We start from the raw sequence: 121896 nt of genomic DNA, 5'->3' as shown, positions 1-121896 counted from the left end.
AATCTCTTTATATATTCATTCATTCAATGAATATTTGCTGATAAACTATTATGTATTTGTACTATGATCTCTGCTGGGGATGCAACATTGAGCCAAACAGGTCAGGCATCCTTGCTTCCACAGAGCTACATTCCAGCCAAAGAGGCAGACAAAACTTAAGCCAACAGACATAAAATGATTATGTCCTGTAATAAGTGCTGCAAAGGAAAACAGTGAAGATAGTAAATAACAGGGGGAAGGACCCACTTTAAAGAGGGAAGTCAGGGGAACCCACATGTGAACTAGAAAAGCTAGGAGAATATGATATTGAATACTGAGTGTCAACTTGATTGGATTGAGGGCTACAAAGTATTAATCCTGGGTGTGTCTGTGTGGGTGTTGCCAAAAGAGATTAACATTTGAGTCAGTGGGCTGGGGAAGGCAGATCCACCCGTAATCCATTGGTCACAATTTAATCAGCTGCCAGCGAATATAAAGCAGGCGAATATAAAGCAGGCAGAAAAATGTGAGAGGGAGAGATGGGCTTAGCCTCTCAGCCTACATCTTTCTCCCATGCTGGATGCTCCCTGCCCTCGAACATCAGATTCCAAGTTCTCCAGATTTGGGACTTGGACTGGCTCTCCTTTCTCCTCAGCTTGCAGATAGCCTATTGTGGGACCCTGTGATCATGTAAGTTAATACTTAATGAATATATATATATATATATATATATAATGAGCTTTTATATCATTATATACATATAAAATGAGTTTATATATCATTATATATTATGTATATATAAAGTGATCTATTCTACACATGACTGGCAGATTAATCATCTTAAAGCACAAGACCGGTATTATTATCCTCTTACATATATATATATGTTCTGTCCCTCTAAGAGAACTGTGACTAATACAGAGAGGGAATGAGGAAGCTAGGGAGGGAGAGCATTCCAGGCATAGAAAGCAGCATGTGCAAAGGCCCTGAGGCAAGAAAGAACTAGCAGAGTATAGGAGCGGATGAAAACTGGAGCAGAGTTCAAGAAGTTGGAGGAGTGGGCATGGGCCAAGTCAAGCTGGGTCTTAAAGACCAAGGTAAAGAGTTTGGATGTTATTAAAAGTGAAATGGGAAGACAGTAAAGGGTAGTAACCAGGAAAGTGATGAAATTTGGAAAAACGTGAGGCAATGTGTGGACAGTGGTGGAAAGGAGCAGTAGTGATGATGGAGAGGCTGGTTTGGGGACTGCTGCAGTGGCCCTACTCAAGCAGGATTTGTGTGAATCTGCAGCCCAAGGTCAGGGTTAGAGAAATACATTTTGAATTTGTTTGCATAAAAATGGTTTTCCTATCATAAGGATGGATAAAATAAACTATGGAGTGGCTGCTAACACATTACCACAAACTTGTTGGCACACATTTCTTCTCTTACAGTTCTGGACCTCTGAAGTCCAAAATCAGTTTCAAGATATCTGCAAGGCCAACCTCCCTCTGGAGGCTCTAGAGGAAAATCCTTTCCCTTACCTTTCCCAGCTTCTGGAGATGCATTCCTTGCATTCCCTGGCCCATGGCCCTTTCCTCCATCTCCAAAGCCAGCAGCATGGCATCTTGTCTCGGTTGTCATATTGCCTTCTTCTGTAGCCAAATCTCCCACTGCCTCTCTTTCATAAGGACACTCGTGATTACATATAGGGCCATTATGGATAATCCAGTATAAATTTCCTATCTTCAAGATCCTTAAAGTAATCATACCTGCAAAGTCCCTTTTGCCACATAGGGTGACATTCACAGGTTCAGGGATTAGGACATGACATCTTTGGGGCAATATTCAGCCTACCACAGAGGGTAAAAAGAGAAAAAGGACCCAGTGTCAAGTTATGAGGCATGCTAACATTTAGGTCAGACAGAAGAGAAAGAAGGAACTAGAAAAAGAGATTGAGAAGGAATAGTCATTGAGGAAGAAGGAAGGCTGGCAGAGTCATATTGCAGAGCCAAGGGACTAGAGACTCCGAGTGTTCAGAAGGAAGGAGCTGTTACTTGTTGCTGAGAGGTTGAGTAAGATAAAGATGGAGAAGAAGCCACTGGAAATGGCATCATGATTGGTGATCTCTACCACAGCAGATTGGGGTGTGGGGGCCGGGCACGCTGGATTGAATGAAAGCCATCAGAATGGGCTGAGGAATGTATGGGGTGAGGTGGTACAGGCACCAAGTGTGAATACCTCTATGTTCTGCTATCAAAGGAAGAGAGAAACTGGGTCGGAGGGGGTTATAGAATTAAATAAGACAGCACATTGCTTTCTGTTTTTAATGGCGGACATTGCTGATGGTTTCATAGAAAGATGCAGGAGGAAAAATGGATACCCAAGGGAATGAAGTCTTGAGAAAGCAAGAAGCAATGAGGCCCAAAGTCAAATGAAGAGACTGTCCTGCTAGGAACAGGGACACTTGTATTGTAATAGGAAGAAATATGTGTGTAAGTGAAGGCAGAGTTGATTTTCTCAAGAGTGAGGCTGAGAACAAGGAGTGTAGTTATGTTTGAGGAAACAAAGTTTGAGAAGTCATATTACTTGTGGAGATACACTATTTTGTTTCATTTCCTCTAACAAGTATCATTGGCATAGTCATAGCCCCTAAATATCTAAAAATTAATTCCCCTTTAACCACCTCCCCTAGTTCAGTGGTAGATAATTTTAAGTGAAAATAACCATGCAAATAGCCACCTTATGTGACACTTTATTAAAATGATAAATGATGCAATCAAACTACTTTGTGGTTTTGTTTTCATTAAAAAAAACTGAAAAGAAAAAAACAACTGAACAACTTGTCTTACTAAGGTGGGTAATAAATAAGGCATTTACCATAATTATTATGAAATTATGCAGCCTACATATGTATGAAAACTGTAGAACATGTACTATGAAATCACATTGTCAATGGTTAACATTCAAAAGATTGACATTCAAAATCTTTTGTGTATGCTGTTTGATATGACATTCAAGCAAACTATGAACAGAACTATTAGCATTTGCATCCCCTTTTATGTTAAGACTATAGCTTCTATCCAATTACCCATTTCCCCTCATCAAGATGAAGATGAAACAGTGTGAAAGGTCCCTCCACCAGAATATTTCTTAGGTCCTTGTCATTCACTTTGACATTCAAATGACCCACTGCTAAGGCAGGCGTACCAGTATCACTCATCTAGCATTGGCATTGGAATCTCAGGGCATCTCGCCCAGAGCTAAAAGCAATTTCTCAGTCTTGTAATAAACAATGTTACTTTTATCAGTCTTACACCTACTGTCTAAGCATAGGTATGGACAGTATAGATTGCCTCATAATGGGTTGAGTTTAGTTGTTCAATAATTTTTTTGCATTTGAACCTTGGAAATTATTTATTAATTTTCAAAGCTGGTTTAATGGTTTAAGAGAATCTGCCACCAAGATTATCTTTTTCTCACCTTTCCTTTTCCTTTTTTCTCCTTCCATAAAGAGGTATGTCTTTAAAAGCCATAGAATCTAGGATATTTAGAGGTCCCTTCTCCTATCTAGTCACCTACATTGATAAATTCCTCCTGGTGTTTCTCATACAATGAGAATGTTATAATTTCATAGAAGATGAGGACTTGTAAAGATTCCCTCTAACTGAATGAAAAATCAGACTTCAAATTCAAGCCCAGACTTGCCTCCTTTAAAGCTTCCCTCCCTGATAGAAAGCTTGCTTTAAACTCTCAGGGAGTCCCTGATTCATAAAGGGAGAGCCTAACATGTTCTTTTACAGATTTCAGCCCTCCCACAGTCTGAAGTAGAGATACAATTTCTCTACTTGATTTTTGAAAGTACAAACATTGCCACAGAAACATATTGTAAAAACATGTAACATGAAGTGAGTTGTAAACATTCAAGTAATTTCTACAGGTTTGAATAAAAACAGCAGAAATTTTTTTAAAAACTTATAACTTTGCTTTTTAAAACAAGCAGTGCACAGGCTATTTATATCAAAGAGGAAAAGGCCAGGAGAGCTGGTTAAAGCCTCCAAAAAATTTATTTGGTCTAATTCTATCAGCAGACACTGACTTAGACATTTCCAAGAACTCCTAAGAAAGATATTTTCCACAGAACAACCAAGGGACGCATGTTATGCAACAATGTTGAAAAAGTAGTACCCTTCCAGTTAAATGTCTGAGGCACTCTAACTTTTTCTAGAAGCTGTTCACCTAGAAACTTTGGTGGTTAGCTAAGAAAGCACTGTTCAAGAATTATAAAAGATGGAATATAAAGATATCTTTCAGAGGGTCTCCCATTCAGTGAATCCAACCAAAGAATAGACTAAGAGTTGACATTCTCAGCCATGCCCATTCTCCTTTTTCTGTGTTTTATACCTGAGGATTATTCACAGCCCATTTAAAAATAAATAAATAAAAGCAAATTGCTTTGGATGATGTTTGAGAGGATCAGAAGGCTGATCCAGGATACAGTGTCAGCCTTCCTTGGTGAGTGATGCCTTGGTCCAGTTTCCCTGTTGGCTGCCATCTGGCCAGCTGTGGGACATCACCCTTTCCTGTTGAGGGAGACCAGATGGTTCACAGAGCATCCGTGGGGAGAGCACAGGACTGGACTTGCTGGTAATCTGTCTGCTTCATTGCAGAGCAGAGTCTGAGGGAGAGAATCACCGTGGTGATTAGAAGGAGGAGTCCAGTGATGAAAAGGATGACCAAGGCTGCCTTGGCTCCTGTTGGACCCAGATTCTTGCCAAAGAAATAGAGCTGCTCTTTGCCAGGTCGTTCTGTGAAAAAGATAAACTTGTCAGGCCCCTAACATTTTTGAGGGGTGAAATGTTGACTCATTTGCATGGGGAGAGGGTATCATTACCGTTAGATGGCACTGTGGCTGGGTGAGATGCCACTCCAGGAGATGTGGTGGAGTAAGGAATCCTGTTGTCTGCACAAAGAAAACAAGTTCATTGTTTTATTAACAACAGAAGGGGATTCTTTTCATGACACTAGTCATTTCATTTCACCAGCGAGGACTTATCCCATCAGTATCTGCCAATCATTTCTGGATTCTTACTGTGCTACTTCATTCCCATGTACATGCTTTCCTGCCCCAGCTGTCTTTCCCACTTCTTCTCACCCACTGAGTCTATCTGGAGCATCATGGCCTCTGTGAAACTTTGGCTCATATCCTCCAACTGTTACCCATTCCCTCCTACTGCTGCTAGTAAGCCCTGTACTCTGCATTCTGCTACAGCACATAGCATACTTGATTATAGTTACATATTTACATATATGTCTCTCTTACTTGACTCTGAGCTTGTTGAGGGCCATATCTGGGTTTTTGTCATGCCTCCTGTTTTCGGGGTCTACAGGAAGCTTGGTGCCATCATCTGGCATCACTGACAGACAACCGTACCTATGTTACGAAGGACCGTGTAGGTTGTCTCCATGCCAGCATGGATGTGGTCAGACACATGACAGTGTAGCAGCCATGTCCCTGGGTGATCTGCAAACAGTTCAATGGTTTGGAATGTCCCAGGAAAGAGATCATACACATCTTCTCGGTAAGATTTATCTATCTGCAAAAACGTTTTAAAAAACAACAGCTAGTAGCCTTCTTTGCTCAGAACAGCAAGAACAGAAAGAAGAGCAAAAACAAATAAAACCCACAGTAAGCAAAAGGAAGGACATAAGAAAGAGCAGGAATCAAGAATAGAAGTACAATAAAGTCAAAGAAATCTAAAACTGATTCTTTGAACAGATCAATAAAATCAATAAATTCTGTAGTAGCCAGCTTCCATGATGGCCCGCAATGATCCCCACCTCCTGGTATTCATAACCTTTGTGGTTCCTACCTACATTGTATAAGGGTTGGTATGCGAAATCAATAGCAGGTGGAAGAAGTGCTGGCATTCCAATTCCAAGATTAGGTTATCATTACTTCTGTGTTAGATACTCTGTCACCCTCTTCTCTTGGATTACTCACTGGAGGAAGCCAGTTTTCATGTCTTATCCACATGATCAGGAGCTGAAGCCTCTAGTTAACAACCATATCAGTAAGTTTGGAAGTGGATCCTCCAGCTCCAGTCAAACCTTTGAAAACTGCAGCTCCAGTCGACATCTTGATTGCCTCCTCATGAAAGATTCTGAATCAACCAACTAGTTAAACTAATCCCAGATTCCTGATCCAAGAATTACTCTAAGTTTAGAGTAATTTGTTATGCAGCAATAGATAACTAATACAAATCTCTGGACAGACTAACCAAGGGAAAATGGAAAAGGACACATTAGAAATACTGAGAATGAAAGTGAGGACATCACTAAAATCTTACAAATATTAAAAAGGAAATACTGGACAAACACCTCTTATCCATAAATTGTATAACTTAGATGGTATGAACAAATCCCTTAAAAGACACAAACTCCTGAAGATTACTCAAGAATAAATTGATAACCTGGATAGCACTATATCTATTAAAGAAACTGTAATTGCTTCAAGATATTCCAACAAATTAAACTCCAGATGGCTTTATTGGCAAATTCTACCAAACATTTAATGGAGAAATAATACCAATTGTAAACAAACTGTTCTGGAAAATAGAAGAGGAAAGAACAGTTCCAACTCATTTTATGAGGCCAGCATTACTGTGATACCAAAACTAAACAAATGCTTTGTGAGGAAAAAAAGCTACAATCAATACTCCTCATGAACATAGATACCATCATCCATAACAAAATACTAGCAAATCAATTCCACAAAAAGGAGTAATACATCATGACCAAGTAAGGTTTATCCTGGGAATGAAAAAGTGTTTAAAAACTCCAAAATCAATAAATGTAATTCAGCAATGGATTAAAGAAGAAAAAGCATCTGATCATCTCAATAGATGCAGAAAAACCATTTGATAGAATTTAAGATTTGTTGATGATCAAAACTCTGAGCAAATTTAGAAGGAAACTTCCTCAACCTCATAATGGGATCCACAAAAAAGCTGCAGCTAACTTTATATTCAAAGGTGAATGACTAAATGCTCCCCTTGTAAGATTAAGAACAAAGTGAGGATGTCCACTTTCACCACTCATATTCAAAATTGCACTACAGGTCCTAGCCATTGCAGTAAGACAAAAGAAATAAAAGACATACAGATTGAAAATAAATGAAGCCATGTCTATTCACAGACAACATGATTGTCTGCATAGAAAATCCCCCTAAAATCTACAGGAAAACTATTGGAACTAAAGTGAGTTTAGCAAAGATGCAGGATGCAAGGTCAACATGCAAATATCAATTATATTTCTAAATATTGGCAGTAAACAACTATAAATTGAAATAAAAACACTATCATTTACACTATTACCAAAGCCTCTTATATACTTAGTTATAAATAAATAAAAGAAAGTATATGCAAGATCTCTATATTAAAAACTACAAAATGCTGATGAAAGAAATCAAAGAAGAGCTAAATGATAGATATACCATGTTCATGGATTGGAAGCCTCAATATTGTTATGTCAGTTCTGTCCAACCCACTGTATAGATTCAGTGCAATACCAATCAAAATCCCAACAGGATTTTAAAAATCAAAATCAACAAATTATTTCTAAAATTTATCTGGGAAGGCAAACATCTAGAATAGCTAAAACAATCACCATCTGATTTTGAGACTTACTATAATACTAAAGTAATCAAAACATTGTGGCATTCAAGAAAGGGCAGAGTATAAACCAGTGTAACAGAAGAGACAGCCCAGACATAGACCCACATATATGTGGTCAATATGATTTTCACAAAAGTGAAGACTCAATTCTGTGGGAAAAAAAGATGATCTTTTCAATGAGTGGTGATGGAACATTTGGACATATACATGAAAAAAAGAACCTTATTTCATATCTTGAACCACATATGAAAATTAAAATGTATCAGAGCCCTAAATCTAAAACTACCACTTCTAAAAGAAAACAAAGACCTTTTTTGGGACCTTCAGCAAGGCCAAAATTTTTTATACATGACACCAAAAGTATGATCTATAAAAGAGAAAAAAAGAAAAATTGTACTTCATTTTACTTCATCAAAAATTAAGAACTTCTATTTGAAAGCTGTTAAGAGAATGAAAAGATAAGCCACAAACTGGAAGCAAATATTTGTGAGTCACATCACTGAAAAAGGATTTGTATCCAGAATATATAAAGCCCTCAAACTCTACAATAAGGAAACAAGTAACCCAATTTTTTTTAATGGGCTTACAATTTGGACACTTCACCAAAGATTTACAGATGACAGATGGTAAACAAACACATGAAAAGATGCTCAATATCATTAGCCACTGGGAAAATGTAAATGAAAAACAATGAGATACCACTATATCCCCTCCCCAAGGAGGGAATGCCTAAGGGAAAAAAATGAAATAAAAACTAAAAATACCAACTGCATATGTGGATGTGCAACATATGGAGTTAGTTCTCATATATTTCTTTGGAAATGCAAAATGATACTGCCTTTTTGGAAAACAGTTTGGTGGTTTCTTATGAAATCAAACATACACTTATCACATGGCTTAGCAATCCTACTTCTAGGTATTTTCTCAAGGAAAATGAAAACATATGTTCACACAAAAACATGTGCACAAATGTTTGTAATGACTTGATTTGTAATAAACAAACTTGAAAATAACTCAAATGTTCCTCAACAGGAGAATAGATAAACAAACTGCATTATATCCTTACAATGGAATACTACTCAACAGTCACAAGAAACAAACCACTGATACACATAACAAGATGGATGCAATTTGAATGCCTATGTTAAATCAAACAAGCCAGATTCAAGATGCTACAAACTATGATTTCCACATAACCTTTCAAAAAAGGCAAAACTATAGAGACAGTGGTTGACAAGTGTTAAGTATGGGGAAGTAGTTGACACTAGAGGGTGCAATGGGAAAATTTGTGGGGGAAATAAAAGTATTCTATATTTTGATTGTTGTTCGTTACACTACTGTATGTGCTTATCAAAAGAGAACTGTACACTAAATATGGTGAATTGTATTCAATGTAAATTATATCTTATTTTTAAAGTGTATATGTAAATTTTTATAATATTGTTTATTAAATTTTATAAATTTTTAATATAATTTTTAAAATGTGAGTTTAAAAAAGCCAAATTCTGAAAAGCAGCATAGCCATTTAATATGTGAAACTCTAATCATAGCAGGCTAATACTTGGTGTCGTAAACAACGTTGAAATATACAGAGGAGAAAGGATATTAAATGTTTTATTAAAGTTACCGTTTATTCCTGTCTAACTAGAAAAGATCAATTCCAGTTTTCTCCACACATTGGATGTGATTGTTCTTTTCTATTCCACTTCCTTGTAGAAAGCACTGAGAACTTTGGATGACATACTATTTGGACCTTATCCATGGAGATTCTGATTCAGCAGGTCTGGGTCGGGGCCTGGCAGTTGGGTTTTTACATAGTTCCCCAGATGGCTCTGCTGTACAGTGAGCACCACCCATATGGTACAGCTTGATGCTAGAGGGTAGAAAGTCACACATGGTCCAGCCCAGCTCACTAGGGCAAAAGTCAAGATAAAGTTTCAGGGCTTAGGCCAGAGCTCAAAATAGCTCCTTTACTGGATTCTGGATAGAATACTGGATACTGGATAGAATACTGGATAGAATACTGGATACTGGATAGAATAGCTCCTATTCTGTTAGCTAATCACACAGAAAAAGAAAAGGGTGGGGAGAAGGAAAGGGAAAGAAAAAAGGAAGGGTGAGGAAAAGGGACGAATGCTGTCAGTGTCCATAGTTTCATATACAATATTAACAGCATATTCCAGGGTGGTCAGAGTTATCCCCAGATCACTAATGAGAAAACTCTCACCTGAGGCTTGGAGAGATTTTTATAAGCACAATAATATACATATACATATTAAGAAATATCCAGGCCTGGCGTGGTGGCTCACGCCTGTAATCTCAGCACTGTGGGAGGCCGAGGCGGGCAGATCACGAGGTCAGGAGATTGAGACCATCCTGGCTAACATGGTGAAACCCCGTCTCTACTAAAAAATACAAAAAAAATTAGCCAGGCGTGGTGGGACACACCTGTAGTCCCAGCTACTGAGGAGGCTGAGGCAGGAGAATGACATGATCCCGGGAGGTGGAGCTTGCAGTGAGCTGAGATTGTGCCACTACACTCCGCCCTGGGCAACAGAGCAAGACTCTGTCTCAAAAAAAAAAAAAAAAAGAAATATCCACCAGGGAAACGGTACAATCACATTATTCTCTTCCATTCTCACCTATCCTCACAAGCATTATTGCCAAGTAACTCTTACTTTCCACTGGAAATACATTGAATTTGTTAGTTCAAAAACATCTTTCCCAAAGCACTTTCCTTATACTTACTTTGAAAAGAAAGCTCTCAGCATGATAATGGATGGTATGTATGTCCACTTCACTTCCTATCCCTAACAAATACCAGTTTGTCATTGTATCTTCGTTCATTATGAGGCCATGGAGATTCCCAAAAATCTTTCCATTAATGGCTTTAAAAGGTGATAAGAAAATAACCTTTGGTTAGTTAAAAGATAAGCTGATTTTTTTAATGTTTCCAGAAGATCTTTAGGTCACTGATATTTTCATCTGTCTAGTAAACATGTAACAATCTCACTCACCCCTAGCAGTGTCCTACCATTCTAGACCCAAAATTCAGATAACTGAGAAATCCTTCTACAAAGAGAGCGAGAACAGAGAAATAGCAGTTTTAAAGCCGTATCTTGGTGGCAGTGTTTTGTTTGTTTATTCAGCATAATCTCTTTATGAAGGGAAATACAGGCTCATTGGAGAGGTAGCCAGATTTATACCACTCTACAGAGAACAAACCAAGGCATAAACAAGTTTATGTAAATAAAAATTGAGTGACTTAGAAGCTATTTTCTTAATATTTCACTTGTTGAGAATAGTTTAAGCCTGGCTGAATCTCCAAAAATAAAAGAGAGCTTCACACGGGCTGAGCTCATGACCTAACAATGACCAAAGCAAACTGAGTTTACATGATGGTGACTCCCACTCCTCCACTGTCTACTGACTTTTGATTCTGTGCATTGTGGTGCAACCAAATGACCTGCATTCATTAAAAATGGAGAGCATACTAAGAAATCTTTAGGAGAAGAAAGCAAAACTGGTAGGGGAAAGAGTAGCTGAATGGGGAATCAGGCTACTATATTCTAATCTATATTAACAAGTAGCTTTGTGACCTTGGGCAAGTCCTTTTTGTGCACTTTTGGTCAAAAATAGCTGTTGGTGAGAAACTGTGGATGTGTCAATGTGAACACATTACTCTCACCAACAAACTACCTTAAATTATGTAGAAGTAACACAGATACATTAAAACAGAAATTTGATGGTAGTGTTTCATATCCCAGAGACAATTAAACCTGGCCCTTAAATTTAAACAGATAGAAGTTATGGCATATTCTTATAAAAATATGACAATAAACGATGATTTGTTTTTAAAGAATTACTTCACAGTCTTAGAGCTTAGAGATCCCAGCATTCAGAAATACATGTCCCTACAAGTTAGTACAAAGCCTCAATGACTTTGTTGCCAGCCAATCAGTGGCTAGGCTGGTTCAGTCTGAAGGAAAGCATTAGAGGACTTTCTTCAGTCCAGGTGCCCCTGGGAAGGAGGAAAGGCTCAGAGAAGGATGCTGGGAGCCTCCTACATTTACAGGAATTCCTATGAGCTTATCTCAACATAGGCTTCTTTTTAAACTTTGGATATACCATGCATTCTGTTGCTTTCCTCAAAATCATCAGTGCGCTTAAAATCTCGTGGATCTTTGTTGAGATACTTCTTAATATTGTCATCCAGATACCAGGATTCATTCTCATTAAATACCAAAAACAAGAGAGCAAATTCATAATCAACGTCACTTCTTCTTCCCTTTTCATTCAAGACTCCTTTTCGGCATGTAATCAGAGGACCCATCAAACCACTATACGTATCCTGGAAGAAAAAATAAACCGAGTTAAAAGAGCCATTAAGTAATTTAATAATATTTCATTCCACCTGCCACCATTCTAGTGTAGGGTCATAATACCTCACCCTGGACTAGAAATTGATTCTTCTCTCAGCTCTGATTCACCCCACCTCCAGCCCATCCTGTTGACCACCATCACAGTAATCTTTATACTCCCCTATCTAGAAGTCTTCAGTGATTTTCCATGGCCTGCAGAATTAAATACAAACCCTTGCAGGTCTGTGAGCCCTCCATGTGCTCCCCTAATGAAATTTTCTGACTTAGGCTACCCCTTGATTTACTACTGGACCCCATATGATAGCCAAATGGGACTCTCAACATGTCCCAAACACTCCCTCTACTTCCCTATTTTCAGCTGTGCTCATAATGCTCTTTCTTCCTAGACTCTCCCTCCAAAACCTTCTATAGTACTTTAGTTAGCCTGCCACTCCTATAGAATTCACCAGATTCAGAGCTCTATTACAGTTACAAGTGTGGACATATTATTTTCCCACAAAGTTATAAGTTTCTTTAAGACAAGAGTATCTGCATCTCTCATAGTATTTGGTGGGGTCATTTGCACATCACAAGTGCTCAATAAATATTTGTTGTGATGCATAAATAAATTTGGATTTTCCCATAATTCTCATATGTAAGTTTATTTATTCAAGTGCCTTGTATTTCTATCTCCTGAACTCTAGAACTGTCCAGTATAACTCAAGGACATTAATACAAGCCATCTAATACCTAAGAGGAAGGTTAAGATAATCCCTCCCTTTTTTTCTTTAATAGGCAATGCTTACATTTTACATCAAATAACGACTTTAGATTGGACTTTGGTTTATGGCATGTAATTAAAGACTGTGGTTGTTTTACATACACATACCTGGCTCAAATTCAATGTTGAATCTTTGCCTTTTATTTCAAAGTTAGATCATTAATCATTCAAACAATTTTGTAGTTTCAGTTACTATGTTTAGAGTGAACTTTCTTCTCCTGAGCCCTAGTAGCCCTGATAATAATGCATTTAAAATAAACAGATTTCACACATCCAAAACCATACATAAATTGTACTCTAAGTTATATTTATTTTATTGTTGTATATTTACATATCCTCTTTTGCTTCAAACCTTTTATCTTTTTAAGTTCTAAATTTGGTAATTGAAACATTGGGATTTTGTTTTTATTCCCCATACTTTAAGTCAAGGGTCACCAAACTTTTTTTTTTTTTGGAAAAAAAAATCACCAGATAGTAAATATTTTTGACTTTGTGGGCCATATAGTCTCTGTTGCAGCTACTCAAGTCAACCATTGACAATGTAAACGTCCAGCATGTCTAGATTTCGTAAATGGGCCATAGTATGAGACCCTTGCTCTAAATCATTATACACTTCCACATATACCAACCCAAATTGTGATGACCCAAGTAGTCAACTTTCATCCAGATTATTTTAAGCCTTTTGGTTGCTTTCTCCACCTTACCTTCACAAAGTTTACTGTTGAATAGTAAACCCATGGAATACAATTGGGATCAGAAGGCCCTGGACCGGATCTTTTAGGGATATTCCATCTATAAGTTTTTACTTCTCCTGTAATAAATGAAATGGAAAAAATTTATTAGAATTATCTGTGTTTCAGATGATTTATCTGAAGAAATATAAGCAGGTCTTTATATATTTTCATTAATGTTTATTGCTGGAGAGAATTACTCATTCATTACAAATGTTCTTATTAAACTCCCATCTTAATTTCTACTATTTCAAAATGAAATGGCAGATTTGTCTTTTCAGGCTCCAGCCTTCCCTCTAGTTTGCATTTTTCTATTGTCAACTGGTGTGTATTCAGGAAATAAAAACATTTTATACCTCACTGTTTTTCCTCCTTAAATGTTTTATCTCCTTCCCAAGAGCTGTCCTTGAGAACATCTTTGTCATCAAGGACCTCTGCCTTGGCCTCTTATGGGAGTCACCAGGGAGCTTTGTAAGCCCTTGCTGCTCAGGCCTCACCCCAGACAGTGAAATCAGAGAGTCTAGGGTCTAGGACTCTGGTGCCAGTGTTTTTTAAAAGCTTCTCAAGTGGGCAGGTGAGATCTGGTGAGAACCAGAATCAGAGAGACCTAGTTCCAAATCTCAACCCTATGACTTCCTATTTATCCCACATTTGACAAGCTATCTAATGTCACTAACCTTTAGTATCCTTATCTGTAAAGTGGGTTTGTCATCATAGTTTTCTAATTGTTGTGAGGATTAAATGAAATAATGTAATTAAATACACAGGATAATGCTTCATTTTGAAGGCAGTTAATGTGTTAATTTTTATGTTTACTACAGTAGTCCCCCTTTGTCCAGGAGAGATACATTCCAAGACCCCCAGGGGATGCTTGAAACCACAGACAGTGCCATACCTATATATACTATGTGTTTTCCTATACAGATACCTATAATTAATTTATAAATTAGGCACAGTAAGAGATTGACAATAATTACTAATAATAAAATATGACAATTATAACAGTACACTATAATAAAAGCTATGTGAATGTAGACTCTCTCTCACTCTCAAAATATCTTTTTATTGTCTCTAATTGAAGTTATCTCAAAATTTCTTAATATTTTCAGACCAAGATTGATTCAGGTAACTAAAACTAAGGAAAGCAAAACCGTGATAAGGGGGAGCTACTGTAAGAACAGCTATGGAGACAGTAAAAAGATCAGTGGTTGCCAGAGGTTAAGGAAGAGGAAAAAATAAACACCAGAGCATGGAGAATTTTTAGGGCAGTGAAACTATTCTTTATAGGACTAAAATGGTGGATACATGTTGTTGTGCTTTTGTTAAAACCCTTAGAGTATACACACCAATACTGAACCCTAATGTAAATTATGGGCTTTAGGGGATAATGATGTATCAATGTAGGTTCATCAGTTACAACAAATGTACTACTCTGGTGGGGGATGTTGACAATGGGGTCCCTAATGGAGGTTTCTAATGGAACCCTAGAAATTCCTAAACATTTGGTCATTGGATGAATGATGATCTCATACCAGAGTGACTAGATGATGGCTGAAACACATTGACATTAAGACGAGCTCTTTAAGACACCTCTGAGACCAGAAAAGAGTTGACGCCAATGTTCTTCTTCAAGATGGAGCAGACCTCTGACACAACTTACCTGGTTTTGTCATGGGCACCTGGAATTGCTTTCCACTATCCATCTCCTCCACACCCTGGGCTGAGATGGAGTAGGGCCTACTGGCTTTGTTCTTAAATATGATCAGGACGGTGTTGCCCACCTCAGCATGAATCATTGGGCCTAAAGGCAAAACACAGGCCTGTGTGCATTATTATTGCTCTTTCAACATTAGTGTAATTTAAATATAGGCAGTAGTTAGTCAAATAAAATAGTTTGGCTTTAGTTGTTTTTCCGAGAAAGGCATATATAACTCTACTTCACTTTAAAGAGCAACATTGTGTAGTATTAAATATCATGTAGTCTTTAGCAATGGGTTTAAATTCTGCCTCCTTCATTTATTAGAGGGGCCTTGGGTAAGTGATGTAATCTGTCTGAGTTTCAGTTTCCTCATCTGTAACATCAGTTTAGTAATAACTTTCATGTGGGATTATAGTAAGGGTTGAATAAGATAATGTATCTAAAAGTGTTTACTTCAGTGCACTGATACACCATAAGTACTTGGTAAATGCTTTTTTACTACTGAGAAATCATCTCCAGGAAAAGCCATATCCACATGATATGGTGACTTTCAGTTGTAATCCCCCTGTGTATAACCTTTGATAAGTCTGAAATTATTCATTATCTGGTAAATGGATGACAATAATAATGAAGATCCAATGAAATAATGTGTGTAAAAGGAATCTGAAAGAGTAGAGGGAAATAAAATCATTTATGTATTAACTTATGATTAATATAGTGACTTCACAAATGCACATCTAACTCTGTTTCTCAATATTTGTTTACCCAAGGAGACAAGCACTCTTCAGCCCCTCTGCTGTGTGCATTTCTGTTGGAAGCAACCAGGCTGGGTGCCAATGGAGATGAGCCCACACCTGGCTGAAAGGGCCTGTGGCAGCATGACTTGTGCACTGCTTCATGGTCAGTAGACTCCCATTTCAGAAGTGCCTGATCCCTATGGCTCTCTTTTGGGTATCTGGTGCATTCTACATTCACAGGGAGATACACTGACAGTTGGTGGTCTGGCCACACATATCAATTCCTTGCTGATTCAAGCCATGGTTTTAATTGTTTTTCTGAGAAAGGTATATATAAATCTAAAATTTGTTGGATGGTTATTATTTTCAATTTTCTCTCAATTTCTTAAAATATTCTTAGGGGGTAGTTCCAAGATGGATGAATAGGAACAGCTCCAGTCTACAGCTCCCAGTGTGAGCGACACAGAAGACAGGTGATTTCTGCATTTCCAACTGAGGTACCGGGTTCATCTCACTGCGGCTTGTCAGACAGTGGGGGCAGGACAGTGGGTGCAGCCCACCGAGCATGAGCCGAAGCAGGGAGAGGCATCGCCTTACCTGGGAAGCACAAGGGGTCAGGGAATTCCCTTTCCTACCAAGGGAAGCTGTGACAGCTGGCACCTGGAAAATTGGGTCACTCCTACCCTAATACTGCGCTTTTCCAATGGTCTTAGCAAACGGCACACCAGGAGATTATAGCCGGTGCCTGGCTCAGATGGTCCCACGCCCAAGGAGACTCACTCATTGCTAGCACAGCAGTCTGAGATCAAACTGCAAGGTGGCAGTGAGGCTGGGGGAGGGGCGCCCACCATTGCTGAGGCTTGAGTAGGTAAACAAAGCGGCTGGGAAGCTCGAACTGGGTGGAGCCCACCGCAGCTCGAGGAGGCCTGCCTGCCTCTGTAGACTCCACCCCTGGGGGCAGGGCATAGCCGAACAAAAGGCAGTAGAAACCTCTGCAGACGTAAATGTCCCTGTCTGACAGCTTTGAAGAGAGTAGTGGTTCTCCCAGCACAGAGTTTGAGATCTGAGAACGGTCAGACTGCCTCCTCAAGTGGGTCCCTGACACCCAAGTAGCCTAACTGGGATTCACCCTCCAGTAGGGGCAGACTGACACCTCACACGGCCAGGAACCCCTCTGAGATGAAGCTTCCAGAAGAACGATCAGGCAGCAACATTTGCTGTTCAGAAATATTCGCTGTTCTGCAGCCTCCACTGCTGATACCCAGGCAAACAGGGTCCAGAGTGGACCTCCAGCAAACTCCAACAGACCTGCAGCTGAGGGCCCTGACTGTTAGAAGGAAAACTAACAAACAGAAAGGACATCCACACCAAAACCCCATCTGTACATCACCATCATCAAAGACCAAAGGTAGATAAAACCACAAGGATGGGGAAAAAACAGAGCAGAAAAGCTGAAAATTCTAAAAATCAGAGCGCCTCTCCCCCACCAAAGGAACGCAGCTCCTAGCCAGCAACAGAACAAAGCTGGATGGACAATGACTTTGACGAGTTGAGAGAAGAAGGCTTCAGACGATCAGACTTCTCCAAGCTAAAGGAGGATGTTCGAACCCATCGCAAAGAAGCTAAAAACCTTGAAAAAAGATTAGATGAATGAATAACTAGAATAACCAGTGTAGAGAAGTCCTTAAATGACCTGATAGAGCTGAAAACCATGGCACGAGAACTACATAATGAATGCACAAGCTTCAGTAGCCGATTCGATCAACTGGAAGAAAGGGTATCAGTGATTGAAGATCAAATGAATGAAATGAAGTGAGAAGAGAAGTTTAGAGAAAAAAGAGTAAAAAGAAACGAACAAAGCCTCCAAGAAATATGGGACTATGTGAAAAGACCAAATCTGCGTCTGACTGGTGTACCTGAAAGTGACGAGGAGAATGGAATCAAGTTGGAAAACACTCTGCAGGATATTATCCAGGAGAACTTCCCCAACCTAGCAAGGCAGGCCAACATTCAGATTCAGGAAATACAGAGAATGCCACAAAGATACTCCTTGAGAAGAGCAACTCCAAGACACATCATTGTCAGATTCACCAAAGGTGAAATGAAGGAAAAAATGTTATGGGCAGCCAGAGAGAAAGGTCGGGTTACCCACAAAGGGAAGCCCATCAGACTAACAGCGGATCTCTCAGCAGAAACTCTACAAGTCAGAAGAGAGTGGGGGCCAATATTCAACATACTTAAAGAAAAGAATTTTCAACTCAGAATTTCATATCCAGCCAAACTAAGCTTCATAAGTGGACAAATAAAATCCTTTACAGACAAGCAAATGCTGAGAGATTTTGTCACCACCAGGCCTGCCTTACAAGAGCTCCTGAAGGAAGCACTAAACATGGAAAGGAACAATCAGTACCAGCCACTGCAAAAACATGCCAAATTGTAAAGATCATCGATGCTAGGAAGAAACTGCATCAACTAATGAGCGAAATAACCAGCTAACATCATAATGACAGGTTCAAATTCACACATAACAATATTAACCTTAAATGTAAATGGGTGAAATGCTCCAATTAAAAGACAAAGACTGGCAAATTGGATAAAGAGTCAAGACCCATCAGTGTACTGTATTCAGGAGGCCCATCTCATGTGCAGAGACACACACAGGCTCAGAATAAAGGGATGAAGGAAAATCTACTAAGCAAATGGAAAACAAAAAAGGCAGGGGTTGCAATCCTAGTCTCTGATAAAACAGACTTTAAACCAACAAAGATCAGAAGAGACAAAGAAGGCCATTACATACTGGTAAAGGGATCAATTCAACAAGAAGAGCTAACTAACCTAAATATATATACACCCAATACAGGAGCACCCAGATTCATAAAGCAAGTCCTTAGAGACCTACAAAGAGATTTAGACTCCCACACAATAATAATGGGAGACTTTAACACCCCACTGTCAACATTAGACAGATCAATGAGACAGAAAGTTAACAAGGATATCCAGGAATTGAACTCAGCTCTGCACCAAGCAGACCTGATAGACACCTACAGAACTCTCTACCCCAAATCAGCAGAATAAACATTCTTCTCAGCACCACATCGCACTTATTCCAAAACTGACCACATAGTTGGAAGTAAAGCACTACTGAGCAAATGTAAAAGAACAGAAATTATAACAAACTGTCTCTCAGACCACAGTGCAATCAAACTAGAACTCAGGATTAAGAAACTCACTAAAAATCACTCAACTACATGGAAACTGAACAACCTGCTCCTGAATGACTACTGGGTACATAACGAAATGAAGGCAGAAATCGATGTTCTTTGAAACCAATGAGAACAAAGACACAACATACCAGAATCTCTGGGACACATTTAAAGCAGTGTGTAGAGGGAAATTTATAGCACTAAATGCCCACAAGAGAAAGCAGGAAAGATCTAAAATTGACACGCTAACATCACAATTAAAATAACTACAGAAGCAAGAGCAAACACATTCAAAAGCTAGCAGAAGGCAAGAAATAACTAAGATCAGAGCAGAACTGAAGGAGAGAGAGACACAAAAAACCCTTCAAAAAATCAATGAATCCAGGAGCTGGTTTTTTGAAAAGATCAACAAAATTGACAGACTGCTAGCAAGACTAACAAAGAAGAAAAGAGAGAAGAATCAAATAGGCGCAATAAAAAATGATAAAGGGGATATCACCACTGATCCCACAGAAATACAAACTACCATCAGAGAATACTATAAACACCTCTATGCAAATAAACTAGAAAATCTAGGAGAAATGGATAAATTCCTCGACACATACACCCTCCCAAGACTAAACCAGGAAGAAGTTGAATTACTGAATAGACCAATAACATGTTCTGAAATTGAGGCAATAATTAATAGCCTACCAAACAAAAAAAGTCCAGGACCAGACATATTTACAGCCGAATTCTACCAGAGGTACAAGGAGGAGCTGGTACCATTCCTTCTGAAACTATTCCAATCAATAGAAAAAGAGGGAATCCTCCCTAACTCATTTTATGAGGCCAGCATCATCCTGATACCAAAGCCTGGCAGACACAACAAAAAAAGAGACTTTTAGACCAATATCCCTAATGAACATTGATGCAAAAATCCTCAATAAAATACTGGCAAACTGAATCCAGCAGCACATCAAAAAGTTTATCCACCATGATCAAGTGGGCTTCATCCCTGGGATGCAAGACTGGTTCAACATAACGCAAATCAATAAACGTAATCCATCACATAAACAGAACCAAAGACAAAAACCACGTGATTATCTCAATAGCTGCAGAACAGACCTTAGAAAAAATTCAACAGCCCTTCATGCTAAAAACTCTCAATAAATTAGGTATTCATGGGATGTATCACAAAATAATAAGAGCTATCTATGACACACCCACAGCCAATATCATACTGAATGGGCAAAAACTGGAAGCATTCCCTTTGAAAACTGGCACAAGACAGGGATGCCCTCTCTCATCACTTCTGTTCAACATAGTGTTGGAAGTTCTGGCCTGGGCAATTAGGCAGGAGAAAGAAATAAAGGGTATTCAATTAGGAATAGAGGAAGTCAAATTGTCCCTGTTTGCAGATGACATGGTTGTATATTTAGAAAACCCCATTGTCTCAGCCCAAAATCTCCTTAAGCTGATAAGCAACTTCAGCAGTCTCAGGATACAAAATCAATGTGCAAAAATCACAAGCATTCTTATACACCAGTAACAGACAAACAGAGAGCTAAATCATGAACTCCCATTCACAATTGCTTCAAAGACAATAAAATACCTAGGAATCCAACTTACAAGGGATGTGAAGGACCTCTTCAAGGAGAACTACAAACCACTGCTCAACAAAATAAAAGAGGACACAAACAAACAGAAGAATATTTCATGCTCATGGATAGGAAGAATCAATATCATGAAAATGGCCATACTGCCGTTTCCCAATGGCCATACTGCCATTGCCCAAGGTAATTTATAGATTCAATGCCATCCCCATCAAGCTACCAATGACTTTCTTCACAGAATTGGAAAAAACTACTTTAAAGTTCATATGGAACCAAAAAAGAGCCCACATTGCCAAGTCAATCCTAAGCCAAAAGAACTAAGCTGGAGGCATCATGCTACCTGACTTCAAACTGTACTACAAGGCTATAGTAGCCAAAACAGCATGGTACTGGTACCAAAACAAAGATATAGACCAATGGAACAGAACAGAGCCCTCAGAAATAATACCACACATCTACAACCATCTGATCTTTGACAAACCTGACAAAAACAAGAAATGAGGAAAGATTCCCTATTTAATAAATGGTGCTGGGAAAACTGGCTAGCCATATGTAGAAAGCTGAAACTGGATCCCTTCCTTACACCATATACAAAAATTAATTCAAGATGGATTAAAGACTTAAATGTTAGACCTAAAACCATAAAAACCCTAGAAGAAAACCTAGGCAATACTACTCAGGACATAGGTATGGGCAAGGACTTCATGTCTAAAACACCAAAAGCAATGGCAACAAAAGCCAAAATTGACAAATCATATCTAATTAAACTAAAGAGCTCCTGCACAGCAAAAGAAACTACCATCAGAGTGAACAGGTAATCTACAGAATGGTAGAATATTTTTGCAATCTAATCATCTGGCAAAGGGCTAATATCCAGAATCTACAAAGAACTCAAACAAATTTACAAGAAAAAAACAACCCTATCAACAAGTGGGTGAAGGATATGAACAGACACTTCTCAAAAGAAGACATTTATGCAGCCAACAGACACATGAAAAAATGCTCATCATCACTGGCCATCAGAGAAATGCAAATCAAAACCACAGTGAGATACCATCTCATACCAGTTACAATGGCGATCATTAAAAAGTCAGGAAACAACAGGTGCTGGAGAGGATGTGGAGAAATAGGAACACTTTTACACTGTTGGTGGGACTGTAAACTAGTTAAACCATTGTGGAAGACAGTGTGGCAATTCCTCAGGGATCTAGAACTAGAAATACCATTTGACCCAGCCATCCCATTACTGGATATATACCCAAAGGATTATAAATCATGCTGCTATAAAGACACATGCACATGTAAGTTTATTGTGGCACTATTCACAATAGCAAAGACTTGGAACCAACCCAAATGTCCAGCAATGATAGACTGGATTAAGAAAATGTGGCACACATACACCATGGAATACTATGCAGCCATAAGAAATGATGAGTTCATGTCCTTTGTAGGGACATGGATGAAGCTGGAAACCATCATTCTCAGCAAACTATCGCAAGGACAAAAAACCAAACACCACATGTTCTCACTCATAGATGGAAATTGAACAATGAGAACATTTGGACACAGGAAGGGGAACATCACACACCAGGGCCTGTCTTGGGGTAGGGGCAGGGGGGTGGGATAGCATTAGGAGATATACCTAATGTAAATGATGAGTTAATGGGTGCAGCACACCAACATGGCACATGTATACGTATGTAACAAACCTGCAGGTTGTGCACATGTACCCTAGAACTTAAAGTTATATATATATATATATATATATATATATATATATATATATATATATATATATATATATATATATATATATATCTGCTGGAGGATTTAAAAAAAAATTTCCTGGCTCAGTATAGGGGTTGGAAAGAAGCTTTAGGGTATCATACACCAGTTAGACTGCCCTGATGTCATGGATTCCTATTTGTGTATTATCTGGTAGTCCTATTATGACTATTTTTTGTATGAGGTGAGCACTCAGCACACTCCCTGATAATGGTAGAGCAGGAAGATACTACACTTGGAGGAATGCAGTCAAGCTACTCTGTTTCTTCTATCCTTTCTTAGCCACAAGTATAACAGAACACATGAGTATGTGTGCATGCACATGCTCGGGGCTGACAGTGCACGCCTGAAATCTGTGCCATACCCAGGAGTTCTAAGTGCTCCTCTCGTGGTGGTCGGGCTTTGATCTCCACAAATTCTCCATCCGTGTATTCCCTGTAAACCACCTTCTTGTACTGAGAGCCAATCCAATTTTCAGTGCGGTTCATAAATATATCTCCATGTCTGCAAATCAGAAGCATCAGAAATTAAAGTTGTCAGAAAGCAAAAAAGCTTTGAGCGCTTCTAAGTGATTCAGGGGTAATCTGGAGAAGTGCTCCCCAAACCTGGCTGTGATCAAGTGCTCCCTGGGGAGCAGGCCTTTTGCACCAGACTTTCTGGGAGTGAGGCCAGGCATCTGCACTTTAAAGCTCCTTCAGTTCTGATATGGGCAGCCCAGCACCAGTCCATGGCCCACCCTTTTAAATCACGGTTGTAATCTTCTGCTAAGCACTGAGTAGGGCCAACCTCAGAGACTCCTAAGTATCCTTTGAGGTTGCACCTCTCTTCTGGGACCATCTAACCTTACACACTTGCATCTGCATGTGTGTGTCATCACACACACACACACACACACATACACATCCACCCTCTACCACCCTGAGTTTCTCCAGATTTCATATGCATCTTTCTGTACATGGTAATGCTTTTCCACTTTGAAGGATCTCAAGAAGGACCATAGTCTTGTATTGTGTATACATCCATATACAAATATAGATAGATACAGTTGATACTTGTTATTCACCCTAGTTATGTTCTAGAAAGTCATTGTGATAACTGGACTAATAAAGACTGAACCATTGTTCCTAGGGAAAATATAGGGTTAGGTTCCTGCAAACCTCTGGTCACAATATTTTCATCAACAGATCAATATATAACCTTGTTTTATGTCTGTTTCTTTTTAAACACACTTTATTTAATATATATTGCTGAGCTCAACAGCATTAACACTGTTGAGCTCATTAACACTGAGCTCAACAGCCAACAGCACTGTAACTCATGCAGGAAAAAAGCCCCTCTCACATGTATAAGGCACATCAGAGGCTTCTTACACTGAGGACACTGCTTCAAAACTCTGTTTAAGGGGGCATTTTAAACAGTGAAAGCACCAACATAAAGCACACAAGTGCAAAAACGATGGCACTAAATAATCTGAAAACAAGGACATTTGTTTACAGTATGAGAGCTGAAACAAGAAGGCAGAGAGACTCCTTGTTTGACCTCAGCTGAAAATGTGTGCATCAGGCAACGTAAATTTTTTGCCACTCTACATGTACCTGCAAATGACCACAAAAATGTCACAGGAATTGATTTTGGGGTTAAAAATAAATTTTAGCAAGTAGGCAAATTTGCAAAAGCAGAATCTACAAATAACGAGCATAGACTGTATACGTACCTTACATGTATAGTACATTTCATCTATTACCAAGGCAGATCATCACAAAAGACAGATTTTTAAAATCTATTAATTTTATCTCTAAAATACAGTGAGACCCACCCCTTCCATTGAGGGAGCTTTCATTCTTATCTCAGCCACTTGTAATACTTACCTAGGTTGGGTGGAATTGTTCCTAATCATTTTCCCTGCCACCTGTACTCCTCTTTGCCCTCTATTCACACACTGCAGGCAGAGGGATCCTAAGCTATACATTTAACAACGTTGATGTTAAGCCTTTTTATGATTTCCCACAGCCAAACTCCTCAATTTGGCTCTCAAGCCTCACTATCTGCCTTTGCCACCTCCTGAGCCTCATTTCCCATCACTAGCCCCTAGGCTCTATGTTCTGGTCATTCTAAACATTCACTCTCTTGAACATGATGTGCTCTCCCTCACCTCCAGGCCTTTACACAGGTTGTTCCCTCTGCCACGAACATGCTTCCTTCCTCTTCAAGTGGACTACTCTTCATGTCCCAACTCAAAGACTACTTCCTCCCAGAAGCCCCCGCCGACTACCAACCTTCTCCCTACCTTTCCTCAAGACAGGGCTGTGTGCTTCTGCCATATCTCCTGTTGCACTCTACCCTTCCCCTCTCATAGAACATACTTGTTCTAAAGTCTTACCATGGACCAGGAATTCTGTGTGGGAAAGGACCTTGTCTATCCTCCATACTGTTTCACCAGCACATTGCACAATGTCTAGCATATAGTAGGTATTTAATAAATGCATGTATACTTCCACCCTAGACTGTATGATTTCCAAGGGAAGAGAACTTTTCTTCTACTTTCATTTTTCAGGAGACCCAGTTACATGTGGTAGTGACCAGTGCAGAACCTGTAGCCACATTCCACCGTTTCCCAGATTTCTCCACTGCAAACCAGGCTGATAATAATTCCTCTACCTCATGGAATTGATATGAGGGTCATGTGAGTCAGTATCTGTAAAGCACATGTCAGGCCCATGTTCAGCACTATGTAAGCACTTGCTTTTTCATCATCTTGTGAGAATGGTGCAAGAGATGCTGAGCAAAAACTGGTGGAGTAGGTCAGGTGTGTTGTAAGGGTTGTGTCAGATAAGGTTTGTAATATCCCTAGCAGAATGCCTGGTCCACAGTAGCTGCTCAATAGGCAGTGGTTTATTGTGGAGAATCTCAGGATGACTAAATCACACACGTATCAGTCTACAAGCTCAGGAGTACTAGGAATACAACTTTATTTTTTTCATAGCAACTTAATTTCTGTTTTCAAATTTCCTCCCACTGCATAAACTTCCCCTGGACATTGTACTGATGGTCCCATTTGTTGGCTTTCTGGGATGCTGAGACCTTCCCAGCATGTTTTAGGAAGCCCCAAAGAAAGACTTCTAGGTCCCAAGGTGGGGCAGAGGGTCTGTGCTGACCAGGATAATAAATGTCTCAGGGATAGCCTGTAACCACAAATGGTTCAAAAACCAGATGGGCTCCTACCATGGCCATGGGACAAAGGGCAGAGACATAGAAACTAGGGTGCAGAAGGGGTATGTGTCACTGGGCTCTTATCTACAGACATGCCTCAGATGTGCCCTAAGAGAACTGCCATTTCAATTCCATACTGAATTGTTATCTACAGCATTTGTTAAACTTTGAACATGTGAACTTGTCCTTATCTCACTTTGCTTTCATCTATGTATGGGCAAGAATCAGAGTGACAGGGGCAGGTGTAATTATGGCATTGCACCCCCTTCCCCACCAGCACATTTTATCTCCTTATGTCACTTGGGAGGGAGTCTCAGAAGACTGAAGCTAGACCTTCCTGCTAGCCCCGTGGGATGGAGACTTAAAGTAGGAGTTCATATTAGTTGTAAGAACATCATAAAGGCTATATTTTTATACATTCATGGGCTAAGATTGTACACATGACAAAATTATTATACAATTATTTCTTTAGTTATGGTAGCCTTTTAATGAAATAATCATTTTAGAAAGGGCCAGATTGGAATTCATTTCATTTTCCACTGTACCAGCACCAGTCTTCAGCTTGTATTGGCAGCACTAGTTTTGCAGAATACAGGTGTTTGGCCTAACAAATAGGTTAGTGAGTAATTGAATGGATTTAAAATTCTCCTGTTCTTAAGGGAAATCTTAAAAAAAAAAAATGTATCCAGAAGGTAGAACCATTATAATCTCTTTTCCATAAGTACAGCCCCTCAAAACAAAGGCCAATAAATAAGAAAAGAAATACTTGTGTTAAGATAGGAACAGTAGCATGTCGTGTTTGTCTCGCAGCCACGGAGGATGTCTATGAGGTGAGGGGAGGGGAGTATGGTGGCAGGGGGCGAGGGTAGGTGGCAATAAAGAACAAAGAGGAACTGGGCCAGGAGGGACAATGTAGTGTGCCGGAGAGAACGTGGATTTATTTGTCTTTCAAAAGATCTATGTTCAATTCTAACTCTGCCAATGTCTAGTTGGGCGCCTTAACTCTTTGCATCCAAGTTTCCTCATCTGCATATCAGAACAGTAATACCAGGCAGTGGGTTGCTGTGGAGGGAGGGGATTAGCCCTGGGGGAGGAGGTCTGTGGTCTGCGCCTGCCTTCTCCCTTGTTTAACTCCATCCCAGTGCACCCTAGGGATCTTGGTTCCTGGACTCTGGGCTTAGCGCCCTGGAGGAGCAATGCTTACAAGGCTGCTGGCGGCCTGAGAGCTGCTGAGTCTTGGGCATGCACCACTGGCCAACAGCACTGTTAAGGGAGGGCCAGTCTTGCAGACTTTCTGGGCACAGGGCCTAGTAGAGAAACCTGTTCTTCCTACCCCGATCCCGGAGTCTCTTACAAGGCAATGGCCTCCTGTCCCTCCTTGGTGGTCCCCCACTTAGAGCAGCGCTCTGGCAATGGCTCAGCCTCAACCTTTCCTGAGGTCCTGCATCCACAGCAGCCCATCCTCTCACCCCACATCATACACCCTCTCTGCCTTCTCTGGCCCTTTTTGTCTTCCCAGCCCCACTATAACCATGTGATCTGCCTCTTTCCCTGAGCCTTTTCACCCTGCACACTCACTCCCAGGTACGCCCTGCATCCCATGACCACCCAGCAGAGCCCGCCGAGGGCCTGCGAGACACCGCACGCTGCCTTCCGGAGGCCGAGGTGGGCAGCTTCCCTAATCTGTGCACATAAGTAAAAGTCTCTGTCGGCCGGAACTGTGCAGACACAACCTGGGAATTTGCAGGGAGCCACACTTACTAAAGACCTACGGAGCATGCGCAATCCCACCAAGGAGCCCTAGCGGCGGCGCCTGTGGTACCTTTCCCCTCTTGCGTCCACGTGCTGCTTTTCGAACTCCCAGTTTTTGTTAGGGGCATAATCCCATTCTACTTCTTCAGCGGCGATGTAAAAAGTTCTTATCATCCCGTACCGCTGCTCAGAAGGGTCCCTGTTGTCACAGCTGCTGACCTCATAGATCTGACCCATGCCTCTCGAGAGGTGGGGCATGGTGGCACAAAACACCCTAAAAATACCTGCAAGAGAAATGGCTCGGCATTGAGTGTGGTGCTCGGTATTTTTGTTGGTGATGGTCTGTTTTTAGCAAACCTGCATATTTTATTCCAAAATAACCAGTTAGGTGGATTTTTAAAATACCAGTTGTCTAGTAGTTTAAAATCAGACCCCAGGGGGAATAGATTACTTTGAATATATTTACTTCTGTGGAGAGAAAGATACTGTCCAAAATTCATTTGTTATAAAAAAAGAAACTTACAATATTGCTACCAAGAAATGACTTTTCTGGGTCTCCCATATAATTCACACCTATTAGAAGACAGTCTGTCCTGGAAAATCACCAATGACTGTCTTAGTCCAGCCCAGTTTAAAAAGAACTAATTACCTGTAAGATGATTATCCTAGACAAGGTTCAAATTAAGCCATATTTCTGATGAGTATTTTGCCCTAAAGGATCATAAATTCTAAAGTGCAATAAATATGTAAGTGTTATTATTATTAAAGCCAAATGTATTACTTCATTAAGCCCTTGAGCAAAGAAGTTTCTCATTTCCAATGATAGGTCTACATTATGCTAAATGAAAAGGAAACAGAAAACAGAAAAACAATCAATTAGATTTTTCTACATAATACTGACAATCCTGTCAAAAATTATGTAATTTTTAGATTGAATTTTCTAGATGCATTGGCATCAGATAGATATTTCTTAACTCACCATAAAATCACATAAGACAGATAAAATTATTGAAGATATTAATTCTCAATGAAAATACTGGATCAATAAATCTTCCTCCCCTTTCTCTAGTAGCCTCTGTTTTTAGAGGTGAGGGATGAGTGTACCTTTCATTAACCTTCTACAATGTACAGAGGTATCCTCTATCTTTCTATACATGTAACTCTGTTGTCTAAACATCGCCTAGTTACTCCTTTTAGATAAGCAAAAATTCAATGGGTTGATTCAATGGGTACCAAGCACACCCAGGCACTGATGAGGACACATGAGGAAGGGTCTTTATATGAAACCACAGAGAAGATACCTTTGAAGACAGACTTGGAAAGACTGTCCCCTACATTTGTTTTTTCCAGGCAGCCTATTTTTTATGTATTGATCATGGCACTTCAATAGTTGAGGAATTGTCTCCTCTAAGAACAAAGAGGATCTTAGACAAGGTAGCATGAAGAAGAAAACAAAACTAATAATAATGATAATAATAATAGAAGAACATGGAAATGTTTGAGTTGCAGCATATAGTCTACTCTACCCACTCTTGAGCACCCTCCTTCTTGACTTATAGGTAAGGGACAGGAATGGTGAAATGACTAAGCTTTTAAGCAGTCACAGATTTATGCTTATCACCAAACATAAACTGGAAAACACTGTTGTGAAGCGCTTTAGAAATGTATAGGACACATGGAGTAACGATCAAAGCACTAGAATAAGTAGCTCCATTTCTAAAATTATTCTGGGCAGCTCTAACTTTGAGTGCCTATTTCTATGAATTAAAATGATTTGGCTATTTCCCAATCCCCTCCTCTTTTTGGTCTTGAAGAGCGTATTAAAAAAAAAAGTTGTGTCCAAGGCATCTCTTGATTTGAGTAATTCATAATTGATCAACTATACTAATGTACAGAGACTGGACACTAGGAAAAGTTCACATAGAAAAGACTATGGAGCTCCTAGTCTCAGGCAGTCCTTAGGCAAAGATTTTGAAGCCCAAGCCTCAAGTTCTTAATTGATGACACAGAGACATCTAAACTGCAGTTCCAGTGGAAAGCAAAGAAGTAGAACATCCATTAGTAAACAGCAAGTACTCATCTTAGGTAGCATATTGGTTTCCTGTTAAGACTGATGAAAAAATTGGTTTGGAAAAACATGTTCAATGTCTATAGGGCTTGTTCTCCTCACTTTTCATGCAGTGATTAGCATGTGCTACCACGTGTTGCTCTAGATCTTTTATGAAAACGCCCCAATTATCTCATTAGCTTGGAATCTCTAAGAGAAGAAGTTCCAGGTACTGGCATTATACAGGGGTCTCCATAAATTCCATATCCAATGCAGCTTGCCCTGTTGGGAAACCAAGGGTGCCCAACAGAATGAAAACAGAGAATTCCCCCAATCAAAAGGCTGTTATCAGTACCTACGGAAGAGAGACCAGGCTGCAGTTATGGCTACATCTGTAATCTGGAAGCATCCACTGGGATGTCCATGCCTGGTAGATGCTTCAGAGAAGCAACTGAAATTATGTTCATGCTCAATGAGAGCAAAACATATCCACTTTATCAGGGCTGAATTTTTATGGACTGTGAATCAAAAACATTCTCCTAGGATTTATGCACCAAAGACTTTAGAAGGCTCCCACTTCTGTTTTGTGGATGCTATTTTAGATATTTCCCCTTTGTCCCTTATACTATGTGTTTGGACTAATAAGTCAGGATTCTCTGATTCTAATCAAGACTATATCTATTTCTACACCACTTGAAGTGCACAAAGTCTACCAATTTCTTCTGTGGGAGGACTCTAAGAGGATGAGCCTGAAGGTAGAAATCTGGTCACCTGAGATGGACCCAGCAAGTTTACCTGCGTGGTCCGGCTGCATGAATGCTGTTGTGGCCATGTGGGGAAACAGGGCCAGGGAGTCTCGGTGAGTCCCTCGTAGGTGGATGGTGTTCCCTTGAAAAACAATTCCATGCATGTCAGTGTCAGTGCCCAATCCAATCAGATGCCAGGAAACTCTATCCCTTTTACACATGTTTAAGCCTGGCTGGTTGCCATACATGTAGCCGTTAACAGCTAAATGGAAGAAGAAAGATGGTGAAAAATTATCAGTGTGTATGGGGCAGGGGAGCTTCAAATATGTAAACTGTTTACAAAAGATCCTTGTTTTCAGAGAATAAACAGTACCAGGGAAAAGCCACATGGTGAATCCACTTAAAATGGAGACCAAAATTAACAATGAATAATGAAAATATAAGGAAATTATTTAAATGTTATCTTTAACAACACATATGCAAGGACACTAATTCTAAGAATGACTAAGGGATAAATCAGATTGTTTATGAAATAATTTCCCCATACTCTTCTCTAAGGCTCTCAATATGAAAATATTTTTCTTTTGTGGTTATTTTCCTATGATCTCCCTTGTTAAATGTCTCTTCCTCAGTTATTAATTCATTGAATTCTACAAGACCCTCATTTGCCAATGGGCTTTGCATTTGATTCTAGAAGTTATCAGACATGCTTTTACTGATTACATGGATTCAGCATTATTTGAAAGATTTTTTAATCAATTGACAGTATATGTGCATATGCAGTTAGTGGAGAGGGATTGTTTTTTAGGGGGTACTTAAGCTTATATGAGGTTAGTCTTTGAGTAAATAAATTTGCTTTATGATAACTCGTACTTCCTTATCCCAGTACAATTACTGGAGGGACTTTATTAATAAATAATGATTAGTTAGATATGAAGACCCTCTGCGCTTCCAGAGTGGCAAGTTGTTTTTATCTTTGACATCAACCCCAATCCATTGATAGTGGCTATCTGAAAAAGTGCCTTGACAAGAATTTAGAAACCGCATTCTCACCCCATGGGGATGAAAGCCATGATATAACGCAATGTCTGACTGGTGAATGCACATAATTGTGTCTCATGCTTGATGTTTCTTGGAGAAATAAATATTTCTACCCCCCTCCTGCTCTCTACTAAGCCTATAGCAGGAAGGAACTATTATCACGCACATGAGTGACCTTCTGTTATAATCCCATTGTCAAATAAAATTACTTTTTGTTAGGTTGGTGCAAAAGTGATTGCAGTTTTTGCCATTGAAAGTAATTGCAAAAACCGCAATTACTTTTGTACTATCCTATATTTCTGTGTCTGCAAAACCAGTGGTGCTTGGTAATTGTACTCAGATCTGGGATTATTGGTAGAAATTCCAAGAAATTCTGGCACTTCTGAGAAGGACATCACATTTTATGAAAAAAAAATCTTTGATAATGTCTTTGCAAATAAATGATCTAAATCTTGTCCACCAAATGTTAATGAAATCTGAGTATAAATCAAGGTGCTAATAAATTCAGTCCTTGGCTGGCTGGTAGAGAATCTTCTCTTGCCTTGGAATGCTTGTTTAAAGCCTCTCTTTCTACAACAGTCACTCATCCATTCTTTCTTTCAATAAACATGTTTTGAATACAGACTATATAATAAACACAACACAAAGCATTGTGCACCATGTCAGGCCCTTTCTTTTTGGCTTTGTTGCTGTCTTCCTTCCACTCCCTGCAAGCAAGACTGAAGCTAGAACTTAGTTTATAATTAATGTGACATTTGAATTAAGATGCATTATTTGCCTTGAACTTTGTTTTAACAATGATATATCCTGTATTTATTTATTTATTTATTTATTTAAAGAGAGAGAGGGTCTTACCCTGTTGCCCAGGCTGGAGTGCAGTGGAGCCATTATGCTTACTTCAGCCTCAACCTCCCGGGCTCAAGAGATCCTCCTACCTCCTACCTCAGCCTCCTGAGTAGCAGCTGGGACTACAGGTGCACACCACCATACCTGGCTAATTTTGTATTTTCTGTAGAGATGGGGTCTCACTAAGTTGCCCAGGCTGGTCTTGAACTCCTGGACGCAAGTGATCCTCCCACCTTGACCTCCCAAAGTGCTGGGATTACAGGCATGAGCCACGGTGCCTGGACTATATATTGTATTTCTAAATATGAAAGTAGTTTCACATTGCCAAAATAGGGTGGGGCTGGATTTGATGTAGTTCATTCAGTTGTTTATTATCTTTTTAAATGAAGACCAACCTCTTTGATGATAAATTTCTTTTACAATTTAGTTTCTCCACCAAGAAACTGCTATATTTCCTTATTTCCACCTTAATTTCCCCTTTATATTGTCTACTAAGAAGTTTGGAAACAATATTCATATTCAGTTACAGCAAAACCTTTTGTAGAAGATGACACTGAAAATGTACTACTCCGTGCTTTCCATTGGCACAAGAGGGGACTCTGTTGGAAATGAGCATCTGGGACCATAGGGTCTGTGACCTGGTTGCCATGGGGCACTTGTAACCTTGGACTATTTTTTACTTCCATGCAAGGAAGGGAGGTTAAGGGCTATTTTGTTATTCTTCCATAATGCTTTAAAAGGCAATAAATAGATTTTATGCTGGGTCCTAAAACAAGCAGGTTAGCACCTGTTGTCTTACGTTACTTGCTTCAGGCACTTTTATTGACTGCACACTCTTGCAGGCATTGAGTTTGGACTCTCATTACTCTGCTACCTTAGGTAATATGCCTAAGAGTAATGACATCCTGTGTTACTCACAAGCAATTAGCAGGTGGTTTGCTATTGTAACACTTGATACAAAGAGACAGGGAGAGATAATTAAGTAATTCCTCTCAAATGAAGATCTGGGATAGGAACAGCTAGTGTTTCACAAATTAACACTCACCAGTCACTCATACTACTTAATTAAATCATTCATACTACTTAATTATAGACACTTTGCTATGTAATGATTATCTCCTATTGTCACTTTGGTTTTCAGACTTAATGTTATTGTGAACCCAAGGGAGAGTAGTTTGTCAGTAATTTTCTACATTTATGATATACTGTGAACTTGGCTAGTTTAAATTTTTTTTTTTTTAGACGGAGTCTCACTCTGTCGCCCAGGCTGTGCAGTGGCACGAACTTGGCTCACTGCAACCTCCACCTCCGGGTTCAAGCAATTCTCCTGCCTCAGCCTCCTGAGTAGCTGGGAATATAGGCACGCACCACCATGCCCAGCTAAGTTTTGTATTTTTAGTAGAGACGGGGTTTCACCATATTGGCCAGGCTGGTCTCCTGACCTTGTGATCTGCCCACCTCAGCCTCCCAAAGTGCTGGGATTACAGGTGTTAGCCACTGTGCCTGGCCACTAGTTTAAAATTTGTGTTCCTTCATCTAAGGCTGATAAAGTGCTCTAGAAGTATTAAATTTCACATCTCTGAGAGATAGGGAGGTTTCACCATACCATCTAAAGCTGAAGGCATGAAATAACTTACTCATGACCAAGAACAATATCCAAGAAACCAAAATTAATATAATTCAAACACACCAATCATTTTCACTTCTAATGCAAGTCAGCCTTTCATTTACAGGCGGGAATGTCATTTGTCATACCATGCATTCGGTTGGATTTCACAAACTCTTTATCTTCTTTGTCAATGCTGAAGGGATGCCAGATAAACTTCTGAATGTTTTCATCAAAATATCTGCTCAGATTCTCATCAAAGACTGTAAACAGTAGGTAAAACTCCTTGTCTATTCCTTTCTACAGAGAAGAAAGAAATGAATACATAAAAGGTACAGCTTGGAGGAATTCACAGAATTGCTTTCCTTCAAAGTTCACACAAAATATTAATAAGTCAGGGCAGATCAACATCAGCCCAAGAGTTCGCAGGTCATTTTTAAATAAGGATACTGAATGTTGCTCTGATGAATTTATTCCCCACTCAGAAAATTTGTCTTTCTTGTTACATCCGTCCTCCAAGGAAATCAGCCCCTGCTTAGAAGGCTTTCTACTCTTTTGGCCTCTGTTGCCAGGCTGGTCCTCAAGGACTTTTTCTCCTTACCCTGACCTGCCAGCCCTGGCCCAGCTTCTCTCTCTGACTTCATTTCCCTGTACTCACCTCCTAGCTTGCTCCAGAAACCCTGGCCTTTTGCCCTTCCATGAACACACCAACCTCATTCCTGCCTCAGGGTCTTTCCATGTGTTGTGGAACATGAATTGAAGAACTCCCTTCCTCAATTCACTTTTCTGCATGTCATTTCCTCAGAGTGGTCTTCCCTAACCATCCTTCTAAACTTATCACCATCTTCTGCCCAGAAACTCACTCACTTTACCCTATTTTATTCTTCATAGCACTTATCTCCACCTGAAACTATTTTATTTATGAAGTTATTTTTTTTAACTTTTTCCTACTGCAATGTGAGTTTCATGAGGATAGGAACACTTTGGATTCCTCTCTGTACCTGCATCACCAAGAAAAATGCCTGGAAAAGCAGGCATCAAGTATACATTTTTGAGTGAAATAATGAATTCATATAACTGACGAGACTTAGCTAAATTATGTTAACTTCAGTGGATAGTGAGGGGACAGTGGATATGACTTCCCACAGCATGTATTCCTAATCAGTCTATTTGAGCCTATCTGATCACACAGCATCACAGATCGCTGCAGTATGCTTTCCTTTAGAACTGACCAGAGAGATGACTATGTTTTCTTTTCTTTTTAATTTAATTTAAAATTTTGGGATACAGGTGCAGTCTGTGCAGATTTGTTACATAGGTAAACATGTGCCATGGTGGTTTGCTGCACCTATCAACCTGTCACCTAGGTATTAAGCACAGCATGCATTAGCTATTTATCTTGATGCTCTTCCTCCCTCCACCCCTACCACCACAAGCCGCAGTGTGTGTTGTTCCCCTCCCTGTGTCCATGTGTTCTCATTGTTCAGCTCCCACTTATAAGGGAGAACATGCATTGTTTGGTTTCCTGTTCCTGCTTTAGTTTGCCGAGGATAATGGCTTCAAGTGCCATCCATGTCCCTGCAAAGGACATGATCTCATTCGTTTTTATGGCTGCATGGTATTCCATGGTGTACGTGTACCACAATTTGTTTATCCAGCCTGTCAAAAGACATGGGCTTTTCAGTTGATTCCATGTCTTTGCTGTTGTGAGTAGTGCTGCAATGAACACATACATGCATGTATCTTTGTGATAGAATGATTTATATTCCTTTTGGTGTATGCCCAGTAATGGAACTGCTGGGTCAAATGGTATTTCTGGTTCTACGTCTTTGAGGAATCACCATACTGTCTTCCACAATGGTTGAACTAATTTACATTCCCACCAACAGTGTAAAAGAGTTCCTATTTCTCCACAGCCTTGCCAGCATCTGCCATTTCTCGACTTTTTAATAATTGCCATTCTGAATAGCGTGAGATGGTATCTCATTGTGGTTTTCATTTGCATTTCTCTAATGATCAGTTAAGTTGAGCTTCTTTTCATAGGTTTATTGGCTGCATAGATGTCTTCTTTTGAGAAGTGTCTGTTCACGTCTTTTGCCCACTTTTTAATGAGTTTTTTTTTCTTGTAAATTTGTTTAAGTTCCTTGTAGATTCTGGATATTAGACCTTCATCAGATGGATAGATTGCAAAGATGTCCTCCCACTCTCCAGGTTGTCTGTTCACTCTGATGATGGTTTATTTTGCTGTGCAGAAGCTCTTTAGTTTAATTAGAACCCATTTGTCATGCTTTGCTTTTGTTGCAATTGCTTTTGACGTTTTCATCATGAAATCTTTGCCTGTGCCTATGGCCTGAATGGTATTGCCTAGATTTTCTTCTAGGGTTTTTATAGTTTTGGGTTTTACATATAAGTCTTTAATCCATCTTGAGTTAATTTTTGTATAAGGTGTAAGGAAGGGGGTCCACTTTCAATTTTCTGCATATGGCTAGCCAGTTCTCCCAGCATCACTTATTAAATAGGGAATCCTTTCCCCATTGTTTGTTTTTGTCAGGTTTGTCAAAGATCAGATGGTTGTAGATGTGCTGTCTTATTTCTGAGTTCTCTATTTTGTTCAATTGCTCTATGTGTCTGACTTTGTATCAGTACAATGCTGTTTTGGTTACTGTAGCCTTGTTGTATAGTTTGAAGTCGGGTAGTATGATGCTTCTAGCTTTGTTCCTTTTGCTTAGGATTGCCTTGGCCATATGGGCTCCTTTTTGGTTCCATATGAATTTTAAAGTTGTTGTTTCTAATTCTGTGAAGAATGGAGGTGACCATCCTTTCTATCCCTCAATGCTTTCCTGTCTCTAACATGCTCCCCACCCAAGCCACCTTCATCCTGCTGCATGCTCTGGAGGGACCCTCAGCAATGTCATCTGACCATATCTCTCTCCTCATGTTGGACAATACAGTCTCATCTAATGGTATTCCGGTTCCTGCCTACCTGTTCAGCCTCATCTCTTGACTCTTTCCTCCTGGCACTTTGAAGCAAGGCCAAGCTCCTTGTCACCCTCTGCACTTGCTGTGTTCTGCATCCCTCTGTCCTTCATGCATGTATTCCCTCAGCTTTGATAGTCTGCCACTCTTTTCTCTTGCAAACCACTAAGCAACCTCATGGTTCTGCTTAGCTGCCCACTTCTGTGATGCTTTCCTAACTCCTCATCAACGAGGTGAGTACTCCTTGCTCCTACTATTCCTTATATATAGTTATTTCCTTAATTACATGATGCTTTAGAAGGCAGTAGTATAAAAGCATGAGCTACAGAAGAAAACAATGAAGACTTGAAATTTTTCAGAATAAAATATTAAAAATTGGAAGAACATAAAGGATCAAAATATATTTTAAAAGATCATGGGCTATGTGAACAGAAAAACCTAGGTTCTAATGCTATTCTTCTGTTCACCCAGTGTGAAGCCTGGAGCAAGTGATTTATCCTCTCTAAGCCCTAATTCCCTCACTTGCAACATGAGGGTAATAGGAGTCCCCACATCATGTTTTGTGTGAAGATTAAATGAGATGACTTAGCCAAAGCACTCAACACAACAACTGACAAATATTAAGCACTCAGTGCTGTTATTATTAGGTGAGACCGCAATCATCTATAGTAGAAGAATGAACAATTGAAAGGAGTTGCATTGAAGAACCTCATTGCTTGACAGGTATTTGGAGGGTAACTGGGTTTAATGAGGGTGGGAAATTAGCCCAAGAAAACATTAGAAGGAAGGTGACAGAACCCTGAGTGATGGTGAATTTATGAATAACTTAACTGGGCCACAGTGTGCCCAGATTTTTGCTCACACATTATCCTGGGTGTTTCTGGAAGGATGTTTTTGGATGAGATTAACAATTGAATCAGTAGACTGAATAAAACTGATTGTACTTCCCGACATGAGTGTACCCCATCCAATTGGTTGAAGGCCTGAATAGAAAGAACCAAAAGGCTCACCTTCCTCTAAATAAGAGGGAATTTCTCCCACCTGACTGTCCTTGAACTAGGACATTGGCTTCTTTTTGCCTTCATGCTTAAACTAAAATATTGGCTCTTCCTGGTTCTCGAGCCTGTCAGCTTTCTAACTGGAGCCACCCCATTGGCTCTCCTGGGTCTTCTGCCTGTTGACTCAGCCTGCAGGTGCTGAGATCTATCAGTCTCCATAATCATATGAGCCAATTCCTCATAATAAATATCTCTCTGTGTGTCTCTTTCTCTCTCTCTCTCTCTCTCTCTCTCTCTCTCTCTATATATATATATATATATATATGGAACATCTGAGTAGTGGCTGGTGTCTGCAGCACACAGCTATTTTGTGAACAGTATATGTTAGTACATAGTAGGCTCCCACAGCAGCAGGGAAGAAAGGTGAGAGGTCTAAACCATAACCCATTACACAACTCTGAGTATTGAAATGTGGATAAGGAAAATGAGTTTTGTAAATGAGGTTGCACTGGAATTTTCAGTGTTTGTTTGCAGGCCACACAATGTTTAAGATGTGTGTAATATGGCATTTTCTGCTAACTAAACTTCTTAACCTTGGGGATAAGAGTACATACCCTGTATTGCATTTATCCAACCAGAAATATTTGTTGAATGTCAACAATGTGCCATGCATTGTTCTGGGAAAGGAAGATAAGATAGGCAAGGTCCTTGCTCCATTGCACTTATCTTCTTGTAGGAGGAAACATACTATACACATAAGCAAATAAATAAACAAGGAAACTGTCTTATGGTGGTAAGTGATAGTAAAATCAGGTGATATAAAAGAAAGTGACCTTAGCCTGGTGATCAGAGAAGGCTTCTCTGAGGAGTGACAAGAAGAACTAGCCACGCAAAGGTCAGGGGATGACATTCCAGGCATAAGGAGCCTGGTACAGAGGCCCAAAGCCAAAGACAAGCTTGGCCTGAGAGAGGAACAGAATGTGGATGGAGCATAAGTGGGCATGAGGGAGCGTGGTGCCCACTTGTGGGAACAAGAAGCTGGGGCATGTCTAAATAGTGTTGATTTTTGTTTTAAGTGTGACAGGAAACCACTGGAAGTGTTGAACAGGAAAGCGACTTGATCTCATTTGCACTTTAGAAAAATCATGCCTGGTGCCCTGTGATAAAATTAATCATGGGGAGGGTGACTATAGTCACCTTAATTGTACATTTGAAAATAACTAAAAGAATATAAATGGATTATTTGTAACACAAAGGATAAATGCTTGAGGGGATGAATACCCCATTCTCCATGATGTGGTTATTATGCATTGCATGCCTGTACATCTCGTGTACTCCATAAATATATACACGTTCTATGTACCCACAAAAATTAAAAATAAAAAAAATTTAAAGAAATTAATCATGGGGGAAAGAGGAGACAGCTCAATGCAATGCATGATCCTAGATCAGACCCAGGACCAGGAAAAATATGTTTTTCTTTTGCTATAAAGAACATCAATGAGACAATCGGCAAAATTTTAAAATGTATGTAGATTTGATAATGTCAACGTTAATTTTCTGACTCAGATAATTTTACTTTGTTTATGTCAGAGAGGGTCCTTGTTTTTAGGAAACACACACTGAAAGACATTATGTCTACAACCTACTCTCAAACAGTTCAGAAAAATAACCCATAAAAACAAAGAGAGATAATAATAAAGCAAATGAGATCAAATGTTGATGAATCTGGGTGAAGGGTACATGAAGATTCTTTGTAAATTTTTTCTACTTTTCCATAAGTCAGATTATTTCCAAAAAAGTGTGAGATCTATAGAGAGGTGGATTCAAAGAGAGAAACAGAATGGGAGTAGGGAGTTTGACTGAATGGTTAGTGTGGAGGACTAGGGGTGTTAGTAAATGACATTCTGTACCTGACCATTCACCACTGGGAGAATTTATGACAATTTACTGGAAAGAGATGCAAACACTTATTCCCATTTTCATCTCTCCACCTGCCTAGAAGAAGACTGACCATTTTGCTTATAGAGGGCCTGGCACATAGTAGTTATTTCATAAGTAACTCTTGAATTGAACATACCTTTCCATCTGGCCAAATGGTTTTCTCTCTCAGCCAAGTTATAGGTATAGGATGTTTCAGGGTACTTTTTTTTTTTCATGAATTTTGTGTAAGTGGACTGACCATGAATAGTATTTGGCTTAGGCAACAATTCCTACAGACTATGAGGTGCTTCTAGCAAACCTCAAAGGTACCATTAAACAGACACAGCGGGGGCAAAATTAGAACTACCTTTCAAACATTTTCTGGCACTAAATCTCCTTGGCTTAGGTATTTAGCTGCGAGGAAGCAAGAGGATGCATTGGAAAAAGGACCAAGTTGGATGTTCAAGGTCCTGTGTTTTACTGCCAACTTTCACTACTTACTAGGTGTATTTCCTGGAATTCTACTCAATGTCTCTGAGCCTTAGTTTCTTCAGCTTTAAAATATGAATAATCATTCTGCTTTGCCTTGTGTGCTTGTTGAGGCACAGCATAAACATTCAGTCTTATAACACATGCAATAGACATTTCCGGGATTGTTCCTTCATGTAGAGAAAGGAAAATCCAAATAGGATCAAGATATTTTGTGTTTTTTAAATCTGGAAATTCCTTTGAGTCCAGAAGTGGAGCCACACAATGCCAAAAATTATAAAATATACCATTTAAATAAATGTCCTTGCTATTTCTGATTGGTAAAATAGATGCTTAAATGACTATTTTTCTCTTTTCATTAATATGTTTAATATCATGTAGACATAGCTTGAAAGGCTATGCTTCGCTACACTAATCAATTGAACAATTCAAATCTCTAAGTTGGGACTTGCAAGAAGTTATCTAAATGCTTTCTTTTTCCTTCAGCCATAGTGATTAACTTTCATTTTACAGTTGTGGGTCACAGTGGTTCTCAACGTTGGCTGCACATTGGAATCATCTGGAGATTCTGATTTAATTAGTCTGTAGTACCTGAATAATGGCTGTTTAAATGGTCCCCAAGTAATTTTGATTTGAGAAACCTTGTCCAAGAAGAATAATTCCAATTAGCATTCCATGTGGATCTCTAAAGATTCTGTAATAAAAGCAGCACACAGAAAAAGAGGCCTGCCAAATCCTAACCACAACAAGCAGAGATTCTAGGTTCCTGAGTGGGCATTTGTAACTATAAATTTAGATCTTACATTTTCACCAGAAAATCAAATAAAATCTCCATTATGTAGAAATCTACTTCAAGGGAAGAAAGACAAATTGCTTTTTGTAACTGACTATTCCTGTCTCATCTCTGGCTCTGTTGCGGATCTCTCCCACATACAACCCTGAGAAGAACTGGTGACACTCAATGGCCTACCTGTGTCCCATCAGCATTGAGGACACCCTTTTTACAGACTAGCAAAGGCCCTACCAGGCCAGAGCTGGTGTCCTTAATTGGATCAACTGCTGAGAAGTAAAGATAGGTCAGACAGGGAGGATCACCAGCAGTTGGGCTTACGCTCTCAGGCACTGTCCACTTGTATGTGAAGGTTTCACCTGGTTTAACATGCGCCCCTGGTTTCACAAATCCTGAGGATATAAACAAAACAATTATTCAAAACAACAGGCAAGAACATTACATTGGTCAGACTGGGTCTTCCAGCCCTGGGTGCCTCCCTCTGATGATGAAGAATTTTGTACCAGGAGAGTGGTTTTCTCTTATGTATCCTACCAGAAGAGGCCACTGCCACAATCTGCTGGCTTATGAGATAAAAGTTTAAATCAAAGGATTATCTTCCTCATAAATCCCATACAATTTCTTGCTCAAATGCCAGCCTTAGCAAATATTAAAAGACTGATAGTGGCCCATTCAACAGTTAAGTGAAAATTCATAAAATATCATTGGAATGCTTTCTATGTAGAATATATTACACTTGGTCTTGCAGAAGATACCCAAAAGAATTAAGCAAGAAACCTATCTTTAAAGAGTTTGAAATATAGGAGACTGAACTTGGAAATCATCCAAATAACTACAAGATAGAGGAGTTTAGTGAATGCCCAAGGTTATGACATTGATATATAGCAAATCTGGGATTCAAACTCAGTTTTTGTCTGATTCCAAAGACTGTGCACTTAACCCTTACACCGTACTGCCAAAAAACACATTGATTCTTTCCTACTAGACAAGGCCAGAGGCTCATTCTGCATTTTATCCAGTGCTCTGCAAAAAGGTGCCCAGTATGTTTGCTGAGTTAACAAACATTTTGTCTGTTCTAGTGTTCTTTCTGCACACACACACAGTCATTCTGAGCATTTTTTTCTTTTATTTTTTTAAGAGACAAGGTCTTGCTATGTCACCCAGGCTGTAGTACAGTGGCATGATTATAACTGTAATCTTGAATTCCCTCAAGAGATCCTCTTGCCTCAGCCTTCCAAATTGCTGGGCTTACAGGCATGACCCACTGCACGCAGCCATTTTGAGTATTTTGACCAAAGAGGAGAGGATGGTTTTAGGAATTGTTACCGCAGCGAGAGAGGGTGAGGATGGGTCAAGGGAGAGGGAATTCTCTTCCATTCCTTTCTCTTCTGTCCCCTCACCATCACCACAAAACCTGTTCTCAACTGGGCCTGGCATCACACTCGAGTGTGAAGAGTATCCCAGGAAGCCAGGGTGTCTGCTGCAGTAATAGGGATGAGTACCAAGGAACTAGAAGTTTCCCAAGAGCAGTATCATGAATGGATTAGAGTTCCCACAGCCACTGGGCAACAGCTACCTTTCTTACATTTGGAGAACCTATGCCATGTACTCTGTGATGGGGAGAGGCCATATCAGATGATAAGCACACATTACTGTTTTTTATAAATATATTTGTTGATTTGATACAGAGCAAAGACCATGTGTAAGACTTCGATGTCAACAAACCATTAGAAATCAAATTTTCCCTTCAGCCTTCACCTGCAGAATCCTATGCAACCTGCAACTGAAAAGCTCTCCATCTTAGAGAAAAAGAAGTGACTGTGAAAGTAGCTTACTTTTGAGATTTACTACATTACTGAGAAAAAAAGAAAGAAACGAACATTTCCTAAGAACCTACCATGGGCCAGACCTTGTCCTAAATTCTCTCCATCCCTTTCCAAAGCCCTGTGAGGTGAGTATTGTTATCTGCATTTGACAGGAGAGAATCAGGTTCAGAAAGTTTAAGTGATTGCCCAAGCTCTCAGGACAGGTAATGGAAAGGACCAGGATTTGAACCAGGACTGTTTATTTCTAAGTGCTTTGCTCACCCATCCTGTTTCCTCCCTAAGCCCAGAGTGAGACTTACCATCTAGGTTTGGGGCTGCATCAGATGCCTTGTCATAGATCACACCATGGGGTAAAATGCTATAGACCTTGTCGGCTTTGTTGGCAAAGGTCACTAACAGGGTATCACCCACCTCTGCCTTGATGACTGGGCCTGAAAAAATATCCAGAAGAAGAGAGAGAAGAGAATGAAAAGAGACAGAAAGAAGTAGAGCAGAAGAGTCATTCTGTGCAGATGTACATGCCCAGCTAAAACATCTCCCTGGGTTCAATGCATGGGGGATGGTTTTACTGTACCAAGAATTCCAAGATGGGCTTCTTCAGCAGAGAGTCTCTTTCTTTTAGTAAAAGTTGCATCAACAAATTCAGTATACCGAACCTTCCAGTATTTTCCTCCTATTCTGTTGTCCCCTTGTGTGAAGTAGAGATCAGAGTCACTGAAAAGACATAGGAACGTGATTGAGGACACTTCTCAACATATCCACCAAATACTTTAATTATGGAACTTCATTCTATCACTTTTAGTCCACTCACCCACCCATCTCCCCAGAAAAGACAGCACAGGCCTTGACAGAGTTCCCAGGAATAGTTAACCAGCCCTAAAAGTCTTCAGAGGCTGGGTGATACTCAAGCTGATTTCTCTCAGCCATTGTACTTTCTTCCCGAGAGGTCCAGCGCTGAACCAGTCACAAGTAAACTCCTTACTTACCAATATTAGAGTTCCAGAATGGTGTTCTACAAAGTAACAAAGAGCTAACTGGTTTCTCTGCAGAATAAGCATCCCTCTCTCTCTTGCTGATATTAATATGAATATTCTCTGCATCTAGTAAGCTCTTTGATATCTGGCATTATTAAGGAATGGAGTGTCTAGTTAATCAAATAGTGTAATTATTGGAGGGCTACCATATAAACCATATGCATGAAATGCAAAATTTCCAAGTTGTGAATATGATAATATAAATTCTGAGTAATACTGTCTCTATACTATCTTATTTCCATCAATGGTGCCATCACTCTTGCAGCCACGTAGATTTTCTTTTTCTGCTTCATTCCCTTAACTCATTCATCCTTACTTTGTAAAATTTTTTGGCACTCTTCCTTTTCTATCTTCTTTGTGCATCTTTTCTTTTCCTTTCTTCCCACTACCACGACCCCAGTTCATGCCCTAATCACACTGGGTGGAGCCCATTATATGAACCTCTGAACTGCATCCTCTATCTGATACTGGCTCATTCACTTTTCTTCTCAGCATAGACACACAACTATTAGATTGGTGCAAAAGTAAGCCATAATGGTCATAATGGCCAAGACCGCGATTACAAATTACTTTCAATGGCCAAGACTGTGCTTATTTTTTCACTTAATACATTAATCTCCAAAATGGTAATTGTTATTGTTATTTACCTGCTCCAAAATCTTCAATTGCTTCCAATTGCCCATCAAATAATGTTCAAAAAGATTAAAGGACCTCTGCAATTGTTATCCCGTTTACCCCAATTCTCTATTTCTCCATGCCAATGCCCATTCTTCTATGCAAATTGTTACTGCAGTCTCATCTGTTCATTCCTCCCATGCCATAGGTGCTTTGCATCAACCCCTCCATCTAAAATTCCTCTCTTCCCTATACAGTTAAATAAATTCTATCACTCCTTAAGATTTTGCTTAAGTCTCACTTCCTCTATAATGTGTTCCCTGGCTAGCTTACCTCTCTCTGAGCATCCAGATAACTCACTACCAGGACAACTCACCTCACTTTTATTTGTAACTTGCAGTTACTTCTCTACTCTTGTGAACCCAGCTTCTTCCTCTGCATTTTATTGCTTTAGATATCCTTGCATCCCTCATGTCATCTTGCACTTTGTGCTTTCATATATCACATTAAACATTGATTGAATATAGTTTAATCTTTCCTATTTCAGAAGGCACTTCAGAATTCTAGAAGGCTCCTAAGACAATTTTGAATGCTAATTCTCATTATTCTGTTTATGGAGAAATACTAGTCAATAGAGAATGTTGATACCAGAGTCTTTCACATATGGTTCACACAAATTCTTTAGACAGGGTTCAAGTGCATCAGTTTGGTGGAATAATGAGTGAAAGTATGAATGAATAAATGAATGAATGAATAAAATGTACAATTAAAGAAACATGATGTTTTATTGATCACAAAGAGAATTTTTAAAACATTCCCTTAAATATAAAAAAGGATTCTTGATATCACACTGTACATTTTTTAGTATCTTCACAGACAACTTTGCATATGATTATATACTAACAAGTCACAGGAGTCCAGATCCACCTAATAAATTGCTAGATTAATTTTTTAAATAGTATATTCTATGGCAGCACAGAGAGAACATAATTCATTTATATCAAGAGTCAAAGGTTTCACTTCAGAGGTGACATTAGAGTAAGGCTTTGAAAGAAAAATGGCATTTTACTGAATAGAAAGGAAAAGAATATTTGTAGGACATAAAGGGGACACAACTTAAATCAGGATATTCTTGAACCAAAAAGGGTAACCCTCTTAGGCCAGGTCATCTCCATCTCCTGTCATTCCCTCTTCAAGACTGTCTGCTCCATATGTGTAAAGGCCTTACTCTATTCTTTGTCAGCTTAGTATTTCTAATGGCACTTTGCACTATAGTTTGCACATAGTGCCTACTCAAGAAATGTTTGATCAATGAATGAATGATCTAGTGTTTTGATTCAGCCGTCAAGTCACAAAACAAAAAATATTCTACCAGTTCTCAGCAGTGCTTTTGCAGTATTAAGAACACCTTAAGCAGCTACATTATGCCATCTATGCAGTATAAGCTCATCAGAGCAGTGGTTGGAATACAAATTAGATCACAGAGAAAGCCTAACACATGCTTCTCTGACGAGAGGCTTAGAAACACCAACAAAGGGTGCTTACCTGCCAGAGGCGTTTAGAGGAAGACCACTGAATTTGTTATAGCCTTGAGGAGCATAATCCCAAAGAATTTTTTCAGCTGCTATAAAGTAGCGCCTCTGTTGACCCTTCATCTTGGGGTAGAAAATATCACTTTTGCAGTTATCAACATTGTATTGCCCCAGCATACCAGCTGCAGAACAGAGGAAAACCACGAGCTGAGGCATAAATGATCACAAAAGGAATCATACAGGAAAAGACTGATAGATTTGACTCTTGAACATTTAGGCTTCTGTACAGAAAATTGGACCATAAAGAAAGTTTTTTTAAAAAGGATAAATGGCAACAGGAGGGATATTTGTGACACAGATGACAAAAGATTAATATGTAAATCACTTTTACAGATAAAGATGAAAACAAGTAAATCTCCAACAGAAAATGAGCAAGGAACAGAAATAGTTTATTCACAAAATAAATAATATTGGCCAATAAACAAATGAAAAAGAGGTTCAACCTTAACAGTACTCAAATAGTACTCAAACCTTAACAGTTTTCAAATGATACTATTGTTCATTGATCAGATTAGTAAAGATTAGAAAGACTAATAATTCTCAGTGTTGGTAGATGAATGGGGAAAGAGCCATACTCATACACTTCAGGTAGAAGAATAACAATTTCCAAAAGAGAATGTGGCAATGTATGTCCATAGCTTTTTAAAAAAAATCATACTCTTTGACCCAGAAATTCTAAATCTAGGAGTTTTTCTAAGAAAATGTTCAGACAAAAGTGCAAACATCTATAAATAATAGTCATCAGTGCTGTTTATAATAGCAAAAAAATTGGTGGGAAACATAAGCATTAAGCAATAGAGTATTGATTAAGCAAGATGTAATCTCCTTATAATGGACACTGGAAGTATTAACCATGATGAAGTAAGCTCTATATTCACCGACATGAAAATGTGTTTCTGATATATTTGTAAATGAGAAAAATTAGCTACAGTGCAGCATTAATAGACTGATTTCATTTTTTAAAATACATATATATTTACATATTAAGAAATAGAAAATAGGGAAGATATTCACCAAAATGTGAATATAAAATATTTCTATTATGGAACTACTGATTTTAAAACCAATTTATAGGGGCCAGATCCAGTGGCTCATGCCTATAATCCCAGCACTTTGAAAGGCTAAGGTGGGAGGATTGCTTGGGCCCAGGAGTTTGAGACCAGCCTGGGCAACATAGCGAGACCCTGTCTCTATTTGTTAAAAAACCTCCAATTATATGTATTTTCTAATTTTTTTACAATAACTTTTTTCTGAAGGCATGGACAATTTAGAAATACTGTATTTCAGGGAACGTATAAATACCAGCTTATGTCCACAACTACTGGGCTAATTTAGCGATCTTACTAGTCTCAAATGGCTGCTAATATCTTGATTTTAAATCTACAGTTTCTTCCCAGATTTAACAGCATAAGACTCTTTGAGAATAGAAACCTTCTCTTGTTAATCTTTGTTTTCCCAGAAGAGCATCTAGTACATATTAACTGATTAATTTTTCAGTTGAATGTAATTGGGATACTGCAGTTGACTAATGCTATGACTCACTGTGGAAGGTGGACAGGAACAAGAATGTGTTACCAAAGCAGCCCTGAGCAGCTGGATCTTTGCACCTATTAGTGACTATGGGAAGTTAGTACCCAAATATCAGACATTATTTCTTCTGTGTCTATTCCATTAACATATTTTTTTCTGTCTTGGTTTCATCATCTTAGGGCAGACATTTAGGTGTTAGACCTCTAACACTGTCAAATGCTTCTTAACTAGCATCCAGTGGTCAGAATTCCTCCATCAAGTCCTTCTTGCATGCATACATTTATCTTCTTAAATAACTGCACTGATTATGTCACTAGTGTGCCAAAAGAGCTAAGGATCACACAGCCCCACCTCCTTAGCTTTGCTAAGGGGCCTGATGAGCCTCCCAGGCTCTTCTGTCATCACTTCTCTGTAAGGAACATTATGGTCCAGCTAAGAAAGGACATAGTGTATGATGTCCGAAGAAACCAGAACCAGGTCATTCAACAGGCATTTAGGCCAACAAATGTTTATCATGCACCTATCATAGGACATGAAGGAAGCTATAGGTCAATGGGTTTTGTCTCAATTTGAGGAAGAACATTCCAATAGAGCAGTCCAGAGATGAGATGAGCTGCTATAACTACTCACAAGAGATGTTCAAAACGAAATTAAATAATTCGAGGGGGGATTGGTCCTTATTATCCAGAAAGTCCTTTCCAGTGCTAAAACCTTGTTACTCTACTTACAGTTGCTCAAAAAGAACATGTGTTTTTCCCAGTTCATGCTGCTTCCTCAAAAGTCTTTCTTTCCTTCTTCATCTATTCAGTTCCTACTCATATTTCAAGGCTCATATTAGGAGCCAGCTCCTCAGGAAGCCCCTCTGATTGCTCCAGAGTAGTGACTGCAACACCCAAAGAGCATTTATCTCATTCTGCCTTAAATCGTATTCATTTTGTGAATGTCTAACTATGTCTAACAACTATATTACAGGTTCCTCGAAGGTCTCATCAATTTTTAATCACTTCCCCACTTTTTTCATACAGAAGTGGTCAATAAACATCTGTTGATAGAATATCAAAGAGATGAGCATTATATTTTCCTGTATATTTATTACCTAATTAAATATAGTACATACAAGACTCTATCTAACAGTAGGTACTGGATGAGCACTAGTGACTGTGTGGTTTGATTGTACCATTCTAAACATATCAACTCTGGTCTTTATCCTTTTTACCTTGTAGGTGGTCGCTGACCTGGCAGGTTATCATCCACTTCCCAGGATTCTCGGCTATCATTTCTGTTGTAAGGAAGGTGGCTGGGAACAGGTTGACGACATCAGTCCGATGCCCTCTGCTGATGAAGGTGTTACCATAGAAATAGATAGAATGGATGTCTATTTCATTCCCCATTCCAAATAGGTGCCAGGACACAGATTCTCCAACACACATATCAGGCTCCGGGAAGTTTCCGAAGAGGTATCCATTGAGGGCTGGAAACAGAAACAAACTAGTGGAAGAAACTCCCCTGCAGAGGCGACTGGGACCAGAAATGTTGGTAATACGGGCTTAAGCATGGCTGGAAAACCAGTGCAGACCATTGGTTGTAAGGTTTTGGTGCAGAAAAACCTGGCTCTTAGAAATGTATATTGTCCAAAAGAGAAATGAAATGTTTTTATTGGCCTTTTTCCAGAGAAAACACTCAATAAAAGTGAAGATCAGCATACACTGAGAACAGCCTCGGAGCTGCTGTGGGAGCGCAATATGAGGTCAGGAGAAAACAGAGTGCTGCTCATATTTACAGGAGGCTCAGTCACCTTCTGTCATAATCCTTCACTGGCATATCTGCTGTCTCCACCAGATTCTGTGCTCCTTGGAACTAGAAACCCTGTCTTGTTCATCTTAACAGTTATCAGGACCTAGCAGAAAAAACTGGCACATAGTATCTACTTAATGAAGTGACAAAAGCATGTAGTAAGATGGAAAGAAAAGGAATTGATTAAAAGGAATTTATGAGAACTGTTTTGTTTGTTTGTTTGTTTACTTTAAAAAGCCAAGAGAAAAACAGTTTTTACTACATGTTGCTGGAGCAGGATCTTATTAAGTTTATGGCGTAAATCCAGGACCAAATACTTTAAAACCATCTAAATGGCAGCTGGGAGTTGACCAAGTTCAGAAAAGAACTTGATTCAGGGCTTTAAAAAGTCACAATATCCCTTCTTAAGTTCGAACTGAGTTAAAAGCAATTGTTGCTGAAATGCCTGATGACTTAGGCAGCACAATTAATTCTAAATTATTTTAGTAAATTTAAATAAATTGATCAATAAAACTTGTACATATTAATTGTCTTCCATAGTCTAGATTTTTTTAATTAAATTTTTTCCTTTACTTGATTAGGTCTCTTTTTCCAGTCTCTCTCTCTTTTTTTTCTTTTGAAATGGAGTCTCGCTCTGTCACACCCAGGCTGAAGTGCAGTGGCGCAATCTCAGCTCACTGCAACCTCTGTCTCCGGGGTTCAAAAGATTCTTGTGCCTCAGCCTCCCCAGTAGCTGAGATTACAGGTGCCCACCACCATGACCAGCTAATTTTTGTATTTTTAGTAGAGACAGGTTTTGCCATGTTGGCCAGGCTGGTCTTGAACTCCTGGCCTCAAGTGATCCTCCCACCTTGGCCTCCCAAAGTGCTGGGATTACAGGCGTGTGCCACAATACCCCACCCTTTTCCAGTCTTGAAGGATTGTTTGCAAACACACATCTACTTCAGCATACAGGCTAGGGTTTTTTGTTTTTGTTTTTTGAGACAGGGTCTTGCTCTGTCACCCAGGCTGGGGTGCAGTGGCACTTAGTTCACTGCAGCCTCAAACTCCCGGGCTAATGCAATCCTCTGACCTCAGCATCACAAGTAGGTGGGACCACAGGCATGTGCCACTATGCCCAGCTGATTTTTTTTGTTGTTTGTTTGAATTTTTTGTAGATAACGGATCTCCCTATGTTGCCCAGGCTGGTTTTGAACTTCTGGCCTCAAGCAATCCTCCCACACCTGCTTCTCAAAGTGCTGGGATTATAGGCATGAGCCATTGTGCCTGGACAGGCTTCTTTTTATGATACATGTAATCTATGTTTGCTTATGTAATTCATTTCATTTTGTTGGACATTTTCACTTCAAAAGAATAAATACAGAGTAAGAGGAATTATTTGGGCAGGTGAGTCTTAAGTAATCACAATTAGTAGTTTTCTGCAATATTTGAGATCATCACTCTCATTTTGTAAAGGATATGCATTACAACTGGTCACAGCAATGATTTGAATTTATGTCTTCATTGACTACATCCTTCATTGTTTTCTCTGCCTCCCTGCCTTCCCCTTTCCTTCTCTCCCTTACTTCCTTTCCTCCTAAAATATTTTCCAAGAATCACTACACATAAGGTTGCCAAAATACCACTAGAAGGAAAAGAGAAGGCATGCAATACAATGGAAATAATCAATGTACTGACAATCATGCCTTGATGTGCCTAGGAATCAAACACAGCCAAATTTACATTTATTTGCTATGGGACTTCTCTCAGGAAATTCTCTGGCATTAATTATCACTTTGACCTTAGGCAAGTCATTGATAGTCTCTTGACCTCAGTTTCTCTTCTGTAAAATGGAGACGTTAGATGATCTTCAGCTCCTTCTATTTCTCTTATGATTTTATGACTATATTGAGGATACCTTGGTTAGAACAATTCTGAGAGACAGAGAAGCAATAGAAGAAGACATGTCAACGAATAAGGTGGGATATGTAGGTTGACTATTTCCTTTATGTTCACTAGAACTCTCTAAGAAAATCCTAAAATGCTACATTAAGCTACTGCTTTGCAAAACAGGCATGAGTAAGTGCCCCATCTCAACTAATGAAGTAACTATAGAAGTTCACTATTTTGAACAAATACGGAGTCTGATGCATAGTGCATGCTCAGTAAATTTTGTTGATGTAAAGAATGCCTGGGAAATATAATGAATTCACAAGTGCTTATTTAAACCCCATGCATAACTCAGTTCTTAAAATTTATCAGCGGCTCAGAAAATGGTTACTGGATGAAGCAAAATGTTGCAAAACACAGGATTATTATAGAACGATGATTTCATTCTCCTTTCTCCTTCCAGTCAGTCTAAGCCCACCCATGCTCTGGGCTCACCTCAGGCACCGATTCTTTTCCAATTACAATATAACATTGATCCCTCCATTTTCCCAAAGCTCTGTGGCTTTGTCCACACTGCATGCCCAATTTAGCATGTATCCACTGCTTTGTCCCCCTCAGATTGTTTCAGGTTCAAACATGTGTCATGTATTGTATCACTTTCTAACCATGGTCATCCCTGAGTTATAAATCATGCCAAACTCAGATCAACATTTCTGTGTATTTTTTATCCCTTGTAGTACCTTATAGTATAAAAGGCCTGGTATATGTTTGGGAACATGGGAGGTACTCACCATGCATTTTGTTACTCCTCTGGAAAACAGCATCTTTCTTGTCAACTGAATCAGGGTCGGTGCAGAAATGTTTGATATTTTCATTGAGGTACCAGCTTTGATTCTCATCCACAAGAGTAAACATTATAACAAACTCTCGATCCACATCATTCCGTGTCCCTGAATATCTATTCAGGATACCTGTCAGGCACATTCAAAAGAGTAGAGAGAAAGAACTAAATCAAGATGAGCTTTGCTTCCTTCCAATAGTGTCAGGCAAGTGTGAAGTTTGGTGAAGACCTATACCTACAAAGATAACCCACAATATAAAATCAGCAAAAGGCTTTAATGGAAATGACAGAGCCATAGAAGAGAAAAGTCATAAAACAGAAATCTTCATAATCACATACTTGGAAGACTTGCTGTCTCTAAAGGGAGTTCATTTTATTGACAAACTACAGACATGCTAAGTCAACTAATAAGGGATAAAATAGCAAATGATTATTTGGGTGAAATAATGAAGCAAAAGGCATTCCTGGTCATTTGACTAAATTTCTCACTTTTCTATACATTGTGTTATGAAATATCATTTTTTAAAATAATAAAGTCTCAGAATGCTGTGATGATTCTTAGACAAAAATCTGAATTATTGCCCTCTGCTATGGTGTCAGATTGATCTTCCATGTCAGAATTTCTAAAGAAATTTGGAAGAAGAGGCACATTCTGTGTGGAACAAAGGAGGTAGGCAAAATAAGACCTGAATCTTATTCACATTTCAACTCCCTAGTTACCTGGAAACAAAGCTCCTTACCTTCCTTGCAGACCAGCAGGGGCCCAATTAGCCCAGAGCAGATGTCCTTTGGGGCGTCGATGTGCGAATGGTACACCCAGGTCAGGCAGTTGGCATCGGCTGGAGTAGGTGCATATTCTTCTCTCACCGGCCAGACGTAGGTGTAGTTTTTCCCAGGAGGAACCATGTCATCATTTTTGTTCCTTCCAGATGTTCCATCTGGGTATAGGGCTCCTTCCAAAAAATAAAATAAAATAAAAGGTAAAACATAGTTAAAACAGAGAGATCACATGCTATAGTAGAGAGGGCCAGAGCTTTGGAATCAAACATAACTGAACTAAAATTTATTTGCTATGGGACTTGAGGCAAGTTACTTAAATTCTCAATGTCTCTGTTCTCTATCAGTAAAACTGAAATGTTGATATCTATCCTACAGGGATATAAGAACTAAATGAGGCAATGTATACAGAGTGTTTTGAACAGAACTAGGAACTTAATAAATGTTCATAATAAGGACTCTTTCTGATGAGGCTACCATATCAACCAGGAAGATTTCAATTCCCCTCAGTTGACATCGACTCAAGAAGGGAAGGAGAAGCCTAAGAAGAAATAATGAATAAACACTTCTTGGGGACTTATTTCAGATTCACCACCTGTGTAGGTCTCATGAGAGGTAGGAAGGAAGTGTAAGACATTCTTCCTGCCTCTGGGGATCATATAGTTCTGTTGGGCAGACTAGAATACGTATTAAACACATGGGACAACTGGAGAATAAAGCAAAGTGAATGTGTTGAATGTCATTTTGGGTCAAAATATATGGCATACCCCAGAGGATGCCTGTGCTATACAAGGTAGAGGGTCCACCACAGAGTGGGCAGGGGCAGAACAGCCCCTTACTCTCTGTTTCATAAACCAAGATGGCACATGATTTTTCAATTAAGGAAAGCCGACTGCTAAAAATAGGATAAAAACCACCTGGCTAAAAGGACAGAGACCAGTCTGTGCACATTATAGTTATCAGAAGCTCTACAACAGAGGTGAGATTTAAGGGGCCTTAAAGGACGGGAGGAGCTAGACTGGTACTGAAAAAAAAAAAAGCTGGATGGTAAGGGACAGAGAAGGAGATGGAAGTACACACATTCCACATCCATTTGCCATTCATTCATTTACACACTCATTCAAGAAAGTGAATTCAATATTGAACACATGCTACCAACGTGCTAGGCATTAGGAATACAAATTCAAATAACACAGCAAGAGCCAGTGTGGCCAAGACAAACCAAAGCAAAGATAAAACTAAAAAATCTAATGTTACCATTTAACAAATTCTACCATGAAAGCGTGGTTTGATGTTTGGAGAAAGATGTCATGAGAAAGCAACAACAGTTAAGCCCTTATTATGTGCCAACTATAGTGGATACTTTGTATACATTATCACAGTTACTTTTCAAAGCAATCCCATATGAAAAGTATTAATATTCATTTTTTATTAAGTTAAGGTAACACTCCTAGCATGTTCTTGAGTCAAATTTGAATCTATTTATACCTGACTTCCCATCAAAGTTACTGGCAATATAATGTACAAACTATTTTTTACTTATTTATTCACTTTACTTTATTTTACATACTTTTAATTACTTTTATTCTAAAAAGAATATGAGCCACTTTACAAATAAACCTATAAGCTACATAATTAGTTACAGCCCATTCATATTAACTGTAGCTCTGAATTTCCTGATTATATTTAGGTTATATTGTTAGATATAGAGTTAATATATATTAGGTCAATATAATTAGCTTATACTGTTTCATTATCCAGTAAAGGGAAACTTACTAGTTCATTAAGAGAAAGGAACTTTTTGCTAGTACTAGATTCTGAGAGAGTATTTTCAAGAAAATTATTATATATAAATTATTCAGTAATGTAATGAATTATGTCTTCAATGTTTTCAAGAATGGTTTCCAAAAGATGCAAAAACATTCTTTTTAAAACAATTTCTTACATTTTCTCTCAATACGAGGTGAGAATATAATACTCAATAGTATTTTGACAGAATCATTTGTACTCAAAGTTAAATTAATGTAGTTTGCCGCTTTCTCACTTGATACTTATCTAACGTGATAGAGGAACAGGACATAGGAAAAAATCCAGAGAGCTGCCCCTCATCCATTAAATCCAAATGACATTTAAAAAAACTATGTTATCTCAGCAGCATTTGATACTATTGTCAGCTCCCTCCCTCCTTGACTCATATGACATCACATCATACTCTTTGACCACTCTTTTTCAGTCCACTTTTCCAGTTCATTCTCTTGTATCTGCCATTTTTTTGTAAGAAATTCTCAAAGTATAACGCTGGCTTCTTCCTTCCATGCCTTGTGCTTTCTCCTCAGCTGATAGCACTCATCCCCACAGTGCCACTCATCAGCCACACACCAGTGACCCCCATGTTTATCTCCAGCCAGGACCTTACCTCTGCAGTTTACACTGATATTCAACTGTCTGCTTGACATCCCTACTTGTAAATCTCAAGAAGATTGCAAATGCAACCTTTTCCAGGGATCATTAGCTCTCCTCTCCCAAGCTTGGTCCTCAGCCACTGCCACTACTCCCAGTAAAAGGCACTACCAATATTCAGCCACAAGCCAGAAACAAAGGAAGCATTTTTCTTCCTTTTCCTCTCTTTCTATTTCCAAAATACCACAGGGTCCTATCTCCGCTTCTTCTCAAATGCATCCATTTATTTATGTTGATCTCCAACATCACATCCCTAGTCTGAACTACCATCATCTCTCACCTGGACTTTGTAGTAACCTCCTAGTTGGCTTCCCTTCCTCTAGCCTTTCTAATCCATTTTCCAAGCTACCACAAGAGTGATCTTTTCAAATCTTAAATATAATTCTATTGTTCCCTGTTTAAAATCATTTCATTGCTTCCCATCAGTGTTGGGATGAAGGTCAAATGCGTTTAATATAGATTAGAAGGTCCAGCATGGTCTGGCTCAGGCAATCCTGAACTCCCTGGACTGGGTCAGTTATCTAAAATGCATTCACACTGAGAGAAGGGCAGTAGAGCCACTGGTTAAGCTCACAGCCACTGAAATTAGACTGCCTGGAAAGGAATCTTACCTCCACCACTTGTTAGGTATGCAGCTTGGGCAATTTCCTTCTCTTCTATGACTCTTAGCTTCTTATCTGTTAGGTGGTGATAATCATAAATGCCTACCTCTTAAGAGTTGTTGAGACTTGTAGGATATGATATCTATAAAGCACTTATCACAGTGCCTGGTATATAGTAGCCTTTCAGTAAACTATCTTATTCATTTATAGCATTTGCCTAAGTTTTTAATTATATGTGTGTATATGTAAGTGTATATACACACACACACCATATATATATTTACACACATATATAGTATGTATATGTGTATACATATACACACACATATATATATCATATGTGCGTGTGTGTGTATGTATGATTGCTTCACTAATGTCTCTTTCTCATGTTAGACTGTAAGCTGCATTAAAGCAAATACCAGGCTTCTTTTTGCTCATGATCGTATCTTCAAGATCTACCCCAGTGCGTATATATATATATATATATATATATATATATATATAAAATAAAATATGACTGAGTGGCATTACCTTACACTGCCTTTGTCCAAAGCCCTCTGAATAAAATGCATGGCTTGGAAGATTCGTTTCTATATGGAGAGATTTATATACAGAGGTTCAGGAGTTGAGTGAGAGTGGGTAAGCAGTGGACTTGTCTCGAAGTTTCGATTGAGATCACTTATTTTGAATTGATTATATGATACAAATCAATACAAATAACAATTGTTCTAGAAATTCTTATGTTCACAATTTACTTAATGGGCCTTGTTTTTATTGTTATTAGGAGTTATTGAAGGCTATTACTGAAATGAGGAGAGAGAATCCCCAAACAGAGCCTTTGTGCCACCACTCAAGTTGAAGAATATCACTGGGAATCAAAAATAAAGTATAAATATAAAGGAAGACGTGACTTGGAGATAGGTAACTTATTAAGTTGTTCTGAAAGTCATTTTCAAAAGAATTTATTAAGGCTTTTGATCAATGGTGTCATTAACAATATGAAAGTATAAAACACTATTTATTTGCTTATATATGTTCTAGGCTGTGTGAGCTTTTAAAACTTACACAATTTTTTTACCCATCAGATTTGAGAATTTTGAGGATTGATGGGGTCGTGGGAGAATTAAGCTCATTCATGAACAAATGGCAGAGAGTAAAATTTGCAGTTTTTCAGAAGACAGCTTGCCAATTCCTATTCAAAGAAAGTATATACAACCAGCAATTTTATTTGTAATAATGTATTGTACAAACATACTTGAAACTATTTTTCAAATTACATGAACTGGAAGCAACCTAAATAATTATCAGCACTGAACTGATATGTTCATATGGTGGGACATTGCACAATTGTTAAATGCAAGTCTCACTATATGTACTAATATGAGAAAATCTCCAAGACAAAGTAAAAAGTGAAAAACAGAAAGCATTATAGCATAATCCCTTTTATACAAATGAGCAAGGATACACACATACATACATGCTAATATATGTATAGAAAAAAGTCTGTGAAAAATTCATAGAAATTGTTTGAGATTATTGCCTTTGGAGTGAAAGACAAGTGAGCAGGGCTTTAACTTTTCTTCTTATATCTCTTTACTCTTAAGAACTTCTAACCATGTTCATTTGGCACTTTCTCTTTAATTTTCTATTTTGAACTAATTTAGTGAATATGTAAAGAATCAGATTGTGTGCAATTTTCCTCTTCTTTATACTTTTTTATATTAAAGCAAAAACCAGGCCAGGTGAGGCAGTGACTCACACTTGTAATATGAGCACTTTGAGATGCCAAGGTGTGAGGATTGCTTGAGGCCAGGAGTTTGAGTCTAGTCTAGGCAACATAGCGAGACCCCATCTCTATAGAAATAAAACAAATAAAATAAAAATAAAATTTAAAAAACAATAAAATTTATTTTTAAATAGTCCTAATACTTAAGCATATTTCAGATGTAGGTCAAGAAAGCACTAGTTCATTCTATCATTAAATGAAGGAATGTATATAAGAGGTCTGGCTCAGGCATTAGCATAAAATAGCTGCTCAATTAATATTAGCCCCACCCGCTCAACCCACTTCTAAGTTCCATTCTCTACCCCTCCCCTGGATGATATCTTGGAAGCAACAACTATATATTTACTCTTCTTTGCAACCCAGTATTGTGTCTGGCTCACAGCAAACACTAAGTTGAATTAAGCAGAGACTTCAAGACTTTTAAGCTTACAGCTGTAGCAAAGACAAAACCTTATTAAAGGAGAGCAAAGAATTCAGCAAATTCTCTTCCCAAAAAAGCAACTATAAAGTTAGACAAAATTGATTTAAAAAAAATAACAAACCATTTTGGTATCTAGAAATGGAATAAAAACATATAGCAATGTTTATGCTTGAAACTGCTGAACATCAGCTAAGAGGAGTAGGATTCTACAGCACTGGTTTTCTAACCACTCACAGATCCACTAGCAGAGAATATAAGATTTATTGGCTCAAGATGCTTAGGCACAACTTCTTCAAATCATTTGCTGACCACTGAGCTAAGCAGACATAGGAATGACCTCTCAGAAGCCAGGCTTAAAAATAAAAATAAATAATAAAAAAAGCAGACATCTCAGTGGTCACACACTATAGGAAAGATAATCCACAGATTTAGCCCACAGGTTACTAAACAAAGAAGCAAGCAAAAAAAATAACCTAGAGTTGATGAAGGAATGAGAATCCAGATATGCTACATTATATTCTTAAAAATATCCAGTTTTCAAGAACAACAAAAATATGAGAAACACAAAGAAACAGGAAAGTGTGATTAATAGTCAGAGAAAAAAAGGCAGCCAGTGGAAACTATCTCTCTATATGTCCTTATAGGTTGAATTTAGCAGAGAAAGACTTCAAAGCAGCTATAATAAATACGTTCAAACAACTAAAAGGAATTATGTGTAAAGGGCTGGAGAAAAGTGGGAAAAACAACACAATAAATAGAGAATCTTAATAAGCAAATAGAAATATTAAAAAGAATCCAATTGGAATTTTGGCATTGAAAAGTACAATAAATTAAATAAAATACTAGAGGAGCTCAACAATATATTCAAGAAAGCAAAAGAAAGTATCAGTGAACTTAAAGATAGATCAATAGAAATTATCCTATCTGAAAAAGAGAGGTGGGGGAAATAGAAGAAAATGGACAGAACCTCAGAGACCAGTGGGACAATGTATTTACTAACATGTGTATAACAGTTGTCCGCAGAAAGAGGGGAGAACAAAAAGAAAGTGTGGGATAAATATTTGAAGAAATAATGGCCAAAAATTTCCCAAATTTGATGAAAAACATTAACCTACACATCAAAGAATCCTAATGAGCCAAAATTTGATAAATACAAAGAGGTCCACAAATAGATACATCATTGCTAAACTGTGGAAAGAGGAAAGGAAGACAAAAAGATAATATTGAAATCAGATAGACAAAAATGACCTATCACGTACAAGGGAGCATCAACATGATTAACGGTTGACTTCTTATCTGAACATTCAAACCCAGAAGACAATGAGATGATATACCTAAAGTGCCAGGGAGGAAATATTAGCCAAGAATGCTATATCCAGCAAAACGATCCCTCAAAACTAAAGGCAAGATGTTCTAGATAAATAAAGACTGAGTTTGTTACCAGCAGAACTGCCTTACAAGGAATACTAAAGGACAACCAAACTTCATAATAAATGGAAATGACACCAAAGAGTAACTTGAATTCACAGGAAGAAATGAAAAGCACCAGAAATGGGAAATATATGACTTAATATAAAAGGTTCTATAAATATATTTTCCTTTATTTTATTTTTTAAAAGTCATAAAGTAATATAAAGCACCAAGTATATAACAACATATTGCTGGGTTTATTTAGAGAAGGGCATGATAGATAGATAGATAGATAGATAGATAGATAGATAGATAGAGAGATAGATAGATAGATAGATAGATAGATAGATATCAATAATAGCACAAAGGAGGGGGAGAGAATGGAGCTTTATGGAGCAAAGCTTCTACATTTTACCAGAATTTAGTTGGTAAATGTAATAAACTAGGGTGCATATTACAATCCCGAGGCAAACCAATAAGAAAATAACTCAATGATATATAGGCTAAAAAATAAACAGGAATTAAAACATTATTCTAAGAAATATTTGTTTAACACAAAAGAAGGCAGTAAAAGAGGACCAGAGGAACAAAAAATACAGAAGACATATAGAAAATAATTAGCAAAATGACAAATATAAATCAAACTAATAAATAATTACATTAACTGTGAATGGTCTAACACCACAATCAAAATGTAGAGATTGTCAAACTGGGGGAAAAAAAGCAAAATTCTATTATATGCTGTTTGTATTGTGTCTTACATTGAAAGACACAAATAAGTTGAAAGTAAAATAATTCAAATAGCAAAAGTAAGAGGCTATATCAATAACAGACAAAATAGATTTTAAGACAAGAAATGCTATTAGAGACAAAGATATTTTGTCGCGATAAAAGGGTCAATATATCAGGAAAATATAACATTATAAATGTATTCATATCTAACAAAAATGCATCAAAATACAGGAAGGAAAAACTGACTTAATTTAAAGAACAGAGAATGGAAGCTGGCTGCGAAAGGGTCCAGCAGAAGGAAACATGGCTGCCAAAGTGTTAGAGTCCATTGGCAAGTTTGGCCTGGCCTTAGCTGTTACAGGAGGCATGGTAGGCTCTGCCTTATATTATGTGGATGCTGAGCACAGAGCTAAATCTTTGGCAGATTCCATGGAGTACAGGACATTGCAGTATGGAAAGGAACTCATTTTCTCATCCTATGGGTACAGAAACCAATTATCGTTGACTGCTACTCTTGATCACATAACACACCAGTCATCACCGGTAGTGAAGATTTACAGAATGTCAAGATCACAGAGCGCATTGTCTTCCAGCCTGTCACTAGCCAGCTTCCTCACATCTTCACCAGCATTGGAGAGGACTATGATGAGCGTGTGCTGCTGTACATCACTAAGAGATCCTCATGTTACCGATTGCTTACTTTGATACTGGAGAACTGATCACCCAGAGAGAGCTGGTCTCCAAGCAGGTTAACAACGACCTTACGGAGCAAGCAGCCACCTTTGAGCTCATCCTGGATGATGTGAAAAGATCCTCATGTTACTGATGGCTTACTTTGATGATGGAGAACTGATCACCCAGAGAGAGCTGGTCTCCAGGCAGGTTAGCAACGACCTTGCAGACTAAGTAGCCACCTTTGAGCTCATCTTGGATGATGTGTCCTTGACACATCTGACCTTTGGGAAGGAGTTCACAGAAGTGGTGGGAGTGAAACAGGTGGCTCAGCAGGAATCAGAGAGGGCCAGATTCATGGTGGAAAATCTGAGCAGCAGAAAAAGGTGGCCATCATCTCTGCCAAGGGAGTCTCCAAGGCAGCTGAGCTGAGTGCCAATTCACTGGCCACCACAGGTGATGGCCAGATTGAGCTACACAAGCTGGAAGCTGCAGATGACATTACATACCAGTTCTTATGCTCTCATATCATCACCTACCTTCCGGCAGAGCAGTCTGTGCCCCTCCAGCTGCCCCAGTAAGGACCCACCCTGCCTGTACTTCCTCAAGCCAACTGGGCCACAGCCCCAATGATTAACAGTGTCTTCCTTCTGCTCCTACCTGAGAAATCACTGTGAAATTTCATGATTGGCTTAAAGTGAAGAAAATAAAAGTAAAATCACTTCAGATGTCTAATTATCAAATGAAGCTCTTTCTTTCTTCGCATATTCAAAGACTTTTTTATCCACTCCCCTACGAAAAATTCCCAAGTGCCTATGCAGACTGGCTTTAGGTCCCAATTTGAGGTCTACTGTAGCTCCAGCCTAGGTACTGCAATTGGCAGAACTAAGGTAGGGCAATGTGTGTGATGGACTGGGGAGAACAGTTGTCAGACTGAGTACACATGTAGCCTCCATCCTATTGTTGATTGAAGATTTGAGGGTAAAAGCACATGCAGCTGAATTGAAAAGGTAGGCCTCAATTTTCCCAGCAGTTCCTGCACAGATGAAGCTGAAGAGAGGTGCTGGAGAGGGTCAGAGAGAAAGTGGTCTGTCTCTTACTATAAGGCTGATTCTCTTTAACTGTGTGACCAGTGGAAACAAGTGTGAACTAACTGAGTGCAGATTGAAGAATCTGCTTCTGTTGAAATGGGTAGGCCTGATTGTTGCCCCCCAGGGTCCTAATACCTGGATGGACTTAGATAGTGCAAGAGGAGCCCTAGACTGAGATCTGAGTCCTGTTGAAGACTTCTTTCTACCCTCAATTTTGGTCCCTCTCAAATATCCAATGGAATTCCAACTTGAAGTATTGAATCCTTCTGGGGCTAAACATGCCTGCCAAAGATGTGTACATCCTGTGTTCCTGGCTTCCTTGTTCAGAGACTGCTCTTCTCCAGGGCTCTGTGCCTGTGCTTTGAAAATAGATCTGTATAAACTGTTGTTAATAAATGACACTCAGACCTTCCCCAAAAAAAGGACAAATAGACAACTCAACAATAATTGTTGAAGATTTCAATACTCAACTCTCAATAACTGATAGAACACCTAAACAGAAAATCAGCAAGGATATAGGAGACTTGAACAATACTATGAACCAATTATACCTAAATGATGTCTCTGGAACATTGCACCCAATGACTGTAGAATATACCCTCTTTACAGAGCACATGGATGATTCTCCAGAATGGAGCACATACTAGGCATAAAATAAGTTTCAATACATTGAAAAGGATTACTATCATACAAAGCATATTTTTCAATCACAATGGAATTAAATTAAATATCTACAGAAAGAAATCTTTGAAATCATCTAAATATTTGGAAATAAAATGATACACTTCTAAGTAACCCACAGGTCAAAGAAGAAATCACAAGGGAAACTGTAAAATATTTTGAACTGAATTAAAATGAAGACAAAAATATCAAAATTTATGAGATACAGGTAAAGCCATGCTTAAAAAGGAAATTTAGATTTTAAGTCATCTATCTCAGAAGTTAAAAAAAACTCTCAAATCAATAACCTAAGCTTTCATCTTAAGAAACTAGAAAAGGAAGAGAAAAACAAACCCAAAGCAAGTAGAAAGAAGAAATAAAGATTGGAACAGAAATCAATGAAAGAGAAAACAGAAAAAAAATACAAAATAGATGAAACCAAAAGTTGGTACTTAGAAAAGATCAACAAAATTGAGACAACTTCATTTAGACTGGCCAAGAGAGAAAGAGAACACTAATTGCCAAAGTCAGGAATGAAAGAGGCAACATCACTGACCATACAGAAATTAAAAGGATTATAAGGAAATATTATAGGCAACTTTCTGCCAAAATAATAGACAACTGAGATGAAACACACGAATTTCTAGGAAGACACAAGTTACCAAAACTGACTAAAATATAAAAATAAAAAATTGGAATATACCTATAACAAGAAATTGAATTAGTAACTAAAGATCCTCCCTGAAAGTAAATTCAGGTTCAGTGGTTTTATATAAAAATTCTATCAAATACTAAAAAAAAATCCATGCCAATCCTTTACAAAATCTTTCAGAAAACAGAAGAGTGGAGACTTTCCAATTCCTTCTATGAGGCAAGTATTACCTTGACAACAAAGCAGATACAAACATCACAAGAAAACTACAGACCAATATCCTTCATGACTTAGACACAAAAATTCTTAACAAAATATTAGCAAATTGCATCCATCAGCATATAAAAAGGATTCTACGCCATGGCCAAATGGGATTTATCCCATGATTGCCAGGTTGGCTTAACATCCAAAAATTAGTTAATGCAATATATATCAATATATCTCAATAGATATAGAAAAGCCACATGACCATCTCAATGGATACAGAAAAGTATTGAAAAAAATCCAGTACTTACTTAGTGAAAAACTCTCAACAAACTAGGAATACAAAGGAATTTCCTCCAGTCCCAGCTAAAACAATCAGACAAGAGGAAGAAATAAGGACATCCAAACTGGAAAGGAAAAAGTCAAATTATCCTTATTTGCAGATGATATAATCTTATATTTGGAAAAACCTAACGGCTACACCAAAAACTATTATAACTTACAAATTTAGTAAAGTTGCAGGATACAAAATCAACATACAAAATCAGTAGCATTTCGATATGCCAACAGTGAATAATCTGAAAAAGAAATCAAGAAAGTAATCCCATTTACAGTAGCTACAAATAAAATTAAATACCTAGAAGTTAACGTAACTAAGGAAATGAAGGATCTTTATAATGAAAACTATAAAACACTGGTGAAAGAAATTGAAGAGGACAAAAAAATGGAAAAACATTTCATGTTCATGGATTGGAAGAATCAATATTGTTAAAATGTTCATACTGCCCAAAGCAATCCCTATCAAAATACCAATGACAGTCTTCACAGAGATTGAAAAAACATTCCTAAAATTATATGGAACCACAAAAAAACCAGAATAGCCAAAGCCATCCTAAGTAAAAAGGACAAAACTGGAGGAATCACATTACCTGACTTCAAATTATACTACAGAGCTATAGTAACCCAAATGGCATGGTACTGGCATAAAAACAGACACACAGACAAATGGAACAGAATAGAGAACCTGGAAATAAATCCATATATCTACAGTGAACTAACTTTTGACAAAGGTGCCAAGAACACACACTGGGGAAAAGACAGTCTCTTCAATAAATGGTACTGGGAAAACTGGATACCCATATGCAGAAGAATAAAACTAGACTCCTATCTCTCACCATAGACAAAAATCAAATCAAATCAAAATGGATTAAAAACTTTAAGACCTTAAACTATAAAACTGCTACAAGAAAATACTGGGCAAACTCTCCAGGACATTAGTCTGGGCAAAGATTTCTTGAGTAATACCCCACAAGCATAGGCAACCAAGGCACAAGTGGACAAATGGGATCACATTAAGTTAAAACACTTCTACACAGCAAAGGAAACAATCAACAAAGTGAAGAGACAATCCATAGAATGGGAGAAAATATTTGCAAACTACCTATCTGGGATTAATAACCAGAATATATAAGGAACACTATAGGAAAAAATCTAATTACCAGATTAAAAAATGGGCAAAAGATCTGAATAGCTATTTCTCAAAAGAAGACATACAAATGGTAAACAGGTGTATGAAAAGGTTCTTAACATTATTGGTCATCAGAGAAATATAAATCAAAACTACAATGTGATATTCTCCCAACCCAGTTAAAATGACTTTTATTCAACAGACAGGCAATAAAAAAAAGCTAGTGAGGATGTGGAGAAAATGGAACCCTTGTACATTGTTGGTGGGAATGTAAATTAGTACAACCACTATGGAGAGCAGTTTGAAATTTCCGGGTGGGGAGGAGCCAAGATGGCCGAATAGGAACAGCTCCGGTCTACAGCTCCCAGCGTGAGCGACGCAGAAGACGGTGATTTCTGCATTTCCATCTGAGGTACCGGGTTCATCTCACTAGGGAGTGCCAGACAGTGGGCGCAGGCCAGTGGGTGCACGCACCGTGCGCGAGCCGAAGCAGGGCGAGGCATTGCCTCACCTGGGAAGCGCAAGGGGTCAGGGAGTTCCCTTTCCGAGTCAAAGAAAGGGGTGACGGACGCACCTGGAAAACTCGGGTCACTCCCACCCGAATATTGCGCGTTTCAGACCGGCTTAAAAAACGGCGCACCACGAGACTATATCCCACACCTGGCTCAGAGGGTCCTACGCCCTCGGAATCTCGCTGATTGCTAGCACAGCAGTCTGAGATCAAACTGCAAGGCGGCAGCGAGGCTGGGGGAGGGGCGCCCGCCATTGCCCAGGCTTGCTTAGGTAAACAAAGCAGCCGGGAAGCTCGAACTGGTTGGAGCCCACCACAGCTCAAGGAGGCCTGCCTGCCTCTGTAGGCTCCACCTCTGGGGGCAGGGCACAGACAAACAAAAAGACAGCAGTAACCTCTGCAGACTTAAATGTCCCTGTCTGACAGCTTTGAAGAGAGCAGTGGTTCTCCCAGCACGCAGCTGGAGATCTGAGAACGGGCAGACTGCCTTCTCAACTGGGTCCCTGACCCCTGACCCCCGAGCAGCCTAACTGGGAGGCACCCCCCAGCAGGGGCACACTGACACCTCACACGGCAGGGTATTCCAACAGACCTGCAGCTGAGGGTCCTGTCTGTTAGAAGGAAAACTAACAAACAGAAAGGACATCCACACCGAAAACCCATCTGTACATCACCATCATCAAAGACCAAAAGTAGATAAAACCACAAAGATGGGGAAAAAACAGAACAGAAAAACAGGAAACTCTAAAATGCAGAGCGCCTCTCCTCCTCCAAAGGAACGCAGTTCCTCACCAGCAACGGAACAAAGCTGGATGGAGAATGATTTTGACGAGCTGAGAGAAGAAGGCTTCAGACGATCAAATTACTCTGAGCTACGGGAGGACATTCAAACCGAAGGCAAAGAAGTTGAAAACTTTGAAAAAAATTTAGAAGAATGTATAACTAGAATAACCAATACAGAGAAGGGCTTAAAGGAGCTGATGGAGCTGAAAACCAAGGCTCGAGAACTACGTGAAGAATGCAGAAGCCTCAGGAGCCGATGCGATCAACTGGAAGAAAGGGTATCAGCAATGGAAGATGAAATGAATGAAACGAAGCAAGAAGGGAAGTCTAGAGAAAAAAGAATAAAAAGAAATGAGCAAAGCCTCCAAGAAATATGGGACTATGTGAAAAGACCAAATCTACGTATGATTGGTGTACCTGAAAGTGATGGGGAGAATGGAGCCAAGTTGGAAAACACTCTGCAAGATATTATCCAGGAGAACTTCCCCAATCTAGCAAGGCAGGCCAACGTTCAGATTCAGGAAATACAGAGAACGCCACAAAGATACTCCTCGAGAAGAGCAACTCCAAGACACATAATTGTCAGATTCACCAAAGTTGAAATGAAGGAAAAAGTGTTAAGGGCAGCCAGACAGAAAGGTCGGGTTACCCTCAAAGGGAAGCCCATCAGACTAACAGCGGATCTCTCGGGAGAAACCCTACAAGCCAGAAGAGAGTGGGGGCCCATATTCAACATTCTTAAAGAAAAGAATTTTCAACCCAGAATTTCATATCCAGCCAAACTAAGCTTCATAAGTGAAGGAGAAATAAAATACTTTACAGACAAGCAAATGCTGAGAGATTTTGTCACCACCAGGCCTGCCCTAAAAGAGCTCCTGAAGGAAGCGCTAAACATGGAAAGGAACAACCGGTACCAGCCGCTGCAAAATCATGCCAAAATGTAAAGACCGTCAAGACTAGGAAGAAACTGCATCAACTAACGAGCAAAATCACCAGCTAACATCATAATGACAGGATCAAATTCACACATAACAATATTAACTTTAAATGTAAATGGACTAAATTCTCCAATTAAAAGACACAGACTGGCAAGTTGGATAAAGAGTCAAGACCCATCAGTGTGCTGTATTCAGGAAACCCATCTCACGTGCAGAGACACACATAGGCTCAAAATAAAAGGATGGAGGAAGATCTACCAAGCAAATGGAAAACAAAAAAAGGCAGGGGTTGCAAGCCTAGTCTCTGATAAAACAGACTTTAAACCAACAAAGATCAAAAGAGACAAAGAAGGCCATTACATAATGGTAAAGGGATCAATTCAACAAGAGGAGCTAACTATCCTAAATATTTATGCACCCAATACAGGAGCACCCAGATTCATAAAGCAAGTCCTCAGTGACCTACAAAGAGACTTAGACTCCCACACATTAATAATGGGAGACTTTAACACCCCACTGTCAACATTAGACAGATCAACGAGACAGAAAGTCAACAAGGATACCCAGGAATTGAACTCAGCTCTGCACCAAGCGGACCTAATAGACATCTACAGAACTCTCCACCCCAAATCAACAGAATATACATTTTTTTCAGCACCACACCACACCTATTCCAAAATTGACCACATAGTTGGAAGTAAAGCTCTCCTCAGCAAATGTAAAAGAACAGAAATTATAACAAACTATCTCTCAGACCACAGTGCAATCAAACTAGAACTCAGGATTAAGAATCTCACTCAAAGCCGCTCAACTACATGGAAACTGAACAACCTGCTCCTGAATGACTGCTGGGTACATAACGAAATGAAGGCAGAAATAAAGATGTTCTTTGAAACCAACGAGAACAAAGACACAACATACCAGAATCTCTGGGACGCATTCAAAGCAGTGTGCAGAGGGAAATTTATAGCACTAAATGCCCACAAGAGAAAGCAGGAAAGATCCAAAATTGACACCCTAACATCACAATTAAAAGAACTAGAAAAGCAAGAGCAAACACATTCCAAAGCTAGCAGAAGGCAAGAAATAACTAAAATCAGAGCAGAACTGAAGGAAATAGAGACACAAAAAACCCTTCAAAAAATTAATGAATCCAGGAGCTGGTTTTTTGAAAGGATCAACAAAATTGATAGACCGCTAGCAAGACTAATAAAGAAAAAAAGAGAGAAGAATCAAATAGACGCAATAAAAAATGATAAAGGGGATATCACCACCGATCCCACAGAAATACAAACTACCATCAGAGAATACTACAAACACCTCTACGCAAATAAACTAGAAAATCTAGAAGAAATGGATACATTCCTCGACACATACACTCTCCCAAGACTAAACCAGGAAGAAGTTGAATCTCTGAATAGACCAATAACAGGAGCTGAAATTGTGGCAATAATCAATAGTTTACCAACCAAAAAGAGTCCAGGACCAGATGGATTCCCAGCCGAATTCTACCAGAGGTACAAGGAGGAACTGGTACCATTCCTTCTGAAACTATTCCAATCAATAGAAAAAGAGGGAATCCTCCCTAACTCATTTTATGAGGCCAGCATCATTCTGATACCAAAGCCTGGCAGAGACACAACCAAAAAAGAGAATTTTAGACCAATATCCTTGATGAACATTGATGCAAAAATCCTCAATAAAATACTGGCAAACCGAATCCAGCAGCACATCAAAAAGCTTATCCACCATGATCAAGTGGGCTTCATCCCTGGGATGCAAGGCTGGTTCAACATACGCAAATCAATAAATGTAATCCAGCATATAAACAGAGCCAAAGACAAAAACCACATGATTATCTCAATAGATGCAGAAAAAGCCTTTGACAAAATTCAACAACCCTTCATGCTAAAAACTCTCAATAAATTAGGTATTGATGGGACATATTTCAAAATAATAAGTGCTATCTATGACAAACCCACAGCCAATATCATACTGAATGGGCAAAAACTGGAAGCATTCCCTTTGAAAACTGGCACAAGACAGGGATGCCCTCTCTCACCGCTCCTATTCAACATAGTGTTGGAAGTTCTGGCCAGGGCAATCAGGCAGGAGAAGGAAATAAAGGGTATTCAATTAGGAAAAGAGGAAGTCAAATTGTCCCTGTTTGCAGACGACATGATTGTTTATCTAGAAAACCCCATTGTCTCAGCCCAAAATCTCCTTGAGCTGATAAGCAACTTCAGCAAAGTCTCAGGATACAAAATCAATGTACAAAAATCACAAGCATTCTTATACACCAACAACAGACAAACAGAGAGCCAAATCATGAGTGAACTCCCATTCACAATTGCTTCAAAGAGAATAAAATACCTAGGAATCCAACTTACAAGGGATGTGAAGCACCTCTTCAAGGAGAACTACAAACCACTGCTCAAGGAAATAAAAGAGGATACAAACAAATGGAAGAACATTCCTTGCTCATGGGTAGGAAGAATCAATATCGTGAAAATGGCCATACTGCCCAAGGTAATTTACAGATTCAATGCCATCCCCATCAAGCTACCAATGACTTTCTTCACAGAATTGGAAAAAACTACTTTAAAGTTCATATGGAACCAAAAGAGAGCCCGCATCGCCAAGTCAATCCTAAGCCAAAAGAACAAAGCTGGAGGCATCACACTACCTGACTTCAAACTATACTACAAGGCTACAGTAACCAAAACAGCATGGTACTGGTACCAAAACAGAAATATAGATCAATGGAACAGAACAGAGCCCTCAGAAATAATGCCGCTTACCTACAACTATCTGATCTTTGACAAACCTGAGAAAAACAAGCAATGGGGAAAGGATTCCCTATTTAATAAATGGTGCTGGGAAAACTGGCTAGCCATATGTAGAAAGCTGAAACTGGATCCCTTCCTTACACCTTATACAAAAATCAATTCAAGATGGATTAAAGATTTAAACGTTAGACCTAAAACCATAAAAACCCTAGAAGAAAACCTAGGCATTACCATTCAGGACATAGGCGTGGGCAAGGACTTCATGTCCAAAACACCAAAAGCAATGGCAACAAAAGCCAAAATTGACAAATGGGATCTAATTAAACTAAAGAGCTTCTGCACAGCAAAAGAAACTACCATCAGAGTGAATAGGCAACCTACAACATGGGAGAAAATTTTCGCAACCTACTCATCTGACAAAGGGCTAATATCCAGAATCTACAGTGAACTCAAACAAATTTACAAGAAAAAAACAAACAACCCCATCAAAAAGTGGGCGAAGGACATGAACAGGCACTTCTCAAAAGAAGACATTTATGCAGCCAAAAAACACATGAAAAAATGCTCATCATCACTGGCCATCAGAGAAATGCAAATCAAAACCACTATGAGATATCATCTCACACCAGTTAGAATGGCAATCATTCAAAAGTCAGGAAACAACAGGTGCTGGAGAGGATGTGGAGAAATAGGAACACTTTTACACTGTTGGTGGGACTGTAAACTAGTTCAACCATTGTAGAAGTCAGTGTGGTGATTCCTCAGGGATCTAGAACTAGAAATACCATTTGACCCAGCCATCCCATTACTGGGTATATACCCAAATGACTATAAATCATGCTGCTATAAAGACACATGCACACGTATGTTTATTGCGGCATTATTCACAATAGCAAAGACTTGGAACCAACCCAAATGTCCAACAATGATAGACTGGATTAAGAAAATGTGGCACATATACACCATGGAATACTATGCAGCCATAAAAAATGATGAGTTCATATCCTTTGTAGGGACATGGATGAAATTGGAAACCATCATTCTCAGTAAACTATCGCAAGAACAAAAAACCAAACACCGCATATTCTCACTCATAGGTGGGAATTGAACAATGAGATCACATGGACACAGGAAGGGGAATACCATACTCTGGGGACTGTGGTGGGGAGGGGGGAGGGGGGAGGGATAGCATTGGGAGATATACCTAATGCTAGATGACGAGTTAGTGGGTGCAGCGCACCAGCATGGCACATGTATACATATGTAACTAACCTGCACAATGTGCACATGTACCCTAAAACTTAAAGTATAATAAAAAATAAAAAATAAATAAAAAATAAATAAATAAATTAATTAATTAATTAAAAAAAAAAAAAGAAATTTCCACAGAAAACTAAAAACAGAGCTATCATGTGATCCAGAAATCCCACTGGTATGGGTACATACCCCATTTTAATGTACCCCCAAAAAAGGAAATCAGATATCTGTACTCCCATGTTTATTGCAGCACTATTCACAGTAGCCAAGATTTGGAAGCAAACTGTGTCAATAAGCAGCCAAATGGATAAAGATGTGGTACATATACACAATGCAGTACTATTCAGCCACAAGAAAGAATTTGCAACAATGTGGATGGAACCGGAGGTCATTATGTTAAGTGAAATAAGCCAGGCACAGAAAGACAAACTTCACATGTTCTCACTTGTTTGTGGGAACTAAAAATTAAAGCAATTGAACTCATACAGAATAGAAGGATGGATACCAGAAGCCAGGAAGGGTAGTGGAAAGGTGGGAGGAAGTGGGGATGATTAATGGATACAAAAAAACAGTTAGAAAGAATTAATAAGACCTATTATTTGCTAGCACAACAGGGTGACAATAGTCAAAAATAATTTAACTGTGCATTTTAGAATAATGAAAAGAGTATAATTGGATTGTCTGAAACACAAAGGATAAATGCTTGAGGTGATGGATACTCCATGTACTATGATGTTATTATTATGCATTGCATGCTTGTATCAAAATATCTCATGCAACCCATAAACATATACATCTACTATGTTCCCACAAAAATTCAAAATTAAAAAAAAGAAAGAAACTTTCTCAATCTGATAAAAAGCCATCTAGAAAAAAATGTACAGCTAGCCTCATGCCTAACGGAGGAAGACAAAATGCTTTCTTCCTAAGATTGGGAAAAAGGTAAGAATATCTGGTCTCACTACTAATATTACATATTTTCCTAAAGGTTATAGCTGTGTAATAAGTCAAAAGAAAAAACGTAAAGGTATACAGACTGGTAAGGAAGAATTAAAACTCTCTTCATTCACAATGGCTTAAGTCCGTATGTAGAAAATTCCAAGAAATCCACTAAACATCTACTAACAAACAAGTTTAGCAAGGAAGTAGAATATAACTTCAACATACAAAAATTAATTCTTTCTATGCACTAGCACCAAACAATCCAAAAATGAAATTAAGAAAACTATTCCATTCATAACATCAACAGAAAAAATAAAATACTTTGGAATAAATTTAACAAAAGAAATGCAAATCTTGTATACTAAAAACTAAAACATTACTGAGAGAAATTAAAGACCTAAATTCCATGTTCATGGATTGAAAGACTCAATATTGGTAAGATGGCCATTTGTTTTTAAATGCACATGGAATTTTCCTACAATTTATCAACCAAATTAACGCAAAGCGACTGCTATCAAAATCCTAGCTGATGTTTTTTGGTAAAAATTGATAAGCTGATCAAATATATATATGGAGGGAAAGAACCTAAACAGCCAAAAAGCCTTGAAAAGAATAACAAAGTTGAAGGATTTATGTGACTCCATTTCAAAACTTACTAGAATTTCACAGTAATCAAGACACTGCGGCATTGGTCCAAGGATAAGTATATAGATCAATGGAGCAGAATTAAGAGCACTGAAATTAACTCCTTATACTTATGGTCATTGATTTTTTTTTTTTTTTTTACTACAGCCTATGATTCATTCATCTTTTATTCTCAGGACCCAGAGTCAATGTCTGGCACCTGGGAGTCAGTGTCTGGCACCTGGTGGGTGCTCAATGAAAGGTTTATTCCTTTGGATAAATGCCCAGTAGTGGGACTGCTGGGTCATATGGGAGTTCTAGTTTTCATTTTTTGAAGAATCTCCATACTGTTTTCCATAGTGGCTGTACTAATTTACATTGCCACCAAGAGTGTATAAGTATTCTCTTTTCTTTGTGTCTTTGCCAGTATCTGGTTGTTTTTGTTTTTTGGGTTTTGGAGGGGGTACTTTTTGTCTTTTTGATAATAGCCATTTTAGCTGGGGTAAGATGAGATCTCATTGTAGTTCTGATTTGCATTTCCCCAATGATTAGTGATGTTGAGCATTTTTTTAATATACCTGTTGGCCATTTGTATGTCTACTATACCAGTATTAAGTGGGGTTTGTTTTTGTTTTTGTTTTGTTTTGTTTTTTGTTTCTTTTGAGATGGAGTCTTGCTCTGTTGCCCAGGCTGGAGTGCAATGGCATGATCTCGGCTCACTGCAGCCTCCACCTCCCAGGTTCAAGCGACTATCCTGCCTCAGCCTCCCAAGTAGCTGGGGGTATAGGCATGTGCCACAACTCCTGGCTAATTTTTTGTATTTTTAGTAGAGATGGGGTTTCGCCTGTTGGCCAGGCTGGTCTCAAATGCCCGACCTCAGGTGATCCACCCACCTCGGCCTCCCAAAGTGCTGGGATTATAGGCATGAGCCACCATGTCCAGCCAGTATTAAGTGTTATGAGATAAACCAACACACTTCTGAAATGGGACAGTCCTGCAGACAGGATAGAGAGAAGTTTTCCTGGGTAAACAACATTTGAAATGTTCTTAATTTAAGGACCTATGAATGTTTTCAGGGACTCTGAGAACCTCTTAAAAGTGGGTTCAAAATTTTGTCCACAGGCTGGGCACAGTGGCTCATTACTGTTATCCCTGCACTTTGAGAGGCCAAGGAAGGAGGACTGCTTGAGGCCAGGAATTTGAGGCCAGCCAGGACAACACAGCAAGATCCTATCTCTATGAAAAAATTTTAAAAATTAGCCAGGTGTAGTGGCAGATGCCTGTGGTCCCAGCTACTTGGGAGGGTGAGGCAGGAGGATCACTTGAGCACAGGAGTTCAAGGCTGCAATAAACCATGACTGTACTACTGCACTCCAGCCTGAGTGACAGAGCGAGACCCCATCTCAAAAAAAAATTATGCACATACATATTTTTCTGGTGCAAGGGCTCATGGCTCTCACAGATGCTCAGAAAGATCTGTGGTGCACCAATGTTTATAGCAGTATTATTCACAATAGCCAAGATGTGGAAACAACCAAAGCATTCATCAACAGGTGAACGGATAAACAAAGTGTGGTATATACATGCAATTGAATAGTATTCAGCCTTAAAAGGAATTACATTATGATGCATACTACAATATGCATAAGCATTGAAAATATTATGCTAAGTGGAATAAGCCAGATACGAAAGGCACATTCATAGACATAGAAAGTAGAATAGAAGTTACCAGTGGGGCAGCAAAAGGGAGGAATGGAGAGGTATTGATTAATGGCTATATAGTTTCGGTTTGGGATGATGAAAAGGTTGTGGAAATAGATAATGGTGATGATTGTACAACCGTGTGGATGTAATTAATGCCACCGAATTGAACACTTGAAAATGGTTAAAATGGTAAATTTTATGTTCATATGTTTTACCACAATTTTTTTGAAAAAAGAATTTGTAGCCCTATAAAGCTTTAGAATCACTGGCCTAAATGATTTTTCAGGACACCATTAACTCTATTAAGGTATGCTTTCCAGAAACATATGGAGGAATGAAGACAAAAATTACTCTTAAAAATGCCCCTATTTTCTCCATATTTGAAAAGGCAGGCACAACTATCTTGGTACATCTTTACTTGCTACGTGCAGCATAAATAAGACACATGGAGTCAACCTGAACTCCCATCAGTGATAAACTGGATAAAGAAAATGACATGCATATACACCTTGGAATACTATGCAGCCATAAGAAGAATGAGATGATGTCCTTTGCAGGGACATGGATAAAGCTGGAGGCCATTATCCTTAGCAAACTAACACAGGAAGAGAAAACCAAATATCGCATATTCTCACTTATAAGTGGGAGCTAAATTATGAGAACACATGGAAACACAGAGGGGAACAACACACACTGGGGCCTAGCAGAGGGTGGAGGGTTGGAGGAGGGAGAGGATCAGGAAAAATAACTAATGGGGACTAGGCTTAATTCCTGGGTGATGAAATAATCTTTACAACAAATCCCCATGACACAAGTTTACCTATGTAACGAACCTGCACTTATATCCCTGAACTTAAAATAAAAGTTAAAAAAACTATATTAAAGAAAATGCATTCATAGTTACACCTTAAAGTTTACCTGGCACAATTTTTGTGCTCATCCTCAACAACTAAGAACTACCAAATCTTGGCTGCACTCCAGGTGGAGGAAAAGAGCCCAGAACAAAGGGCAATCCCAGTTGTGTGTTCACCATCAGAGTTCTCTCCTCTGGCTGCTTATAGAGACATGGCTGGAGCAGCTGCCTCACAAGTTAGGCTGCCTTGGGATATTTGTTAATGCCCAGAAACTCCTCCTTGATGATAATGTGAGTTGCATCAGAGTTAATGGCACTGTGCTGGCACATTTCCTAGAAGCAGTCACCTAGCAGGTACAGCACCTTTCAACCTATTCCACCAGGTCATGAGCAAGAATGAAATACAGGATTCAAAAAAAATATTTTTGATGTTGGAGAAATACTTCTGTCTCAAAAGTCTAAGAAAGTTGTTTAATATTTTTCAATTAGGGAGGAATCCAGAAACTGCCCTAATGAAACTCCTAACATACACACAAGAAGGAAGACAAGGCTGCTTCACAAAGGCAGCACCAAAAACAGCCACCTGAAGCAAGGAGTGGGGATCAGCTTCTGTTGATAAAAATGTACCCACAGCCAAGGCTGCTACTGGAGATAGGAGCGTGTTGCCCTTTATCTAGTGTGCAAATCAGGCACAACTAAGTGACAAGGAAGAAAGCTAGTGTGCTCCTGGGGCGTGGTGGAGCAGGTACTGAGGAGTTCTGTGTCAACATAAAGAAGAGCAAGAAAGAGGAGAGGTAGGAAATAAGGGAAAGAAAAAGCATGAAGGGGAGCCAGGCATGGTGGCTCACGCCTGTAATCCCAGCACTTTGAGAGGCTGAGGCGGGCGGATCATTTGAGGTCAGGAGGTTGAGACCAGCTTGGCCAACGTGGTGAAACCATATTTTCTCTACTAAAAATACAAAAAATTAGCTGGGCGTGATGATGCACATCTGTAATCCCAGCACTAGAGAGGCTGAGGCAGGAGAATATCCTGAACCAGGGAGACGGAGGTTGCAGTGAGCTGATATCATGCCACTGCATTCCAGCCTGGGCAACAGAGTGAGACTACCTCTCAAAAAAAAAAAAAAAAGCAAGAAAGGGAAGAGAGAGACAGAATAGATAGATGGAGATGGATGGAGAAGCAGACTGAGAGAAGATAAATATATCCATGTAATCAATGTGCTCCTAAAATCTCTTTAACTCTGACAGTTACCTTACTTATGAAATAGAGACAAGACCCCAGTAATAAAGGATTGATATTTACCTTCTGAATCTTTGTTGTAGAAAACGCCATGTGGATGCAGAGAGTAAGGTCGAGAAGCAAAGTTCTTTAAATGAATGACAATCACATCACCCACTTCGGCCCTCAAGATGGGGCCCAGGAATCCAAGCCAGGGAGGTTTGGGGATCTCTATGGAGTAGGTTCCATCCGTGAAGCGTCTGTAAACAGCCTTTTTGTAAATACTGCCTATCCTGTTGGGCCCTCTTTCGAGAAATAAGGTTGCAAGTCTAAAAGTAAGAAGAAAAACATTTTTAATTGAAATGAAAAGAGAAGCCCTAATAGCTTACCACTAGGAGTTTATAAAGTATTGCATATATGACCTCTCATTTGGTGTTCACTATAAGCTGCAACCTCTGTAGGGCTCGGAAGATTATCCTCAATTTACTAATGTGGAAATGAGATTCAGCAATGAAGTGGCAAGCCAAAGGGCACAAGCAGTATTCACAATCAAACTAAAACAAATCCAAAGAACTCTAAAGCCACACTACAAATTTGCCCTTTTCCACTCAACATGTTCCCCTTTGCTTTTTCATTTAACTAACACTCATTGCACATTTACAGCATTCTCAGCCTGTGACTAGATGGTGTACAAAAGTTTGTAATCAAATAATGGGCTTAGATAATTAAGTGTCAAGTGAATGATTGATACAACAGATACAGGCTCAACATTTCTAGGAACGTAATAGTTCAGGGAGGCCAGGCATAGTGGTCCACACCTGTAATCCCAGCAGTGGGAGGCCAAGGCAGGCAGATCTCTTGAGCCTAGGAGTTTGAGACCAGCCTGGGCAACATAGTGAGACCCTGTTTCTGCAAACAAACAAACAAAAAAGCCGAGCATGGTGGTGGGCCGCCTGTAGTCCTAGCTACCTGATATGCTGAGGCAGGAGGATCACTCAAGCCTGGGAAATCAAGGCTGCAGTGAGCCATGATCGTGCCAGCCTGGGTGACAGATCAAGATTCCGTCTTAAAAAAAATAGCCAGGCATAGTGGTTCATGCCTGTAATCCCACTTTGGGAGGCTAAGGTGGGAGGATCACTTGAGCCTGGGAAGTTAAGGCTCTGGTGAGCCAAGATCGCACCACTGCACTCTAGCCTGGATGACAGAGCAAGATCCTGTCTCAAAAAAAAAAAAAAAAAAGGTTTGGAGAATGAAAAGATTGCTGTGGGTACAAGAGGTCAGACAATTGCAAGAATTAAGGAGAAGTAGGATTGGATAACAAAAGGGAAAAGTGAGGACACTAAGTGGGACAACAGATGTACAGTGAGGAGGAAGCAGTGCAGACGGAATGGGAAGAGCAGGTTATAGGCTGGTGCACAGGTCTAGGAAGTGAGGAGTGAGAGATAAGGATGCAGGTAAGTTCTGGAGATAGACTGACAAGTTTAATTCCGGGTTGGAGAATTTAAAATTTATCTTGGAAGCACTGAGACTCACTGAGGTTTTTCACAAAATGGGTGACATAATAATCATGTGTTCAAGGACCCTTCTATGGCAGTGGTGTGCAAGTTTTAAAGGAGTTGAGGAAAAGGCAGAGCAAAGTTGAGGGGCAGAGAGACTGTTATGAGACCAGAAGTCAGTGGTGCAATAGAAGAAAAGGGGTGGAAATGAGAAAAACAGAATTCTAAGACTTGAGATGACCAGATGCCTTCCTGGGGACCTAGACATAGGGCAGACTCAGTCCCTGGTGTCTGGAAGCCTGAAACAATAGCACCACTTGGGAGGTGCCTGACAATCTTCTCCTGGAGAGGTGAAGCCCCCTTCCCCATTCTCAGTCTATTTGCTTGGCTTGGAGCTCCCATCCTAGCTCCAGCTCCATAAGTACTGGCTTCTGCTTGAGCAAAAGCTCCACCACTCCTGGGTGCAGCCATCCCAATGTAGCTGTGTCCCTTTTGGGGGCAAGAGGCCACATCTTACTCTGAGACACACTCCTGCAAGTGTCCGTGCATTTATTCTCTCTCAGTTATCCAACAAATATTAATTATACCAAGCCCTGCCCTCAGTACCAGGGATATGGAGGAAAAAAGACAAAGCCCCTGCCTTGAAGGAGCCCCTATTCTGGAAGGGAGAGTTATGAGAACACACATTATGTTCTGGGGCATCTAATCTGGAGTCAAAGATAAGTCAGCGGAAGTTTCCTTAAGGAAGTAATGCTTCAGTATACTCTCGAACAATGAAGAGTTACTCAAGAAAAAAAAAATAGAAAAAGTTGATGTAGAAGACATTTTAAAGTTTTGGCAACTCGGCACACACACTCCACTCTTTGAGGAGTGAGGAGTGTGCCCAGAGTGGGAGAGCACACCTTTCCCACTCTCATTCTCTGTGCTTCGGATGGGGTTCCATCCCCCAGCCCCACTAATGGAGCAAGTGCATCAGCCTAGCCTATAAGCACGACGAGTTTCTCTAATAAGCTGTTGTTAGGGCAGGACTTGTGATCCAGACCTGGCCAATTGATATCATTCATCCCCCAGCCAGCCTACCCTGGGCCACCATGATTAGTTCAGGGACAGCCACAGAGTGTCTGGTTGGTTAAATCTGAGAAAATCCAGGGACTTGTGAAGGATCTCTTTCTTGTGTACTTGGAACTGGGACATGAGTCTGGAGCTTCAGGTAACCACAGGAGGAAGTCTGTCTGAGAGTTGTTTGTTCCTCTAATCTCTTAAATCTGGCTATTGACTTTTTCCCCTCTAATCAACTCCTACTTGTTTTCATCATCGTATGACTATTTCTTTTCATTTTTTCTGTTTTTATTTTATTGTACTTTCTATTCTTTTACTCAGTTCCAAGAATTCAATCATTCATATAATTTATTCAAAAAATGTGTTAAGCACGTGTCAGGTATCATGGAGCACTTCTCTCTTCTACATTTCTGTGGCCCTAATAATTTTTTCTGTTTTTCTTTTCTTTCCCAATCGTTTCCAAAGGAAACCTATCCCAGCCTTTCCCAAAGGAATTAATGTCTAACAGAGTATTCAATCCACCCACTCTGGGCCAGAATGAGCAATTCATGCAGTTTTGTTCATTCCAGATCCACAGTGAGTGTCAGGGTAATTCTAAGATGGGTAGACCAGTTGGATCTAGAAGACTCTAGAAGCTCTGTTCTATGGCATTGGAGCCTGAAAAGTTGTGAGATGACTCAAGTCTCACAAATTCCTCTAGAGTGTCCTGCACCAACTCTTCCCATCTCTCACCCCTCTCAGCATAGGGCACAACGATCCTCTTTGATTCTTCTCTCCCTTCTCCAAGTCAGAATCCTAGGCAGATACCTTGGTCAGGCACCCTTGTCTAGTCCCAAGCCCCAGCCTCAGACATCAGCAGGTGGAGCTATAAACTCATAGACCCTTGGGGTTCAGCCTTTAACTGTACCTCATTTGAATTCCTATTCTGTCCAGAGACAGACCCAGGGACAGTGCTCCTTCTGAGGTGGACATATTTCCTGGACCAGAATATATAAAGTTTCTACTCATGTATAACTGTGTCACCCTAATGAAATACGCCCTTAAGGGCTTCCATGAACTTCAGGCATTTCAGTGGTGGTATAAAAGGAAAGTAATAAATAAAATTAAATTTAAAAGAGACTTTCAGGCTGGGCGCGTTGGCTCACGCCTGTAATCCCAGCACTTTGGGAGGCCGAGGCGGGCGGATCACGAGGTCAGGAGATCGAGACCATCCTGGCTAACACGGTGAAACCCCGTCTCTACTAAAAATACAAAAAATTAGCCGGGCGTGGTAACGGGCGCCTGTAGTCCCAGCTACTCAGGAGGCTGAGGCAGGAGAATGGCATGAACCCAGGAGGCGGAGCTTGCAGTGAGCCGAGATCGCGCCACTGCACTCCAGCCTGGGTGACAGAGTGAGATTCCGTCTCAAAAAATAAAATAAAATAAAAGAGACTTTCATGACCACTCTGGAGGGGGACCAACAGGAAGCCTCTGCCTGCCTTTGTCATAGGCTCTGGCTGCCCCTATCACCCCGCATGACCCCTTTAAGAACTCTCCCAGGATATACCTAATGTAAATGATGAGTTAATGGGTGCAGCACACCAACATGGCACATGTATACATGTGTAACAAACCTGCACGTTGTGCACATGAACCCTAGAACTTAAAGTATAATAAAAGATTCAAAAAAAAAAGGAACCCTCCCAGAAGATCCCACAGGCATCGCCTCTGTTTCAGTCTTGGGTAAGCTTGAAAGCCATTCTGCTGACTTCCAACAAGTACAGATTAAGGATTTATAGCATGCAAAGTACTGGGCTAGATGTTGTTTTGAGTACAATAATAAAAAAGGTACAATCTCTAAATAAGTACGTTTGTAGTCAAGAGGAAGGAACAAAGCCATTGTTACCTGCACAAAGGAAACTGCTAAGAATTGTAGGAAAAGAACATGTTATGGGAATTTAGGACAGAGGGAGAGACACCTCAATACCTTACTCAAGTAGAAGGAAGAGCTTGAGAAAGGTATCCAGGTGAGAGAATTAGAGGTCAGTTCAGGAAATCACAGGCAGCTTTATAGGACCAGAAAATTTGATAAGAGTGAAACTGTGGAGAAATTTGAGTGCTTGGCTAAGGCATTTAGATGTAATTGTATCTTCAACTAAGAGCCACTGAAGATTCTTAAACAGATGTATTTGACCAGATCTGTGTCTTGGGAAGACAATTTTGGAAGGATCCTATATCTGATTCCTCTTCATCATACCTGCCCACATGATTTTTCTCATCTGCTTCTGCTCACTGGATCAAGCCCCTTCCTTACCTTCCACCTCTGAATACTGAGTCATTACAACTGTATGCTCACCAGGGCTCTGTTTAACTTCATGCCTGATTTGGGGGATGTTATTCCTTGGTATCTGATTCAGCTGGCCCTCCTACTCCCAGTGGCCCAGGGTGGCATCTGCTTGCCTGTCTAGTCTGGGACTTTCTTTGTGAAGTTTTATTATCTTTCTTTACTTAAATGTCATCTTTTCTGCATTGCTCTCCCTTCTTTCTGACAAGGGGCAGACCTGCTGACAAATAGGGTTTACAGCCACATTCCTTTGTTGATGGAGTCACACCAGGTCTGATAGCCTTTGTATTAAATAATGAATCTTTGTTAGCTTCATTAAGGTTGGGAAAAACACTATAGATCAAAAAGATAAAGAGATATTTTCAGGGCTTCATCTTCATTTCCTCAAAGAGATGATCACATTAGTATACAGTGACTCAGGCACTCCTACTTCAAAGCAGCTCCTACTTCAAAGCTCCTAAGCAGTCTTAATAATAAATGGTGGCTTTGCCCATCCTGCAGACTTTTCAGGATGATGGAGCTAGAGATCAACATATTGAGCAGCCTGGAATCCATCCCGCATGGAGCAGAAGATGGGAACCACCTTAGAAGGTAGAAGAATCACTTAGGCAGATGGAGGAAAGGACATCTGAGTCAAGCTGGGGAGAAGGATCCACAGGTTCAAATCAAAGCAGAAAAAGTCCTCTTTGAAGCAACAGCTTTTCTCTCCAACCTCATTTCCTCCCTCTTTGCCCCAACTCCCAGGTCCCCATGCTTCTGCCAGATCAGACACTCTCTTCTTGGTACACATCATGTCCTTTCAGCATTTTAAGACTTCAGCACATTCTTTTTCCTGGGCCTCAATGGTCTTCCTCATTCTCTACCTGCCAAGCACCCTTTGAGGTAGATTCACACTCTTGCTCTTTTCCTCCTCTCTACATACACAGTGCTCTGTTCATATGCTAATAATGGTACTCACCAAAGCGTGTTACAGTGAGATATGCACATCTCTGGTTTGTGAGCTCATTGAAGACAATACCCCTTTAAACATCCTTTTTATTCCTAAGCCCCAGCAACTCGCCTGGCAGAGTTGGTGTTTAATGGCTTTGGCACTTAAAAACAAACAAACAAGTGTGAGTTTGTCCCCATATTGGCAAGCTAAAGCTGGGATGGTGTTGCAAACTCTATTTGCTGAAAAGCATAGGTTGCCATATTTGAATACCCTCTAGGTCCGGGACAGCCAATAGATTTTATCTTGTGCACCAAATCTGATTGGTGGTAATTGCTTAGAAAAGAAGTCGAGGTTGAGTTCAATGAGAGAAGAACGCCATGATCCACACTAGATGTCCGCTGTGGATATGAGGGTGGGGGCACTCCAAGCACATAGTTGCTCTTCTTACCCTACACAAATGGCCAGGCCACACAGTGCTCCAGAGTCTTCGGGTCCTCTCTACACCTGGATGACATCATATCTTACTACTGGGAGAAAACACACTGAGTTGTTTAGATCTGAGACCCAGCTGCTCTCAGAAATTCAACATATGACCTTGTTACCAGCAGCAAATTCATATGGGCCTGCAGCAACATCAATCCCTGCCTCCTCAGAAGAAAGAATTCAATTCAACTAAGGGGCATAAGGCAAAAGGAGAGATTGAGGCAAGTTTTAAAGCAGGAATGAAAGTTTATTAAAAAGCTTTAGAGTAGGAACAAAAGGAAGGAAAGCACCCTTGGAAGAGGGCCAAGCGGGCGACTTGAAAAACAAATGCGCAGTTTGACCTTTTGACTTGGGGTTTTATACACTGGCATACTTCTGGGCTCTTGTGTCCCTTTTCCCCTGATTCTTCCCTTGGCATGGGTTGCCCATATGTGCAGTGGCCTGCTAGCACTTGGGAGATGAGCAGGTGCAGTGTGTTTACTGGAGGTGTACGCATGCTCACGTGAGGCATTCTTCCCTTACCAGTGGAATGTCCCTGGAAGGTCATATACCAGTTAAACTCTGCCGTTTTGCCCCTCAATGCACTTGCTTGAGCCCATTTGCCCAACTCCTGAGATCTTATCAGGAAGCTGCTGATCACCAGTTTCAGGTTTTTTCTATCTATAGGGAGACTGCCTTTCCCTGGCACTGACTGTGACCGATTATTACTTTAGAGAGACAGTTAACAACTGCCTGACCATCACCTGATGGTTACCTGACATTCCTGGTCAGGCGGACACCTCTCCTGCCCTGCTCATGCCTGACTAGCTACCTATTATAACAACCTTATAGGCTTCAGTTTGCTGGGTATGCCTCCCAAAGACTGTTGGGACCTGCTAACAAATGGGGTTTACAGCCACCTTGACATTTTCTAATTTGTAAACTGAAGCTTACAGAATAGCAAAATTAAAAAGAAAATAATTTAAAGAGAGCACAGCAAGGTTTAAAAGTCAAGCTAAAAAGTGATTATCACTCCCGCTGTCTAGCCAGCTGAGGTATCCAGCCTGCCCCAGACCACGTAATAAAATCATAAGCCAGGTCAAACCCACCAGCAACAAAGCCTCTTTTAAATGAAGCAGGCCTTGGCCTTGGAGACTGGAGAATCCCCCAGGGTTTTCAGCTGAGCCAGATTAAGGGGTAGAGCAGCTGGGTCTCAGATCTAAAGGCCACTGGAACATCACTGGGGAGCTGGAAGCATTTCAGGGTGGATAAAATTCACTGGAAATGACATTGAAGTTGGAGAAAATTGCAAACTGTGGAACTTCTGTGGGGTAAGCACTGTATGTCATTGGAAAGGAGGCTTTGATTAGCTGTTTGAGATGGGGTTTGGGAGGTGAGTGAAGAGACCCCAAAGGTTATGCTGTAATACTAACAGGTGGCCACAAAAATCTATTCCAAGGAGAATTGGTCCAATGAACTGTAGAGTAGACTGCTTTTGGCTTGCAGCCAAAGGGAGGTAAGAATGGCCATCACCAGACCACTTTCTCCTCTCCTCAGTACTCAGCCTCTCCTATAGATGAAGGAGATCTGTGCTATTTATCTGCCCAGAGCATCTGATTATTAACCTTCCCAGGGTTAACCTTATCCCACCCTTGATGTGGAGTCCGTGGTAGGGAGGAGGTCCTGGGACAAGAAGGAACCCATGGGTTTAGACCCCCGATGGAGAAGCCAGAGATGGGCCTGACTAGAGAAGAACCCCAGGAATCACAGGACAAGACCTCCCAGAGGCAGCAATGTTCTCTGTCCCCCAATTACTAGGTTCAGCTTCCAATCCAAACAATGTGATCAAGAGAGGAATCCTGTTTAAAAAATTAGAGAATGATTTTGATAGCAAAAGCCTGGAAAGACCAAAATGTTCTTCAACTGGCAGCTGGGTAAATAAATGATGGCATTCATGCCACATACCCATAAGAAAAGAATAAGGTGGTCTACAGGTGCTGATATGGCGTGATCACCAAGATACTAATAAAAAAAAAGCAAATTGCAGAGCCGTATGTAAAGTATTATCCCATTTGTGTCTGTGTGTGTGTGTGTGTGTGTGTGTGTAACAATGCATATTTACCTATATGCAAAGAATACATCTGGAAAGTGACCAGGGAAACAAAGTGTAGCCTCCAGACTATGAGACTGAAGCCACAGGTGGGAGGGAGGATGGAGGAGAAGTTTACTTTCACTCATCCTCTTTTATACTGTTGTAGGGGGAGGGGCAGTTACTCTGTACCTACAAATTCAATACTAAAAACAAGCTCACATTTTATTGAAAAAAAAGAAGACCCATGCTGTTTGGCCACCAAGGGGCCAAAATTCTCTTGCATGCCTTCTATTTCTAAAAACAAAGCTGCCACAACGAAGGGTGTTGTTGGATTGAGTTCTGCTCTGCAAGGGGATTGACCTCTGGAGCAGAGAGCATGGCATCTGCTCACTATCCCTGCTCAACCTCTGGCTTGCCAACTCTCCTCTCAGGCATTGAGGCTGAAGTCTTGGGACCGTCTATGAACATTCTGGGTCTCTTGTATCCAAGCATCCACTAAGCCTGCATGTGTCTACCCAGGAGCAAGAGTTAGCCCTCTCCCACTCTATAAGGCAAAGACTTACATTTCCCTGTGCAAGAGAATGGGATATAAAAGTTGGGATGCCTGACCCCTGGACCTTTATAATAGAGGCTGTTACATTTCTCAGACTTGCTTGCAACTTGGAATAGTCATGTGACATAATTCTAGTCAATCAGATGTAAGCAGAAGTCACTCAATGATACTTCTCTAGGTGTAGCTGGAAGACACCCTTTTTATCCTCTTCTCTTCCCTTTATTCATGCCTGAAATGTAGACATGATGACTGGAGCTCCAGCAGCCATCTTGAGATAATGAGGAAGAGGGTCACACCCTAGGGATGGTCAAGTGAGAGCCAAAAGGAACCTGGGACCCAGATGATTGCCAACCTCTGGCTCTCTTTTATGTAAGCAATAATAATAAATCTTTAATCGATTTAAACCACTTCTGCTTTTCAGGATTCTGTTAAAGAGTAGCTGAATACAACTCCTGATTGAACAGGCTGTGCAAAAGAAGAAGGAAGAGGAAGAGTCACAGGAAGAACTGAGTCATCCCCAAGCTTGCTAATAAGCCTCAGAGTTGCCCAGTTTTATAGCTGACAATGGGTCACCCAGTAAGGTGGCACAGCAAGGATTAGATTCAGAATCCCTGGTATGCTCTCTGGGTTCAGCCTGATGGGTAAAAAGCTATAATACAAAACTATTATTCATAGGACCTTATCATTCCAACAGGCCCTATAGGGAAGGATGGACATTGGACTCTACTTCTCTACCCTGTTCTCCCACTGCACACATGAAGACACAAAAGTATACACACATGCAAATGCATGTGGAGCACACATGCTCACATCTTCACATATGTACTCCTGCTTTTAATCTGCTAAGAGGTCCTGACCCCACCTCTGCCCAAGACCTTTCTCCATCACCTCCACAAGACCAGGTCTTACCATGAGTTGTCTGGCAAAGGCACTAAATAAGAGGCAAAATAAGTATCAGGAGGGGCAGTGAAGTGTTTGCTGAGTCCCTGTAGGGACTGGAGCACTTATATATGCTTCATATTTTGGCACTGAGTTATACATTGACTGTTTTTCATATTCCTGGACACATATCAGTCTTATCACCTATACAGCCAATAGTCACCCCAAGGGGGGATTGGGTTTTCTAAAGCAGTGGTTCCCAAATGTCCACCCATGTACCACTTGCATCAGAATCATTTGGAACATTTGCCAAATTTTTATTCTCAGGCCCCACTTCAGGGCAATGGAATCAGACTTTCTACTGGCAAGACCATGGCATCTGTATTTTTTTCCTAAGATCACCAAATGATTCCTGTAGTAGAGCTTTTTAGGGCTTGCGTATTCTAATTTTTCTTTCCTCCTAACCAAAGAAGACCACAGTGATTCTGCTTTTGCAAGTTAGATGGTCCATAGTGTTCTGGCAAATTGGCTGTGAGTGGAAATGCCATGTGTCACTTCTGGGTGGGGGCATTTAATTATTATTGCAAGACCCTCTCTTCCTCTGCCGCAGGAGGAGCCTCCTGCTCAGACAGTGAAGAGAACCCATAGCTTCCTCCTTGTCCCAGGACTTCTTCCCCTCCACTGACTCCACATCAAGAGTAGGACAGGGTTGACCCATGAAGGTGCCCTAGGAAGATACTTCACACAAAACAAAAACTATAGTAACTATTTGATAAAAATTTGTTGAGGCTGGGTGTGGTGGCTCATGCCTAATCCCAGCACTTTGGGAGGCCAAGGTGGGAGGATCACTTGAGGCTAGGAGTTTAAGACTAGCCTGGGCAATACAGTGAGATCCTATACTTTTTTAACTAATAGGAAAAAAAGCTTGAAAGTAAAAAAAGAAGTGGGAAGGGATAGAAATAAGAGAAAGAGAAAGTAGTTTGTTTTAGTGTCTACACAGCAAACCACCCATTGAGAACATATTATGCATTTGTAATAGTAGAACAGAAACGCCAGCTCCTTTGAGTTCTATAAAATACAAATTTTCCCAAGAAACAAAGTAAGGAAGTAACTTCAAGGGAGCCATCCCCATGAAGCAACCTCCAATTTAAATGGAGTATATTTGTTAGAATGTCGCATTGGTGAGCCATCTGTTGTTTATCGCGTAGCCATGGCGAGGGGCTGAGCAATCACTATTCCTCAAGAACATTTTCAATCTGCATTCTAACATCTTGACTCAAGCTAAGGAGGTGTCTACTTCCTGCTGCAAAAGAATCCAGTGGGGCCAGGAAGGTTAACATTAACAACTGCCTTAAAGACAAGATGGGGACTTGGAACATTACATTGCCAGTGCCTGGGGCCAATCCTGTGGATGGAGATATCTTCCAAAAGCAGAGGAGATTAATCATTATCAGAACAAACCTGCCCTTGGGAATCCCCTACACAGTACAGAGTTGGACTTCCAGGTTATATTCTCAGGAGTTCGTAGCTTTCAGGGATATAAACCACCCAGCAATCCCATGACCTCTGCATCTTTTAGAGGGATGTTTTCTGATAGCTTCCTTGGAGCAATTGCTGATCATCTACTATGTCTGGGACATAAAACTAGAAACTGGGGCCAAGATGTATTAATCTCAGTCCCTGAATGCAAGAGTTTTACCATCTAGTTGGGAAGCAAAACATGCATTTGACAATAAACACAGTTTTACAATGTTAACTGCCAACTCTACTGTCCAGAGCCCACATGTCTGTGTAGAGGGCAGGGAAATATAGGATGAAGATAAACTGCAAAATAATGTTAGCAGAGAGTGTGGTCAGATCCAACATGTGAGATCATAAGAGTCACAATAAGGACAAGAAATATTGTTTGAGCTTGAGAAGGAACGTTCTTCACCAAGGAGAAAAAAAGATGAGATTGAGACAAGTGTCACTTGGCAAAAGGAAGGGTGGAGACGGAGATTGCACATTCAGTTTGGTGAAGCTGCACCCTCCCTATTAGATTAATAATTTTTAATACCATCTGGATGTGCTTCTATATACATTCTTTCACTCTGGGTCCCTGGCACCACCTATGTCTTGGGTCCTTCCTTTTCACTCTTCATTTCCACAGAAGCCCTTCATATACCAGGTGTGTTCAAAACAAATGGCATGATGAGGGGGAATGAAAATGAGCTTGAATCCCAACTCTCTCACTTGCTGGTTGTGAAATGGGGAAGAGACTTAACCTCTCTGAACCAGTTTCCTCTGCTGTAAACCAGTGACCATGGTAGAGCTATCATAAGAATTCAATGAGAAGAGGTGTAGAGCCACACACACAGCAACTGGGAGAGTGGTGCTGAATCAATGACAGTTATGATTATTTCTGGTAAAGCGTAAAGCTTTGTTAGAAAAGAGGAAAATGTGACCAGCCAAGGTCTTTCCCCCAGGGCTCCTGCTCTCCAAAGAACCCCATGAGACAGCAGAGCTACCACGAGAGCTGATCAAGTGCTCTCAAGTGGCAGGCACTGTGTCTGAGTATGTGCAGATCCTAAGTCCCAAAGATAACTCCGCAGTCCTCCTCCACAGAAACTTATTGGAAAAATGGGTCTTTGCAGATGTGATTAAGTTAAGGATCTTGAGATGGGGAGATCATCCTGGATTAGCTGGGTGGGCCCTAAACACCATCAAAAGCATCCTTATAAGTAAGAGGCAAAGATAGGCTAGACACACACGGAGAAGACGATGATATGAAAATGGAGGCAGAGATCAGAGTGATGCAGCCACAGCCAAGGAATGCTGGCAGATACCAGAACCTGGAAGAGTCAAGGAATGGCCCCTCCCTTAGAACCTCCAGAGGCATTGTGGCCCTGACAACACATGCAGTTCAGACATCTGGCCTCCAAAACTGGGGGAGAATAAATTGCTGTTGTTTGAAGCCACCTAGTTTGTAATTTGTTACAGCAGCCACAGAAAACTGATACACCCTCAAAGCAAGTACTATCACTATCCCTATTTTACTGATGAGAAAACTGAGGCAAAGAGAGATTGAATTACTTGCCCATAAAGTGGGGCAAGAATTCTAAATGTGACAGTTGATGCCAGAGCCCCATACTTTACCAGCAAACTGGACTGCCTTGGCATCTCCCTAAGACCAAGGCTGGGCTACACTTGGCTGGAGAAATCCTCCCGATGCCACCTGATCTCCCTCCCAGAGACAGAAGATTGGTCACCCCACTTCATGGTGTGCTAACCTTTTAAAGCAATGCCTGGAGCATAGTAAATACTCAGTGACACTTAGCTAACTTATTATACTGTCAATGAGTTATCTTTCAGATCCTGCTAACCAGGCCTTGGGGGCCCATCATATGGAGGTGGGAAAAGCAAGATGGGGACTAAGAGGATGCCTGTGAATCATGGAAAACAGGAGAGAACTGAGGTAGGGGAGGGTAGCAGGGACTGCCAGCTGCCTTGCAATATTCATGCTCCCCTTCTGTCTTAGTGTCAGAGGCAAATTCTATCTTTATTCAGGCAGAAAAGTACACAGCTGAAACGTTATATTTTTTCAAGTCCTCTTTGTGGCTATGAGTATCCAATGAGATTTAAGTAAAATTGGTTGGGTAGGGTTTCAATGAGAACCCTTTAAAAGGCTGATGCAGCAAAAATTGTTCTGCTTCTACCTTGTGCCTTTCTCTCTTTCTTCCTGGAATGTAGACACGATGGCTGGAGATCCAACAGCAATCTTGTGACCATGAATGTGCTTGAGGAGGGAAACCACAAAGGGTTTAAAGCACATAGGCTAAGGATGGTGGATCAGAAATACAGAAAGCCCCTGATATCTTGTTATACCATCTATCCCACCAACCTTGGACTGCCCACTTCTGGATTCTTCTACAAATGAATACAAAATCCTAATTTGTTAAAGACATTATACTCCAGTCTCTAGTGGCAGCCAGAAACAATCACTTACTGATATAGGGTAGAACAGCAGTTCCCAGAGATTCATATGGCATCAGTCCAAACAAAATATTTTTGGTGCTGATAAGACAGAAGTTGAGATTTGAAAGTTACCATTTGTTTAGACCATGCACTTACCAGATGATATTCTTTTCTTTATTTCAAAGCTCACAAAAACCTCTGTCTCCTCCCTGCTTCCCCTCAGTTGGTCCTTCTTTCAGATAGATGTATGAGTTCTCTCTCACACCCATCCTAGGGCCTGCTTCTTAGAATACTCAAAGCCCCTTGCCATACACTGGGCTGATGCAGTGATGTGGCTGGGTCAACTAACAGACTCTACAAAAATGGGGTTTGAGCAGTGGCTAGCCTCACTTATGTTCAAGGGCAGTTCCACCCATGAGTTAGCATCCATGAAAACCTTGCATTTCACTGGGAAGAAAAAGGCTGAATGTGTGCTGATGGCCTAATGAGGTCTATGGTGAGAACTGTGGCTTTAAATAAGATGACCCCACCCTACTTCCATTAAGGATCAGGCTTTACCACCAAACGCACACCTTAATTAAGGACTTTATGAGCCTGAGCAGGACTGGTATAAATAGATCAAAATACTGACACCATCCCCAGGCAACTCAAAGGAGCCCAGTGTCCCCATTTACTCCAAGGAGGAGGAGAAGTATATTTATCTGGAGAAAGTATTTCTAAATAGAATCTAACTCCTAAATCCTATACTTTCTAGGAAACATTAGTGATTATAGACTCAATTATATTTTTGAACCCTATAATCAAGCATAGGTACCAAGCAGAAAAGTTAAATTGCACCATCTGAGGGCTATAGAGTCTCAGCAAAATGATTTCAATTCATTTTCGATCTCGTCCTTGTGCATAAGGATGTGCCTAACTTTGGTTTCCAAATGTATTCACATTACTGAAACTTTGGCACCCACCATCTTGTTCCCCAGATTTTTGCCCATTCCCCTTATTCAAAGATAAAACAACCAGAACAACTCAGTTGATAAGGTGATTAGCTTTTACTTCAATGATTTTGAATGCCTGCCCTGTACTGGATCCTCCATAGGATATTGTCAATGACAAAGTTCCGTGCAGGGAAGGGGGATTATTGAATATATGCCAAAACTTCTTATCTATCATCAGGGTGTTTTACTGCAGTTGCAGACATGACTAATGTACATCAAGCAATTAGAGGGCAATGCAGAGGGAAGAAAATGCAGTGTCCAAGCTCATGATAAAGACCCCAAGCTCCATGAGTGGTTAGGAAGGAAACAGATCAGTACAAGCCAGGGTCATGGGGGAAAGCTTCACGTATGAAGTGAGGAATTGGAGATAATTCTTAAAGGACAGGGGAAAAAAATGGAGAAAGAAAAATAAAGACTACTTCAAAAGTTGTCACATATGCCCACGATCAGTCCCAGGTCTTCTCCAACTCTAATTTCTAGGACTGAACATTTGCAAATCATCTCTCTCCTTTCTTTCACCATTGCAAAAATCTTTCTAGAACTGGCAAGTCAGGAAAGATATTTTTCATTCAGTTTCAAAATTATTTCTAATGCTTTGGCATTACACTTCTCAAGTGACTCTAGGGATTACATTTCAACTCCCTTCTTACACAAATTAAGGAAAGTGATATTCAGAGAGATTATATGACATGTTCAAGATTACACAGCAAGTTGGGCAGAGCAAGCATTAGAAGTTAGGTCTCTGGATTTCTATTTCAGGTTCTTTCCATTCATGGTGGAATTCTGAGCACCTGGCTCTCCTGGTCCTTTAAATATCAGACATTTGCCCAAGTGTGAATATCCAAAACAACAGACTGTCCTCAGAAAGGCAGCCTATTCACCCTCCAGGAGGCTGAGTGAGGGGCATGATTACATCATCCACGATGGCTCCTTCCTGCTCCTGGGGAAATGGCACAACACAGAGTACACACACTGAACTCCACTTATGTCCCAGTCACAGCATCTTCACATACACCCAGGATGGGTATCTTGTGGTCCACAAGCAATGTCAGCCACCTACGACAGCCCTACCTTTTTAGGAACTTGTCTGAGCCACCTACCACAACTACTAGCACTGATGGGATCACTGATAAAAACCAGTATTCTGATGGGATCACTGATAAAAGCCAACGTCCACTGCATACTCACCTGGATTTCCTTTCCAAGAGGTAGCAGTCTGTCTGACACAAACTCTGTCCCTTCGCATACCAGAAAGAAATGTTTGGGGACCTTGGCGTTCTAGGTATGACACCTTAGCATGCCAGCTGCTTCTAAGAACAAATGCACTATCATATGAGACCATGCATTTTGAAACCATCTCACTCAAATCTGATGCCAAACCAACTGTTTTCACCATGCCTATTTTCTTTTTCACCATAGCAATTTTTATATGTTTTATTGTACTTTCATCAAAGCACCATCTTCTGGTTGAAATGATCAACAGAGACCCCAACTTCTTCCAGCACCCCACTTTGTGAAAACAGCATTGTAGTACTTGAGTATTTATGATTCTTTGAGGTTTTGAATTAACCCAGATAACTTGTTTGGTCACTGACCACCAGTGATCCCTTTCAATATGCTTCTAGGAAGAGTGACAAAAGAGACTAAACATGCCTTTGGCAAAAATTAGGACTTTCTAGAAAGTTCTTATTACCATGATCCTTGGCTTCCCTCAAAGTTGTTTTAATTCACTGGAGAAGGATCACCTTTACCAAGAAACAGATTGTGTGGTGAAAAGAAATATGGGCTGTGGAACCAAAGCAATGAGTTTGGTGCTACCACTTACTTATAAACTCCGGCAAGTATTTAACCTCAGAGCCTTGGTTCCTGGTTCATAAAATGAGAATAATAATATCTGCAAGCAGTAATGAATTGAAAAATCCCTCATAGAATTTTTGGGTCAGAATAAATGCCCATACACAGCTATAGTGACGTGGGCATTTTAGGAAGAAGAATTTCTGTGGGTGTTAATCTTATGGAAAGGCAATCCAGTATCACATTTAGCTTAAATGCTATATTCATTACACTCAGTGTACACACTTTCAACATTCTTATCCCCAGTAGCTGCTCACATTGACTGTTTCCTACTGAGCCCTCTCTGAGAATAGCAGAGCTCTATTTGTAGAGAAGGCTCCTGGCATTTTGGGTACCCTTTCAATCCCATAGCTATTCATCACAGTAAAGACACTACCACCAATGGTCAGCAGATGTGGGATTGAAAGCAATCAAGAGTTTCCTTTGGAAATAGCCCTGCAGACATTACATTTCCAGGTACAAAGCTTAAGGAAAAGTCTGCCTTGGCAGCTTGTCTGGCACAGGCTTCATCTTTGGTAAACAAAACATGACTATACCACCTTTGTTTTGTTAGAAAACTTGGAAGCTGTATTTCCAAGCCAACTGGATCTTTGGTCTTTCCTCAAAGACAAGGGGCCCTGGCTCTTAAAGACTTGCTGGTAGGCCCTGTGCTGTTCCTGAATTTTATCAACTAAACTTATCTTTAGGAAATGGAACATGGATGCAGAATGCAACTGGTTCTGCCTGTCAGAAAAGAAGCAAGCATTCAAATATCCAACAGAGGTTGCCAAAACATCTGAAAAGATGTTCTAATAACCACAAAGTTGAAAATAGCATGACATCTTCTGGAGTCAGGAGGTGACTTCAGAGGGAGATCCATGAAACAAATTAGATGGTTAAGATACTAGGCCCTGGAGGGGGCAGGGAGAAAGGGTTATTTTCTGCCCCAAATTAAAAATCAGGAACATAGAACACCGTGGCACCATCTCACCTAGCTATGCTATAGGTTCTGGGATAAGATATTGCCCTCAGCAAGAATGACTTGGAGCTGGAATAAACTTTTTACCAGTGAAAGCGCTAATTCTAAGTAGACTCAAGGAAACCCTGAAAATAGCAGGCAAATCTCCTGTGACTTCTCCCTCTTTTAAACGTTGAAAAACATGACTTAGCATACTTATCTCCCATTATGATGTTTCATTCCAGAAATACAAACTAAGAAAACACTGTGTTTTAACAATAAGGAATTCTTGAAATTTCTCAAATCTTCATCCCAAGTGTTGTCATTTAAAGACAAACAAACAAACAGAATCCCCCAGAAGTTACTAGTAGTGCCTGGTGGAAATTGTCAAACACCTGGTTGTGTATATGTCCCTTCACAGGCAAGGCTATTAATAGGTGGCTCAACAAATACATGGAGCTATGAATATCTCTTCCAGATTACACACCCATCCATACTAGGGCTCTTCAAGCAAAAAACAAAACACCTTCTCTTGGTCTAGATCAACTCACCCCCATTGTAAGTACCCAAGAAATACAACCTTCCCCACACAAAGTCAAAAAGAGGCCAAACCTGGGAGTCAATGAGGACCCTAAGTTCACTCACTTGTCTTCTGTGAAACTTTTCCCAGTAATAACATTCTTCCCTTGGGGTACATAGTTCCAGTATTCTTCCACAATCCCAATGTAGTACGTTCTGGTAACTGTGCCAACCAGCCCAGACAGACCCAGGAATGTGAGGAGAAAGATGCAGCCAGCTGGCTGCTTCCGAGGCATTTGTGGATGTAACTCAAGCAGGCAGGCAGCCTGCACAGGGGACAAATCTGTTGGTCCCTCCCCGTCACTCAGCTCCTCCTCCTCAGGTAGCTTGGGTTTGGGGAAGAGGCAAAGGCTGAGGCCTTGCGTAAGCAAAGCAAGCTCGATGGGGGCGTTGCTTTTACAACAAAACTTTTGCCAGCCATCCGAGAAATGTGTGACTGGCTCATTTATGTATTGCCCAAGCCAACAGGCCTGTTTCTATACGTTTCGGTACCATGCTCTGACATCAGTCATTTGTCAGCCAGGATGACAGTGTGACTACTTGGGCCGATGGCTTTCCCCCACCCCTTCTTCTTCTTTTCTTCTCCACACCTCTTACATTAAAATCTGAAAAGTGAGCTGGCCTGAGTGGAGCATCAGGAAACACTCCAGGCACTAAAGAAGGCCTCATCTCTGTCGGGAGGGCAGAGGAAGTGACATAATCACCGTCCAGCTTGTTTTATGAGGCTATGTGAAACCACAAACTAACATCATAAAGTTCATCACAACAACATAAAACCCCACTAATCCTCCACTGGCTCGTGTACCATCTCCCCCATATTCTCTCAAATCCTTCCAGCAAAAATGAGAAGGTTGACTGCTCAGTTCAGCCAAAATGTTCGCGGCCACCACCTCCACACAGGGAGCCGCCTTTCTTAGGATGAATGAAAATGATGATGGGGGAGTACCCTTCAGACACATGGAGACAAAATTCAGTAACAGGTCTTTGGGTGGAAAAGGCTGGGCCATTCTTCTGTGTCTTCTAATCTGTGTCCCAGAATCTCGGTATTGAAAGAGACCTTGATCAACCTTGGAAGAGAGTTACTCTTATCCCCATGCAGAGTTACTCTTGAGGGAGCAGCCATGGAATGAAGGAAACAGCCTCCTGGCCTTTGAAGTTGGTCAGACCTGGGTTTGAATGTGAGTTCCTACCACTTTCCAATTTAGTGGCATGGAGGAATCACTTAACATCATTGAGCTGGAGACTATAGAAGAAGGATTGAGAGATTCTTAAGGAATTTTTTAAAAGATGATGTCTGCAAAGTGCCTACCCCAGCCCCTAGCATAGGGTAGGTACTAAGTAAGTGTTAAAGTCCTTCCTGCCCATTCATGCCCTCTAAGAGAGACTGTATCAACCTGTGTATCCACAGACTTGTGTTTCCCCGCAGTCTTCAACTTTCTTTCCACTATTCTTTGCCAAAGTCCTATCTGCCATGCCTTCCACCAGTCTCAAGTAAGAGAATTCTTTTTCTTTAAATGGTAGCTACCCTATAAATGTCCCATAGCACAGTTTGTATTAGCATTCATCTTAATTAATAAAAGGCCAGGCATGGTGGCTCAGGTCTGTAATCCCAGCACTTTGGGAGGCCAAGGCAGTCAGATCACCTGTGGTCACGAGTTTGAGACCAGCCTGGCCAACATGGTGAAACCCTGTCTGTACTAAAAATACAAAAATTAGCTGGGCGTAGTGGCAGGCACCTGTAATCCCAGTTACTTGGGAGGCTTAGGCAGAAGAATCGCTTGAACCTGGGAGGTGGAGGTTGCAGTGAGCCAAGATTGTGCCACTGCACTCCAGCCTGGGCAACAAGAGCAAGATTCCTTCTCAAAATAAATAAATAAATAAATAAATAAATAAATAATAAAATACATACTGAGTACCCTGTTTCATAGCCAGGCTCTTTACAACTTTGATTTACTGATTTGTTTGTTGTATCAAGGACACTGGTAGAATAATTGCCATAGCACATTTCCATTTAGCTTAAATCTCCTCTTCAACATGAGTTTGGGAGCTTCGTATGAGTCTGGCACTTCAACGGACACTATAGAGGAGGACTTATGTGGTAGGCCTGAGGTTGGCCTCAGAAGAAGTAGGGAGTTCAAAGTATGGGGAATCTGGCCAGGCGCAGTGGCTAATGCCTATAATCCCAGCACTTTGGGAGGCCGAGGTGGGTGGATCACCTGAGGTCAGGAGTTCGAGACCAGCCTGCCGAATATGGTGAAACCCTGTCTCTACTAAAAATACAAAAATTACCCGGGCATGTTGGCGCATGCCTGTAGTCCCAGCTACTAGGGAGGCTGGGGCAGGAGAATCTCTTGAACCCTGGAGGCAAAGGTTGCAGTGAGCCAAGATCTCACAACTGCACTCTAGCCTGGATGATAGAGCAAGACTCTGTCTCACAAAAAAAAAAAAAGGTTGTGGAATTTGGAAATGTCCCAAACCAAATATCTTGTTGCTTACATCCCAGAGAAGCTGGCTATTTTGGGCATATCAAAGACGTTATTAGGACATATTCCCCCCTTTTCGGACAGGAGAAAAAAAAAGGTATAAGTGATACAGCTCAAAAAGACAAAAGAGTTAACTTTCTTACCCAAGATACTGAACGCATATAATTAAAACCCAGGAGAAGGCATTACCTAACTTCTGATTCAAAAACTAGATCTGCAGAATAGATCAGGTCAAGAAATCTGAGTCACTATAGCAGATGAAGTCAACGCATTTAATCTATTTGTAGCAGAGAACTTGCTTACAGAGGGCCAAAAGTGGGAAAGAATTTATTAAAAACAATGAAATAGGGTTCTGGAAAGCTCTCTTAAATTCTTCCTTATCCTAGGACAATAAAGGTGTTACTCAAAGAGCATTGGAATGCCATAGGAGCTAAAGAAAATAAACTGGTATGAGACAATGCAGTGTTCCTGTGACACTCATTTCGGAAAAGCGACAGTTCCATGCCCAATGTGTTTGACAGTGTCTAAATTTTATTAGGAAACCTGTGAATTATAATATCAACATTCATTTTTAAAAACCCACAGTTACATACAAGATATGTTTGACAATGTTTAAAATTTGATTAAGTAACCTGTGTAAGTAATAATGTTAGCAAATACTTCCAACTCCATTGAACACTAGTCAGACATTTTTTTAAAGTCAAGAAACCCATTTATCAAGCATTTATTATGTGAGATGGCCAGTTCTAAATATTCACTCCATTCCTCAAAACATTCACCAGGTTTCAGATAAGGTAAATTTGACATCATGCATCAATAGCAGAGAAAGAAAATCCTGGGTTAAATCATATTTTATTGAAATTATGGTACAGGCATACCTTGAAGATATTGCAGGTGTGGTTCCAGACCACCATGATAAAGTGAATATCAAAATAAAGCGAATCACATGGATTTTTTGGTTTTCCAGTGCGTATAAAACTTATGCTTAGGCCATGTACAGTGGCTCACACCTGTAATCCCAGCACTTTGGGAGGCCAAGGTGAGAGGATCACTTGAGGCCAGAAGTTTGAGACCAGCCTGGGCAACATGGCAAAACTTGTCACCACAAAAAATACAAAAAAATTAGCCAAGCATGGTGGGGTGCACCTATAGTCCCAGCTACTCAGGAGGCTGAGGTGGGGGGATCATTTGGGCCCAAGAGGTCGAGGCTGTAGTATGTTAAGATCATGCCACTGCACTCCAGCCTGACTGACAGAAGGAGACCCTATCTAAAAAAAAAAAAAGTTATGTTTACACAATATTACAGTCTAGTAAGTGTGTGTGCAATTGCATTATGTCTAAAAAATGTACACACCTTAATTTAAAAATACCTTATTGTTTAAAAATGCTAACAATCATCTGAGTCTTCAGTGAGTCAATCTTTTTGCTGTGGAGGGTCTTGCCTCAATGTGGATGGCTGCTGACTAATCAGGATGGTGGTCACTGAAGGTTGAGGTGGCTGTGGCAATTTCTTAAAATAAGAACAATAGTTTGACACATCATTTGGTTTCCTTTCATGAAAGATTACTCTATAACCCATGATGCTGTTTAATAGTATTTTACCAATAAAAGAACTTCTTTCAAAATTGGAATAAATTTTCCCAACCCTGCTCCTGCTTTATCAACTAAGTTTATGTAATATGCTGAATCCTTTGTTGTCATTTCTACAATATTCACAGCATCTTCACCAGTAAATTCCATTTCAAGAAACCACTTGCTTTGTTCATCCATAAGAAGCAACACCTTATTCATGTAAATTTTATTATGAGATTGCAACAATTCAGTCACATCTTCAGGCTCCACTTCTAATTGTAGTTCACTTGCTGCTTCCACCACATCTGCAGTTACTTCCTCCATTGAAGTCTTGAACCTCTCAAAGTCATCCATGAGGGTTTGAATCAACTTCTTCCAAACTCCTGTTAATGTTGATATTTTGACCTTCTCTCATGAATCACAAATATTCTTAACAGCATTTAGAATGGTGAATTATTTCCAGAAGGTTTTCAATTTACTTTGCCCAGATTCATCAGAGGAATCACTATCTATGGCACCTATAGCCTCAAGAAAGGTATTTCTTAAGTAATAAGATTGAAATTCAGTTACTCCTTGATCTATGACATACGGAATGGATGTTGTGTTAGCAGACATGAAAACAACATTCATTTCATTATACATTTCCATCAGAGCTCTTGGGTCACTAGGTGCGTTGTTAATGAGCAGTAATATTTTGAAAGACTTTTTTTTTCTTAGCAGTAAGTCTCAGCCCTGGACTTAAAATATTCAGTAAACCATGCTGCAAACAGATGTACTGTTGTCCAGACATTATTATTCCATCTAGGGAGTATAGACAGAGTAGATTGTGCATAATTCTTAAGGGTCCTGGGATATTTGGAATGGTAAATGAGCACTGGCTTCAACTTAAAGTCACCAGCTGCATTAGCATCTGCTAGGATAGTTAGCCTATCCTTGGGCCAGGCACAATGGCTCATGCCTGTAATCCCAGCACCTTGGGAGGCTGAGGTGGGAGGATCACTTGAGTGCAGGAGTTTGAGACCAGCCTGGGCAAGACGGCAAGACCCCATCTTGTAAAAACAAACAAAAACAAGAGTGAGCCTATCTTTTGAAGCTTTAAAGCCAGGCATCGACTTGTCCTCTTCTACTATAAGGATGTTTGGTCTACATTGAAAATTTATTGGCCTAGTGTGGTGGCTCATGCCTATAATCTCAGCACTTTCGGAAGCCAAGGTAGGCAGATCACTTGAAGTCAGGAATTTGAGACCAGCCTGGCCAACATAGTGAAACCCATCTCTACCAAAAAATACAAAAATTCGCCAAGCGTGGTGGCACACGCCTATAATCTCAGCTACTCCAGAGGCTGAGCTGGGAGAATCACTTGAACCCAGGAGGCTGAGATTGCAGTAAGCTGAGATCCTGCCACTGCACCCAGCCTGGGAGGCAGAGTGAGACCCTGTCTCAAAGAAAGAAAAAAAAAAAAGAAAAGAAAAGAAAGAAAAAAAAATGTATTGTTTAGTGTAGCCACCTTCATCAGTTATCTTAGCTAGACCTTTCAGAAAACTTACTGCCGCTTCTCCATCAGCACTCACTGCCTCATCTTCACTTCTGTGTTATGGAGATGGCTTCTTTCCTTAACCCTCATGAATCAACCTCTGCTAGCTTCAGACTTTTCTTCTACTACTTCTTCATCTCTCTCAGTCTTCAAAGAATTGAAAAGAGTTAGGGCCTCACTCTGAATTGGGCTTTGGCTTAAAGGAATGTTGTGGCTGATTTGGTCTTCTACCCAGATGACTAAAACTTTCTCCATATCATCAATAAAGCTATTTCACTTTCTTAGCATCCGTGTGTTCACTGAAGTAGCACTTTTAATTTCCTTCAAGAACATTTCTTGCATTTGCAACTTTGCTAACTGTTGGGCACAAGGGGCCTACCTTTCAGCCTGTCTCAACTTTCACCATGACTTTCTCATTATGTTTAATCATTTCTAGCTTTTGATTTAAACTAAGAGATGTGTGACTCTTTCTCTTGAACAGGTAGAGGCCTTTGTAGAGTTATTAAATTGGCCTAATTTCGACATTGTTGTGTCTCAGGGAATAGAGACGCCCGAGGAGAGAGAGTGAGGGGAGAATGGCAGTCAGTGGAGTGCCGAGACCAGCTTGGTCGTGGAGATGCTAACTCAGTGGTGCTAGAGGAATTAAAGACACACACACAGAAATATAGAGTGTGGAGTGGGAAATCAGAGGTCTCATAACTTTCAGAGCTGAGAGCCTTGAACAGAGATTTACCCACATATTTATTGATAGCAAGCCAGTGATAAGCATTGTTTCTATAGATTATAGGTTAACTAAAAGTATTCCTTATGGGAAATAGAGGGATGGGCCAAAGTAAAGGGATGGGTCTGGCTAGTTATCTGCAGCAGGAGCATGTCCTTAAGGCACAGATCACTCATACTATTATTTGTGGTTTAAGAACGCCTTTAAGCAGCTTTCTGCCCTGGGTGGGCCAGGTGTTCCTTGCCCTCATTCTGGTAAACCCACAACCTTCCAGCATGGGCATCATGGCCATCACGAACATGTCACAGTGCTGCAAATATTTTATTTGTGGCCAGTTTTGGGGCCAGTTTATGGCCAGATTTGGGGGCCTGTTCCCAATAGTGGAGTAGTCATCACACACGCATTTATCAATTAAGTTTGCTGTTGTATATGAGCATGGCTTGTGGTGCCCCCAAACAATTACAGTGGTAACATCGAAGATTACTGATCACAGATCACCATAACAGATATAATAGTAATGAAAAGTTTAAAATATTATGAGAATTACCAAAATGTGACACAGAGATATGAAGTAAGCACATGCTGTTGGAAATATGGCACAAATAGACTGAGAAATACATTTTGAGAGATCCCCAACTCTGACTGCAAACTTCTGTCAGCTCATGCTTGACACAGGGTTGCCTCAAACCTTCAATTTCCAAAAGGCACAGTATCTGTGAAGTGCAATGACATGAAGTTCACTTGCTATTTCCACCACATCCACAGTTACTTCCTCCATTGAAGTCTTGAACCTCTCAAAGTCATCCATGAGGGTTTGAATCAACTTCTTCCAAACTCCTGTTAATGTTGATAGGACAAGGTGGGCCTGTATGGGCTATATTTTTTAATTAACTTCTATTTTTATCTCAACAGTTTTGGGGGTACAGGTGTTTTTTGGTTACAAGGATATGTTTTTAGTGGTGATTTCTGAGATTTTACTGCACCCATCACCCAAGCAGTGCACACTGTACTGAATATGTAGTCTTTTATTTCTCACCTTCCTCCCAACCTTCTGGCCCCAATTCCCTAAGTCCATTATATCATTCTTATGTTTTTGCATCCTCATAGGCTAGCTCCCACTTATAAGTGAGAACACACTGTATTTGGTTTTCCATTCCTGAGTTACTTCACTGAGAATAATGGCCTCCAGCGCTACCCAAGTTGCTGCAAAAGACATTACTTCATTCCTTTTTATGGCTGAGTAGTATCCCATGGTGTATATACACCACACTTTCTTTAACCACTCAGTTGATGCACACTTAGGTTGGTTCCATATCTTTGCAATTGTGAATTGCACTGCTCTAAATATGCATATGCCTGTGTCTTTTTCACATAATGATTTCTTTTCCTCTGGGTAGATACCCGGTAGTGAGATTGCTGGATCAAATGGTAGCTCTGCTTTTAGTTCTTTAAGGAATTTCCTTTCTGTTTTCCATACAGGTTGTACTAATTTACATTCCTATCAGCAGTGTATAAATGTTCTTTTACCACATTCACACCAGCATCTTTTTTTTTTAACTTTTTAATTATGGCCATTCTTGCAAGAGTAAGGTGGTATCTCACTGAGGTTTTAATTTGCATTTCCCTGGTAATTAGTGAGGTAGAGCACTTCTTCATATGTTTGTTGGCTGTCTGTATATCTTCTTTTCAGAATTATCTATTCATGTTCTTTGCCCTCTTTTTGATAGGATTATTTGGTTTTACCTTGCTGATTTGTTTGACTTCCTTGTAGATTCTAGACATTAGTCCTTTGACAGATGCATAGATTAAAAATATTTTCTCCCATTCTGTGGGTTGTCTGTTTTATTCTGCTGATTATTTACTTTTCTGTGCAGAAGTTTTTTAGTTTCATTAGGTCCCATTTGTTTACTTTTGTTTTCGTTGCTCTTGCTTTTGGGGTCTTATTCATGAATTCTTTGCCTAAGCCAATGTCCAGAAGAGTTTTTCCAATGTTATCTTCTAGAATTTTTATGGTTTCAGGTCTTAGATTTAAGTCTTTGATCCATCTTGAGTTGATTTTTATATAAGGTGAGAGATGAAGATCCAGTTTCATTCTTCTACATGTGGCTTTCCAGTTTTCCCAGCACCATTGAATGGATAGGGTGTCATTTCCCCAATTTATTTATATACAGGCTATTTAAATAAGAAATTATCTTAGCTAGATCTGGGAGAAGTCAATTCAGATGAATAATATTCTACCTAGCCTTAGCTGAAGTGTCATTTTTAAAAATAAGTAAAATGGGAGAGACAAAATTGATTCTCCCATTCTTTAATGTTTTCCTTTTTTGAGAAATACATTGAATTCTCCTTAAAAGACTTCTGATATCCCAAACCGTGACTGCAAGCTTCCATCAGCCCAGCACTCTCCCTGCCCTGCTACAGTAAATCATGGCTCTCAAACCTCACTGAGGTCCCTAGTCCCTTGATAGTACCTTGTTATTCCCCACCTGGAGCCCTGTGGCTTCTCTACTGCTCTGACTGGTGCTAGAATGACCTTACCGATTGCAGACAGGACCAGGTCTCTCCACTGTTTGATAGTTTTCAATAGTTTTCTATGGCCTTTAGGGTAAGGACTAATGGTCTTGACTTGACTTTTAGAGCTGGTCCTGATTTGTCTTCTGGGAACTGGGGTCACTCCTCAACATTTAATCATCATCATGGTTGTGCCCTTCCTCTGAGCTCCCACCAGTGCTGTGCATGCCTCTGCCATAGCCTGTCACACAGTACAGGCTATGTCTTCATCTGCTCTCCCCTACACACTCAACACAGGCTTCTCATGGATGGGGGCTGGGTCTTGTTCACCCCTGCGTCCCCAAGGTCTGACACATCATAGGCACTGGAGAAATGGCGAACTAAGGCATGTGCAAATGAATGAATGAATGAACAAATGAATAAGAGATACTTGCAAATGTACATTGGCTCTATGTTATGTAGCAGTCTCTGCACTAGATCTTTTATATGAATTATTTAATTTCCTTATTACAACAGCCCTTTCAGGGTGTGCACAAGTTTTACCCCTGTTTTACAAATCAGGAAGCTGAGATTTAGAAAATTCAGATTATTTTCTCAGTACCCCACAACTGGCAAATAGTGGAGGTCTGGAAGACTCCAAAACCAGCATCCCTACAGAGCCCATCCAGACGAGGAGAATGGGGAGTGGTGGGGAGCCCAGAGACCATGGTCGCCTGCTTCATGCTGCCGAGTGGGACCCATGCTCTGCAAAGAAATATGGGCCAGGGCTGTTGAAGGACTGGGCCACTGAAGGAGGATTCCAAAATGCCCCTCCAGCTTAGCCCATCCACCTAGACAGTCCAGATAAAACCCTAATCATTACAGAACCTTAAAGACACCCAAACATACCATTCTGTTTCATTTCTTCATTTTATGTCCCAACCCTCCACCCCCACCTCACCTTCCCCCAGTCTCCACCCCCACCAAATTCCTTCTCATCCTCCCAAATCATCCTGGGCTTTTCTTCTCTGAAGTTTTCCTTGGTTTCTCCACACCTACCACACCCTCCACCCAGCCCCTGGCAATTAGTCATTCTCTTCTCTGTGCTTCCTCTGTACTCTGCCCACACGCCTATCCCTGTTTATGTTATTGTTTGCTTACATGTTAGTCTCCTTTAAAAGATCCTGAACTGCTTGAGAATAGCATCTGACCAGGTCTCCACATCGCCCTCCCACTACATCTGTCTCAAGAACTTATTACAAGAATCTGCAGCTCAGGGGCTGCTCCAGCCTCCCCTGCCTATAGCCTGGATCCCCAGTTTTTAGACTCTTGCTCTTACCAAGAGACTCTGCTCCAAGATTTGAGGTCTGAAGGCCAGGCTGCCTCACCCTCACACCCAGGTCTGGTGCTTAAGCCATTTCTTATCTAGATCAGGGGATTATCTTGTTCTTCTTTGTGTAGTGGTTATTATAGAACCAGGTGCTCAGCAGGCCCTGAGGAAATAATATTAACAATTGTAGCATTTACAGTATGTCAGCCAGTATGCTGTTTTACACATAGTATCACTTTTACTCTGTGCAACCAGAATACCCTATGAAGTAGATGTTATTGTCCTTGTTTTACAGATGAGGAAACTAAGGTTTGGGAAGGTTAATAACTTGCCTGAAGTCACGGCTAGCAAATGACCGGGCTAAGATTCAAACCCAGGTCTTTCTGACTCCAAAGCCTACACACCAAAGCTCCACAGTCAGTGGGTATTAGTGGAACTGGGCTAACCAGAAAGCCAATGCCAGCTCAGGAGACCCTTTCAGGGAAGGAAACATTAGCATCATACAAGAGGTTTCCTCCAACATAACCAGGACCTAAGAATTTTAAAGGCATAGCATAGAGACTGCACATGGGCAAACACCCCAACAAATAAAAGTGCTGTGATGAAATAATTTATTTAATTGTTTGAGAATATTTACCAAGCATCTGCCTTGTGCCAAACACTGTTCTAGTCAACTGGGAATGAGGCAGACAGTCCCTGTCCTTGAAGAGTTCATAATCTAGTGAAGAAAATAAATTGTAAACCACAAATACGTTTTCTAGATTAATTAAATATTGTGATGAGTGCAGCAAAATTCAAAGGTGAATGGTGTGGGGAGAACCTCAAGACTGCACTCAGGAGGTGTCTGGGGAGGTGGCCCAGCAGCCTGTTCTGAAGCATGCTTATAGTTTACAGGGTGAAATAGAGCGTATAGAAGTCCCATCCCTACAAACCTCACCCATCATCATCAACAGCAACAACAAAAAACAGGACAACTCAGGGTGGTCCTGAAACACACTTTGGTTGAGTTCCCTGAGGAAAGTTAAGAAGCCACGTCCCTGCCCAGTGGGTACATCCACTCTCAGGCATTCATTTTTTTCCTCCACTTGGAAAGTAACTGATGATGTCTCACCTCCCACAAGCCTGAGGCAAACTCTGGTGTCAGAGACTCAGAAAAGCCAGCCTTCAATCATGGATACAGTGAAAAGAAGAACAGAGGAAATTGGCTTCCCTCCACTCTCTCCTCAAGCTCCTCTGTCTTCCCCTCCCTTCCCAGCCCAGGAGTTTATTCAAGCCCCCAGTGCTCTTTGATCTGTGGATCTTGATCTTGGAGCCACCTCCAGGAGTGGGAGGTGAATATAAACAACCTGAGCACAGTTCTGGTAGCCCAATCTTACAAAAGAAATATCATGCCTGCCAGTAGGAATATTCCGCCAACAAGGCCACCGTCCTAAAACTGGAGCTGCCAAAGGGCCCTTGAACAACCCCATAACTCAAGTACTAGAACTCCTAGGACATCTGGATGACCACCTCCCCATGCACAAGCTAGAGGGTTACAAAGCACCCCAAAGGGGGAAAATGGGACTGGAGATCTTCAAAGGCCTAGGAAAGTTGTTGTCTGGTCTCAGAGTAACCTGCCCAGAGGAGCCCAGACAGTCCCAGAGCCCAGAGGGAAACCATCTTTCAGGGCAGCACTATAAACAAAAGACCGTCTGAGGGCTGTGGCTTGGCACAGGGGCCCCACTGCCCAGATCTAAGGACAATACTGGGTACAGGCATCTAGCTCTCCTCTTGGCTCCAGTGTTTGGGGGTTTTGTTGGGGGAGAAATGGGAGACGTGGGCACAATCTGGCCACTGTGGTTGAGACATAGGATTTTCCCATAGCATTTCATGGGTGACACTTCTGGACGCTTTAGGATGGCACTCTGTGTTTCTCTTTCAAAAAGAGAAACAAGAGCAAAGGGCAGGAAAGATCTCAGAGACTCACACCTGCCTCTTTCCATAACTAAAGGGTCAGGAATTCATTCACTCCTCCACAGGACAGGGGTCCCCTTCACAATCCCCCTCATACCCTAAATATGCCCTGCTACCCTCCGCGCTCAAACCTCACAACCAGCTGTGTTGTTGCTTGGGTACATGACATATGGTCATAACTTCTCCTAAATCCAGTCACCAAAAGTTTTCGAGATGACCAGGAGTGGTGGTGCATGCCTGTCATCCCAGCACTTTGGGACGCTGAGACAGGAAGATCACTTGAGGCCGGGACTTGGAGAACCCTATTTAAAAAAAAAAAAAAAAAAAAACTGCTCCCAAGACTTCCTATCAGAAACAAAGAAGGCAATGGCAATGGGCTGACAACTACGTGGGTGATCAGTACAAGTCAAATTCCATTGCGTTAGAACTCTCAGAATTCTTTTGTTGAACCTAGAATTTTTTGTGTGTATCCAATACTCTATTAAAATAAGTGGGTCTTCCCTGATCCTTGAAGCTTGTTTTGTATTGACCTTCGTTGTAATCACAGTCATTTATACTAGTAGAGACATCTCCATTTCCACTTAACATTAGTGACCAGAGAAAAAGTCTTAAAGACAAAGTGACTTCTCTTGTTTGAGGCCTGCAGGTTTCAGCGTGATGTCTGTGTGGAGGCATTTGGCAAATCAGGGCACTCTCTAGAACTGGTTGGTTGAAGGTCAATCCAAACTCTAGATCATCCCTTCTTTGAAGATGAAAGAGCCCCCCTTCTTTCTCCCACTCTTCTATGGTTCTTTTACTAATGGCTCAATAGGGCTGTCTTTAGTATACCTCTGTGACCTAGGCTGACAGAATGCAGATAAGCTGGACAGGGCACCCAGGAAGGAGTTTATAGACTCCCAACCTGTTTTCTGGGAAGGTACCAGGTTGCTCACCAGCACTTTTTTAAAAATCCCACCCTGAGGAGCAGAGCTCTTTGGGAAATCTTGTTATATGGCATCAATGATGCTGATTAACTGTAGCAAATTTCTAGGTGTGGGTAGCTGCAGGAGGTGAATTCCTGGTAGAAATGAGGTCTCTGGCTCCAGGTGGGAGCTGCTCAGGTGAGACTTCCCTGGGACATAGATTCCCAGAAGCAATGCTTCTGACGATCAAAGGACACAGCCATGCTACAGAGAAGAGCTTTATAGGTAGGGCTTCAGCTCCCAGGTTTAGGCACGTACACATGTAGTATGGATTTTGGAGCATGGCCAAGGCTCCTTGCTCTGACCTGATCCCTGATGCCTGAATTCTGCTGTCAGAGCTTCCTAATTTTGGCTTAAGACTAACCCTGTAAAAATGCAAGTATCTCATGGCATCAGTCTCATCGGTTGCAGCTGCCTTCAATGGATGAGTTTATTAGGTGCTTTCCCATGAATAGGTGAAGACTGGAAGGAGGAACAGAGGGAGCATGAGACACCTGGTCTTCCAGGAAGAGGTACCAGTAAGACTCTGCTACAAGTCAGAGGGAAAATCCAAGCAATTACCTAGTTCAGAAGTTCCAATTTACACCCCACAAGCCAACTCTAGCCTGTTTTGTTGGTCTAAAGTAGTATCTAATTTTAAAAATCTGAATTTGATTTCCTTAATAAGACTATGATCCCTCCAGTTCATCGCAGACCCTATCAGTCCACAGTCTCACATCAGTCTGCTTCATTTGTTCAGGGCACCTGGCCTGCCGGTATGTGAGTTGTTGACATCTGCATTCTAGTCCAGTTTTCCATTACATGCAGAAGCCCTTTCAACAACATTATGTATTCTTTATTTATTCATACATTCATTAAAAAAATATGTGCTGAACAGGTACTACAAGCAGGCTCATAAATGCACAGAATTTTAGAGCAGGAAGAGAGCTTGGAGATGTTCTAGTCTGACCTGCTCCTGAATGACTACTGAGTAAATAACAAAATGAAGGCAGAAACAAAGATGTTCTTTGAAACCAATGAGAATGAAGACACAACATACTAGAATCTCTGGGACACATTTAAAGCAGTGTGTAGAGGGAAATTTATAGCACTAAATGCCCACAGGAGAAAGCAGGAAAGATCTAAAATTGGCACCCTAACATTAAAAGAACTAGAGAAGCAACAGCAAACAAATTCAAAATCTAGCAGAAGACAAGAAATTACTAAGATCAGAGAGGAACTGAAGGAGATAGAGACACGAGAAGCCCTTCAAAAAATCAATGAATCCAGGAGCTGGTTTTTTGAAAAGATCAAAAAAATAGATAGATGGCTAGCAAGACTAATAAAGAAGAAAAGAAAGAAGAATCAAACAGACATAATAAAAAATGATATGGGGGTATCACCACTGATCCCACAGAAATACAAACTACCATCAGAGAATACAATAAACACCTCTACATAAATAAACTAGAAAATCTAGAAGAAATGGATAAATTCCTGTACACATACACCCTCCCAAGTCTAAACCAGGAAGAAGTTGAATCCCTGAATAAAAAAAAAGTTCTGAAATTGAGGCAGTAATTAATAGCCTACCAACGAAAAAAAGTCCAGGACCAGACAAATTCACAGCCGAATTCTACTGGAGGTACAAAGAGGAGTTGGTACCACTCCTTCTGAAACTATTCCAAACAATAGAAAAAGAGGGACTCCTCCCTAACTAATTTTATGAGGCCAGCATCATGCTGATACCAAAGCCTGTCAGAGACACAACAAAAAAAAAGAAAATTTCAGACCAATATCCCTGATGAACATTGATGCGAAAATCCTTAATAAAATACTGGCAAACTGAATCCAGCAGCACATCAAAAAGCTTACCCATCACGATCAAGTCGGCTTTATACCTGGGATGCAAGGCTGGTTCAACATACGCAAATCAATAAACGTAATCCATCACATAAACAGAATGAACAAAAACCACATGATTATCTCAATAGATGCAGAAAAGGCCTTTAACAAAATTCAACATCCCTTCATGCTAAAAACTCTCAATAAACTAGGTATCAATGGAACGTATCTCAAAATAATAAGGGCTATTTATAACAAACCCACAGCCAATATCATACTGAATGGGCAAAAGCTGGAAGCATTCCCTTTGAAAACTGCCACAAGACAAGGATGCCCTCTGTCACCACTCCTATTCAACATAGTATAGGCAGTTCTGGCCAGGGCAATCAGGCAAGAGAAAGAAATAAAGAGTATTCAAATAGGAAGAGAGGAAGTCAAATTGTATATATATTGTGTGTGTGTATATGTATATATACTATATATACAATCTAAATATACAATCATGTCTTCTTCAAACAGGTAATACAGCTTAAAAGGGATGTGAAGGATCTCTTCAAAGAGAACTACAAACCACTGCTCAAGGAAATAAGAGAGGACAAAAACAAATGGAAAAACATTCCACACTCATGGATAGGAAGAATCAATACTGTAAAATTGCCATACTGCCCAAAGTAATTTATAGATTCAATGCTATCCCCATCAAGCTACCACTGACTTTCTTCACAGTATTGGGAAAAACTACTTTAAACTTCATATGGAACCAAAAAAGAGCCCACATATCCAAGACAATCCTGGGCAAGAAGAACAAAGCTGGAGGCATCATGCTACCTGACTTCAATTTATACTACAAGGCTACAGTAACCAAAACAGCATGGTACTGGTACCAAAACAGAGATATAGATCAATGGAACAGAACAGAACAGAGGCCTCAGAAATAACACCACACATGTACAACCATCTGATCTCTGACAAACCTGACACAAACAAGCAATGGGGAAATGATTCCCTATTTAATAAATGGTGTTGGGAAAACTGGCTAGCCATATGCAGAAAACTGACACTGGACCCCTTCCTAACACCTTATACAAAAGTTAACTCAAGATGGATCAAAGACTTAAACATAAGACCTAGGACCATAAAAATCCTAGAAGAAAACCTGGGCAATGCCATTCAGGACACAGGCATGGGCAAAGACTTCATGTCTAAAACACCAAAAGCAATGGCAACTAAAGCCAAAATTGACAAAGGGGATGTAATTAAACTAAAGAGCTTCTGCACAACAAAAAAACTAGCATCAGAGTGAACAGGCAACCTACAGAATGGGAGAAAATTTTTGCAATCTATCCATCTGCCAAAGGGCTAATATCCACAATCTATAAAGAACTTAAACAAATGTACAAGAAAATAAAAAAACAACCCCATCAACAAGTGGGCAAAGGATATGAACAGACACTTCTCAAAAGAAGACATTTATGCAGCCAACAGACACGTGAAAAAATGCTCATCACTGGTCATTAGAGAAATGCAAATCAAAACTACAATGAGATACCATCTCACACCAGTTAGAATGGTGATCATTAAAAAGTCAGGAAAGAGATGCTGGAGAGGATGTGGACAAATAGGAATGCTTTTACCCTGTTGGTGGGAGTGTAAATTAGTTCAACCATTGTGGAATACAGTGTGGTGATTTCTCAAGGATCTAGAACCAGAAATACCATTTGACCCAGCAATCCCATTACTGGGTATATACCCAAAGGATTATAAGTCATTCTACTGTAAAGACACATGCACACATATGTCTACTGAAGCACTGTTCAGAATAGCAAAGACTTGGAAGCAACCCAAATGCCCATCAGTGATAGACTGGATAAAGAAAATGTGGCACATATACACCATGGAATACTACACAGCCATAAAAAAGGATGAGTTCATGTCCTTTGCAGGAACATGGATGAAGCTGAAAACCATCATTCTCAGCAAACTATTACAGGAACAGAAAACCAAACACTGTATGTTCTCACTCATAAGTAGGAGTTGAACAGCGAGAACACATGGACACAGGGAGGGAAACATCACACACTGGGGCCTGTTGGGGGGTGGGGGGCTAGGGGAGGGGTAATATTAGGAGAAGTATCTAATGTAGGTGATCGGTTGATGGATACAGCAAACCACCATGGCACGTGTATACATATGTAACACAACTGCACGTTCTGCACATGTACCCCAGAACTTAAAGTATAATAGAAAAAAGAAAGGAAAAAATAAAAATAAAATTAAAAATGTTAGTTATGTTAACATTTAATGGGTTTTATGTTAACATTATTCTTCTTTTAAAATGAATTAATAAGTATTTTTTAAACTTCTCAATTTTAACTTCTAATGTGGTAAATATCAATAGCTGTATATAAACTAAAGTTCTTTGGGGTCTCCAGTAATTTTTAAGTGTATAAAGAGGTCCTGAGTTCAAAAGTTTGAGAATTTCTAATTTAATAAACCAAGCAAGGGTAAATTATATTACTTGAATTTTTCCAACAAGCATATAGTCATGTATAAGTTGTGTAATTAAAAAAGAAAAAAGTGAATGGGCACCATTTACTCATTAGAAAAAATTGGAAAGTGGGGCCTTGAGATGTGACTACTTCATATCGCATCAAGGATTGGTCTGACTTGAATTGTTCCACCACCAAAGACTGGCATGAGTATCACTAGCACTGGGGTTATCAAAGAGTGACATTGAGGCTCATGTTACCTAAATTAGTATCTCAGTTCCCAAACCTGCTCCTCCTGTGTCCATCTTAGTGATGGGTACCACCACCAGGAGCCTAGGCTGGAAACCTGGCTTCCTCTTACATGCCCTCCCCTTAATTTCTGCCAGATTCACTGTTGCTAGCTCCTTTGACAGCTCTGGCTCCATTCCTCTTTACTGCAACAGCCGCTGATCAGGACAGCCATTATCTCATGTGTGGAGATGGCCCCCACGTCTTCACTGGTCTCATGGCCCCTCCAGTCCCCTCCATCATGGCTCCGTGCTGCTCCTGAGTAATCTTTCTCTTACACAAATATGGTGATGATCCACCTCCTTCAGCCTTCTTTGTGCCATAAATGACCCTTCCTAATCCAGCCCCTGAAGACCTAACCAGCCTCACACCTCTCCTACTTTATCCTCCACCATGAAGCGCTCTTTGTATGTTTCCAAACCCACCATGTACAGTGGGGCTTAGGGGCTTTTCCACATGGGGGTTGAAGATCCCTCAGCCTGGAATGCATTTCCTTCCACTTGTCTATCTGATAAACTCCATACTTTGTCTCAAAACAAAAACTTTCTTCTTCTGAAGGAAACCTCAACTCCTAGAAAGGCCAGGTACAGAGTTAAGCACACAATAAATATTTTTTAAGTAAATAAATGAATCCCTTATTTGAACAAAGAAAAATTATTTGTGGTGTCTGTTACATGTCCTCACATAATGAACTTAACCAATAATCACCGTCCTAAAGGATGAATGGTTTCACTCTAGGACCAGGCCTTATAGTATGCTCTGTAGGGTAGAGATGAGGACTAGGATGAATGTTCATTGAGCTCAGTTCTTGACCTAGAAGTTATTTCTCTCCTACTATATCTCTAATATCAACTGTTTTCTTGTCTTTTTCTTATTTTTCTTAAAAATGGAATTATAGGACAAGATTGAGATAATTTGTGGTTCTAATAAATTGGTATCTGGTTCATCGGTTCTGTCATTTTAAGATTAACAATACAATATTTATAAAGCTTTTATCTGGTATAAATAATGCATGAATATTATTCTCATCACTTTCTCATTAAAAATAGTACCTCTTTATAACATTAATTCTGGCAGCATCTTCTTTGTAGTGTCAATATAAAATAGGATGGGTTGTCCATAGAGTCTTTGCCTGATTAAAATAGACTGTGATCCTTATTTTTTATTAATAGAGGAAACTTTACAGAAAGAAGAAAATATATTGAAATAAACCATGTCAAGCACCTAAATCAGGATGTGTCTCATGGTAGTGAACAATAAATGCTGTCCTTCTTCCTTCTACCATTAAAGCTAAATTCAGCAAGACTAAGCCTAGAGCGTTCAGCATGGCAAGTATGTCCCTACAGATTTGATCCCTGCCCACATCTGAAATCTGCAACTCTCTCTGTGAAACTTTACACTGCAGCAATATAATCTGCCAGTAGTTCTTGGATACATGGTTTTATGCTGTTTCTCATTTATTTGTCTTTACTCATCTGATTCCCCTACTGGGAATGCTCTTGGCTCATCTAACTCCTTCCCGTCCTGCCTGACTCAGAGTGGGTGTCACCTTCTCTGGAAACACCTCCAATCCTTCTCAGCTTGGATCAGCTGTTCCACCTTGGAGCTCCCACAGGACCTTTGGCTTATCTCTATCATGGCCATTTGACCCTGCACAGAACCTGACCTTGCATATCTTAGTTTCCTCATCTGTAAAATGGAATAATAATAGTCTCAACTACACAAGGTTATCAGGATAATTACTCAAGATAAATGCAAAGTGCTTAGGATAGTGCTTGTGTTATATTAATCACACCCTACATTTCTAGCTCTTATATTTATTTTGGTAGCACTTACCACATTGAAAATGCCTGTGCTCTTATCACAGTATATGACTATGTCATTTCTCTGTTTCTAAGAAAGTACCAGACCTCCTGGTTACTAGCAAGAGCTCTGTAAACTGAACAAATGCTTTATATCATTCAGAATTCTATTGTCTATTAATGTACATGCATAGATTTATATCATAGTAGTCATCAGAGAACACTATTCCACATTTTGATTTTACTTTACATCAACAACACTTGTTATTTTTAGCAGCTCTATTTATGTTTATTTATTTTTTCTTTATATTTTTACAATTGGTTGTATTATAAACATATTTGGCATTAATAAATAAATGTTTCCTTTGGGAGGCTGAGGCGGGTGGATCACTTGAGGTCAGGACTTCAAGACATGCCTGGCCAACATGGTGAAACCCCATCTCTACTAAAAATACAAAAAATTAGCCAGGCATGGTGTCATGTGCCTGTAGTCCTAGCTACTCAGGAGGCTGAGGCAGGAGAATTGCTTGAACCTGGGAGATGGAGGTTGCAGTGAGCTGAGATTGCACCACTGCACTCCAGCCTGGGCTACAGAGCAAGACTTCATCTCAAATACATGCATGCATACATACATACATAAAATGTTTCCTTATGGCAGCAAGAATGGTTTGGTCAAAATATATAAACACCTTGAAAGAGATCAATACATTGACCTCCAAAGAGACTAGGCTGATACACGATTTCTCATGAACCTATTTCTTCACAGACTTGTCATCATTGGATGTTATCACTATTTGGTTACTTTAATGGAGATATAATGGTACTTCTGAGTTATTTGCCTTTTTAAATTAGTAGCAAGGGTGGACATTTTATCATGTGATGAGGTACTTTGTTTTTTCCCATCAGCAACAAGACACCTATTCATTTTTTACTACATTCAAAGTGGAAAACAAATAGTAACGTTATATATTTCCATCAAGCCTTTACACTTCTTTAGATATAAAATTTCCCCAATCTTTCCCCTTTCTCTTTACTATGTATCTTACAGCATTTTCTACTCCCATTGATTTCTGTTCATGAATAGTAGTACCCTTGGAGTCATGCAACACAGAAACCCAGACATTCAAGCTGCCATATGACGGTCCTCAGTAGTATTTGATTATGCTAATTTGTGTATTTCAAGCTTATTTTTGACAGATTGTTTTTAAACAGTTCATTCCTTGACTCATCATGAATCTATTCTAGTGTACAGCTCCAAGTTCATTCTTTTCCCTAGTGATATCCAATTTCTTCAAAATGCTTATTGAATAGTCATTCTTTTCCCTATTGTGATGCTGTTTCTGGAATGTTATAAAGTTCTTACACAATTTGGAATTTCCATCATTTCTGTTCTAGTGCACTGATGAATCTTTTAAATTTCAAGCCATATGATTTTTGACCACAGTTACTTTTTATCATGCTTTACAGTCTGTTTACAGTGAAAGGGGCATTACTACTAATCTAAAATGGTTTTAGTTTCAATGTCTATTTCCCCCATTTCATCCTTCGAGGGTGAAGAAGTGAGAACTGAGAGCTGGAGAAGTTAGGGAACCTTAACGTTCCTTCCCATCCTAAGAATTAGGAAGCCTGTGATGGTACGGAGCAGACATCAGAAGCTGGCTGCCTGATCTGGCTTACAGTCTTGTTCTGTTTGTCCTACACAGCTGCTATTATTTTGGTTTGCTTTGACTGTGAATGTCTTTGGGTAAAACATGCCTGCTGCAGCTTTCTACAATCCCCACCAATTTCTGTGATCTTACACTTGGGCTGCTTATCTCAATTTGGTTACCTGCCTGATACCTGGATTTATTTGAGCTTGCAACCCCTGGCATAGTGTGTCTTAATGCTTCCTTAGTTGTAAAATTGGAATAATACCATATCTCATCAGGTTGTTGAAAGGATTACATGAGCTAACCTATAACCATTGCCCACTGGGAGAAATGTTTTACTCCAACAAATTTCCTGTCTTTCTCTACTCGCCCCTGCAGAACAATGATAACTTTGGGTTCTCTGAAGGCAGTGGACGGATCTTGGTGCTATTTTCACTCTCACCCATTGCACAGTGCCTGGTACACAGCAGGGGCTCACTAAATATTGGCTAAAATCTGTTGGAATAACTATTACCAGTAGCATCATCTCTGCTTTCAAAATGATTGTAAAAAAAAAAAAAAAGAGTGTTAAGAATATGGATATATGCATGTCAAGTGCCCAGGGGCCAAACTGTACATATAAGGACGTCGAGTCCCACTTTAAAAGGGCCCACACTCAAGGTCGCCATACCCCAAATACCTGCCCAGATTCTTATGGCCAGTCCCTTGTCATTGGTCAAGGATCTCTTAGAGTATATTGAATTGCTAGCCATGACAGTGCTCATGATAAACTGGTTTCTGCTTTAACTTGGCCTTAATTAACAAATACACTCATTAAATAATGCCTGCTCACCCTATATTCACCTGTATTTAGTCCACCTGGCTCCAGTAGCTATGTCTCCTGTTCAGATAGAAGAACTCATTGTCAAATGAGGATCTAAGTTGTAAAAATGCTTTGCTTTCTAAATTATAAGTAGAGTCAGGTCACTAGAATTATCAACAGATATTAAGCTCTATCCATCTATATCTATTTTAAATGATGCCCAAGAAGCCAGGATTTACCTCATATCCTGAGGCAATGCTGCTAAAATGTTTTGGGTCAAATAAATAATACAAATATAGAGAAGTCTTTATTTTACTTAATGAAGAAAGCATTTTAAGATTTATAATACACTGAATTGAACTAACCCATTATTAGCAGTCCTATTACATGAAGCATTATAAAAATGGTCAATAGATATTAGACAAAAATAAGAAATAAAGTCCATTATTTTTACCCACAGCCCCAGCATCATGATTAGTGATGATGAACCAGGTTATAACCTAGATTTATATCATATACCTCATCATTACACTGAGGATTTGCAAAAGGTTTTATTCCTCATGGATGGATTGTGAACAGGACCAAACGACTTGCCTGAGATGTGATGAAGGAGATAGGAGCCTCTCACATTGTAGCCTTCTGTTTGTTCAAGGGGGGCTGTACTTTATTTGCTGACCTACTAGATAACATCAAAGTACCTGAATAGAAATAGTCATAGAGTCATTCTTATGATAGAGCCAATAAGGAGCAAGGAGCTACTGTAATGACCAGTCAACAGGGGATATAAAGGTAATTGGTGGCGATGATCCTTCAACTTTAACTAGAAAGAATGTCTTGATTTTTGAAGATGTAATTGACACTGGCAAAACAATGCAAACCTTGCCTTCTGGGTCAAGTACTATAATCTAAAAATGGTCAAGGTTTGCAAGCTCGCTAGTGAGAAAGCACCCTTCAGAGTGTTAGAAATAGGCCAGACTTTGTTGGATTTGAAATTCCAGACTTGTTGCAGGATATGCCCTTTTCTATTGTCAACCAAAATTAAGGCTGTCGAGGCAAAAATAATTTGATTAAGGTTTACTGGAAGCCAAACGTGAGGATCAACCCGGGAAGATACACCGAAAAAGTTGGGCATATTCCAAAGTTTGTTTACAAGTTAGAATGCTTCTATAAGAAAGTTTAGGAGAAGGGAAGGGGACTCCTCACATTAGAATTGTCTTTTTTCACTGGAGGATACAATACAGAGGTTTCAATCATTGGCTACATGTTACAACATAAAGGCAAAAATGTTCTATGTGTAAGTCAATCAATATAACTTCATGATTTGGAACAAATCAGTGTCCTCTTATTATCAGTAGTCCTGTACATATTAATCAGTACATCAACAGTTTGAGGAACTCATGACAAATTTGAGTGACTCACAATAAGACTTTTTTACTTAGGGACACGATGTAAGCAATGAAGCATTAGATCTTCCCCAGGCCGTTAATTTGTGATCTATAGGTTATCATTTCCCCCTTATGATACATGAAAACATGGAAGATTAGTCTCTGTTTAGAGTGATAAACATTCTTTATCCCCCAGTGCTGAAAAGGCTCATTTCCAGGAAGTCATGTCTCTCAGTGAAGGAAGAGAACTTGTTATTACAGGTGGACCACATTGTTAGCAGCATTTGGTAGGTCATAATATGAGAAAAATATGTTGTTTTTGTGGATAATGAATCATCTCCAGTCACTGGGTGATATGATTAGGTTTCTGTCCCCACCCAAATCTCATCTTGAATTGTAATCCTTAGGTGTCAATGGAGAGGCCTGACGGAAGGTGATTAAATCATGGAGGTTGTTTCCCCCATGCTGCTCTTGTGATAGTGAGTGAGCTCCCACAAGATCTGATGGTTTTATAAGGGGCTCTTCCCCCTTTGCTTCGGTCACATGCTCACTCTCACCTGCTGCCATGTAAGATGTGCCTGCTTTCCCTTCTGCCATGATTGTAAGTTTCCTGAGGCCTCCCTAGCCAACCAGAACTGTGAGTCAATTAAACCTCCTTTATTTATAAATTACCCAGTCTTGGGTGGTATATTTATAGCAGTGGGAGAATGGACTAATACACTGGGTGACCATTATTTTGGCCTTAGCCATTGAAGAAAAGTTTTTAAATTCTGGAACAGTTAGTTAGCTTAAGAGAAAGGTAAATGTTATTTTTGTTTACAAATGTATACTTCACTCAATTGTTCTAAGATATAAATAGTATAAGGGAGAAGAATTTTTTTTTACTTTGGAAAACAGAATATAAAAATAATTAGCAATGTTTTCAACAAAAGTAATAAAAATGATTTTAGTTCTCCATTAATTCAGTCCCATGTAATTTTTGCTCTGTTTAATGCTGTGTTGGAATTTTTAAATTTTTTTTGGCAAAGTCTCACTCTGTTGCCCAGGCTGGAGTACGGTGGCAGGATCTCGGCTCTCTGCAACCTCTGTCTCCTGGGTTCAAGTGATTCTCATGCCTTAGACTCCTAAGTAGCTGGGATTACAGGCATGTGCCACCACACCCAGCTAATTTTTGTATTTTTAGTAGAAACAGGGTTTCGCCATGGTGGCCAGGATGGTCTCAAACTCCTGACCTCAAGTGATCTACCCACCTTGGCCTCCCAAAGTGCTAGGATTATAAATGTAAGCCACTGTGCCTGGCCTGTGTTGGTAATCTTTATGTATCAGTTTTTATTAGAGTTATGGAAGTATTTATTTAGTCCATTTATCTTAAAATTATTAGAAATCTGTGTTTAAGAGTATTTATTAGAGCTTTTCCATGGAAAGCAGTTTTAGATTATAATTAATTATAAATTTTTAGAGACGAATTTATAACAACTGTAAATGACAAAAACTTAGAAGAGTCATGATAAAATGTGATAAAAGTTTCCAACTGACAAGAAAATTTAGTTATTTTTATTACATGTAGCATTTTAAGATAATAACCAGAATTATGACTGACAGTGTCACATCAGAATCACCAGACTTTTACAAATTTTATATTATCTTTAGAATATTCACATTAATAACAGATCCATATAAATATAACTTTAGAAAAGAGTTAACATAACAATCAAAATTATGACTAATGACACATTATATTTTTATGAACTTATATAATTTTTGGAATAGTTACATCAATAACATACCCATAAATGTAACTGAAAGAAGATCTGGTATCATTTAGCATTTGACAATGTCTCCCATACAATTTAACCAAATCTAACCATTTAATATTTTTACAAGATGAGCAATTTTTTGAGGCTTTCCAGGGCCCAACTAGAAAATCTCAAAGTTAATTTTAGGCCAAGAAGACTTAATTTAAGATTTGGATCCTGGGGAAAACCATCAAAGATGTTCAAATGTTTAAACCATTTGTTTAAAGCAGAATCACAGGTCATTTTTCCAACACTGGCGGTTACAATTTGACAAGAGATTTTTGTTCTCTTTGTTCATTTTGTTTTAAATTTAAATGTGCTTTGCCATTTTCAGAGAAGAAAATGTGTGCATTGTGAAATTTCAAAGTTTCTGCCTAAGAGGTGTATAGGAACCAAGGGAATAAGCAGAAAGGAATGAGTTTAGATAATAGGTAGAAGGAGTGGGAACATTTGGAAGTTTAGAGGCTTTTGGGTGCTATTGGAAATAAGTCTCGCATTTAATTTGTGTTGTTCTAAAACCAACTTTTTTTTCAATTTTGTATGTAAAGATGTTGTTTTAGCCATGTCTAAAAGATCCCCACTCTGGCTATTATTGCTTATAACCATCCCAGGTTAGGTTAGTCCACTTATTTAAGTAGAAGGACCATATATATTTTATGTAAACCGAGCTGGTGCATCCTCAGCCTTAGATGACCCATTTTCTGTTTTGGTTGTTTTGAGTGAGACAAGCTATGTAGTGGAGCAAAAGTGTCCTCATGTGACCATTAAGGAAAAGGTATCTTGCCCCAAGCCTCCTGGAAAACAATTTACAGACTATTTTAACCTGTCTTAGAATTCAACAAAAACCCTTAGGTTGAATTCGTAGCAGTAACTCTCATTCCAGGAGAGTCATTGTACTTCCTAGCCAAACAGGAGACTAGCTTCAATAAACCAGGGCTTTGGCTAAGACAGGACATTCATTAATTTTGGGAAGAACTCATCTGTAGCATCCAGCAAGGGAATCCAAGTTTGGAAATGCAATGAGTTCATTTCTGTTACCTGCACAAAGGTTGGAAATTGGCTGGGTTGTCCAGGGAGGTCATTCCAAAATCCTGCCCATGACACCATTTTGTTGACCAAAATTAAGGCTGTTAAGGCATAAATAATATGATTAAGGTTTATTGGAAGCCAAATGTGTAGATCAACCCAGGAAGTCACACCAACAAAGTTAAGGATGCTTTGAAGTCTATTACAACTTGGCTTTTTTTTTTTTTTCTGAAACAGGGTCTTGCTCTGTTACCCAGGCAGGAGTACAGTGGTGTGATCTTGGCTCACTGCAACCTCCACCTCCAGGGTTCAAGCAATTCTCATGCCTCAGCCTCCTGAGTAGCTGAGATTACAGGTACACACCAGCACATCTGGCTAATGCCCAGCTAACTTTTATATTTAGTGGTGATGAGGTTTCACCATGTTGGCCAGGCTAATCTTGAACTCCTGACCTCAAGCTATCTGCCCGCCTCAGCCTTCCAAAATGCTGGGATTACAGGCATGAGCTACAGCACCCAGCCCAACAACTTGAAATGTTTTAATAAGAAAGTTTAGGAGAAGGGGGTCTCCTCATATCAGAGTTGTCCTTTTTCATTGGAAGGTATAATTCAGAGGTTACGTTCATTGGTTACAGATGACAACACATAGGCTAAAATGTTCTATGTGGAATGGAGGACATTCACATAGAATCATGAAGTTTACACTCAGTAAAACTTCATAATTTAGAAACAAGTAAGTGTCCTTTTCCATGTCAGTAGGTTATGTATTAATCAGTACATCAACAGTTTGAGAAAATTATAAGATATTTTACCTGGGGACAGGATGTAAGCCATGAATCATAAGACCTTCCCCAGCAGTAAATTTGGAAGTGTTTTAAGTGTGATCTGTAGGTTATCACTATAATGAATATTTCAGGGATTTGGATCATGTTTGTGTCATTAATGAAATGGAAAAAGCAGAATACAAAGCCTAAAATGAGAGTTCAAATTCAGTTTGAAAACATCTAGAGTCCCATTGATATCACCAGTAAAATTATCAAACATTCTAGTTCTGTGTCTATCTGCTTAGTAAAG

The 121896-nt window shown here is 39.9% G+C and overlaps 1 protein-coding gene and 2 pseudogenes across 1 annotated transcript; 2 read left to right on the top strand and 1 right to left on the bottom strand.

Moving 5' to 3' along the window:
- Positions 1-1379: 1379 nt before the first annotated feature.
- Positions 1380-94953, bottom strand: HEPHL1 (hephaestin like 1). The gene is made up of 20 exons (XM_057299218.2): positions 94784-94953; positions 76691-76935; positions 52792-53004; positions 52002-52181; positions 48764-49018; positions 45971-46139; positions 43351-43490; positions 43076-43207; positions 41131-41342; positions 33924-34074; positions 30331-30543; positions 27559-27772; positions 22891-23030; positions 15168-15308; positions 13481-13587; positions 11763-11985; positions 10383-10522; positions 5393-5555; positions 4853-4921; positions 1380-4766 (listed from the first exon to the last, which is right to left on the bottom strand). Exons 1-20 carry the CDS (start codon positions 94951-94953, stop codon positions 4564-4566), a joined length of 3480 nt encoding a protein of 1159 aa, XP_057155201.1. The 3' UTR covers positions 1380-4563.
- On the top strand, positions 60543-62249 carry LOC100979005 (prohibitin 1-like; annotated as a pseudogene).
- A 13479-nt stretch (positions 94954-108432) lies between the features above and the next one.
- Positions 108433-121796, top strand: LOC100985195 (hypoxanthine-guanine phosphoribosyltransferase-like; annotated as a pseudogene).
- Positions 121797-121896: the final 100 nt, after the last annotated feature.

Source organism: Pan paniscus, chromosome 9 (assembly GCF_029289425.2).
Source record: "Pan paniscus chromosome 9, NHGRI_mPanPan1-v2.0_pri, whole genome shotgun sequence".
In the NCBI taxonomy this organism is placed as follows: Eukaryota; Metazoa; Chordata; class Mammalia; order Primates; family Hominidae; genus Pan; species Pan paniscus.
The sequence above is the reverse complement of the archived record's forward strand: the minus strand, read 5'-3'. Positions and strand labels throughout refer to the sequence as shown.

Coding starts and splice junctions, on each gene's coding strand:
- HEPHL1 (XM_057299218.2), bottom strand. CDS start 94,953: ATGCCTCGGAAGCAGCCAGCTGGCTGCATCTTTCTCCTCACATTCCTG. Junction 23,031..27,558: donor GTGGACGCAAGAGGGGAAAG/GTACCACAGGCG, acceptor TCTGATTTGCAG/ACATGGAGATATATTTATGA. Junction 10,523..11,762: donor GGAAAGCAACAGAATGCATG/GTATATCCAAAG, acceptor CACCTTTTAAAG/CCATTAATGGAAAGATTTTT.